This window comes from Eleutherodactylus coqui, chromosome 13 (genome assembly GCF_035609145.1).
Source record: "Eleutherodactylus coqui strain aEleCoq1 chromosome 13, aEleCoq1.hap1, whole genome shotgun sequence".
Classification (NCBI taxonomy): domain Eukaryota; kingdom Metazoa; phylum Chordata; class Amphibia; order Anura; family Eleutherodactylidae; genus Eleutherodactylus; species Eleutherodactylus coqui.
In genome coordinates this window covers 116,440,995-116,554,743 of record NC_089849.1, presented here as the reverse complement: position 1 = coordinate 116,554,743, position 113,749 = coordinate 116,440,995, and the positions used below count along the sequence as shown (strand labels likewise).

Below are 113,749 nucleotides of genomic sequence, written 5' to 3'. Positions count from 1 at the left end.
ATGTGCCGTGCAATCTGTTTTCCTGCCCTCTTAAAAACAATGAGTCATTCCGAGGGAACGGCCAAAGATTGGGCATGCCGCCATTTTTTCCTGCACCACAATGCAGGAAAAAATCGCTCATGTATACGACCTCATTCAAAAGGATGGGGTTCATATTCGGGCAAGATATGTGAGTCTCGCAATACACAAATATGCGATTTTCATGGCTGCATGACAGCGGACCCCAGTAGTAATAATGTCCCCTATATGGGCCCCAGTAGTAATAGTGCCCCCCATTGTGGTCTCAGTGGTAACAATGTCCCCTATATGGGCCCCAGTAGTAATAGTCACCCCCACAGTGGTCTCAGTAGTAATAGTGTCCCCTATATCAGTGTTCCCCAACTCCAGTCCTCAGGAACCGCCAACAGGTCATGTTTTTTGTATTTCCTCAGTATTACACCGGTGATGTAATTATCGTCAGTGCCTCAGACATTACTACAGGTGTTCTTACTATAGGATATCCTGAAAACATGACCTGTTGGTGGTCCCAGAGGACTGGAGTTTGGGAACCCCTGCTCTCTATGGACACCAGTAGTAATAGTGCTCCCTATATAAGCCCCAGTAGTAATAGTGCCTCCTATATGGGCCCCAGTAGTAATAGTGCCCCCTATATGGACACCAGTAGTATTAGTGTTCTCTATATAGGCCCCAGTAGTAATAGTGCCTCCTATATGGGCCCCAGAAGTAATAGTGTCCCCCACAGTGGTCTCAGTAGTAATACTGTCCCCTATATGGGGCCCATTAGTAATAGTGTCCCCCACAGTGGTCTCAGTAGTAATACTGTCCCCTATATGGGGCCCATTAGTAATAATGTCCCCCACAGTGGTCTCAGTAGTAATAGTGTCCCCTATATGGGCCCCCTAGAAGTAATAGTGTCCCCTATATGGGACCAGTAGTAATAGTGTGCCCAATATGGGCCCCAGAAGTAATAGTGTCCCCCACAGTGGTCTCAGTAGTAATAGTGTTCCCTATATGGACCCCAGTAGTAATAGTGTCCTCCACAATGGTCTCAGTAGCCAGTGTCCCCTATATGGGCCCAGTAGTAATAGTGTCCCCTATATGGGCCCCAGTGGTAATTGTGTCCCCTATATGTGCCCCAGAAATAGTAGTGTCCCCCACAGTGGTCTTAGTAGTAATAGTGTCCCCTATATGGGCCCCAGTAGTAATAGTGTCCCCTATATGGGCCCCAGTAGTAATAGTGTCCTTCACAATGGTCTCAGTAGTCATAGTGTCCCCTATATGGGCCCAGTGGTAATAGTGTCCCCTATATGGGCCCCAGCAGTAATAGTGTCCCCTATATGGCCCCCAGTAGTAACAGTGTCCACTATATGGGCCCCAGAAGTAATAGTGTCCCCCACAGTAGTCTCAGTAGTTATAGTGTCCCCTATATGGGCCCCAGTAGTAATAGTGTCCTTCACAGTGGTCTCAGTAGTAATAATGTCCCCAATATGGGCCCCAGTAGTAAAAGTGTTCCCTATATGGGCCCCAGTAGTAATAGTGTCCTTCACAGTGGTCCCAGTAGTAATAATGTCCCCTATATGGGCCCCAGTAGTAAAAGTGTTCCCTATATGGGCCCCAGTAGTAATAGTGTCCCCCACAGTGGTCTCAGTAGTAATAGTGTCCCCTATATGGGCCCCAGTAGTAATACTGTCCCCTATATGGGCCCCTAGCAGTAATAGTGTTCCATATATGGCCCCAGTAGTAATAGTATCCCCAGGGCAAAAGCCCTGAAACAGCTGTATGTGCATGGAGTCTGGCTTTGCTTTTAATTCACAGTCATTGTTACAAGGCTTGTATAAAAAGTCTGACTTTGGCTTGAAGGAATGCTGCTTTCCAATAGGTGGCACTGTAGAGGTTTTATTCCATCTCCCTTATTTGCATATTACCCAGAAGAGTGTGCATGGCAATTTGAGTCTCCTCACTCAGCGTCTAGGTGCTCTCCCTAAGGAGAAATGATAGCATTTTTGATCACTGCGTTTAGAAGGAAGGATTAGAGTTCAGATAATTATTAAAAAGAGCTAAGCTGAACAATAATCGCTCAGTTAAACGTGCGCCAGTGATTTGACGAACGGGAATCATACGATTCTCATTTGTTGCTCAGTTTCAGCCAGCATAAAAATTATCGCCATCTCGTTCACTTCTAGTGCAGTTTAACACTGATTGTTCAGTATATCACATAGAAACATGAAATACCGACTAGGGAACGAGAACTGGTGCGTGAGCGCAGACAGGCTGGTGACGTCACCAGCTTGTTCGCTCGGGCAAACGAGATTCACGAGGTTCTTGTGTCTAATGCTCCTTTTACACAGAACAAGAAGTGCCGGATTCTCGTTTGCTTGAATGAACAAGCAGGTGACATCATCATCAGCTCATTCGCACTCCGGCAGCCTGTTTAGACTGAACGATTGTTGAGAATCGCGCACTTCTCGTTCAGTATTTTAACGGCACAATAAGTGCATGAGCAGGGGCTGATTTTCTGTTGAGAACCTGATCGACGAACCGCAGGTCTCTCGTTCATCGTTGGCTGGCTTTTAAGCTAAATGATTACACCGTGCAACAATTTTTTTTTTTAATTTTCAGGACAGAAAGTAATTGATACATTTCTGTAAACCCGCTGATTCCGCTGGTAACACTGAATACTAACCACGCGTCTCACTTTCAGGTTACGAACCATTTCCTTTATGTAAGATGACTAGTAATTATTATGAAATTATAGTACCAGTGTTTCCAGGTGCGCCACACAGCTTTGCTACATGCATGTTACACACAGCGCTGTAGTGCATGTCATGCGTCGACAAACACAGCTCTGCTACATGACATGCCCGTCACAGACACAGCTCTGCTACATGACATGGGCGTCACAGACACAGCTGTGGTACATGACATGCGCATGGTACAAACACAGCTCTTCTGCATTATATGCGTGTGACAGACACAGCTGTGCCACAGTACATGTGCATGTTACAAACTCAGCTCTGCTACATGACATCCAGCTATGCTGACTATACACATTACAAGCACAGCACATTAGACAAACAGCCACTTGCAGCTCTACTACATTTAGGGCTCATGTCCATGGGTGGGTTTGAATTCCGGGATCTGCGTGGGGGCACCCACGTGGATGATCCAGAGTTTAAGCCGCCTATAGACAATCATGGGCGCCCGCAGCTTAATTAAAGCATGCAAGTTTGTTTTAAGGACTTTCTGGTCTGAAAAACAAGTCTCAGCATCCTCCGTTTTACAGCGGATCCCGCAGGGACTGTTTCCATGGAAGTTAATCGAAGGCATCAGATCGGCGGCACATCCGCAACTGTCACTCCGGGTGTGCTGCGGGTGCGGCAGAAAGCAGGAGATTTTTAAAAAATCTCCACTGCGCAGGTGTGTGTGTGTGTGTGTGTGTGTGTGGGGGGGGGGGGGGGTGTCCGCCCACATGCACCAAGATGACGGACAACCCGCACGCATCCGGACTGATGAGTAATGTCCGCATGCCGCGGACATGGTGGGATCCCACCCACGGAACCCAACCCGCCCGTGGACATGAGGCCTTATGCTGACTGCACACATGACACACACAGCTCCTGGAACACAGTGATGAGTCCTATGTCATGTGATTCCTGACTCAGTCCACACAGATGATCACATGACGGTTACATCATCACAGGTTCTGGTACTCTGTCAGCTTACCCAGTACTACCAAACTCCAGAATGGCTCCTCCCACAGCAGTGACATCACCACAGGTTCTTAAGCCCGGCAGATCTCTGTGGTGAAGGTAGGTCAGTGTGTTCTGTCAGGACGGCTTAGTTGTATTCTCAGTTTGTTAGCACCTGCCATAATGGTGCCAGGGGGCGGGGCTATGACATTGCCAAGGAGTAGGAGCATGAGAATCCCTCACTCACATACTTACAGACATCTGGTCGCTAGCAGTTTGATAAGAGTTTTATATTACTATTTGACTGTTTTTAAATGAAAAATGATGCTTGGATCTTGACTTCCTCCTATAAACATTACTTTCTGTCTGTAAGAACCAGCAAAAGTCGCCCATCATATTCGGATTCTACTTCCCTTTGTGACGGTCTTTGTGAGATGTCTTGTGTGTGGAATACATGCTGCAGTAAGCCATTGAAGTGAATAGGAGGGTACAAATACACAGCGAGTACTCAGGGAACCGACTTACTTTCACACTATATCAATGACCCGGTATGTTCTTTTTTGCATGCGTAAATATGCAGTGTATGTGTGCACTTAAAAACATGCGGAAGTGATTTTTGGTCACGCAAATATATTGCAGTTGCACGAGTGAAATGTGCTTACGTCCATGGGACTGAGCCCCAATAGTGACCCCTATAGTAGCTCCAGTAGTACTTATGACCCCCGCCCATAGTGTCCCCAGTAGTAATAGTGACCACTATAGTAGTCTCAGGGATGCTGCCCAGCCAGAGGCCAATAGCAACCCTCCCATAGGATCAGGAATAGGTAATCTGACTTCCTCAGCTTGAGGAAGGCACAACAGTGCCGAAACGTCGCATTCATTTGTAATGGGGTAATAAAACAATTTTATACCTTCATACATCCGTTTATGCTGCCAGTTCATCATTCATATGGACATTTATCTGGAGCCTTTCTGGTTTTTTGGCTCTTAACTGGCTTTTGCATTTTTTGATTGCCTGACCCTGGTAACATAGTAACATAGTATGTAAGGCCGAATGAGGACAATGTCCATCTGGTAAGGGATTATTTAGTGCTGTTGGTGGGACTGACTTTATTCTCTACAGGAATAGGTAATCTGACGTCACAAGGTACGGGTTTTATTGCAGAAGGTATATCTGGATACAGAATTGTACATTTCTATTTACTGGAGAAACCTTTGGTATTTGTCATGCAGACATAACAATCAGTATGGTGGTCTGCATTCTACTCTTGGCTCTCAGCCACTGTGTGAGATAAGTGTTACATGACACACAGATGATGGCGGTGCCACTTATCTTGGTCACCAAGCCTTATTCCGACTTGTAATAGGCACACTCTACCAAGGATGTTATTTTCCTCCGTGTCTTTGTTGAGAACTGTCCGCGCCGCCCAACCATATTGTTATTAAATAGTCTCAGTCTAATTAATAACCTGTAAAAACACAGTTCATTAATTACAATTTACCGGTAGATGATCCGCAGCATTTCCGCCACGTGGAAACATACCCTGTGTGTTACATAAACCTACCCTTATAGTGTTCAGTCAGCGTGCGGTATCTAACAGCGATTGTGAAATAGTTGTGTGATCACTTTTGTTCTTTTTATTAAGCAGGTTAATGTTGAGGCGACTGGATTAATTGTAGCGGCATCTTCCAAATAAAAAGTACAACGGCAATTGGATTACATTATTCCCTAGAATTGGAAAACCTTACGTGGCAGGAAAAAAAAACAGATATATTTGAATTTAGTACAATAAAGTTACTAGAAGCCGCTTATCGATTACAAAAATTGTGTTGCAGTATCATCGTTTAGTTTCTCTTGTTCGAATGATATCATTCTGTCTAAATGCAGCATACGAGAGCCTAAAGCGGGCAGACTGCGGCTCCCTGGCGTTGGGCACAAAAGGAGGGAGATGGAGAAACCAGAGCTGAAGGGAACAGCCCTATCCAGATGGAGCTGGTGGGCCTAGTGAGAAGATCATTACCAGAGTCCTATTTTTCACCGTTGAAGGCAACATAGTAACCTTAACCTGGTATATAATGCCGAAAAAAGACAGGTCTGTCCAGTTCAGCCTATTACCGCCCCATGTTGATCCAGAGTAAGGCCTCGTTCACACTAGCGCTGTCTTATTGCAGTATAGGCGTGTGAAAAGATCGCAGCTATACTGCACTAAAGATTGCGTGAACAGGTGATTTCCAGCTATCTTAATTGGCCCGTTCACAGGATCTGAGGTGCGCGGTTTCCATCTCCCATAAAAGTCTATGGAAAGCATGCAGCAAGGATTGGCCAAGTCCTATCTTTTCTCACAGTCCGGATCTTACACGCAGGCATTGTAGCCACACACGTCCTGTCATTGATTGGTGCAAGGATTTAGCAAGTCTAAAATTCCTTCATGTGAACGCTTCCATAGGAAAGCATTGGTTCTAATAGAAGCGCTCTTTTCACGTGCCTCTAATGCACAAAAACACCAATGAGGTAGAAGCAAAGTTTCCTCATTTAAGGGAAAAATCCTTCCTGACTCCAATTTGGCAATAAGAATAATATCCGGATCAACAACCCCAAAGGTGAGCATTAAAAAGGGCATATACAGGGACGACACATTTTACCTGGATTGTGATATCACGGCGCAGAAAGCTATTTTAACCCACTAAAAAGCTATTGTTCTCTTATTAAAACAAAACCCATTATAAAGTAACCCCAAGTGTAAATAAACCACCCTGATGGCACGGCCCACCCCGATATCACGTCATGTTAAGAGTCATGCTAGAAAGACCCATCTGTACTATGGTTTACTGTACCATCACCGGATAGCACAGCTAGAACGGTGTTGAGAGCACCATTACTGGGGGCCTCTGCCAGTCACCTTTATGGGAGTGCTGTGGCTATGACTATCATGGGGAGCCCCTGACCGTGATTGTTACAGGGGCACTATAGCAGTCACTGTTTAGGGGTATCACAGTCTTTGGGGTACTTTGCCTGTTGTGATGGGCTGTGATAGTCATCCTTATGGGATTACTGTGGCTAGTGTTGTGGGGTCCCCTGGCTGTCACCAATGCTACACAAAAGTGGGAAATGTATTGCTGCATCACTTTGCCTACTTGACATTCAGTAGTCCAGGAAAGCTGGATGCCTTTGTGATACTTTTAATTGGTAGCCTTCCCAGTATTTGAATAGTAGATGAAACCATCGGCCATACATTGAGTCATCTTGATTTGAGATACTGCACAATACCTTGGATTTCCTCATTATCTTACACTACGTTGCCTTCTATTGTTCTCGCTGCTGCATTGGCAGCACCGGAGTCATGCAGAGATCGCGAACGGATGGTTTTACTTGCAGTTCTGTTCTTTAGAAAGATCTCCACTAATTAGGTAAAGAGAGAAGATGGCGACTTTCTGAAAAACTATAAATATTTATTGAAGTTGAGGCATGAATTAATCTACACATTATATAGTTGATATTCTAGTCACATCCAAAGCTGCATTCAAACCTCTGCTAGATGCTTAGATGGCATGACCTCTCACTGCAGCCTCCGCTGCTTCAGTGTCTATAGCATGCTCTGCGTTGGACTTCCATGATGCAGGTCATTATAGGTTGCAGCTAAGCTGTGTTGGCGTGGAGGTGACCCCTATGGCTATAATTACAGTATGTGTAGAGGTGTTCTTTACGTTTAGGCCACAGTTGAGGCCTATGTCTACTTCTTACACCCAAGGTTTAATGTAGGCTGCATTCACAGAGTTCTGCTCTTGGGAAATGACATAAGAATCAATATAGAATCCTAAAAAGAAAATGTGACATCACCCAGGGTACAAATATTAACTCCTTGGGCCTCCTGCCCACGGCCATGTCGGATTCCGCCAGCGGAATATCGCAGCGGAGTCTGTCACAGCGCCCCACAAAGAACCCATACTCACCTCTCTGGATCCGCCGTGAGAGTCCCGTCCGGCGAGCCGACACGCATGCGCAGTGCAGAGCATGACGCGCCGGCGGTGACGCGTAAGCACGTGATACTTGCGCTGTGTTCATAGCAGAAGTATCGCATGATGGCCGACTGACATTGACTACAATGGAAGCCGGCCACGCGTTTTGTCCACGGCACGTTAAACATGCTGCGATTTCTTTCACGCTGCGGAATTCCACAGCGTGAAGATTGCAAGGCAAAAAGCCATTAGGTTCAATAGAACCTAATAACTGCGGAATAGCGCAGCGGATTTCGCCGTGGCATTAGCCTTAGTGACCAAGTTTCTTTTTTTACATTTTTTCCACCCCCCCTTTTAAAAAGAGCGTAGCTCCTCGATGTCGCCGTCTGAGGGCTTGTTATTTGCAGGATGAGTTGTCTTTTTCAGAAGGTACTATTTAAATGTACCCTATAATGTACTGAAAAAAAATTCTAAGTGGAGTAAAATGAGAAACAAAAAGACATTCCACCATCTTTCGGTGAGTCTTGCTTCTACGGCCCACGAACTGCAACAAAAATGTAACATAACTTTATGCTGTGGTCTGTACGATTACTACAATGCCAAACTTAGGTTTTTTTTTGCTGTAGTACTTGTATTGAGTTCCTTCAATAAGGCGGTCTTTTACGGACACAGCCATACCAAATATGTATTTTTTGTTATATTATTTAGATTCTTTTATTATAAATATGCAAAATATATATTTTTTGTTTACTTTTATTACTTTTTTAAAAATATTAATTAGTAAAACTTTATGGATCTTATTTTTTTTTAGCCCCCTAGAGGGAACAACTGCTTGCGATGCTTTGATCGCTCCTGCAGGGTGATGTAATGCCATAGCATTATATAATACTGCTATCGGGCAGGCAGTCTATCAAACCACCCCACGGGGATGGCTTGATAGGTATTCTGCCATGACTGCTCTGGGGCCTTTCAGAAGGCCCCCGGCTGCCATGACACCCGCACGGCTCCCTGTGATCTGATCGCGGGGGGCTGTAATGGACCCACAAACATCGTTCGGGGGACTTAAATGCCGCTGTCAGAATGGACAACGGCATTTAAAGGGTTGACCGTTCAGATGAGCCACGCAGCTTATCACAGCTGTTGCCGCTGGGTGTCGGCTGTAAGAAACAGCTGGCAGCAGTGATGTATAGAGAGAGATTACCGTGCGATCTCCCTTCATACATACCCGACGCTGCAGGCCGTCAAGAGGCGTATCTGCGATCGTTAAGGGGTTAAAAAGTCTTTATTCTTCCAAGACCATAGCAGCATTTTCTTGCCTTCTATGATTCTATATTGGATCCGTGGATTCTGGTTCCAGGTGACTCTGCATGTGTCGTTCCACTACAGAAGTCTTCTGGATTGTGCTGCTAGCACTGTATATTACTTTATCCATAAAATCAATAGAATTCCAGGGTAGCCCATCATTTGTGGTCAGCAGAGACACTCGTTTATTCTTCTTGCAAGGCAGGACTTAACCCCTCAGATCCCTTCCACCACACAGAACCCAGGTATTTGTATAATTTGGAATGGGCGTGAATGGGCAACAGAATAGCAACACTAGATGTTCTAAAAACACCAAATAGCAGATTTATCAAAACGGTCTAAGAGAGAAACTTTCTTTGTTGCCCATAGCAACCAATGACTGCACAGTGATGAAAGCTCAGCTCTGATTGGTTGCTAGGGGCAAGAAGGGCAGTTTCACTTTTAGACAGTTTTGATACAAGAGGCCTTAAATTTCTATTATATTAGTTGAACTGGCTTGAAAAATGTTAGTCCCTCACAGGGGGTGACAGAGCACAGGAGAAAGCTCTTCCAAAAGACAAAATCTAAAAGCTGTGCTGAGGCATGATGGGAGACATTTAATATAAGAAAGGTATATAGGAGAAAACCTATTCCAAAAATATCTGTACATTTAGTGTAGAAATGTATATGGCCCCACTAATGCCAATGTTAACTGTGAAATAGCGCAACTCTGGTCCACAGGCATGTCTTTAATTTTGATACCTGGCCCCTTCACCCCAATTTTTCAATGAACATACACATTATAGTCGGTCCTTAAGCTTTTTATTTCCAGGGGCTGGAAGAAAGACAATGTTGCACATAATAAAAAATAAAGCAGATGCCCCAAAAAATTGGGCAGCAATTTTTTTAAACAAGTAAAAACAATACAGGTTGTCACAATATATGAGTCTATACAGCTTCACCACGCTTGCTGCCGGCAGATACAGTAAAAACCCAGCAGGTGGTGATTATGTACATAGAAAACATACAGTTCAAACCCCGCTTCAGATCAGACAGGGTTTCCTGAGCCCCTGCAAGAAGAGTTTAGATTATTAAAAATAAAAAAAATAAAAAGTTCAGTGGCTGTTACCCCAGTTGGACACCAGGTGGCCCCACAGAGCCAAGTCATTAGACCTCACTTTAATCAAGTAGAACAGGCTAAAAATACAAACCTACAAGGAGGTGTATTCCTATTCTAGTATTCTCTGTATGTTGTACCTACTTTATGTAAATACTGCAATGTGACAATATTTAAGAAACAGGAAAGATTTAATACCCCCCTCCAACACCCCCAAAAATAATAAAAACTGTTCCACACCCCAATTTTCACGTTTAAAATTGTTATATGGCATTTCTTCCTCCAAGTCAGGTTTAGGACTGTAGCCCAGTTCCCCTTTTCTGATTGGATATTCTTCTTGCTTGATAGGCCTGTGTGCTACTATTCCCCCTTATCAGCCAAGCATTATTGCAGTCTCTTCTCCATTAGCTTTGGCAGGAAGGGAGGCATCCACAGGGTGCACCGTTAGCTGTACATTTACAGGTTGGGAAATCTAGGCTGGATACTCGTTGCCATAAATACCGGATGGCTCCACAGAGAGATAGGTGGCCCTCATACTTGGGGAATACTGGGAAAAAAATTATAAAAAAAAAAAATCAGATAAAATTCCAATATAAAATACAGGCACTCATCATACACAAGACATAGGGGGAGCACATACAGAGACCGACTGTAATGACTCAGATATCAGGGACACACCCACCCATTTTAGACTTGATAATCAATATAATTCTGGTTGAATACTGCTGCCACTAAGGGGAGCTCACTCCATATAGAGCTGACAGATTCCCAGGGAGCTATATAGATCTGTAAGCAGACAGCTCCCCCTAGTGGTGGATCTCAGCAAGCAGATCAGTGCCAGGCCACTTCCCATCTAAACAGTTGGGTGCCATGCCTCTGTGGTAAGTATGTAATTGCAAAAGGGTGTGCAAATTAAAATCCGGATAGGAAGGTCAGTGTCTGATTCATAATACTGTGGATATAAAGCAATGCTGAAACTATGACAGTATGCCGGGTGCAGACATGCAGGCCCCTTTAGTCACAGCATGGCACCCCTACATCCTGAACCAGCACTTAACCCAATGGCCATTTAAAAGCTTGGACTACCCTGCCTAGCTTAGTGACTTATTACACCAGCCTCAGGTATATTAGCGTGGCAGGGTGGCGATTGGTTCAGGGCTTTCGGAGTGATGATCACCCACTAGACCTGTGTACACTACATGCTGGGCAATCCTATTTTTAACCCTGGGAAAGCCACAGCACTTACACGTCCTATATATTTAATGAAGCGACTAATGTGCAGAAGGCAGGAAGCTTCTGCTGTACGGGGGTCAGCCTAATACCCAGGGACACAGAAACAGCTCAGCAATCATCTGCAGACCGCAGGGTGGATGGATCCAGCGATTGGTCACCTTTTAGCTGCAACCTTTCATAAAATGATTGGTTGCTGTATTTGCTGAATGCCCAGACTCCATGCATTCCTATGGTTACATTAGGCACATCTCCCACAAAGACTCCACTAGGGGGAGCTGTATATGTAGTTATACTGCTCCCATATAGCTATATCAATAAGTACCTAGTAAGCCTTCTCCAGCGACAGCTGCAAGCAGACAGAAAGTAATTCTATTGTTCTATGGAAGAAGGAGATTTAATATGTAGTCAATATGCCGGCACTGATTTACGTAGGGGCGCTCTGCTGCCCCTGTGATGGGGGACACTACTGATAGAAGCACTTTGCTGGTGGTCATCAGAGCTGGTCTTGTCTTAGGACGAGAAGCAATAGTAATGAATCACTTAAATACCAGCTTCCTAATATGATGCTATGTACTGCTTCTAGATATGCCACCAGTCCCGGGTACAGGGCTGATCTGTCTTTGCTCCAGGCATGGAAATGGCATAGCTGTCCAAGGATTAGGCTGTTCTGTCATATCTGAACCCCTGAACCCCTAATGTCACTGAATGCTATGTTCGAGCCCATTAAATCTTCTTCTATTCTCCTGGGGAAGCCCTACGATGACCTTGTGGGTGGATGGAGGGGGAGGGGGGGGGGGGGGGACAGGGTCACATTACAGTGAGAAAACTTACGTTTTACATTACAAAGCTCCAAAACAAGCATGCAAAAACAAAAGATGGATTAGCAGGCAGAATACAAGCAGCGGGCACCAAGCAAAGTCACTCAAAGGATCTTTTATCTACATTACATATCAGAGACTAAACAGTGACCGCCAAGTACATTATCTTTGGGGTCTTAGAGGGGCTTCCCCACTTACATTTTTCTAAAAACAAAAAATGTGATTAATAAGGCTGGCCGAGGCGTGGAATGTCAGTGCGACTGCCGACAAGCTGCTTGAGGGTGTGAATCATTTGAGACAGACTGGTTGCTAGGGTTACACTGCCCAACAGCAGGTTGTCAGGGGGCACATCCCTAACAACCAGCCTGCCTTCAATACCCAAGGCTAGGAATGAAGCAAGAGTCCACCTGGCAGGACTCACTCCCCACCGCCGCTACAGTAATCCCTTTTTAGGCCGGGTCCACACAGGGATGCTAACAGGCGGAATGTCCGCAGCGGGTGCCTCCAAACTCTCGTCATTTGGTGCGGGTTTTATTGCGAATTCCTGTGCAGAATTCACCCCCTCATTGAGAAGAGGGGCGACTCTGCACCGCAAGTCAATTTCTGCACGATTTTTGTCGGGATTATTTTCACAGCTTCTGGATGAGATTTTCAAAATTTCATCCACTTTGCTGCTACTGTAAATGCCGTGGAATTTCCGTGCGGAGGGTCTGCATGGAGATTCCGCCCCGTGTGAACCCCACCATGTACTGAAAGGAATCTGTCACCAGGGTTATGTTGGACTATCTCAAGGCTGCATAAAATAGCGACAAACACCGATCCCAACGCAGGGACACATTGGTTTTCTTGCAGTAGTTTTCATAAAATCGCTGTTTACCAGCTGCGGCACGATCTGAGCGCCGAGTCCTCTCAACCAAGTGTGTGCACTCTAGAATCCGCAGCATTCATGAGCTGCTTGCTTCCTCCACCACCGATTGACAGCTTTCTCCTTATAAGTAGTATGGGGAAAACACTGTCAATCAAGGCTGGGAAGAGCAGGCCACGCAAGGCCACGATTCACACAGCGCTCGGTTCATGCTAAAAAGAAAAAAAAAAACTAAAATGACACACTGCTATAATGAGGCAGCCGGCCTATACTTTATACCGCCCTCTGGTAGGGCAACAAACCTGCTGACAGATAAGCTTACAGTATCTATCCATTGCTCCATACCTCTTTTACTCAGACCAACATACTTAGGTTGAGGTAGTGGCATAAACCAAAGATTCTTCACCAAATGTACCTCAACCCATGGATTCCAATGGAGACATGGGCCAGACAGCTCATTTACCCACACAAGAATGATGTATCCAGGCCCTCACCAGATGATACCACGTTACCTATTGACATTGGCACCATGCGGCGGCTTCTAATGTTTGAATACTGAGCAGTGATGCAGGAGGCCCCAGTCAGGGGAATACATTTATAATGGTCTAAGGGGCTTCATCAATATATGTCTACAGTTCCACAGATCTGGACTGCTTGAGCGATATACAAGTGATTGAAGCGTAGATGGGAACCATCAATATGTTGTGTCACGTGATGCTGCTACATTACAGTACCCCATAGTACCCCCATTTCCAGGTTGGGGGTGTATTAATAGTAATGGCATCTCTATTCTAGCTACCATTGCTTTAGCACTGTCTGCTAAAGGGAACTGGGGGGTAAGTTACCTCATTGATCTTATACTTAGGATCTGAAGATACAACACAATTTGGGAGTTGGGGAGATAAGTGTAAAGCAAATAATGCAGCTTAAAGGGGTTACATGGGATCAGAAAAACCTGGCTGCTTCCACCCAGAAACTATCACTCTTGCCCCCAGTGTATGGTATTGCAGTATAGCTCTATTGAATAGAATTCGGCTGAGCTCCAACACCGGACAACCCATGGACAAGAGTTGCATTCTTTCTGAAAGCAAGCAGCCATATTTTTCGATCTCCTACAAGTAGCTGTTGATATGGAATGTGTATTGTAAATGCCCACACTGTCATATCAGGGCAGGTTCTAGGTGCCAATGGAGGTGCATGGCAACAATCCACTGGCCAGGATATCTAGATACAGGGCTAGTACAGTGAAGACTTGATACACTAGCCTGCATTATTTTGAATACCGTAGTATAAGTCTCAGTCAGCTACAAGAAGGATTTAGATTCAGTAGCCCAGCGTACCGTGGGTGGGGGCGATCCTCTCCCGATCAGTGGAACATTCTCGTAGCGAGGATTACCACCGAAAAGAGCTGCCTGGTTCCTTTAAGACGAAAGGGAAAACAAGTGGATTAAGGCATACAGAGTACAAAGTCACAGTCAATAAATTCATATAACTATTTGAATACACTATTACAGCGTTTCTCAACCCTCTAGTCGCCGTGAGGCGCCGTTGGGGAGGCAGTTTAGACAAAAGGGTTTATGCTGTGAAGGCCTTTCTCTGTCTGCACCATTCTTTGGCTTAGCAACATAACCAATTCCTTTTCTATAGATTTGAATTGTGGCCTACAGTAGACTACAACCACTGGTAAGGCCCAGGCATCATCATGTTCTATTGAGGCCCCAGTAGAAAAAGATAGAAAAGCTGTGCTCTGTTAGTAACAAGTTAATAGTTTGCTGTCTGACATTTAAAGCCTTCATCTATTAATTGGAGAAGAGAGTACAAAGATCATCTCTGACTCTGGAGAACTCTGCCCATTTGCACACTACACATGTCCTCATTCACTTTGATAGGAACTGTGTCTGGTCCCGAGAGTTTCTTTTGGCCGGAGTGGTTAGCATAAACCCCGCCCACCTAAGCTGTCATTTAAATATCTGTCTGGGATGATTTAGTGATCCTGCACTGAGCAAGGGGGGTTGGACCCGATGACCCTGGGAGGTCCCTTCCAACCCTACCATACTATGATCAAGTTATTTATGGAAATTACCCTAACTCCGAGCTCTTCCCCTGTAGTTTGTTTAGTAGGGTATAAACTACGGAGAGGTTCCCTTTAATACTGGGCTGGAATGATGTAGTAGGTTTACATGTAGTCCCACACAATAGTGATTCTCAAATTTCCTAAACCAAGTACCCACTACACCAACAAATTACACAAGATTACTCTATAAACTATGAACATGCACTGTGCAGCTAATTCAGAGAACAGTACGAGTCCAGTACATGGACCTCTTGGAGACATGAAATATACCTTCACCACAAAACTAGGCAACAGAAAAGTAAACTACCTTGGAAAACTCATCAAAAGTCAAAACCAGCTACAGTAATCTATATCTCTTGCAACCACTACTTACATGTATTCGGCAACTGGGGCGTTGGAGACTGCCTGACCTGGTGGCTGTAGACTGGCCTGGCTGCCCAGACTGCTGCTGTAGCTGCAGAAGCTCCTCAGCTGTCCCCGGTTGGGATTGTGCACTGCTATACGGCGAGCCTGAGGGTTAAAGGGATCTTCCTCATCGATGTCATTATAATCTCGGTCTCTGAAATACAAACGCCCAGACTTACTGTGAATATAAAACCCTTTAGCTGCCAGTGCCACAGCAAGTCCATGTGTGTCATTTGGAAAACACAATAGGAGAGAGCGCTCTTAAACATTGGTAGGAGAAACCTTATGCATTTTAATAGTCTTTATGATTGAGTCAGCACCACTGATTGGCACTGGTTGGCCATGGCTTCAATTCCCGACTAGGGTGTGAACATAGATCTCTTTGGTCTCTCCCTTTACAAGCCCAAAAACGGCTGAATTCAGGGAAATTCTGTGCTTAGAACAAGAGGGATGAGAAAGAGAGAAGATGGGAGGAAAGGGGGTCCTTTTTATCTTCCCCTTCACAGCCACTTGGACATGGATGACCTCCAATGACCACACATGGATGGCCCATCATTGTTATATACCGGAAAACAAATATAAAAAAGTCGGAGTGTGTACTTGCTTGTGATGACGATATTAGATTACACCTGGTGCAGGTACAGCTAAAACTAGTCATCTGTGCCATAGGTGGTATACAGTCTACTGTAAACCGTGCCTACATTCTGATAGAATACTACTCTCTCAGTATAGAAGTTTATAAGGAAATTGCTAGAAATGCACCCCCAAAGTTACCCAAAGGTAATCATTTGCTTTTAATACTTTTAAAGAGTGAATGCATACTAACTGCTTTTTCATGAAGTGCCCCCTTGAGTAGAATGGTGAAACAACAGGCGGTGGATATACAAAATCTCACCTTGCGACGAAATGCTTCCAGGCTTGTGGTATGGCACATACCATGGCAGTGAAGGCAAATGTTGCAAGGAGAGAGAAGAGGCCAAGATAAAGAAGTCCTTCAACTCCATCATAGCAGATGCCAATAAGAGCCTCCAAGTAATCCTGAGAATGAGACATAAAACATACTACAAGGTGAATCAGAGTCTGACAGATTATTGGTTATTCCGAATTATTAAAAGTCCTAGTGTTTCAGAAAAATGATCCAGTCTGAATGACAGCGTTCCTCATTTGTTACCCCTTCCCTCATACCTTATGAAGACCCCGGCAGTCCAGCAAAGCAGTAAGCTGGTGCAAGTTAGACTCTGATGTGTTCAGCAAAAGTTGGATGCCCTGGAGATCTTTCTGAAATAAGTACAGAATTGTTTTTTGTGAATCTTCTACTAAACAGATCATGTCAGGAAATTGTATCTTATGCAAATACAATTATGGTGGAACACAATACAGGATAATTACACAGAGCAGAACTAAGTAAATGCATCACATACAACCTGCTTTTGACTGGCGTCTAAAGCTCCGAGCTGTGTCAAGGCACAAAGGGGCTATTGTGCTATATGTGTATAATACACAGTAACTGACAGTAAAAGCATACCACCTTAAATGTCACTAATCACTACTACGGAGAGCTGCGTGCAGATTTACTCAATAACTCTGTTTTCAGTAAAATCCTAAACTCTCCTTAGTGATAGCTGCAGGAAGGCCAAATTTTATAATTACGTGGGTTCTCAGAGACTAAAGGCCCATTTACACGGAGCGATGATCACTCAAACGACAGTGACAGCTTTGAGCGATCATTTTGTAGAAACTATTAGGTAGCTACTTAGTGTGCAAATGAAGCAGTTAGCTGAATGCAGTTAATAGCCGGAGGGCTCTTATCTGCTTTCAGTTTCTTTGTTCTCCGGGAAACAATGCTATCAGCACTCCCCATGGAGAATTGCTGATAAGGCTGAAGGACGATTTTTAGTTTGGCCTAAATTTAACGATCAGCTAGCAGTGCCCAAAAAAATGCACGATGGTTGCGCGTTTAGACGCAACGACGATCGCCCAAACGATCGCTTTTTAGCGATTTTTGAGCGATGAGCGCTCCGTGTAAATACGCCTTAACATTATTGGCATATCTTTTTTATACTCTCACCAATCAGTACAATGAAGGCTCTGCTGTGAGTGCTGCCTCCCCGTTATAGGCACATTGACTCATCCAGCTGTGCCGGGCTCAGGAGTTTAGTAGATTCCATTAGGTTGTGAAAAGTGAAATTAACAGATAGCAGTTGGAATCTAGTAGTCTGGTTTATCTTGCCACAAACCTATAGGATCCAATTTTGCTTTTCCTCTTTTTGGCTCTGGAGCTCATCCCAGTCCAGTATTGTGCTGATCAGCATGGGGCCCTGGAGATCAGACCCCACCAATCAAACATGACATGATCAGCCTTCAATGTTATCCTACCAGAGAATCTCTTTAAATCACTGGATTTGTAATGACTGGTCATGCAACTTCTATGGTGCTCATGGAGTAAAGGTTCTACTTACTGACATTCTTACAAGCTGTCCCAAGGGGGAGCTAACAGATTTATATCCCTCTCATTGAGTTCCATGACAGCTGTATGAATCCATTCACTTCCCCTCGGGGTGCTGCAAACAGCTAGAATTATTTAGGTGGAGGAACTATTTACATTGGATTACGACTACTGTCTATTGCTCTACTCAAACATGTACAGCTAATAAGAGCATTATCTGTGCCCACAGCAAGTTTGGTTCTTACCTGGGCAGTAGGAAACATGGGCACTGCAAACTGAAGTAAACCTTGTATCTGGATTTGCATGGTGGTCAGCGACTTCTGGAAGATGTTTAGGGTCTAGAAAGAGATATTTGATTTAGTGTAAGGTTTAGGACCCATATAAGCTGCGGATGTATAGTGACTTGTACCTGCTGGAATGGATTCTTTAGACTCTGGCTGCAGTACAAATAATAATGGACGACTTCTGCAAATACAAACACAACACATGGTTACTGGGCATCACAAGTGGCATCCTGAATGCCGATAACCAGAGGCTGGCCATTACCTGTACTGATGTGATCTTGTGTCATGTTCATGATGAATTTGTCAGGTGCCACACAGAAATCACTGGTGCCCTACAGGACATAGGATTAGGGATTAATGCCAGGCTCACTTAAGAGTATCACCCTCCAAAATCTAGAGGTCTCAGTAATGATCAGACTGACTTGGTTTTTGGAAAAGCTGGATGACCGATAAGACTGCCCTTACAAATTCACACAGGATCTTGCCACCCAGCTTTACAAGAGTCCTGACTGGCACAACTGCCTCAGAATACAGATGACCTGTCACACTACTGTTAATAAAGCAGACTGAGGCTCCCCCAAGGGGCTTTCGAGAATTCTTTAGTCGGAACCCATGAAGGGTCCCACTCAAGTCAATGGGGTCCATCAGGGAACAAACAGATCCTGCGCTTAAATTGGTTATCACCCACCTTTCCCAGATAAAGACTACAAGCCATGTGAACGGACATCTGCTTTAACCCCTTGAGTGGCACGCCCGGAAATTTTCCGGGACGAGCTCCACTGCTCATAGCAACATAGCCCGGAAGATTTCCGGGCTATGTATCACTATGGGAGCTGCAGAGCACAATGCCACAAGCTGTGACATCGTGCTCTGCCTGCACAGACCCACAGAGAACAAAGCACTTTGCAAAGGACTTTAAAAAACCAGCAGAAGATATTGCCGATGTGCCGGTAACCTCCTGCACTGGTTTGTTTACAGGTTGCCATAGAGACCATCGGCTTGTCAGAAGCAAGCCGATGGTCTCTGTGGCAGGGAGAGCTGGGTACCTGCTCTTAGAGCAGAGATCAGAGAAAACCTCCGATCTCTGCTGTGTTAACGCTTTACATGCTGCAGTCTATGTGACTGCAGCATGTAAAGGGCTGTCACTGCAGCATGTAAAGGGCTGTCACCATCGGACCCCCGGAATGTGATCAGGGGTCCTGATGGTTCCCTGTGGAAGTCCCCTAAAGGGACAAAAAATTAAAATAAAAAAAAATAAATAAATAAAAAAAGGTAAAAAATTATAAAAAACACTTGTCTCCCTTTACTTTGTAAAAAATCAAAAATACAATCACACATGTGGTATCAATGCGTCGTAATGACCCAGAGAAGTTAATACATTATTTAACCCCTTAATGACATGGCCCCTTTTTTTCTTTTTTCCCCATTTCTTTTTTTCCTCCCCCGTTTAAAAAAATCACAACTTGTCCCGCAAAAAACAAGCCCTTATATGGCCATGTCAATGGAAAAATGAAAAAGTTATGGCTCTTGAGACGCAACTGCAAAACTAGTTGAAATTCAATGATTGGACCATTTAAAAAAACCTGCCCTGGTGGGCACGACAGGGTGGTAGGAAACCCGCCACTCAAGGGGTTAAGGCCCTTTTACACAGAGCGATTGTTCAAACGAGCAAAGATGAATGATAATTGTTCAGTGTAAATGCAGCCGATGAATGATAAAGCATTCGCTTCTTGTTCATCTTCTGCAGGCGTAACCATTGTCAGCGCGTTCACTAGTCGTGTGGTATAAATACCGCTCATTCGCCCCTCAGTCACATATACAGTGAATGTGAATGAAGGATTTCTCCTTTGAACGAGCCAACGAGTGAACGCCGATATTGTTTAGTGTAAACGGACTCTTCTGATACACTTGTGCTTCCCATGAAATATCAGTCAGTGGCATCTCTGCATTGTGGTGTTCCTCTATTATTCCTCCAGGAAATGCATGAATACACGGACAAGTGGGAGTAACTATTCTTCTAGTCAGTGGTGTGTGGTAATGGGAATGGCAACTCTTAATTGCCGAGAACAGAATGGCACAACATGCAGAGTTCTAAGAAGAGAGGCTCCAGAACCGTGGGCTTTACGAAACAGTCGCGCATTCACCATGTAAATGAAAAAGCATCTTTTCTCAAACTCCACTCTGATTTTCCTCTTGAAAAGGTCTAAATAAATTGATAACGAGGTATTCCCAATCTACTTGTCCATAGGGTGTAACATTATTTAATCAGGGCTAAGATCAGAGTGGGTATGGGTATACCAGATTAAAAAACAAAGTGAAAACCACATTTGTATATTTTCATGAGGAGTAACAGAGGAACGACAACACGGATTTCTAAGAAAAGATGCTTCTTTCATGAGAAATATACATATTTACTAATACAGACATGGCAGGACAGCTGATAGACCCTCTTTAATACCTTTCTTAGGCTTCTTTCCCACGAGCGTATATCAGCTGGTCATTTTCATGGTCGGCCGATATGCGCAGTGATCTGATGCATTGGATTCCAATGCATCAGATCACATGGTTGTATTCCTGTGACGTAAAAGCACCTGGCCGGCCAATATAGCGCCGGGCGTTTTTACATCGGGTCCAAGAGATGGTCCTGGAACTATCTTTTGAGCCGGAATACATCGGCCGCTGCATGGGCTCCTATGGAAGCCAATGACAGCGGCCGGAGAAAGGAGGGAGTTTAGCAGAGTGGCTGCTAAACTCCCTTCCCCTGCTCTTCTCCCCACTCACACTTTGCAATGAGAGGAGGCGGGATGGGGGCTAGGCACCGCCCCATCCCATTGCTGGCTGTAGACAAGGGACAGGATAGGGCGGGGCCTAGCTCTGCCCCTCCCTGCAGGCAGCAATGGGAGGAGGTGGGACCGCCCCCGTCCTGTCCCCTCCAACTGCAAAGAGCGAGCGGGGAGGAGAGCAGGGGTGAGCCTGCGAGGAGGAGGGAGGGGAAAGGGGCAACAGCATGGCAGCTTCTGTGTATATGTGGGGCACATGTGGTGTGAATGGCTGCACAAACGTTGGATGGTAGCGTATATCTGCTGACCGCGAAGTGGCCGCCAATAAACGCTCGTGGGAAAGATGCCTTAGGCTGCGTTCACAGTGTTCTTTTATCCATTCTTAACAGATCTATCTTTCTTTACAGAGGAAAGAAAATAAAATCAGATGCCTAAATGAAACTGTCAAAAAATGGATAGTTTCCGATTGTATGGGTTAGACAGCCGGTAGGATCATTTTTGTTTGAAGTGTAGCTCTATGTTACAACTGCATGTATGTCGCTGTGTTTAAGGATTCCAGCAAACAGGATACAAACTGAAAAGTTTCTATTTGTGTCCGTCCCCCATAGACTACAATAAAAAGCATACAAAATGAAAGAAGGTCCATTCTAGTCCATTTCCAGGTTTTTGAATAGAGGAATAAAAAAGACCTGCAGTTAAGCCTTTTTTTCCGTAAAAACACAACAGGAAATAGATGGAACGAAAAACAAACAAATAAAATAAGTCCCACTGAAATAAATGGGATTTTACTGGATCGGTTTGTTTTATTTTCTTAGTTTTTCTGCTCATATTAGAATGGAACAAAAAACTGAAAACAAACGGCTTTACTCCAGCTGCACCTCCGAAAAAGGCGATCCCATATCACCGTACACGCAGACAAGCCCAGTGAGGTGCGCTTCCCTCTAATAAGATAAGAATCAATGCCCCATTCATTTATATCCACCTCTAACAGGAGCAAACCTCCCCGTCTCATAGCCGCGGAGGAGAGAATACAATGTGCTGAAGGATAGGCCAGAGCTCAAGAAAACCAAGAAATTCACTTAGCAACGACTGAAGGAATCAGAAAAGGGCAAAAGCGGAGGTCAGACCACGAAATCCAAGCACAGAACCTGTATCATTGAGATATTAGACTCCCAGAGGGGAGCAGGGAGCGCCTCAGCGCTGGGTATCATGTTCCACATACGCAATGTGATAGATCAACGTTTGCAGTTCTGCAATTGGCCTGATAGTGAAGGTATCCATTATCAGGCCAACTGCAGATCTGCAAACTCTGATGAAACTCAGGATGAAAATCTAAACAAAACAAAGACAAAAACTTAAAGGGGTAGTCTAGTGAAAAACTAGTTAAACTGAAACGTGCCCAACGTTACGTAAAAACATTCCAAAGTCACAATTCACCCCATCCCCACAGCCTGTTCCAACAGTCCCCGGTCCCCTGACGACACGTCACATGGTTATAAAACTGCTGCAGCCAGTTATAGGCAGATTCAAAATTACATATGGCCAGTAACTGGCTGCAGCGGTCACATGACCCTGTGACGGGACATCATATAATATCAGACTTCTATGCTGAGAGCTTACAAGTTCCAGGGCTGCACAACTGATTCTACTGACACGTCTCCTTCCTGATCTCTTTCAGGTGCCGCGTTCTGGAGAACTTGTGGGGATTCAAATCACTAAAGTGTGCTCTCCTTGACAGCTTAGAGGACATTGGGGGGTACGGAGACGTGACCGTTTGGGTGTGGTCAGGACTGCATCAAAAACCGCTTGCCACAATTTGATGCGCTTTTGACCTTAGCTGCGTGACTCATTGCAACCCAATTGTTCCCTTAGTGCTTATACAGATGTGCGTATATCGGGCAGGTTTTCACGCCCGGCAAAATATGCTGTCCCTCCCACTCACCGGCTCTCTGCTTTTCTCCTCCCCTCCAAGCGATTTGCAATGGGAGTGGGTGGGGCAGGGGTGGAGCTAAGCTCCCACCCCTTCCCTTGTCCATAGTCAGCAATGGGAGTAAGCAAGACAGAGCAGATCTTAGCTCCGCCTTTGTCCCCTCCTATTGCAAACGCAGGAGGGGCGCAGAGAGCCAGTGAGGGGGAGGGAAGGGGGGACTGTTTAGATGGAAGCGTATATCAGCTAGCCATGAAAACACCAGCCGATATACGCTTGTGGGAATAAGCCCTTAGAATTTCTCAATAGTTCAGCCTCAGGCTTTAAAGCTTCAGCTTCCAGAGATCTTGCTGTACTCTCAGCTTGCAAGGAAGATATTTAAGAAGTTTTCACATTCTTCAGGGACATTAAAAGGGTTGTTTTAAAATTTCTTCAAAAGAGCCTCCTTTAGGGGCCGATGCACGAACTTGGCTATCCAGACACAGATATTCGGCAGGAAGAGATCCCCGCTCGTCCTCCTGACTGTATGCTTATGATCCGCTCTGTGGAATTTGTTCCTATTACTGTACATGTATTTTAGCTGATACAATTTTTTTTTCTTTACATTTGTAACATTTGGGATTAGGAACACCAGAGATTCTAATACAGTTACACCAGAACACTGCGGATACAACAAAGTCACATTAAGACCCTACAGGAAGACTAAAGATGATGGCAGGATGCCTTACTGACAAGGCATTGTGAAAAAAAACGGAGGCAGTTGTTCCTGAACTTTGACATACAGCACCACCTCTGTCCACAGGCTGTGTCTGGTACTGCAGTTCCTCTCCATTCACTGGAATACAGTGATGTCAGACATATCCCACGGACTAGTTGTAAAAGTGCACAATTTAGAATGCGTCCACATCTGCGCTGGAGCCTCTGGCACTGAATCCCAGACAAAGCTGTCTAGTGTTCCACATTTCTATTTCTATGGCAGAACGAGAACATGGATGGCCACAAGACGAATCTGAAGCCTAATATGTTCCTATATGACCAGCACTAAATTATTGACATATGACAGAGACCGCTTCATGGAAAGGCACCCAGCACACTAATTAGTTAATTGATAATCTAACTAACGTATTACAGGCTCAAGGTTTTATGTGCAATCAATATGTCTCAAGGCTCCTCACCCAGATGGTCCCCACCGTCTCCCCAAGGAATAGCATGACGCATGTCACGGCTCATTATAGCATTAAAGACTTGATGTGTAGCTCCGGGGTGACATGATCCACTTAGGGACATGGAGAGACGCTGCTCCAGATGGGGCTGTATGTAAATCTTTATCAATCTCCATTCACATATAAGGAAACTGTAAAGATTGATGAAATTGGTAGAACACCTTCCTGTTCTCTTTTTTACAATGCAAGTCCATTGCAACAGGATGCTACAGAGAAAGCAGCGTTTACACCCTTGACGGGGGCTCATTTTGGAGCTACTGGGGCAGATCCAGCATGAAACCCCAGACGAAATAGTGCGGTATGCTAGCATGTTGAGAAGGTACAGGCTCATAACATAAAAGAGTCTGTCTCAAAATGGCGGCTAGATACAAAATGGAGCATTATAATATATAAATAAGCTTGTGCGTAGTGAAACAGTAATTCAAGCAGAAATAACTTTAGAGCATGAGATACGGTGCAATGTCTAATGCTTTGTTTCTATTCTTCCGAGAACCAAGCCTGGTACAATCATTATCAGAAGAGACTCCCCCCACGCCCTGAGCTTTGGGAAAAGAGCGAATCGCGCTAATAAGATGCTGCGACCATCCAAACTCACAAGGGAGGACGAGATAATGTCCGGGAGGAATAAACATTTGAAGGACATTTCATATATATTCTCACACTATGCTGTAATGTTTTAATTTTTAACCCACTGAGATTAACGCCGTGACTAATGACGCATTCCTTTCCTGTATTGAGAAACGCTATGAAAAGTTAAAAGATTCAGAGTACGTACGCCTTAAGCAGAGTGAGCTGTATACTTGCCGGGGCTCTCTCTACGTATCTGAGGAGAACTGGAAACTGACTCTTTGTGTAGTTCTTGGCCTCCTTGGTGCACCAGATACGAATTGATTTGGAACCCAAGCCTGAAAGGTTAATGTGACCGTGCAGCGGTCCTTAACAAGGTCATCTGAGTAAATGCAGACTACCATGTGAGAAACCCAACAGATTCCATAATAGTCATTGGGGGTCTGTCGGACGCTGTATCTGGTGCTTCTGCTATTTTTACTGTTTGGCTTCTATGGCGGAGCTGAACAATACCACAAATGTGAACATGACCATAGGTGTCCAATACACCATTCATTTTGTAGTTCCTAACTTTATTAGATATAGCTACCCATCCAATAAGGTTCATCTGGACGTGGCAAATGGGCCCACATGCCTTGATCAAAATAGGTGTGAAGAACCTTGCCTTTTTACACAGTTAGAATAAACAGTTGTGCAACAGTTATGTAATATCAGGATATTTGTACAAGTGCTGAAGCGTGTGTTTCTGTCCCTGTATCACAGCACAGGAGCGGACATCACTTGCCTGACAGCTCGTCCCTTGTAAATGGGGAACACCACCTTCGGGTGGGTAAAGGGACCCCAAAAAACAGATAAGTCATAAGCAGACTGCTGGTCTTAGAAATCTCCCTGTAAAAACAATGTTTTTTTTGTTTTGTTTTTTTAAAGCTAAAACAAGGCATTTTAACGGGATGCAAAAGCATGGGGTGAAGACCTCCCCGAATTTCTTCTGTTGCCATATAGCATAAAGGTTCTGACATCTCAGAAGACAAGATCAAGGACTTCTAAGTGATTGGAATTAAATGGACACTCAGAATTCCCCAGAGGGTACAAAGTGAATCTCCCATAATAGCCTCTGACCTATTAACACTCTGGGAAGGTGCAGATGAATCTGGGGGGAGGAGGGGGTTTAGGTAAAGGGCTGATTCCAGAGAGCATAGTGAAGCAGCTGAGCCATTTAAAGCGCTACACAGATACTGCAATGGGAGCGGCTCACGGACGGGGCATGTGCCCTGAATTACATCAGAAGTCACCCCTTCTGAGCTTGTAAGCTTGTTACTAGGAAGGACCTACACAAAAGCTAGAAAATATATTGGATTCGTCATCAACTGGTCTTATAAATCTGTCTGTTCCACTAGGAGTTGAAACCTTTCAGCTGAGACATTATGTGCATGGATAATTCATTCACTGACAGCATCCAGAGATCTTGAAGATGTGACACATTTCCTTAAAAGCACTTCTTCAGACCCTCTTCTGAAAACAATACGTTTGACTGAGCTGCAATGCCAGAGACAGCCAGCCCCTGGACAAGTGTAGCAGCTCTGCTTTTCAAAGATCATACAATCCCATGTGAACATCCACCATATGCACACAGGGCATTGCCAGAAGAGTCAGAGCGCCGCAGGAGCCGAGCTTACTGCATACACAACTGCAATATAATACTGACAACGGCTATGTCCACTCATAGCCTTTCAATCCTCCCTTTAGATGCTGTAATCACTATTGATCATGGCATCTAAGTGTTTGACAGAAATGCTGACACCCTTGAAACAAAAACAGGAAGTACTGATGGGTGGTTATGCTAGCCGAGGCCCTAATAAGGCCCCTTGGACTAGCATCCAAGTACCCTCCTTAGTACCCTCTATTATGCATTGCTAAAGGCAGAGTTTAAAGGGGGTTGTCAAATTGTAACCTACTGATGGCTGATCCTTACTACAGACCATCAATACTTGACCGGTGGGTGCCCTCCGCTCAAGAGCCCTGCCAATTACCTGTTCAGCAGGCCAGTACGCTCATGCGCCGAGCTGACTTGTACAGGATGCAGACAGCATACTGGAGGCCAGGCTTGGTATTACAGACAAAGTTCCTATTCACTTCAATGCTTGTAATAACCAAGCCTGGCCACTGCAGTGGGAGCAGAGCTGTCTACACAAATTAGCTTAATACACAAGTGCAACAGCTTGGTGAATAGCTGCTCCGTCGGGGTACGGGCAGCAGTTCCCTGCAGATCTAATATTGATCATGTATCCTGTAGACAACCCCTTTAATAAGATAATGCTGCAGGTACAATACACTGCAATACAGAAGCATTGTAGTGTATTTGTTATACAAGTGATTATATGGTTAAGTCCCATAGTGGGTTTAATGAAAACAAAAAAGTTTAATGAAATGTTCAAAACATGTAAATCCCCCCCCCCCCCCATTAAGATTAAAATATCAAGCACCACACTTTCTTATTACGTAAAAGAAAAATACAGCAAAACGGCTCTGAGACGACCACCAAAACCTGCACTGCAAGGTGGTCTTCTAGGGGAATGGTCTCAGACAAGATGGCCAGTATGCATAATACAGTATATGGGGCAACTGAGAATCTGTCAGTCTGGATAGGAGGGTGGTCTTCTCAAAAAGGTGGTCTTTTGGAGAGGTTTAACTGAAAAATAGAAGCGTTCTGGGTCTCACAATACGGTGAAGCAACAATTTTTTTTTAAGGATTTTATTTTAGAAATGTAGTAAAACTTTACAGATTTGTTATCAGAATCCCACTGACCACCAGAAGAACATTAACAGGTTGTTCTTACAGCACTTTGAACACAGAAAAATAGCCAAAAAAGCAATTCCAACAAAAAAAACAAAAAAAAATAATTTTTTTTTTTTGCATTCCACCATACAAAACAAAGTAAATTAAATATTCCAAGAGTTCAGCTAGTCCAACGCCTAGAAAGAGTTAACTTACCACCGCAGACGAGGTATCCAGGGCCAGGGATGCCCAGCTTAATAATATAGTCATCAGCCCAAAGCTCAGCATCCTGGGGGGAAAAACAAAGCAAAAACATTGCATATATATTATAGCTATACTTTCATCTACTGTTTTCTTTTTTTGCCTGATCAGAGGCTCCAGCTGCTGATCTGCCCCCTCCCCTGTGCTTTACACTGAAGTTCTGCTTGTGTAGTTCTGTATAAGCCCTCCTCCAGGAAATCAGTGGGTGAAAAGCAGATCTCACCTGCTAGCAAGGACAAAATGATTACAATCATAATGGGGACTGATCCCAAGGGCGGAAGCATGGCTCAGTAAGACAGATTGGGGGAGGGGGTTAGAGGTAAACTAAAAGCCGTTAAAGGAAAAAACATGATAATTATATGACATCTGGAAATAAATGTAATAGGTTTTATCCTTCACTTGTGTGCGGTGATTAAAGTGGTTGTATGAGATTGGAGAAAACAGCGCCACGTTTGTCCATGGCTAGTACTGCAGCTTAAAGTCCATCAATGTAAGGGTTATACAGGATTGAAAAACTTGGTTGCCTTCTTCCAAGAACAGCCCCACACCGGTCCATGGGTCGTGTCTGGTATCCCCAATATTAAAGTGGCTGAACGAACTTCCCTACAACCCAACTAGTGGAAGGAGGGGGGTACAATACGACAAGACTGAGGCTGCTTCACTGAGAAAGCAGACACTTTCTTCAAAGTATTAAAACTCAACAGAGTTACCTATTGTATAAGGCCGCCTGTCTGAGGCCACGATGGAATATCGCTAGCGATATCCTGCCATGGGGGAGGAAGAGGGAGCACTAAAAGGTCTCAGTGATGCACCTAATTTAATGATAGGCTCACTGTGGAGAATCGCGGCAAATCACGGCATGCTGCGGTTTTAATCACGTGAGTGGAAAATCGCTACGATTCTCCGCTCGTGTGCAGTAGGCTGCGCTTTCCATAGTTATCCTATGGAAAGAGTGTCATGCGAGCTCCGCCTAAGATTTATTGCTGCAGATCTTGCTAGGACACCTCGCCCAAGGAAAGCCAGCCTAAACCAAATGTTAAACGTGAAGATTTTTTTTATTTTTAATTATCACCATTTATGTTTAAAAAAGAAAATAAAAAATAAAAAAACTAAAATCCTGCAGTTTTCATTCTGACCACTAGGCCTAACAATAGTCTGACACTTCCTATTCTGTAGAGAAAACTTTTCAGCAGTCCCTTCAGAAGAAGGATTACAATGAAAGGTAACCCGAATATATAGAGATGACCATTCATAACCAGTGCTGGCCACAGCTCACCTCCCCCCCTCCTTGCACAATGACCTCTGCACTTGCCACAGCGCATCTCCAATAAAAATCAATGAGTCAGGGCCTGTCCATTGTATGAATGGCGCATGAGGCTGCTGTAAAGCATCTCTTTAATGCAGTCAACTGTGGCTCAGGTTGGATGGCCGCCCCCATAGTCACATACACAGAATAGAATACAAAAATAATCAAAATATTAGAAAAATTGAATATTTTACTTCGTAATAAAATAGAGGTGATATATTCCCTAAAGCAGGCTTCTTTGTGCATTACTTGGGTTGAGCACCTGCAGAATCTCGTTTGGGAGGTCCGAGCCCACCCTGCCCCACTCCTCTGCTGCCGTTTTATTATTCATGAGCGTTGCAGATCTCTGGCTCCATTAGTTCTCTCTCGGTTCTAACGCCAAATCCCAAATAAGAATATCTGAAATCAATGGGTGCGGCAGTGAAAGGAGGCGGCAGTGAGACACAGGAGCTTGTAATCAGAGACTCCCAGGAGCAGATGGAAACCATCAAACCCTTAAATCTGCTTGTTCTTCCTTCACACAGACACTAAAGGCTTCCAGAATTCCTCTATAACAAGGCAATCACCATCATATACACTACTGGCCCATGACTTGGCCATCACACATTAAGGTATAGGTGGGGTTAATGAGTCTGTACTCCTATAGTGTAATTAGCTTTAAATAGATCTGAATTTAGATGGGTCACAAATATGATAAGCCTACATAAACAGAAAAATGCATACTGGACGCTTCACCTATTGGAGACTATATGACAGCTTATGGCATGTTAACAAGATAATCCAGGAGCAGAAAAACAGACACTTTCTTAAAAAAAAACCCATCAGTCTATGGATTGTGCTGATATTAAAGCGGATCCACTAAAGTGAAAATTTATGAGCTGCAGTACCACACACAACCTGTGGACAAGTGTGGTGCTTTTCTTGGAAGTTAGTTATTTTTCTAAACCTGAACAACCCCATATGCCAACAAGTTATGGCTCTTGCAATGCAATGATGAAAATGCAGGGACAAAACAGGCCTGTCATTAAGGGGTTAAACACAAATTCCAGTCACAACCCAAATTCACATGAATAGTACACCAAGCATTACTAAATTCAATAGTAGAAACATGACATAGTCTGATCATCATCATGCCTGAAGAGGAAGCAGATTTCATATTCTCGCTGACACTCTGTGCTCATCGTCCCTCCTGCACAATGGCCTTTATATTACACTAGCTGATATACCCGGCTTCGCCCGAGTTAATTTGGTACTGGTGTTTATCTGGTGTTCACACGGAAAATCTTATGAAGTCGTGGTTACTTTAGAGATACCAGAAAACATATGTTCACCATTTTGCATAGTTCTCTGCGTTATCCAGGAAACACCACAGGGAGGTAACCATGCAACGTTTCCTTTATATAAAATGACATCAGGAAGTGAGAGAATTAGATTCCATACGTAAAATTTGGACGCTAATTCTTTTGCACTTAGAATTGAATAATTGAGTTTGGACCTATTAATTTTTCCTATTTATGACATATAATCAATGCCCGTGCCAAATTTCGAGTTTCTATAACATCGGGAAGTGAGAGAATTAGATTTTGTATGTAAAATGTGGACGCTAATTCTTTTGCGCTTAAAATTGAACAATCGAGGTGGGACCCATTAACTTTTCCTATTTATGACATAATCAATTCCCGTTCCAAATTTCATGTTTCTATGACACCAAGTAGTGAGAGAATTAGATTCCGTACGTAAAATTTGGACGCTAATTCTTTTGCACTTAGAATTGAATAATTGAGTTGGGACCCATTAATTTTTCCTATTTATGACAATCAATGCCCGTGCCAAATTTCAAGTTTCTATGACATCGGAAAGTGAGAGAATTAGATTTTGTACGTAAAGTGTGGACGCTAATTCTTTTGCGCTTAGAATTAAACAATCGAGGTGGGACCCATTAACTTTTCCTATTTATGACAATCAATTCCCGGTCCAAATTTCATGTTTCTATGACACTAAGTAGTGAGAGAATTAGATTCCGTACGTAAAAGTTGGACGCTAGTTCTTTTGCGATAGAATTAAATAATCGAGTTGGGACCCATTAACTTTTCCTATTTATGACATATTCAATGCTTATGGCAAATTTCATGTTTCTATGACTTTGTGAAGTGAGAGATTTAGATTATGTACGTAAAATTTCAGCGCTAATTCTTTTGCGCATAGAATTGAATAATCGAGTTGGGACCCATTAGCTTTTCCTGTTTATGACATAATCAATGCTCGTGCCAAATTTCACGTTTCTATGACACCGGAAAGTGAGAAAATTACATTCCATACGTAAAATTTGGACGCTAATTCTTTTGCGCATAGAATTAAATAATCGAGTTGGGACCCATTAATTTTCCTATTTATGACATTCAATGCCCGTGCCAAATTTTAAGTTTCTATAACATTGAGAAGTGAGAGATTTAGATTACGTACGTAAAATTTCAACGCCAATTCTTTTGCGCTAGAATTGAATAATCGAGTTGGGACCCAATTATTTTTCATATTTTGGAGATAATCTATGCTTGTGCCAAAATTCATGTTTCTACGACATCGGGAAGTTGGAGAACTTTTGGCGAGGCAGTGAGTGAGGCAGTGAGTGAGGCAGTGAGTGAGGCAGTGAGTGAGGCAGTGAGTGAGGCAGTGAGTGAGGCAGTGAGTGAGGCAGTGAGTGAGGGCTTTCATCTATCTATATCTATATCTATATATGCTAAGAGGCTCCAATGCCTTCAACCGGGCATATCCTCATATTACAGATCTGTAAAGTAGTGCCCCGTATGGGCCCATACGGTCTATGTAGTCCCAAGTGTCCTCTACAACAGCCTGAGCCGCTGTCCAGCGATTATTGGAGAACATAGGAAATAGAAGCCACCATCACTTTACGAGTTGGAGGACTACTGAATGACTGACCTCCGCTCTACTCTGGGGTCCCAAATCACTAGCACCCTAGATATCCCTTCATCTCATCCCCTTTTACACCGCAGCGACATAGACGGAGCTGAGAAGTGTAGGAAGATACTACCAGCTCTCTCACAGAAGACTGTGGCCCACTGAGCAACACTTCTACCCCCTGGAGGCTACTCCTCCCCACCCAAAGCTCCACGTATGGAATCTGAGCGGGAAAAAGTGGTATGTTCCACTGGATGCCAGTATCATACAGAGGTACTATATGGTGGCACATGGACACTGCCTACAAATTCATAATACATGTACTATAGGGTCCGTGCATGAGGCAATGCAATGAGCATGAACCCCCTAGCTCGCTAGGGCTACACCACTATTTTGGCTTCTACCGCGGTGTAGTCCTGTGACATTGGAAACCAAAACAAATCAATGAAGTTGTGCCACACAAGTTGCCAGGATAGTGCCCTGGTGATCGCGAGAAATCCAAACTCATTGGACTTGCAATTGTTGGGTCGTGGTCAAAGCAACCTGCAACACAACTGCAGTGACTTCCATGAGCTTGCAATGTTGCAGGCTACACTACTAATCTTTTGACCTGCATAAAACATCTTTAAAAGGGGTTGTCCAGAGTTACAAAAACATGGCTACTTTCATCTAAACACAGCGCCACCCTTGTCCATTGGTTGTGTCTGGTATTGCAGCTTAGCTCCCATTTACTTCAATGAAGCCGAGCTACAATTCCACACACAAGGGTGGCGCTGTGTTTGGAAGAAAGTAGCCAGATTTTTCTAACCCTGGACAACCCCTTTTAAGGCCTTATTCAGATGGCTGTATTCAGCCTTATTTTAAGGCTTTTTTCCCTTATAGATCCTGCATTTCTTTACTGACCCTCGCATAAAAATGCCAGAAAGCTGTGCATTCTATAGCAAGCTCTAAAATCATGCACCGCAGCTTCATCTCTGCATTTAACTGTAGGGTGCTTTTACATGGGACGACCTGTTGGGCACCAGATGTCGGACAGGTCGTCCCAGTGATGATCGTTCCTGTGCTTTTACACTGGAGCGATCAGCACTAGTGAACGGAAGCAAAGAGGATCATTCCAGCTGCCCATCTCCGTTCATAAGTGAACTACCAGTTTACATGGAATGATACATCATTCTGTTTTCTGCATGCAGTAACTGAACAATGAGCGAGAAGAGAAGGACTTCTCATTAGTCTTATGGTTGATGCATGCATTTACACGAGACAAGCATTCGGATTCCGGCGATCCATCGAGAATCTGAACAATTGTCGTTCCGTGTAGAAGCCAATGCAGTGCAGCTTAGATCTGAGACTTGATACAATACGCATCTCTTCTGCTATGCTGTCCTACCTGAACGGGCGGGTGGTTCTGCCTATATATAAATATACTGTTTAATATTAAACTATGTCATGCCAAGCTCAGCAGCACCCAACATGATTGAGGTGACATGTGCCCTCTGCCTTCGGCTGCCAGGATCGCTACTTCCCCATATAATATTCAATATCCTAGAGAGCGATACATAAACCTCATTGTGCACAGTGTTATACTATCTCCCTGCTACTCCAGTCACGGCAGGTCCTTTGATAGAGATCGGTCATGGAGGACATCCCAATATCGGTGGCTGTTGTGCTGACAGATGACTGAAGCAAATGTATTTATAGTAGATAATTGCTAGATCCGCATACTGATTTTAGAGGTGAAGCATCAGTGCTGTCCGTTCTTGAAGATTGAGTGACAAGAGCACATCTGACCTTATTGAGTAGGCAATATTCCAGAATTAACTTCAGGCAGAACAGAACTCGCCCCTAACTAGCCTTCAAGAGTATTTGGGCCCTAGAGGCCTCCTGTGAGAAGAGCTTTTCTGCCTCTGTTCCTGTGACAACACTTCCTGCCCCACTGCTCTAATTGTTCAGTGTTATCATGTAAGGGATTGTTCACATGGGCTAAAATGGTGCAAGTTTCATAGCAGATTTGGGGATGGATCTGACGCTCAGATGCATGGCATAATTATGCCGTGTGAATGAGGTAGTGGAGGCATTCGCCCTCTGCCAGAGATCTCACCCCTTGTGAAGAGCAAGCAGGGGTCGCTGCCAAGCTGCGTATGCCTTTCCCTCATGCTTGGGAGCATTCATGCCAGGAAGTATTGGTCTTTTAGGCAGTAGCGGTGGCACAGTTACCCTGCTGGCTGCGTAATGCTGCTGTTGTACTACCAATATAAAAAGGGCAAGGAAAAAGTCCCGGCCTCTGTATGTGACATGGCTAGCTTGACACTTGCTGCAGGAGAGGCCCTGAATATAAGCGCTAACGGCTGTCATTTGAGTTCGTGCATAGTAGGCTTTCAAGCCCATGATGGAGAGGAGCGCTGAAGGGGCCCTGCTATGGTGGCTGCTACATCAGATAGGAGTTGGGTGAGAGATGGGCCTAGAGCCCACATGAGAAACTCTGCAGACCTGGCCAGATCTCACATCTGCAGAGGGATCAGCCCTATTCTCATTTGCACAAGGAAAGACTAGAAGCAATGGGATGAAACTGAAAGGGAGGAGACACAGATTAGATATTAGACAGTGAGGGGGATCGATGAGTGGAACAGGTTACCACGAGTGGTGGTGGAAGTCTTTAGAGGCCAGACAGATATCTGTCTGGGATGATTTAGTGAATCCTGCACTGAGCAGGGGGTTGGACCCGAAGACCCTGGAGGTCCCTTCCAACTCTACCATTCTAGGATTCTAGGAGCATAGTCTCTGGTCACTGCACCCGTGATGACTGACACTCATCCCCATCTAGAGGGCAGCCAAGTGAAGGCACTGTTGTGCGGGAGGGAATCTCCTCCTACTTGACCAGATGATGAAGACTACTATGTCCAGACTGCAGACCAGGGCTCTGATGGACAAGTTAAGTCTCCCTTCCCACTTTATTGCTGGTGCGAACGGTAAAGGAGCAACATCTATGTCTAGCGCCCTCTCATGGAGTGTTAATATGTAAATTTGTACAGTTTTCATATGCTGCAATTGAATTTTGCTTCTGCTCTTTATTTCTGCACAATACAAAAGAACCTGCCTCTTTACAGTTCTATATAGATCTAAACCAATGCCACTAAACACGTCAATATCCACATCGACTTCACCTGCAAATCACTGCAACGTTAGTTAGCAGACATTAATATGGAGAGAGATTTAGGGTGGTTTCACATCCGCGTCGGCGCCTCCGGCTGGAGGTCCTGTTGCAGACAGCTGAAAATGCAGTTAGAAAAAGCGCTGCATGCAGCGTTTTTTCTTTCATCCAAAAGCTGGTCAGCTGGAAGGAAAGCGGGCGGACCCCATTATAGTCCAGGAGGTCCGCCCGGCGCTGTTAGGTTCCGTTCAGAGACGGAACTGTTCGGCTTCGGGGATTCCCCTTTCCTGCTCCCGAAACGGAACAGGAAAGCAGAATTCCTAGCGTAGATGTGAAAGCAGCCTTAGTTCCACACAATGCCCTTATGACAATTCTGGTTGGCAGGCCCAGAGGAGCAATCACTGGTAGATAAGTTACCCTCATAAAAGGTGGCGCTTTAATATAAAAATGGTTTTTACTGCTCCATTTTATTCAATTAATCAAAACAAGACAATCTATATTTTGTACTTACGTAACTAGGAGACACTTTGAACGCTTGGCCAGTCCCAAACATGTCAAGAGACAGATGACCAGGTCAAAGATGAATAAAAATAGGTACGAAAGCCATCTGAAAAAGAAAGACAACTTGTGTAGAAAGCCTCATAACCAACTGTGCCGCACCTAGATGGTGACCACCTAATGGCTTTTTTGCCCGGGACGATCATTCAGATTCCGGTTTTCCCATGAGAATTGTTCAGTTTCAGCATGCAGAACCCTGTATGACATGCCGTTCAGTGTAAAGAGCAGTCGCTCACTTCTGATCGAGTGTCTGCTTACGGTTAATGGAGGTGGGAGGGGGAAGAACGCTCCACCTCCATTCCATCAGCGCTGTGAGCGATGCCAGCAATACTCGATCCTGTGGCACAGCAAAGGGGCGAGCAGCCGGGCATCGTTTGCCTCACAGCTCGTCCCGTTTAAAAAGACCATAACCTGCAACTGCAGGGGGCACAGCATTCTGAAGAAGCGCCTATACCAAATTCAGCAGTGCCTGGATATTTCAGGATCACTGACAACACAAGTTTACACTGGAGTGCGCATCATAGCCCTTACACGAGAACACTACAGCTAAATCGTCAGTGTTGTCAATAATTGACGGGCTAACAGCAGCTGGCGGACCGCCTACTCCTCTGTATGCTTCTCCCAAATATCCACTTTAGCTGGATTCCATGCACAGAATACGGCTCTGCCCCCATAACTGTCAGAGGCACTGAGGTTACGTTCATACAGCAGAATCCAATGCAGAAGTCGCTGTTAGATCTGCAGCTATTCTGCCACGGATTTTGCTGTGGATTCATCCCTGTAAATGGATGTAAAATCTGCAGGTGGAGTTTCCAATGTGTTTCCGCGTGCAGCGGCATGTCCCTCACATGGATCAGTACGTAAAGGAGCAAAATTTGTGTGCCAAATTTCTGACACATTGTCCAGGCTGAATCCACAGCACGATCTGCGGCAGAATGGCTACAGATTCTTGCCGCAGTTTTAGAGGCGGAATCCGCAGTGAAAATGTCACCAAGCTTTCTGCCACCCTAAGGCCTCATGTCTACTGGGTAAACGGAATTGCGGATTCTGTAGCGGATTTCTGCCGTGGAATCTGCAGCGGATTTTGCCCATAGGGAATCATTGCCATCCGCGGGTCCATTAAATTGATTTGTGCACCCGCGGATGGCATTTTAAATGATTTGCGTTTTTCATGCGCGGGAGAAAAAAACACGGCATGCTTCATTTGCCGCGGAATCCGCGCCGATCGGCAACATTGCTATCACATTGATAGCAATGTGTGCGGATATCTGCATGCAAAAAAATGCCATTTAAAGCAAATCAGCGCGAACCCGTAACACCAGCAGATTTTCTACCAGGAATGGGCGCTGATCTACTTTTTACGAATCAATCAGCGCTCGTTCAGCTTCATTTACATGGAGCAATAATAAATTTATTCCAGACAGTTTCACAATACAGGCAACACGTTTCTCCACCTCAACCAGCAGCTTCATCGGGCCAATATTCAACATAAGGCTAGTTTCACACGGGCAAGAGCGATATCGCACTTCACACCGTGTAAAAGCCCGCAGGATGTGAGGCGTTGTCATGTGAAAACAGCCTCCCACCCTTGCATCCCGATCGCTGAGTTCTCCTGTTACTTTGAAAACAATGAGCGATATTGCAAGAATATAGAACATACTGCGATGTGTTTCCTGCATCGCATTGTGGCATCGCTCATGTGTATGACCCCGTTCAAATGTATGTGGTTCGTATTCCTGCGTCTCGCAACGCACTAATTTTGCACAATTTTCTGAGCTGTGTCTGTTTTACTTATGTATTACAGCAAAACGCGTCTACCCAGTTTTCATACAGATCTTGCATGAATAAAGCCTTCAGGCCTTCTTCACACTGGGGGGGTTGCGATTTTGCCGAGAGAAAAATCGCATCTTTGTTCCTTCGATTTTTGAGTGATAGCGCTGCTTTTCTCGCAAAAATATCGCTGGTGCTCGCCATTCTCTCACGCGATTTTGCTGTGACTTTGTGTGAAAGTCAATAGAACTTTCTAATCTTAAAGATGCATCGCACAAAAAAACGCAAGTTCGTGCGCTGCGATGAGATGAAAAAAAAAGGAGGATCCGTAGGGAAACATGGGCGATGGAAAAAAAAATAAAACTACAAGAAACGTAGCAATTTTTTTTCACTACACATCGCATGAGTGAAAACATCACAAATGGGAATGAAACCATTGAAAATCATTGGTTTCATAATTCTGCATTTTCACTCATTCTGGCATCGCGTGATTGTATCGCAAGTGTGAAGGCTCGCTTAAGGCTGGTTTAGACAACGATTCTCACTCAAAAATCACTCAAAGCCGTCCTTTGAGCGATAATCGTTGGACATCCTGCAGTTTTCGTTAATGAGTCGCTGATCCGTGTCTTACAGCATGCTGAAAGAGAACAATGAGCCTGATCAGGGATTCACAGCGGGATACAGCTGATACTATTGTTTCATCTCGGGGTGGGCACTGGGCATTATTATTTACAGCACAGCCATCCTGGGCATGACCATGTGGGAAATTGAGGTCAGAGACAGAAGCTAGTGGCACTTACATATTTCCCCTGATGTGACTCCTGCTCTTTGTAGTGGCTCTAGCCAATAACGTCAATATGGCCCAGTATGATATATGGGCAATATGAAAGTCATACAAACTTTCTAATACACTTTTTGTTCTTAAATCTCTCACTTTTTTCAATATCGATTGCCATCAGTGAATGGAAACTGTTTACCTTCAGACCCCTGAGGGGAGTTGTTAAAATGCATCAGCCCGGAGTGCAGGTGGTTTAGCGCACTACACTCTGCATGCACTGATACATTGTAACAAAGAATGAAGACAGGAGAGAGTTGTGTGCTGCAGTGTTTAAGGTCTCCTGTCCACGGGAGATATTTCACTGTGTTTCCCGTGTCAATAATCTGAGCGTGTGTAACGGAGTGAACGCTTTCTATAGGATAACTATGGAAAGAGCAGCCCAATATCGCCGAGCAGAAATTCGCTCATGAGTTCCTGCTCGCATTACAAATCGCGGCATGCTGCGATTTGCCGCGGTGAACCTATCATGATAGGTTAATCGCAGAAAATCGCGGTGATATTGGTGCTCACCGCGGTGGAATATCGCTAAGCCCGTGGTCTTCAGCCACTAAATCCATCAAGCTCCTCTTCATCCCCCCCAACAACTTCCTGTTCCTTTTCATGATACAATGAACCGGAATACCCCTTCAAAGTCCTCTTTAGTCAGGACTACACATACTATGTGCTGTATATCCGTCCTACCTGTAATACTCGATGACGCTAGCCTGCCGGGCAATCAAGGAAAGGTTGCTGCTTGTCATTTGCCAGTTTGGTAGTGTGGAGAGCTGAGCAACAACATTATTGGCCATGATCTGCATAAATCGCAGCGTCTGGACGTAATCTCCATGTTCTGCAAATATCTCATTGAGACGCAGCAGGTGCTGTTCCAGGCTTTCTTTCAGCTTGTAGCTGGTGCCAGACACCTGTTGGAAAGTCAGAAGTCCATTAACAGCAGCACAGTGTGTAATAAGGCCCAGTTGTTACATACAAAGAGTATATAAAATATCACAGTGCTGTACAAACAGTTGTGATTGTATCTGGTACCACAGCTCCCAAAGGACCGCTGATCACTACTAGAATCTCCCTCTAACGAATAACTTTTTTAATTGACTTTTCCATAATACCATCGTATATACCAAAGTTATCCCAACAGTGTCATACCGTACACTTGAAATGTCTTTATACACGTAACCTGTGACTTAAGAATGTTCACGTATTGTCATCTCTGCTCATTACTAATATTTATATGTATACTAGCTTACCCGTCGCGTGTTGCTGCAACATCAGAAGAAAGGAAAATCAAGGAAACTCGTTCTTATAACATTGAATTTACATTGTGTCTTATGTTGTTTTAATTCTATGTATTTAATCAAGTGCTTGTGGATACACAATATTTTTTGTTTTTCCGTCTGGTGCGTACACGAATAAATCCGAAGGTTTTCCGACGCGTGAGCTGGCCACATACAGTTGTCCAAGTGAGAAGCACGGATTCTCCAAATCTAGCCCACACACAATTTCAAGTTTCTATTACATTGGGAAGTGAGAGAATTAGATTCCGTACGTAAAATTTGGACGCTAATTCTTTTGCGCTTAGAATTGAATAATCGAGTTTGGACCCATTAACTTTTCCTATTTATGACATATTCAATGCTCGTGCCAAATTTCCCGTTTCCATGACATTGGGAAGCGAGAAAATTAGATTCCGTACGTAAAATTTGGACGCTAATTCTTTTGCGCATAGAATTGAATAATCGAGTTGGGACCCATTAGCTTTTCCTATATATGACATAATCAATGCTGGAAATCGAACGATCTACGTGGGGGGGGGGGGGGGTGTCGTAACTGTTGACGCATGCACGCGCCATTTATAAAATTTGGACGCTAATTCTTTGGTGCTTACAATTGAATAATCGAGTTGGGACCCAATAACTTTTCCTATTTATGACATATTCAATGCTTATGGCAAATTTCAAGTTTCTATGACATTGGGAAGCGAGAAAATTAGATTCCGTACGTAAAATTTGGACGCTAATTCTTTGGCGCTTAGAATTGAATAATTGGGTTGGGACCCATTACCTTTTCCTATTTATGACAATCAATGCTCGTGCCAAATTTCATGTTTCTACAACATCGGGAAGTGAGAGAATTAGTGGCAATGATGGAAATCGAACGATCTACGTGGGGGGGTCGTAACTGACGACGCACGCATGCGCGCCATTTATCGTAGCATCAATGTACTATGCCTATGATCTTCCCAGGAGTGTACTCAACAACTTCCCAAAGTTTCATGGCGATCGGATGAATGGTGTAGTAGCGCATAAAGGACAAACAGACACGCACGCAAATTCCGTATGTAAAATTTGGACGCTAATTCTTTGGCGCTTACAATTGAATAATCGAGTTGGGACCCATTAACTTTTCCTATTTATGACATAATCAATGCTCGTGCCAAATTTCACGTTTCTATGACATTGGGAAGCGAGAAAATTAGTGGCAATGATGGAAATCGAACGATCTACGTGGGGGGGGTCGTAACTGTCGACGACGCACGCATGTGCGCCATTTATCGTAGCATAAATGTACTATGCCTATAATCTTCCCAGGAGTGTACTCAACAACTTCCCAAAGTTTCATGGCGATCGGATGAATGGTGTAGTAGCGCATAAAGGACAAACAGACACGCACGCATACAGACATACATTCAATTTTATATATAGAGAAGATTACAAACCCAAAATGAGATGTAAAAGTAGAAGTAACATTTTACATACAGTATTTTCTAAAGAAAAAAAAAAAAGTGTTGTCTGTATAAATCACTTCTATAACTATATATATATGTTGACTGATATATCTTTTTAACTCATTTCTAATACATAACCTGGAACCTTAAAAGGTTTTTCTGCCCTTTCACCGTTGACCTACCTAGTTGCTGGACGAGAGTCATGGGGAGGGGTATCACAGCAGTCTCTCCCTGCTTGGATCACCTAGAGCAGTCTTTCCCAACTCCAGTCCTCGTGGACCAACAGGTCATGTTTTCAAGATATCCAATACATGTGGCAATGTCTGAGACATTGACAATTACATCCACTGGTGTAACTATAGAGGATGCGGTTGCACCCGGGCCCAGGGTACCTTAGGGGGCCCATAAGGCATCTCTCTATATAGGGAGCCCAGTACTATGAATAAACCATTACAGTTGGGGGCCCCGTTACAGGTTTTGCATTGGGGCCCAGGAGCTTCAAGTTACACCTCTGATTACATCACATATGCAATACTGAGGAAATCCTCTAAACATGACCTGTTGGGGTGCTGGAGGACTGGACTTTGGGAAACACTGACCTAGAGCGAGAACCCTCCAAAATGTTTTCCTAGATGAGGTATCATTAATAGAACAGTTTGCTCCCATTCATACAAATGGGAAAGGGCTTTAGTATGAGTCACAAACATATATAAAAGCACTGTGTTTGGGTGAAAAGTGATGGGGTTGTAGTGCTACCCTCCATTCACAGGGTAGCACAGCATTAGAATCCAAAGGAGCCACAGCCTGTGCTGCAAACATTTGCCAAGTTTTCCTAGGGCACCTAATAGACACCCCAGTGATGTCAGTGCTGTGTGATCTAGGTCAGTGAGACATCACTTTCCTGCAGCTCCCCTTAACTGAAACACTTAACTGCAGCTGCGTCCCCCTCCTCTCCCTGCAGGCGAGGAGAGGCCAACTACAGGCTGCCGAAAAGCAAGCAAAATGCCCCCATCTCCTTATAAGATGCTTAAAATGTTTCAGATATTAATACCTACTTTTGATTTAGACAAAAAAATAAAATAAGGTGTGCTTAAATGGAGAAATTCTCCTAGTCCAGCCGCACCCAAGATCATAAACTGCAGAGATTCTGAAGAACAGTTTTGTTTAAAAGATGCCCACAAGCTTTTACAACTGGCATGCGAGGGGAATGACTGAACAATGCCAGCTATATGGGCTACCCTTACTAAGGGTCTGGATGTCCTCACCCCTTCCTCTGCCAATGCTGAGTAGGTAATTCACAGGCTGCAGCTACGAAAACATCCCCAGGAGTTGAGGATTAAGGTCTGATGGCTAGAAAGCAGTGGAGGAGGGAGCCAAGATGCCCAGCTGTTGGGTTAAAGCTGCGGGCACGCTAGAGAGACAGACAGAGGGGGTGGGGAATGTGCTGTGGTCTGGAGAGAGAGGAAATGAGAGGTGAGGGCGATTACCCACAGACTTAATAGGTTCTGCTCTGGATACTGCACTTCACATCCTCCTGCAAGGGAATTAAATAAGCTCTTTGCTTAGTGCAGTAAGTCTATATAATGAGTCAATCGACAAACCCATAAAGCAGCGGTATCGGATGCTGCAAGCAACACTAAGCTATGGAAGTCACTACTAAAGCAGATTTCAGCAGAAGTCTATAATGTGCCAACTGTAGAGAAGACTATGTCTACATGTAACCATCCATCCCTCGCTCCCCTTACCACCCCCCCCCCCTCCCTCCTATCCATCTTCACTTCAAATGAGGGGGTGAAATCCATGGCGAATCCACAACTTCTATGGGGTTACAGAAACCATGTAAGACAGTCCTCATCACCTTGGCCACCATATATGGCTGGGATGGGGGGAGGGGGCGACCAGATCTTGGGATGAGGCAGGTCCCACCTATCAGATAGCAGCAGAATATCCTATAAATATACCATAAAGTCCGTGATAGAAAATACCCCTTGAGGTTTAAAAAACCCCACACACAGCATGTCCTATTAATGGAAAGGAAACCTGCATATCCGCTACGCATTTACTCACAAAATCAATGGGATTTCATGTAGGACTATTCGTAGGCAGAAAAATAAAGGCATTAGTGCATTTCAGCCCGTGAATCTGTGCGTGTTCACAGAGCAAAATACGCATGCGCCCATTAGAATGTGCCCTAAGGCCTCCCTCACAAAGACTTTTGCAGAAACGCAGCATTTAACGCTGTGCTTACTGCGGTGTCAGCAGCACTGGCATGCATTTTGCCAGACATGTCAGCACAGCTGAAAACACAGCCAAGGAAGCTGAAAAAAAAAATCAATACTCACCTAGCAGGTGCCATCCAGGTCCCCGCCGCTGCTCTCTGGAGCTACGGGCAGGCTTCTGGACACTTGTCATTGAAGACCCCGCCTTCAGCAAGCGATTGCTCTGACTGGCTGAGCGCCATCAGCTCAGCCAATCAGAGCCAATGCTGGATGCACCAATCACAGCCATTCATTGAATGGCTGTGATTGGTTCCTCGAGTGCTGGATGAGTCAATCAGAGCAATCTGTTGCTGGAGGTGAGGTCTTCAAACCCCATCACTAACAAAAGATGCTCCGTCGGCAATGACAGGTGCCCGGCAGCCTGCCAGAAGCGCAGGAGAAACTGCTTCCCATTCATTTCAATGGGCGACGCACGGCTGAAAACGGATCAAGATAGAACATGCATCGCTGTCAAAACAAAGCGTGGAAGACTCTGTGTTTTGACGCTTGTGTGAACAGCCCCATTGAAATAACTGGGAGTGTTGTACAGCGTTTTGCGTGGCGCTGAAAAAGCCGCATTAAACGCTGTAAAAAAACGTCTGTGTGAGGGAGGCCCGAGTCTTGGAGCGTTACGTGGTTGAGAAAAGAATCAGCAACACTCTTGACCATGGGCAGGCGTTCGTGTTTTTGGTCTTGCTTTGCATCTAATATAACCACTCCCGCTCTATAGCTTCTTACAGTCGCCTCGTCTCTCCTCTGTCTGACAGATGGCTCCGAACAGACCCCTCCGTACTCTGCAACACATTTTCTCTCTCTATTAGTCACAGTCCATAGGAATCTTACAGAAGCGAGTCCAGCTATTGTGCCGTTTGGGCTCTACTGCATTTCCAGCCGCAGCTGCCAGTATTATAAATTTCCGCCAGCCACAAATTTAAAAAAAATTCCCCGAAGACATATGGCCAAATGCTGCACATATGTCTCTCCACAATTTATGGCCAGTACGGAGAGGAACATATTTATTTCTTGGCACTTACCAGAGTGTCAATTCCTGCTAAGGTATGATTGGCATCATCCAGGGAATACGTCAGCTGGTAGACGCCATCATTGGTTTCGCTGTTGCCGTAGAAACCGATACCAATGGCAGCACTGTAAAAGACAAAGCAGAGGGAAGTATCAACATCTATGCCAGTGGTCTAACTAAGCTTTGCAATTAAAGAGTGGGGGAACAATAGTTTAATGGCCTTAAAGGGAATCTGTCTCCACCCTTTATGCTGCCCTCTCAGAGACCGACATAAGATAGTAAGGGGCATGCTCTCATTTATGTGTTTGTTGAGTAGTTTGTCGGAAACTTACATTTTTTCAGTAGCAGCACACACAGAACTACAAGAAGTAGTCCTGGATATTCATGAGATTCAAGCTAGCCTCAATTTCCAGCTACTAATTGACAGCGGTCTCATTGTGCGCAGGGAGATAGCGGTCAATCAGCTGTCAATGTATACAAAATCAGTAGACTGTATGAACCCCAATTCTACAACTCTGCAGTGATTTACAGCACACGTGGATGGTGCAGAGCAGGACTCCACTCCTCCCCAGCTCCAGCTCTCAGTATAGTGTGTGCAGGAGACTGCGGAGAGGAGTTGGGTTATGCTCTGCAGAGATCACAAGGTGTTCAACAGTCCTGCATAAGCAAAGAACAGTTTTCTACTGTGGCCGCCAGAGGTTTTGGAGTGATGGCTGCGCGTTGCAAGAGGATGGGGGGCACTATTGCAAAGCTGAGTCACAGAGAGGGCGCTATTGCTAACAGGGAATATAAAGGGGGCATTAATAAAGACACTTACCATATTTTTGCAACCCTGAAGGCAGCATAAGTGCTATGTCTTCTGTGTGGATCTGTGCAGTACTTTGAGAAACTTGCGTTTTATAAGTAGCAGCACATGCATACAGGACTACTTGAAGTAGTCCTGGATATTCATAAGCTGCAGACGAGCTACACCCACCCTGCCAGCCAGCAAATGATTGACAGCTCACTGCCTATTACTGTGTATAGAGATAGAGCTGCCAATCATTGGCTGGAGGGTGGGGTGGGTGTGGCTGCAGCTCATGAATATGCAGGACTAGTTCTGTCTCTGGCTGCTACTAATAAAATGCAAGTTTCAACCCAAATAACAGCACAGATCCGCACAGCAGACGTATCACTGTGATCAGTGCAATAGGCACTGCCTTATGTTGCCCTAGGTGAGAACTGCAAAAAGATGGTGACCATCTCTCTGCCTGCTATATTATGAATCTTTTCTTTTTAAGGAGGAGTGGGGGTTGGGCTCTGACTTTACTTTCAATTCCTGGTCATTGTTGCAAGGCTTGTATAAAGAGTCTAACATTGACTCTAGGTATTACTGCCTTTCAATAGGTGGCGCCGTTTCATATCACTTATACCCATGTCATTGACATTGGGAACTTATTGGGAAAACCAGGAGGGCTCATTACAGTCTCCGGAGCTGTTCAAAGGCAGACATGGCCTCCTTGCAAAAATCTTGTCCACAAGCTGCGGCCAAGCCATGCTGAAATTGCCATGCAGCGCAGAAATCAAAGATGCAGTATGTCAATTCTTTCTCCGTTTCTGCAGCGGCGCCTTTCCTTTCTATCAGGAGAGATAACTGCAGCGGAATGCAGACAGCAAAGCTGCTCCAAAATCTGCAGCTAGAGGCCACGGGGTTTTAAGCTGCGCTTATCCAACGGAAATCTTGCGTCTTTTTCCGTGCAGTCATTCCACGAGATTTCGGCGGGATTTCGGTCCCGTGTGAACCCAGCCATATTGACCATGCTTCAAACGGAAAACAACTTAATTGGGATGAGGTGCAAAAACTATATGGAGGCCAACTAGAGTTACCAAGATGGTGAGCGGTCTGCAAATCATGTCCTATGAGGAACGGTTAAAGGATCTGGGAATGTTTAGCTTGCAGAAGAGAAGGCTGAGAGGAGACTTAATAGCGGTCTACAAATATCTGATGGCTGTCACAGTGCAGAGGGATCAGCCCTATTCTCATCTGCACAAGGAAAGACTAGAAGCAATGGGATGAAACTGAAAGGGAGGAGACACAGATTAGATATTAGACACTGAGGGGGATCAATGAGTGGAACAGGTTACCACAGGAGGTGGGGAGTTCTCCTTCAATGTAAGTCTTTAAACAAAGGCTGGACAAATATCTGTCTGGGATGATTTAGTGATCCTGCCCTGAGCAGGGGGTTGGACCCGATGACCCCGGAGGTCCCTTCCAACTCTACCATTCTATGATTCTATGTAAGATGTAGGTTCTGCCGATTCAGAAATTGTTCTGGAATGACATTTGTCTCAGTAAGGAGGTGGATCGTTACGATGTTCTTATGGTTGGAGACTAAGGACTACAAGGCATGCAGATACAAATTATATATTGAGCCTCACATGGCGCAGAGTGTAAGCTCTCGCCTACGACCTGAAGGTTGCAAGTTCGTCAGGTAGCCGGCTCAAGGTTGTAAGCGCTGCGGAATAAGTTTTATTTTTTATATTTTTTAATCTCAGCTGAATATGGAAGGGGTATATTTAGAGAAACCAGAATCAGAGGGCCAGAACAAGAGCATAGTAAGGAGATAAACCTGCCATAGGAGTCTACTTACGCCTCCCACGTGTGGCATACATTGAAGGGTAGCAATATTGCATCCATGACTTTTGTAATAACGGATCTTTGTCCTTTACCATGCGAGTCTCAAGACACACAATAGCTGGTTGAGGTTTACTTAACCACGAAAATATAGCGTATTGTTTGGTAGCTTTCCTCATCCCCCTGACATTTCAGGCCATAATGTTGGCGTTTTTAACCAAAGTGGAGAACAGACAAGGTACCACAAAACAGAGATACAGTAATTTAGGAATCAGCACATAACCTTCTATATTGTATATAACAGCCTGCTGCAGGGAGTGCTTGAGTGTACGGAAAAATAAGAAAAACCGGAATAGCGCTGCACGATGCATTATTTGTTCAGTTAAAAAAGGTAGCCGAATGGAAGCAAACTGAAAGCTTTCCGTTCGCCTTCTGTGTTATAAAAACCCCATCAAAATCAACGGGGAACAAACTGATCAGTTCACTTCCGTTTTAATTCTGTTTCTCTGCTTCAAGACGGGAGGAACAGAATGGGATTATGACTGAAGCCCCAACGCAGATGTGAATGGAGTCTAAAAAAGTGAGAATCGGGACACATTGTTGAATGGGCTGCATTAACAGACATTGGGCATAGAATGTGTCTGAGACTTCATATTCTTTGGCTCAAAAACTAACCGGGTTCAGCCGCTAACTCCAACACCCACAGACATAGCACACCAACTCAAACAATTTGTGTATGGAAAGAGTGGAATTAGAACATAGGGGGGAGTCACGGGCTTCAGGCTTTTTTTAAAAATGGCGTGCGTTCATTGAAGAATGTTTCGCCACACAAGAGATCGTAGAATGTATGAAGCCATTCAAGGATACCTCATGGTACCTTAAACTACATGACGCAAGCCAGTTGGGTAGATTAAGAATAGACTAAGAGGGGAGAAGTAAATGAAGGGGCAGTGAGAGCTTAATGGAGGTTGGGATACAAATTTCATACCAATACCAGGCAAATTTACATTTAAAACACCAATATTCATGTGTAATATCGAGTGCAGAGTGACCTCGGTGCCCAGAAGGTTTATGAATATTTCATGGCAGCATAGGACAATAATAGGAGTGACCTGATATAAACTACATCCACCTACAAGTCGCTATAGTCTAATACAATGATGGAGAATTGTATGACTATACAAGAAAGCAATACTGATTGCCTCGTGCCTTTCCTCAATATACTGTGAAATGTCTATGGGTTTTGGTTATTGTAATTTGGACTTTGTACTATAAAACCTAATAAAGAGTTATTAAAAAAAAAAAATAAAATTTGACCAGGCTGGAAAATCTATGCCAGATAAACCATAGGATGGCATTGGGGAGATGCTGAACACGGACAAAATCTGGAAAAGTAGGGATATCGGTATAGCAACTAAATGCAGGTAGTGCAAACCACTGTTTTCCCCAGAGCCGTGTATGGATGCGAGAGCTGGACTGCGAGGGGAGCCGATAGGAGGATTGATGCGTTGGAGCTGTAGTGCTGGTGAAAGCTGCTGGGTATGTCCTGGACGGCGAGAGGAACAAACAGAGAAGTCCTGGATCGTATAAGACCCGCTATATCACTGGAGGGCACGATGACCGGGCTCAGGCTCACGGAGGACAAGATGACCCGGGTCAGACTCACAGATTTTGGCCATATAATGTGAGCAGAGGCACTAGAAAAATCTAGAATGCTTGGACAGATCAGTGGCAAAAGACCCAGCCAAAGGACACGATGGCTGATACTGACACGCATATCACACAACTGAAAGAAGCAAAACTGAAAAACATGGAGGGAGGGAGCCTTTAGGGTCGCAAACGACTACCACCACCAGACATTGGAGTGGCGCAGTTTTTCCAAAGTACTCTAATCTCAAAATGTACAATCTCTTCAATACGTAATGAATGTGTTCAGTCTAAAGCGAGTCAATGACTGAACGGCAAACGATAATTGTTCACTTGTTCAATCGCTGCAGACATAAAATTAGTTCGCTTGTTTGCTTACTGCTAAGTATAAACAGCAATCATCCCATTCCCATATCGCTTGTACAGGGACTGAACGATGCTCCTTTGAACTAACAATGCCTGAACAAGTTAGTGGGGACGTCACTTGCTCATTTACATGAGAATTGTCTCATCTTAAGAGCTAATGCCCATGGACAGATTACTGCTGCGGAAATTGCGGTAAGACAGCCGCTGAGAATGCTGCAGCAATAACCCTCCATATACATGCCATGTAAAGTGACTATCTCATGCCCACGAGCAGAAAGCAGCTGTGATTTTCCGCTCGCGGAAGAGAATCGCGGCATGTTCTAATTTGTGCGGAAAACGACATGGGCGGTTTCCATTGCAGTCAATGGAAGCCGTCCGTCCCGCAATACTTCCGCTGTGAGCACAGCGGAAGTATAGCGTCACCGCCAGAGCGTCATATGCTGCACTGCGCATGCGTGCTGGCAGAGACTCTCGCTTCAAAACCAGAGATGCGAGTATAGGGTCTCTGGGGGGGCGCCGGATCTGATTCCGCTGCGATATTTGGCAGTTGGAATCAGAACCAGCCATGGGCATTAGGCTTAAAGGACCACAGACTGTATGATCACGACGACAGGTTGTTACACTGTTATTGGTCACACAACCATTCTTTATGCCTTTTCCCTATCGTTGACAGCGCTGAGACAAGTACCCCTGTGCCAAGTATTGTTGGGCATATTCTGTTAATGGAGTGTCCCTGTTTGTGTCAGAACTACCAAGACCGCAATGGTGTAAGGAACGCCGCATAACCTGAGCAATTAATGTAGAATTTCCACAACAGTAATTAGGCAATGGTGAGGATATGGGGTAATGGACTAACTACCGAGGACCAAGAGAAGTAAAGGCTGTAATAGAGGACTGATAAAGAAGCAGGTGGAGAGAGAAGTCTCAGCTACTGCGAAAGTAAGGCTACATTCACGAGCGTGAAGCTCACATGAGATCTGTGCGTTGCGAGACGCACAACGCTCGTACAAAGAACGCCGCTGATCTTTTGAGTGGAGTCAAAGACCTGGGCCATGTTTTCCCTCACAGCAATGCTGTAAAGTAAAAAATAAATCATAGCATGTCCTATTTTTTATGTCCCTCGGAACGCATCGCCCATTGTTTTCAACAGGACAATCCAACATCACATGCCGGGTGATGTGCATGCGAGTGCGATGTAAGGTTTCCCATTGAAATCAGCGCGGCAAGCAAGATATAGAGCTAGGTTTTTTGGCCCAATATTGCGGCTCGCCCGTGTGAAGGTAGCCCAACCCAGCAATAAGCTGCGGCAGTGCAGGACATCAGTACCCACAGATACAGAGCCAAGACAGGCAGCCACCATAAGGAGTCAATGTATCAAGTTGTTACAAAGACTATCTGTTCTAGAAGGTTGTAAGATTGTCTCCCTTTGTGATAACCAGCAAGCCGAAAAACTGCAACTGCTAAGCTGCCATGCCTCATGAGCGAGTCAAGTCTTATGCAGCAAAACATCCCGTCTGCAAAAGCCTTTCCTTTAGGGCTCATTCACAAGAGCGTACTAGAATTGTATATTATGTGCACGACGAACGCATGTATAATACGTGGTACATCACGGCAATTCAAATACATTGATTGTCTCATTCACACTAGTGTTCTACCATACTCCAACAGATGAGCGCATGTGCAAAATATGCTCACCGCTACGGAGCATATTTGCGCATGGTCAAGCTCCGCACTACTGCACGTGCAAAAAAAAAAGACCCGAAATATAGGGCATGACCCATCTTTTTTTTGGCAGGTATAAAGATAAAAAATATGCTTCTCTCACATGTAGGAATATTGCATGAGAGACAGGCTCATAAGAATAAAACCAGTGAAATCAATGGCTGCGCTTCGTCCCGTTTTACACCCACAGAACGTTCCGCAAACACGGTCGTCTGTTTAAGCCCTTAGTCTTACAAATACAATGATTTCCCGTAGGTACATTCCATTCCTTCTACACTACCGGATGTTGGCTGGACCAAGACAGACCAGAGAAGCCTCCGGGTTCAGATACAATTGGTGCCCTATGGTGTCTATAAGGTTTGTTCATGGTCACTTAGGTGTGACAAAGGGTTACCACCAATACATGCAGGGACCAGTGTAGTCAATACAAGAGAAGAGCACATGAGGTTCTTCAGGGTGCATCCAGGTCTCCCAGGACCATCGATCATAGAAAGCTCTGCTATTCCTTTTGGCGCCTGATCCTGCAGCATTGATAATGGCTCTGCCTGTTCTCCGCTGGTCATGCTCCCCTGTCTATTCTGCTCAGGAACTGCCTGAATAATTGAGCCTTCAGCGAGTCTTTTGTATGGAGGGAGACAACGTACGCTGCTATTTTTAAAGGCATGGCTGCTAAAAACCGCCTTGAGGTTTTGTTATATAACGAGATTCCTCTGACAAACCCATTTGCAGACATGGAGCTGAACCTCCGCCCCCCCCCCCCCCTCCCCTCTGATCCCCGACTGTCATCTCTAAGTGACATTAATCGATGGCACTGATTCTTTTACCCAGCAATTCACACGGTAAGTAGTAGTATGTGAACACCACAATATGCAGGTAACAATGTGGACTCTGTACAAGGTTTATTGTAACAAATCACCCAGAATTGTGTCCTAAAACCAAAGCCTGTGTTTAGTTCATTTATTTTTTCCAATCCAGGTATAAAAACCTCTGTGTAAATATACTTCATTTTTTTATTTCTCATTTATTCATCCTTTATTTTAGTTAAAAGGGTTTGTTTTTGCATGAGGTGTAATATTTCAAAATATATATACACTGATCAGCCATAAACATTAAAACCGCCTACCTAAATATTGTGTAGCACTCCCTTGTGGTGTTTGACAGCTCGAGTGGGGAGACGCTACTTACTGCATGCTGGGCGGTATAAATGCAAAGGCAACCGTCCCAAACCTGGGCAGTATTGTGCATGGGTCTAATGAACAAGAACAGGAGTCATGCGCAGTACTGTCTGGGCACAATACATTACCATGCAACCTACTCCCAGATGCAGGATGGTCTCACCATGTCAGATGATCAGAGCAGGTGGGTAATCTAAAGAGCAGGTCCTGTACATCGTGAGGTGGGGCCGCCACGGATGGTACTTGTAATACCAGATGCTTGATTGGATTCAGACCAGGAGAGCTTTGGAGGCCAGAACACCCCATTGAACTCTACCACGTTCCTCAGTTTCTGGTCCATTTTTGCAGTGTGGCTGAAAGAGGCCTCTGCCATTAGGGCATACGTGTACTTGCTCTGCGTGCCCAAGTAACATCCACATGAATGCCAGGAGCCAAGGTTTTCTAGCAGAATATTCACCAGGGCACCACACTGCCTCCGCCAGCTCATCTTCGCATACTGAATCCTGGTGCCACCTCTTCCCCAGGTAAGTGTCATGCTCGCACATGATGGAAAAGAATAAAACAGAATTCATTGCAACAGGCCACCTTGCTCTATGTCTGATGTTCACGTGCCCATTTGCAGACACTTTCAGTGGTGATAACGGGGGGCGTGTGTGGGGGGGATTTATTGCACTTTCCCAGCCCAATAATCGCTCTTGAAATTTGCCTACGGCTGTATAGACATGCTATGTTTAATGCCACATCAAGCTGCACCATGTGAATATACCAATAAGTGCCACCCCTTGACCGATGCCAATGTCACAAGTATTCCATGTCGCTCACTTCTCCTGCCAGTTACTTTCTTAAGATTCATGTATAGGATTTTTTTTCCTTTGAATTTACTCCTTTTCCAGATTGTAGTCATTGTTCCTGTCCTTACAGTAAATATATCTTATTCTAAATATAGGTGATTTGTTACATTTGCTTTTTGTCCACTTTACTGTATATACTGCTGTATTCATACAAGGGTTTAATTAGATTACGATGCCAAGTCCGGGTTTAGCACTCCATTTGTATTATTAAGCACTGGTCCTTATCTACCTTCCTGCCCTGCCATTCTTTATTGTCCATTTCTCTGCAGAACTTGCATTTTTTTTATTCTGCAGTGAAGGAATTCTCAACACTGAACACAAACAGCATTTGGGGCAGTTTACTAGGGTGCTGCCCCCACTGTTCTGTCGGAATAGGAAATGGTTAAAATCTATTGATGAGGATTCATGAGTCCAATAACGGGACGGATACCACAGTGGTCACCGCATGACTGCGCTGCGGCTTGATAATGAATTAAAGGGGTATTCCCATCATAGCAAGATATTCCCTATCCATAGAATAGCTTTATCAGTGAGGGCTCAACTGCTAGGACCCTCACCAATCCCTTAGCCTTATCGCATACCATGCCTCTCCTCCATTCACGTCAATGGGACCGCTGGAGATGGTTCAAAAGCTTTGGATTTGCATTGCATATTTCAATTACTGCAACACCATGAGAGAAATCTGCATTAAAAAGCCGCACCAAAACTCACAAGAAGGTCATGTGCTAATTTAATTGGGATTTACATGCAGAGGCTCTCCACAATCTGCGCCCAGACCCTTGGTTTGCTAGACAACGCCAGTATTACTATTGCATTTTAATACCTACATTTTTTTTTCTCCCCCAAAGAGCAACAGCACTCCGCCAGATTAATCCTCGGATGCCGAATCTGCTTTTATAGACATCTATGACACAATACATCAGGCAATCTCATTTGAAAAATACTCTTAAAATAAGAAAAAAAAATACTGCAAATATCCTGATAAGTGTGACCAAATCTGGGGAAGTTGTTGTGCCTCCTTACATCCCTTGTTGGCTCAGATCAATTGGTCATGTCGGAAGCAAATATAATCCTCAGCATTGATTTCTAGATTGTGATATTACATTGTCACTAACTCCTTATTGGACACAGATTGTCCAAACTAAACAGTCCTCAGGAACTGTACACTTTAAGGCCCTTTTACATGCAATGATTATCGCTCAAAGTTCATCCAAACCACTGAACATGAGCAATAATCATATGTAAACGCCAGCATTGTGCACTTTTTGCTTCAACGATGGATTTTACGTCACATAAAATCTATCGTTCAGCCGCTGAAAGCCTGAGCAAATACATTCCATTTGAATGAATTTCATTCATCTTTCAATAGACTGCAGGATGTTCTCCATGTTTACGTGAGCGGGAGGAGAACAATGGACTGTGACAGCAGCTGTTTGTACAGCTGAGCATTAGAGATGAGCGAGCACGCTCATTTAAGGCTGATGCTCGAGCGAGCATCAGTCTTTGAGTAACTGATTACTCATTCGAGCAAATGCAGGGGGAGAGAGATCTCTTCCCCCCCCCTCCCGCATTTGCTCGGACGAGTTATGAGTTACTCGAGAAGACCAATGCTCGCTCGAGCATCAGCCATAGACGAGCACGCACGCTCATTGCTACTGAGCATTTGTTTAAACACATGCTGGGCTCTGCAAACAACTAGTGGCGGTCCTTTTACATGCAAATAAAAATGATAAAGTTCTATTGCAATTAAAGCCATTAACACTTTAGGCAAATACATTGCTAAAACTTTCAGCCATTTGAAAGATTATCTTTGCGTGTAAAAAGGACCTTTAGGCCGTATTCACACAGGTGAGTGCAATATCACGCTCGCTAACTTGTGTTTTTCACACCGATGTGAAGTGTTTAAAAAACGCCTCGCATTGCGTCTGTCAAATTCCGATCCTAGGGCACATGATTCAGAGGATCGCAAGTATTACCCATTGATTTCAATGGGAACATCACACCGCACGGGATATGAGTGCCATGTGATATCTTTTAAGGCCCCATTGAAAACAATGGGTGAAGCGCCGAGGGAACGGCAAATGATAGAGCATATTGCGATTTTTTTTTTTGCCTCGCAGCATCGCTTGTATGGGCTGTGCTTGGCTTTGCAACTCTGTCTCTTTCATTTGAATGGGAAAGAGCTGCAATAATGGACATCGCTTAAGGACAACAGTGGAACAATTTCTGCGAAAAAAAACAAACAAAAAAAAGACCTTTTCTTAAATTATATCTATTGTGATTTCACTTCAGTTCCATGAGATATGTATTTACTCCCCCATACTATAAAGGATGCTGACGAGTATCACATCTATACCTTCTCCTCCATCACTGTCCCTCACAGTACCTACATTCAGTGAATCATACTAAATACTAATTAGCTTGCATTCATTAAAAGGAATGGGGTCCTGACCCAGAGGAGCTTGCAATCTCTGTAGTCTCTACTTTGTCAAGCTGCCAGCATATTCCTCTCCCTTCAGCATTTGTCTAGACGCTGATAAGGTAATGTCGCTAGTATAATGCGGAGTGCTAAGGCAGATTCAGGGGAATTGGATGATGAAAAATGTTACAGAATTACTGGGAGTGAAGGTCACTAAGAAAGTGGTCTTATAAAGGACACAAAAAAGGGATACACTTACGTCTGGTGCAGAGTCTGAGGGTAGGGCATGACCTCCATGTGCCATGCTCTGCTGCTGGAAGCCCGGCCCCAGGCGTAACAGCAGCGGTTTTGCCCTGAGCATTCCTTTAACTTTGTCTGGTTTATTTATTTTTTCTTCCTAGAACATCTTAACCCCTTAAGGACCAGACACTTTAAATTAAAAAAAAATAAGTTGTTTGTATAGCGCCAACTTATATCGCAGCGCTTACAGGTAATTTATTACCATTCACCAGGCTGGGTACTCATTTTACCAACCTCTGAGGGATTTAAGGCAGAGTCACCCTTGATCCGGCTACCTGAACCGCGCAGGGATTGAACTTGCAAGCTTAGGACTGCATTTCTACTGCGCCACACAAGGCTGCTTTTCAGGGATTTTGCCCACCTGGTGGTTTTACTGCCATTTTTTTTCTCCTTCTACCAAAATTATTTTTGCTGCATTTTCCCCATGACAAATAGGGCCAATTTTTATATCTTTTTTTTCATTTACTTTTTTTTTTAAAGCTTTTTAGCCCCAATAAAACTAACAAAAAACAGATTTAAAAAAAAAAAAAAAAAAAAAAAAAAAAAAAAAATTTAGGCCTCCCTCACACAAGTGCTTTTTACTGCGAACAGCGTGGCGTTCTGAGCGCTGCACTAGTCATTGTATAATGCTGCCATTGTTTTCAATGGAGCCTAGGAGGCATCAGTTTGATCGCAGAGTCTTGTTATATTTTTGCATTGAGTGCATCTCATCAATGATTAGGTTGCTAAACCCTGCTGTCAGCCGAAAACGACAGTATAATCATGGCGCTTTGCAGTGCTGCTGTGTGAGGGAGGCCTTATAGTGGTTTTTAAAAGTAGATTTACGCTAAAATAAAGTATGGGAAAGGGTTCCTCATTTTGTTTTGAAAGTTTTGAGATAGATATATACACCTATATATCTCAAAACCACCAACACAAAATAAGGAACCCTTTCCCATAATAAAAATACTATAAATATCTATCCATCTATATTTTAGTAAACTTATTTTGTCTTTTTTTTTTTTTTTTTAATATATATGTCCACCATGACGTCATGCAAGACTAGCAGGGCTGATCAGTGTCTGCTAGGACCCTGCAGCTCGACTGTAAAGCCCTATTTACACTGACAGATAATTTCTCAAAAGTCGCTCAAATGATAGTTTGACAGTTTTGAGCGATCATCTTTGCATACCTTTATGGTAGCTACTTTAGCTACTATAGAATATGCAAGCGGAGCGGGACACAGCCGCAGCTGTTTATAGAAGAATACAGCTGTATTCTTCTCCACTCTGACTGCTAGTGTCCCCACTGTAAATTCACAGTGAGATATTAGCAGAGAGAATCTTATCAGTGCAGCCGGCTGTGATAACAGCCAGCTCTGCTGATAACAGCTGATCACTCAATTCTAGCTAGCTATAATTCAGCAATTAACGACTCGTGCATGAAAACTGCATGATGTCCCAGCATGGAGGCAAAAAGAGAATCGCTCAAAAGGCAGCTTTGAGCGATTCTCATTGTGTCGAAATGGGCCTTAACAGGTGGCACCCGGGGAAGGAGAGGGGGGGGGGGTGTCACAATCACCGGGTCGTATAGCGGAACTAGCACTATGTACCCGGGAAAGAAGTAGGCAGAAGCGGTGACTAACAGCTGAGAACCCAACCTGCTCCTGCTTGATTGCAGGAACAGAGGCTTTAATCTCGTGATGTATTTTTGCTATCAGTGGGGATTCAATCCCAGGAGCAAGTACCGTAAATTTATGGTGCTTGGTCCTTAAGTTCTCACCTCACCATTGTCCGGTATTAGTGTATCTTGACGCCACCAGGAAGATTGACAGGGGGTGACACCCCTTCAACCTGATTGGCTGCAGATCTGTGTTGCTTGAAGGTCCTTGGAAAGCCACTGATGTAATGCTGGAGCACGAAGTGGTGTAGTAGAGGGTGGCAGCCTGCACCTGTGCTCGCTGCCAGGCACCGCTAGTGCGCATGATTGCCCCTGCTGAAACAGCCTTTCCCGGCATCCCGCTGACTTCTGCAGCGGTGAGGGCCTTCGGCAACAGTCAATGAAGAGACTGTGTTGTGGAGGCAGTTTGCGGGCAGCGGCGCACATTCAGCTCCATTCTTCTCCCCCAGATATGTGTAACCTTCTGCAGGGCAGACACACCAGCGGGCCGCCTGTAACTCACACTGGCCGTGTACACATACAGCAGCACAGAGGCCACAGCGGGGGCATACTTTCCATGCCTCCCCAGCACACTGGATCAGGAAAGCAGGGAGTGTAGAGCCGCGGGGGACACCATCGCACAGCGTTCACCGGCATACTGCAGCAGCGACAAGAGAGCTGCCAGCCCACATCAGGGACCCAACTGCGCTGGGGGAATCTTGATTACAGCCTGCTGACGCCTCCAGGTGCACGAGAAGTACAGCTGCGACCCCATAGCGGCGGGACAGTGACACAGGGCTGTATCTATGCAGGTCTGTTTACTGACATTCCACATCATACGGCTCACATTCACCGACTTTAGGACCTTCAACCACCTTTGTGCCTTGATCCCATCGGGAGCTGGGGGTGTGAGAGGGGCGTTCCCCCTGTCAAACCCCTAGCTTCTGGTGGCGTCAAGATACACTAATACCCCATTGTCCTTCATCACAGTGTAAGTATCTATCACTGGGCTAGGCACTACCTTCTGGCAACCTGGACACTGGTATCAAGCACTATAGTCCCAGCGATTGCTGTGACAGATGGTGTCCCAGGAAACTAATGTTAATGCTTGCTGTCCTGACAGTGGTGCTCACATCCTGAGCGGCATGATGCCAGGAGTCCAGGGACGTGACGTTGCGGCGGTCACCTTATTTTCTGTTACATCTGTCACAACCAGGGCCACAGCAGGGCTGCAGTGTCAGATCCAGGCGGCCGTGGAGAGACAAGTATAGTTCACTACAATATTTTAATACAGGGGGCTCTACTGAAGCAGGGCTGTCCAATAAAGCATTTTGTTTTTTGTGCGAATGTCAAGAACAGTAGTTTCTAGAGAGTTGAAACCTGGTCTAAAACCTTCAGAAGCGCCTGACGTAGATATGTAGCAAATTTGGTGCAGATTGGTGCAGGCATTTGGCAGTGCATAATAAAATGAGGGAGAGGACAGAAAGACAATGTGTTACAACCTGTATTAAACTTCAGAGCTGAATTCATAATTCTGATGGGTGTCATGGAAACTTGTAGACAAGCTTACCCAGACACCACTAACAGCTTAGCTTAGTCCCCGTTATGTAGTATGAAAGGACATTTTGTATAAAAAAAAAAAAAAGATAGCATTATTATACTGGGAAGAAGGCTAACTTATGCTGGACCTTACTATTAAACTACCTTTCAGGTGCATGGTTCAATACCTGCATAGTTTTACATTTTCACCATGCTCATGTGGATTTTTTGTGCAGGTCACCACGGCTTCCGCACAGTCCAAAACAAAAAAGTAGGTCAACCAGCTTCCTATGAAGTTGCTGTGTGTGTCTATATAGCAGAGAATCATGACTTACCTCCTCTATAGAATTCAGAGAAGGCATTCCAGTATTGCGTTGGGATTTTTGACAATTTAAAACCCACCACTGGGGAGTACCAGTACAAATGAGATGTACGTTCTGGTAACTAATAAAGCCTTTGTACTATGGTCACTGATTGCAGCCCAGTCCAGCTTTAAATTAGTAATGACCAATCACCACTAGATCGGCATTGGTTCACCACCTGGGATTTCCGCAGGAAGCAGCCAGCTCTATTCCCAAATAAGTCCTTTGTCTCGACTGATAAGTGAAAATGGAGCTGCCTACTTCCTGCATAAAATTTGCTTCATGCACAAGCACAGCAGCCCAGCAAACAGCTAATCAGTGGGGGTCAGGGGCAGTGACCCCCCACCAAACTAATATTGATGACCAACTCCCTTAAAGCTGGTTGGGAAAAACAAAACGTTGAGACCACCCCCTGTCCTGGTGCTATATGAGGGCATATGGCCTTCATAAAGGATAGAGGCCCACTGCTTGGAACTCTCCTCTAGTAACCACAATGGAGAATTGCAAAGAGGACTCATTTAAATGAGTGTAATATTGATACTAGCACATTTGGGCAGCAGGTGTGATCAGATGATCGCCAACAGGTCAGCATGTGGATAAAAAGTGAAAAGGCTGGGATAGGACAACCTTCGTGAAGATAAAGAAAAGACAAGCATCCCTCTACAGTACTATTAAACCAAGCGACTAACCTGTTTCAAGGCCAAAAGGGCCTCTTGTTCAGATAGCTGGGGTGTACACTATTTACATAGAATGTTGGGAAAAAAATGGCAAGTCCCAAGACAGGAAACAAGAAAAATCGTATGCAAGCAAGAGTTCATCCGAATGTATTGTATACGTGCTATAAAAAAAGATAATGAATATAGAATGTTTAACATACTACATAAAAAGGATTCATCCAAATATATTGTGCGTATATTAAGCAAGTCTGAAAAACATGCACCATAAAAAAAAAAACATAGCAATTAAAAGGCTAAGATAAGAATAGCTTGTAAATAGGCAATCAGACACTGAAAAGAAAAAAAAATTAGTCTAGGAATAAAAAACTAACATGATAATATACAGTAACAATAGTAGAATAGGCTTTTTCTTTTCACTGAACACATGCTTTTGCTAGCAATAGAGGTATACAAATAATGGTATTCTAAAGAAATACTGCGGCTCGCCAGTGCATATACAATCGTTCCTGGTGCATCTCGTCTCCACCGGAACTCGGGGTGAAGACATGGGTTGGCCTGGCTCAGTGACAGGGAAGGGCAGGTGATGCCCCCAGCATCTCATGTCATGGCTGTTACCCATTATGCCCAAATATCATCCCCTCCCCAGCTGTCAGCCTGCAATTTCCCTGCTGGGTTACCTTGTCTCATTAGTCTTCCCCCCCACCCCACCGCAGGCGGGTCATGACCACCGGAGGTTGTTGGTAAGCAGCTCCAGGAGAAGGTTGTCCGGCAGCGATAGTGACAGCGGGGGATGCCAGCAAGAACAGATTCCAAGGAAAAAGGGAGGCCGGCGGAAATACTGACAGCGGGGCACCACAGTGGAGCTGAATGGCAGTGTATGCTCTTGCTGTTCACAGCGGCGCTGCCTTCTGCGTTGGTGCCTCCATGGTGACTTCGGGGCCAGCTTAAGCAGCGCTGCAGGAGGACCGGAGCACAGCACAGGGAAGACTCACAGCGCAGGAGCAGCAACGGCAAAAGGGACAGCTCCGAGGCAAGTTGCAGGAGCCAAGAGGGGAAATTATGGTCGGACGCCAGAGAAAGTAACAGCAGCCGGCAGGGGGACACTTAAAGAGTCAGGAGGGGAACGTTGCCAGAGAGCAGACCTGCATCAGACAATCCACTGCTGCGGCCGTCACTTGCCCCTTCCCTGTCAGTGAGTCAGGCCCACTGATCTCTCCAACCCCTACTTCTGGTGGAGACCAGATGCACCAGTACCTATAAAATCAGTGCTGGTAAAAGAGAAAAACTAACCAAGCATCTTGTGAAGTCATGCAACACAGCATCGACTGGTTGCATCTGCTATACTACCACCCTATATGAACACACTTTTGGAGGCTCACCTAAATTGCTGTCCATCATGGCGACATGTCCTATGAAGTGCTGTGTATGACATTGCCATTGAGAGGAAACGGCAAACACACAAGCAGACTTGGCACTGGCTACTTTGGTTAGCAGCTCCTAGGGAATCGCAGGCTTTCACTTTAACCTCTGCAAGCAGGATGTGGTCTTTAACCGCTATGAATCCCCAGGGTGTGTCACTGATTCGTGGAGCGAACAGGCAACAGATCTGGAAAACTCAGGGGTCAGTAGTGAGAGGTCAGTGGAAAACACAGGGCCAAAGGATATATACAGAGCAGAGTCAAAACTAGGGCGGACTATACGGTACAGGACGGCAATTAAAGTGGTAGTCCGACAAGCTAAAATCAGAATTCACGTGAGAATGTATAGTACAGAATAGAAGGTGAAGATAGGTTCATGTAACTGGTATAAACAGAACAAGTGTATCAGATCAGGTCAGGCCCGAAGAGTCACAACAGAAATCAGGCTGGGTTGACACGAGCGGGTTGGAATCCGTGGGTGGGTATCTGCAGCAGCAGACCTGTGAATGATCGTGGAAACTTATTGCGCATGCGTGCGGTTTTCCGTATATTGATAGCATATTGTCCGCGTGGAAGAAAGATCACAAGCAGGGAATATCAGAATGTAGCCCAACCCCCTGGAAGCACCCTTCTATTGCGCAGGCGACATTCTCTTGTGCTGTCGTGGTGAAATATTCGAGAGCCTTCAGGATGGATTATGGCTCTCAAGGCTTGGTTGCTTTATACTACTTATTTTGAAAGTAGTATGAACCACTTTTATTCTTTTTTTCATATTCATTATTCCTTTTCTCCATTTGTATCTGGTCTCCTAGCAACGTGTGGACAAATCCGTGTCCATATGTGATGTTAATTGTGTACGTACTGCTGATCGAACGCATCCATAGAGATCAATGGAGCCCATACGCGTAAAATAGAGCATGTTGCGATTTTTTCCTGTGTACACGGAATCCACAATTCCTACCCGTAAGTGTGAGCGAAGCGGAGAAAATACATGCATTTCAATGCCTGCATATTACTGCTCATCATCCGCACGAACATTGATTGCGGAATCTGCAATTCAAATCCGCTTATGTGATACCCCCTAACAGCAGACTAGCATGTGGAACCCCGAAGAAAAAGACTTGATAAGTGGCAGAGGTAAAAGGGCCAAGTAGGTATATATCCCGCTGGTCACACTAAGCCTACCCCCGCTTCATCTGCTAACCCAGACTCCTCATTGACCGATCAGCCAGACGTTTGGATTGGCTGAAGAGACAGGTTCTCCAATTGGTCGAGCATTCATGTTTCCAGAATGCTAGCTCCATGGAAACATGCATCAGACCGTAGCAGGCACGTTACACTTTGCCCTTGTTTTTGATACAGCATCCTACATTTAGATAATGGGCTGTCCAGATGGGACTACCCCTTAAGTCAAAGTCATGGGGGCCATCACAGATGAAAACAGAGTTTTGAAACAGAACAGCCTACGGACAGTCATCAAATCATGAAAGCGATGAAAGCAGCAGGAGAAGAATGAGTTGATCTTGTAGGAGGCAGTGACCTGTTCACTCATATGATTAGATGAGAGAATGGAGTTTCATGTGATGGGGCAAGATATGAAGAAAGGAGGCGAGACCACAGCCCAACATTGTATATCTATTCTTCAGCAGCGCAGAATATTTCACAAGAATGTACTGATCATATAGGAGGCGGTGATCTGTCATGACTACGTCAGAGCAGAACAACCCAGGGACCATGTTATGGTGTAAGGGTCCTTTTACAGCAGCGGATAAATGGTTGTATAGCACAAGGCAAAGGTGAGGAATTGGAATAGTGATAACTAGATTTCTGAATGTTCATCATTTGCAGTTTTCCCCCCTCTGGAACAAGCAAACACACAGTGTCAGCATCCCCGTCAGCCACCAGAGTATGGTATGTGGTCAAACCCCTTGCAGGCTCTGATGGTTGGGAGAGACGGACGGCTCAATTTTCAAACTCCTATCACTGTGTTGACTTCAGATCATAACCTAAAATGCCCAATAATCTGTCATTTTTTATTAGGAACGCATTCCCCACCACTTACCCCTGTATTAGAATTAGGAGATAGTGGAGGAAGAGGATGAGAAAATTAGCGTGTGGTACTCTTGTCACTGATGGGCTGGAGTGGGGAAAAAGAAAAAAAAGAGAAGGTTGCGAACACTGGGTATTGTAAGTGGTATCTCCATTAATTCAGGGTCACTGGTTGGCAGCCCGCTATTTGACATTTCAAGTACCACATGGCACTAGAAAAGAATTCATCTAATTCAGTTCTGATCCTTAAGGAGAGTACGACAATAAATCTGATCTACTTGGAGAAGAAGTTTTAATCCTGGATGCCCTGATCAGCACTGCATGCACCCAGTCCATTTACATGATAAAGGCTAGTTTTACTAAAAATAATTTAAAGAATGGGAATGAACACTTCTGAGCCAACAATCGAGCGATCATTGCCCCATGTAGGCTAGTAATAGTATTTTACGCAGTTGGATGAGCACCGCCCCAGTTGCACAGTGGTGTGAGGTTGCTGTAAAGTCGACACAAAGAAAACACTGGTGTTTTAGGTCACCCCCTGAAATACATAGTATACAATTCACACTGTATTAAGGTTCCTTCACACAGGACGACTGTTGGGTACATAAGTGTCCAACAGACATCCCAGCAACCATCACTCCACATCAGACGATAGTCTGTCAGAGAATGAAGGCGGAGCGGCTGGAGATCACTTCTGGCCATTCACTGCAAACAAGCAGATGTTCATAGATCAAGGACGCCCATTTACATGGGCCGAAAGACGCTTGGTTTTTAGCTCTGTTCCCTATTGGCTGCCGCATATATACGGGGCGACTATCACCCGAATTTGCAGTTTCCAGAGATGAATCAGGTAATAAGCACCCTGTGTAAAGGCTCATTTACATGCAAAGAATCATTCAAGCAATTGAAAGATTGAGAGTTTCAGTAATCATTTTGCATAAAGCACTAATTGGCACTAATGTCCATTAGTACTTCATCAGCTTCATTTGTGTGCAGATGAGCCAATAGTAGCTGCTTGCAGAAACTCAGCAGGTGGTCTCAGCTCAGCAATCAGCTCCTTTGTTCTAGAATGGGCTGTCACAGGTTGCCTGCATGAATACAATGTAATCAGCCACTCCCATAGAAAACAGTGTGAGGTCTGTTATCTACTCTCCGGCTGAATTATGGATTTTAAGCTCACTTTAAAATAATCGTTCAGCCGAAGAGTAAACGATGGAAGCATTTACACTCAACAACTCAGGTCATCGTTTTAACAAATTTTGGGCGATAATCGTGGCATGTAAATGGGCCTTAAAAGGTACCTTTAGATGCTTGCCTTCCTGAGCCCTGCTGTGAGAAACGAGAGAGATTTGCACAAGAGGAAACACTGTTTATTACAGCTGTGGGAGGCCTGGAACAGTCAAGAATTTTGCAAGAAAATGAAAAATACTCTGTTTTAGCTCTTTAGAACACCCAGTTTTACTGCACATTCCATTTGCAAGCCTCACCTCGTGTGCTGCAGCTTCTACTGCCTCCAGTCTGTGGAACAGGAAATAGCTGTCTGACTGCACCATTGCCAGCCATGTTTATTCTTATAGGGGGCTTTCCCTGTCACACGGTCACCCAGAGCATCCTCCCTCTCAGCTCGGTTCTGTACATTAGACCCATCATTCTCTGCCCCTAATTTCTATATTTCCTTACGCTTTTTTGTAGGTCTAGGCCCTACAGCTAACTGAGGCTGGACCAAAGACAAGTTAAAGCTATAATTAAATATAATATATAAAATTATAGCTTTAACTTGTCTTTGGTCCCCCCTCAGTTAGCTGAAAGGCCCAGACCGGGAATCATTCTGGCCCATCCACCTCCATTTACAGTAAACTTGTACAAACCCGGAGCTATTTTGTCTTGTGGGGCTTGCTGTATTTTATCTTTTGCTGATTCAGAAAACTCCACCACTGTATTTATAATTCTGCTGGCTTCAGAGCTGCAATATCCCAGCATCTCCTACTTGTTCAGTGATTTGCACTTTGGAGTGTGTCAAGAAGTATATAGTAGTTTGATATAGGAGAACTATCTGCCCCCCTGCATGGAGCACGTCATTCATCCCTCTGCCTCCCTACTGTACCCCTGCCGCTGCCCGTTTCTCCGTGCCAGTATGCCTCACACTACAGCAAGCCCCACAAGACAAAATAGCTCAGAGTTTGTACAAGTTTACTGTAAATGGAGGTGGATGGGCCAGAATGATCCCTGCTCCGCTCCACCTCCATTCAGCACAGGACGATTATCGCTGGGACGACCAGTTGCAACCTGTGTAAAAGATCTCAAATCAGAGTTTGAAAGTGACAGAACTTAGACCCATTAACCCCTTAGTGAGGCCCCATAGTGTTTTTACATCCTAGCTAAATGGGCTTTAATCCTCAGGGACGTAAAAACATGCATCCCGAGGATTAAAGCCACGTGTGTTGTGGATGTGACAGCTACATGCTCCGGTAACCGGAGGTAGACAACATGGAGCCTTCATGGGCCCCCCCCCCCCTCCCTAGCCCTGCCCTGCCCATACGATTGGCGCTATCCAGTGGATGCAGGCGATCACAGAGAAGTAAAAGAAAAGTTTTAAAAAAAGCTAAAGTTTCAGCTGCCCTGTTGGATTGGATCTATGGGGGCAGCTGAAAATACTCACCCCAGTCCTCCACGATGTCCCGCGGAGAGCAGGACCTGCCGCGGACTTCTGCGCATGCGCAGAAAGCCAGAGAGCCTGGCAAATTTAAAATCTGCATTCACCTGGCTGTCAAAGATAGCAGAGTGCAGGGAGATGTGAACGGGGGCTGCGGTATGCGGTTCCCAGTCACATGATCATTGTTATTCATTGGAGAACAGTGAACATGTCAAGTTAAAAAAGTTAAAATAAAGAAAAAAAAGTTTAAAAAGCTAAAGTTTCATCTTCCATTAGGGATCATAACAGTGAGGGAAGATGAAATTACATAACTAAGGTCTCCAGATTTGTACCACAATGGGATCTTTATCCGCAGACCTTACCGCAGCTTCTGCGCATGCGCCCGTCAGCACAATGGCGGATGCATGCGCAAAAGTTGAGGATTGCCCAGGAAGTTTAAAATCTCCCAGCTCTTGGCTAGCAAAGGTAGCCAAGAGACTGGAGATATCACAGGGGGCTGCAGTGAGCGGTTCCTGGCCACGTGATCGCCGTTATCCAATAAATAAGGTAACTCACGTAAAAGTTAAAAAATAAAAGTTGGCGTTTCCTCTCCCCTCACCGATGTGATCGGTGAGAGGAAATTAAAGTTTTTACCGGAGGACTCCGTATTTGAACCCCGACGCAATATTCCACCACAGACCTTACCTGGATTCTGCGCTTGCGCCCATCAGCAAAATGGCGGACACATTTGCAGGAGCCAGGGAGCCCGAGAAATTTAAAATCTGCTTCCTCCCGGCTACCAAAGGCAGCTGAGAGCCTGAAGCACTGACCAGTGGCCTCGTTGAGCGGTCCCCGGTCACATGATAAAAAGGTAGCGATCTACTTAGGCTGGTCTCACACGACTGGATAGGAATTACGGAGTCCGCATGCGTCTGAGCCGCGGTAATATGCAGATCAATTAAATGCATCAATTCTGCTCACATTAGCAGGTCAGAATTATGTAATCCACTCGCAGAAAGCAGTAGGTTCTATTTTACCACAAATATCCGCAACATAGAGCCCATTGTGCTCTATGGTCACAGATCTACCCGCAGCCCATACGTTACTACATTGTATACGGGCTACAGGTACCCGTGTCATCGCTAAGCCACGGTGCGGGAAGTAAACAAAAAAACGGTGTACTGCGCATGACCGCCTGTGTTAGTATGCAGTACACGGCCGTACGCAGGGCCATGGCTGGGGTCAAAGCTGGGATCCGATGCAGGCCTTCACAAGAGGACCCCACATACAGCCGTGTGAGCCCAGCATTATTCAGACCGCTACCTGTAATACGTAATTTACAAGAAGCCCGGGGAACGCTCGCCTTCATGCAGTTCCAGGAGCAGCTTGTTGAGCGCCTTCTGTGCGCGAGAGCTGCACCTCAGCAAGCTTATGAAGCCTCACAGAGCGGCACTTTATACACCCCATCCCTGCTGCTGAGGTTAAGAAATACCCCCCAAAAAGCATGGGAGATGGGGGGATACCCAGCTTAATTGCTCCATGTGCCCATCCCAACCAGCCTCCGTAATTACCCCTCTTTGAACATACCACACAGTTTACATTATTACTTTTATCTAAGATTTAGGGGACGCCAAAAAGGGAGTCAAATTTTTTTTTTCCCCCGCACAATTTATTCAGTTGTGCCCTGAAATCCAATGGGTGTTCCCTCCATTATAGGCCTAGCCATGAGTCCTGCAAGTAGATTAGAGCCACAATGGGCACGTTTCTGAACACGAGGTATCCATTTTGGGATGCAAGCCTTCATTCCTATGTACACTGTACAAAAAAAAAATGGTTTTTAAATTTACACAATTGCCCAAAAATATGAAAATCGTAATTTTTTTTCTACTGCTTTGCTTAGATTTCATTCAAAAACTGTGGGGTCAAGATACACAGTACACCCCTAGATGAATGCGTTAAGAGGTCTAGTTTTCTAAATGGGGTCATTTGTGGGGGTTCTCTATCGCATTGGTGGCTCAAGGGCTCTAGAAGTGTGCTATGGGGCCCTAAAATGCCTTCAAGCAAAATGTCTGTTCTGAAAGCCACCGGCTGCTCCTTTCAGTTTGGGCCTTTTTGTGCATACAGACATAAGATTAGGGCCACAATGGGTATATTTCTCAACAAAGGACAAACGGGGGTATCTATTTTGGGGTGTAAATCCTTATTTTCATGTGCACTATAGAAAAGAAATACTGCGTTTAAAATTACGTATTTGCAAAAATATTAAATTTTCTTTTTTCTCCTCTAAATTGCATTCATTCCTGGAAAAAAAAACCCTGTGGGGTAAAAATACTCCTGACCGGGTGACACTGGCGTGTTAAACGCACTAACCAGAATCGCACTCACTGATGTGAATAAGGCTAAGTGTAGCAGGATGCCCTATTACTGCATGTGACTTTAGCCACACTCGGTCTCAGTTTCCATTTGTAAGTCCTTATACTTCGTGTTTTTCACTGTTGACACAGGATGTCCGTGCTAAGTAATGTCAGGAGTGACATCCTGCTCCCTCAGCCTCTTCCCTAACTGGCCTTATACTGCATTTAGGCGTAACGTTTATCGTAAAAAAAAACAAAAAAAAACAGTTTGCATGAGTGCGTTAACGGTGATGTCACTGAATCTGCTGATTTAAAAGGGACACAAGGCTTCTTTCCTGAAAGCTCAAGAGCCCAGAAAAGGGCGCTCTCCTGTCTCCAAAACTACCACACTATGGCTCTGTGCGCATATATTTTAGAGGCACATAGGTAAATTAGTAATTAAAAGCACAGGTCTGTGTAAATATACACACTTTATTAATTATTAATGAACCGCTGTGCCTTTAAAATATTTGGTTTAACACATTCCAAACAAGAGGGTACCCCGTCTACAGCAGAAAAGCTGAAGGGCAACCTTAGTGGTGACCACTTCAAGTATGATTCGCAGGGGTAAAGCAACAACAATTTTAGTGTAAGAATATTACAACAACGCTACTAGATCAGCACAAATTGTCCGACAAACAAGTACCCCTTTAAAAAGCACAGCAACATTTGCCCTGGTCAAACCTCACAGATATAGCTCTAGACTAATCATAGAACGGTAGAGTTGGAAGGGACCTCCAGGGTCATCAGGTCCAACCCCCTGCTCAGTGCAGGATTCACTAAATCATCCCAGACAGATACTTGTCCAGCCTTTGTTTGAACACTTCTATTGAAAGAACTCACCTCCTCCCGTGGTAACCTGTTCCACTCATTGATCCCCGTCACTGTCTAATATCTAATCTGTGTCTCCTCCCTTTCAGTTTCATCCCATTGCTTCTAGTCTTTCCTTGTGCAGATGAGAATAGGGCTGATCCCTCTGCACTGTGACAGCCCTTCAGATATTTGTAGACCACTGTTAAGTCTCCTCTCAGCCTTCTCTTCTGCAAGCTGAACATTCCCAGATCCTTTAACCGTTCTTCATAGGACATGATTTGCAGACCGATTACCATCTTGGTAACTCTTCTCTGAACTTGCTCCAGCTTGTCCATGTGTTTTTTAAAGTGCGGTGCGCAGAACTGGACACAGTATTCCAGATGAGGTCTGACTAAGGAAGAGTAGAGGGGGATAATGACCTCACGTGATCTAGACTCTATGCTTCTCTTAATACATCTCAGAATTGTGTTTGCCTTCTTGGCTGCTGCATCACCTTGTTGACTCATGTTCAGTCGGTGATCTATTAGTATACCCACGTCTTTTTCACATTTGCTGCTGCTTAGCTCACTACAAAGACGACCTTCGCTCAAAAAGTAATACAATGCATTTACAAAGTAAATCACCTTTTACATTATGGATATATTGACTGCAGAAAGTTGTGCGATGAGATTGCGTACAATTTCTTGACGTACCTGTGGACACCCCCAAGTATATAAAAGGAGCACCTTTCTTCAATTATTTTGTAAAATGGAATTTAAAAAAAACAAAAAAAAACAAACACACAAAAGCACAATTTTGCCTGATTATATTCCGTGACAACCACTTCATGGCCAGAGCCTATGTCTGCTGGCCCGGCAGCAGTGGGTGCGATTAAACAAAATGTACTTGAATCACATTTTTTTAATTAATTAGAACTAGATATTGTTACACTTTACAGTAGCCACTTGGACTACAGGAGCCTGTAGCTTGCAGATGACTAACTTCTATTTGAGTGTTAGGGCATGCTCTGTGGCCTGTGCCGAGGGGGAGGAGGTGAACTGTGACATCATTTATTGTAAATGATATGATTCTGCGTTCTCTATATTTAGGTATTCCCTCTCATTACAATCCTGCTTGTGATAATGAAAGTGATCTCTACAGAACAGAAGGGGTCAGCCTATTGTGAGGCTCTGAAACATGTAAAAAAAAAAAAATATGATTTAAAAACAGTAGGTCATTCTCTGCCGAGACATTCCCCTTAATTCCTGTAGCAGTGTAAAATGGAATTATGTTGTGACTGTTGCTGCATGGCTGCCCTGTCACTTCCCCGCACACCCCCTGATCCCGATGTGCAGATCAGCATTTCACGGGCTGCTCCGGGATTATACACACAATCCTCACGCTAAGCCCTAGGAGAGAGTAAAATCTAATCAAAGAGATTCGTGGGCTCAGGCCAGGACCCCTGCTGTGCAGAGGAAGAGATTGCAGACGTGGCATCCAAGGGCAGAGCACGATGTGCCAGTGATGCTGTACACCCATCACCGGCCCAGTCTTACTATAGTCTAATGGGATGAACATCGCTTGCACACAGCTTGTTCAAGCACCTAAACAGCAATAGCCATTTAATTTTGCTTGGACTCGGATAGCATGCGATGTTTGTTCCCTCCCGCCATCAGCGAGTGTATAAAAGGGAGGAACATTATTCCCTCTTTATGGGCGTACATGGCAGCTATTACATTTCCTGTACGCCCCCTCCCAACAGACTATTTGCATAATTTGACTTGTTTGCTATTCAGAAGCCTGAGAAAGCTGGATGGCAACTTCTGTGCGAGAAGCCATATCAGATACCACACAACTCAGACGGCAGTTTATCCCTCTGGTAAGATGCAAGTTTAACGGAGCTCCTCTATTCTGGCATTTGAGTTTTTATCAGTTTGTGGAATAGCTGAATGATTTCCATTCTGGCCATTCTCCATCACCTACCATATCTGTATAACTGGAAGGAATGCCTGTACAGAAAGTTTAGAAAAGCTGGGAGCACACATCTGGAAGCTCTAACTGCAGCTATGTTTATTACAGTTTTCCCAGAAAGGTTTTCCCTAATGGCAAATGTGGTCAAGATCTCCGCTTACTGTCAGTGAATAAACCAATTCTTGTTTACATTTAGAAAGCCAATCTTGAGCTGGTCCTACTTAAAACAAGTGCAGGACTTTTTCACGTATATCAGAGTCCTCTCTCAGGCCTCCTGTCCACGGGCATAGTGATATACCGCCGGGGAGAGTTGACGGTTCTCTGCGTTGAGCATATTTGACAGATAGGATCACCACGGAGAATTGCGGCAAATCGCAGCATGCTGCGATGTAAATCCTGTGGACGGAGAATCGCTAGGATTCTCTGTTCGTGGACAGCGGGGCTGCGCTTTCCATAGTAGTCTATGGAAAGTGTTCACTGCTTTTCCCGCGGCTGGATTAATCGCTGTAGGAAACGCAGGGGAGAAAAAAAAACCTGTGGACAGGAGGCCTTATAACAAGCCATGTCACTGTGAGCAAAATGAGCATATGACTTTTTTTCTACCCTCTAAACAAAATGTTCCCATTCACTGACTTTAAGCACAGATCTTAACCTCTTAATGACCGCTGATTTGCCTTTTTATTGCGGCCGTAAAGGAGCTTTATGAAGAAGCGGGTGCTCGGCTGTTTGACAATAGCCTGAGCAAAGGAATCTCTGATTCCCGCTGTTTAACTCTTTACATGTCATGGTCAAAGCAACCGCGGCATCTAAGAGGCTGACAGACAGAGGGGCTGACACCAATGGGTTGCTATGGCACCCAGAAGCTTGAATGTGGCCTCTGATTCAGCCAACTACAGTAGCCTACAAGGCTTAACCTCTGCCTGAGCTTCAAAGCTATTATAATACACTGCTATACTGTAGTATAGCAGTGTATTATAAGAATGACAAAAGATGGAGATATTCAAATCCCCTAGTGGGTCAAAAATAGAATATATTATATATCACTCTCCTGACTTTCTTGGTTGCCATCTGCTGTTTCGCTTGTAACACAGAGGTCAAAGGTTCCATGTTAGGTGCGGGTCACCAAGCTGCACCTCACAACCATTAGGCATTTTTGATGCCATTCATGTCAAAGTTCAAAATGTCCTTTAATTACATGAAAGTGGAAACCCCTTCTAAATGCTTCAAATTCATACGGGATGCATTGGGTTTACATATCAATTTCAACATATCTGTAAGTAACATTGTACTTTCTTATATACCACCCCTAATCATCCACTAGATTACGGAGGATAATCCCAATTTTGCAGTGAGGTAGGTGGCAGGGAAATATAACATCAATCTCACCAGCACAGGAGGCCTGAAACCGTGGCAGTCCACGTGACGCAACAGGATCCAGTTTTCTTGGTTTCAGTGTCTTCTTCCTTCTTGCAGCAGCAGAAGCAAAGGAGATAGATGACGACAAGCAGCAGATTGAGGAAAGCACAGACAGCGATGACCAGCGCCCAGAACAGCAACGACTGCAGGGAAGCAAAAAGGGGAAACATGTATCCATACCACATTGGGTTGTACGCGGACATTCTTGGGTCAGTTGCCATATCTACTTCTGAAGGCCTGAAGCTGCACTACTGGTTCTGACGCCAGCATGTCACCATCTTATTTTTGTCAAAAGGGCATTTCTGTGGATAAAAGTCACCATTACTCCACATACATACAGGCATAACGACCATGACTGTGATTTGAATCCACACAAGGTCCCCATGATAACCTTTTTGCAGTGCAGCCTCAGACTTTGGGTCTACAATGTCAAAACATCTCAATACAGTAAAACAGGTTTTCACATATATAGTAATTTGCAAACCATGTTCATTAAAAACATATATTTCTGTTGTGTCTACAGCTCCTATGCAGATCTATTAGTCGCCATGGTAACAGACCATAGACAAGCCTGATCTAGACAGATACTGCAGTTTTACTCCCATACTTCTCTTCTGCTTACTAAATGTATGTTAGGAAGAAGCAGAGGAGAGATAGAAACCAGCAAAACTTTGGATCAGACTACAGAGGGTTTTTGTAGTCTGTTGCCATGGATACACAAGTCTCCACAGGAACTGTAGAAACAAAACAAGAGCTCCAACTAAGACAATTTTCAAAGTTTCTTCACTACTAGAGATGAGCAAGCACGCTAGCTTAAGGCTGATGCTCAAGAGAGCATCGGTCTTTTCGAGTAACGGCTTACTCTTCGGAGCACCATGTGGGAGGGCGGCGGGGGTGGGGTGGGGTGGGGGAGTGATGGTGCTCCGACGAGTAAGCAGTTACTCGAAAAGACTGATGTACCCTCAAGCAGCCTTAAACGAGCGTGCTCACTCATCTCTATTCACTACCTATTTCAGATGTACATGTAGTGGCCCAGTATATGCTTTCGTGGCCCCCTCCATAGTGTCATACATGTATGTCCTATTAAGATGCTCTGTGCAAAACTGTCTTGTCATGCTATTATGTATATTGCACAGTTGCAGCAAGTGAGAGGTTAAGTGTTTGCAAAGCCTGGAGACTGTCTGTAAATGTATCCATTTATGTCCAATCACGTGGTATGAGAGAGGTGATAAAAGTGAGTGTTGGAGAACGGGAAAGGGTCCACGTCTTCTGGAGTCGGAGTGAGGAGGTCCAGCTACATGGGGGTGCCTTTAGCCCTTATGTAGTCAAACATGGAAGAGGAGGTTTTCCCAGCTTGGATGTGCATGTGAGGCGGAAGGAGTCAGCCACACCTAAGCAGAGCAACCATGAGTGCTGGTCAAGGTCCAGTGCAGAGGTACGGTTATGTGATCATTTCCTACGTGGCCGTCCGGAACTAGTGGATAACCACGTAGAGGTACACCCATTTTGTCTTTCACACCCGGCTGTCCTGAAGTCCGGATCACTGGGTGAAGGTACTACTTCTCAAGTCTTAATTTCCTGCACTGTCATTTCTCTAGATTGTGCCTTGTATTGTTGAAGTTTGCCAAGTCAAGGTTATTCCAGGCCCTGCCCATTCCCAAGAACCTGATGTACTTTATATCTGTCTGCGGCTCATTTTATTCTCCGCTGCCAGGTGGAGGTACTCTACTTTAATTCACACTCAAGCGTCCTGAAGTCTGGGTCTGCCTTGTGGAGGTATTCCAATTCCTGCACTTTCCAAACCTGTAATTTATGCCTTGTGTATTGTTGACGTTTCTCTGAAGTAAAGTTATTCCAGACCCTGACGGTTCCCAGGGTCCTGAGGTACTCGATCACTGCCTGTGGCTCAATTATTTCCCAACCGATGTTCATTCTGGTGTGTACTAGAATGGTGGCGTCACCCGTGACAAACTCTTTCCTTGTTTTACCATCTATTGGGCATCCCTATCCTAGGGATGTCCAGAAGAGGCCCAGCTCTGCCCTGGCCTTGGCTGCGTGTGTCCCTCCGGGAGGGAGTGTGGCAAGTGCTGCCGTGACAAGCAAGTATCTTGCCCTCCCAGCTCCTCAGGGTATGCCATGTGTCCGGGGGTCACCCTACAGCAGGGTTCCCCAACTCCAGTCCTCAGAGACCGCCAACAGGTCATGTTTTCAGGATTTTCCTCAGTGTTGCACGGGTGATGTAATTATCAGCAGTGCCTCACACATTGCCACAGGTGTTCTTACTATAGGATATCCTGAAAACATGACCTGTTGGTGGTCCCTGAGGACTGGAGTTGGGGACCCCTGCCCTATAGGACGCTGCATACACATCAAACCCAAGACCTGTAGGATGAATCCGGCCTGCTGGCCGTGCATCAAACCTAAAAGGAATTCTACCCACCCTGCCAGATGCTCTGGTCTGGTGGCAGCAGTGCAGTCGGTGACCACTGACTTCTCCCCTCCAGCGCTTGTGTGCATAGTCCTGTTAGCAGCGCAGATGCCAAGGTCACAGACCTTGCAGCAGCTGCAGGCTAGGTGAGTAGAAAGCCTGTAGAGATTGCCATTAGTACTAGGACCACTATGAAAGGGAGGGGGGAAATCACTGTTACTACTGGGGCTACTATGACTTATAATGGGGATTCAACTGGGTTCAGAGGTTTCCATGACAAGAATAGTATTGTATGCTGTGCTATTCTTACCACCAAAAAGAAGTCCAAACATAGATGTCTACTTTAGTCAATGGGGGATTTAAAAACAAAAAACACGCAAAAAGTGAATCCTGTGAGATCTGTCATATCATTCATAATAATATGACAGAACCCGTGACCCCACTGTGAATAGAGCCCTATAGTTATGTGGGTAGTCAGCTGCTGGACTGCTTCTATTAACTCACAGCAAGAAGAGATCTTGAAAACTAAAGAATTTAAACACTAAAGTATTCTAGAAAAGCCAATTACATACTTGTGCTAAGAGGCTCCGAGGAACAGGTGCTTTGGGATATGACTTCTACAGTCATAGCAAAACTGCAACACGACTGTCAAAGGATTAGAAGACTATTGATAATGGAGCTATATATAATGTGACTGCTAGTCTCTCACATCCCATGTTGCTCATCTTGTGCTGTGGGATTGTGTGGTTTCAGTATAAGGATTTGGTCCTGTGACCTTGTTCCAACGCTCTCTTCCCCCCTCGTGACATGAAATATCCAAATCTTGTGATGTCTGTGGGAATCCGCAGGAAGGCGGTGGGTTGGGGAGAGAATACATATAGACCTTTATGTTTTGGAAGAATTTCCTCCCCCCTCCTGCTTCCTGCTTCTTATACTTCCTCTATTTTGCCTATTAGAAAATACAGCCTGTTTCTTCTTTCAATCAGGAACCCCCTAGAGATGTAAAGAGATGGACGAGCGGATAATAGGCACATCAAACCTCAGTCCCTACCACCTTCCTAGAAAGCCTTAGTTCACAAAAAAAAAAAAAAAAAAAAAACCATGAGACATTGAAGAGAGCAATTAAAAAAGTAGGAATCTTGAAAACAGTGTAGAAAGGGCCAATTACACAAAACAAAATAGGGCAAAGCTGTAATAAAACGTTTCATTTCTGAAGAAAAAGTCAGATTAGAAATAGAGAGGATGGTGAGAAGTTTTTATGAACATCTATCCCTGCACTGAAGTGGAAGAATGGCAACAAGTGTGCAGATCTGTTTAGAGTGGCCAACTACGATATATCACACATAGGACAGAAGATTCTCTGTTGCTCAGTATTGACAAGTATGCGTGTTTTTGTGCCAATCAGCCACTGTTTGGCAGGGTACAGTAGTTGCCCGATGGGAGATGGTGGCAGTAGTAGTAAGTAATCCCATGTACTTCCCACTAGCAATGTTATGGGTCTCAGTGTTCACCTTGGACTTTCACCTGATGACAAGTATATAAGGCAGCAGAGTCCTCTTATTATATTATACAGTACATTATTTCTCCTCCAAAAGAAAGAAAACTACCTCACGCTAGCCAGAGACTTCTCCAAAAAAAGAGTCATCCATCTGTATATAGGCTGTTTTGTCTTACCCCTCCGTACAAAGCAGGAAACTCCTTGCACATGCAGTGATCGGTCCCTGTGAAAGACTGTGTGAGCAGCTCAGATGGTTAGAATAGATCTGTGTGCAGTCCATGGAAGAGACAGACAGCACATGGCCCAATTATACACCTGTCTGAATGGTCCCATAGCCTGGCCATACACATTCGAGATAGATAAACAGAAGCCACCAATTCTATGAGGACTGGCCAACGGACTTTTTCAGGAGGTAAGCTAGTGACAGAGGCGGCTTTTCCTCAGGCAACGCTTTACATGATAACCAACACGGTCGCACTCGGGCAGCCCGTTTAGACTGCACAATTCATTCAGTGTTCTACTTTCCTACCGCATGTGAAACAATGAATGATCAGTCTTTCAACCACCCGATAACCCCACGAGCCGGCGCTGGTTTTTACGCGGGCTGAAACTGAACGAGCAAGAACCTCACGACTCTCGCAAGTCATTGGCTCACATTTAAGCTGAACGATAATAGTTTGGTCTAAAAGGTGTGCAACGTCCCGTAGGGTGACCCTAGACACATGGCATGCTCTGAGGAGCTGAGAGGGCAAGATGCTGGCTTGTGACAGTGGCACTTACCACGCTGCCTCCCGGAGGGACGCACGCAACCAAGGCCAGGGCAGAGCCTCTTCCGGACACCCCTAGGATAAGGAAGCCCAATAGATAGTAGAAAACAGGGAAAGAGTCGGTCACGGGTGATGCCATCGTTCTGGTACACACCAGAATGAACATCAGTGGGGAATTAATTGAGCCACAGGCAGTGATAAAGTACCTCAGGACCCCGGGAACGGTCAGGGCCTGGAATAACTTGACTTCCGAGAAACTTCAACAATACACAAGGCATAAATTACAGGTTTGGAAAGTGCAGGAATTAGTGTACCTCCACACGGCAGACCCAGACTTTAGGACGCTTGAGTGTGAATTAAAGTAGAGTACCTGGCAGTGCCAGACTACCAGACGCTCAGGTGTTAAACAATTGAGAATGAGTACCTCTGCACTAGGCCTTGGAAAGATGCTGCTCACTCTCTTTCCAGCAACACACAATCCGTGGAACCTCTCTTCTTGCATGTTCGCTGGATGAAAGTTGAAGGTACCCCCATACAGCTCTGTACTTTTTCTCCTTGGTGGAACTCAAGATGGAAGCTGCTTTCTCGCTCTCAAGCACTGCTAGTTTATACCTTCACTCATACCACGTGACACGTGACAGTTGGTTTTAGTGTATCTTGACGCCACCGGAAGCTAGGAGTTTAACAGGAGGAATGCCCCTCTCACACCCCTAGCTTCCGATAGGGTCAAGCGTGGAAGGTCCTAGCTGCACACTGTGGATTAATTAGTGGCAGCGCTGCAGGCGTAGGCTGAATGTTCCTTCGCTTCTTAGCCTTACATGAATACCTGTAAATGCGGTCATTATACTGCCGTACACATGGCAGCATTTACATGTAATGAAGGGTAAGAAGCCAAGGAACTCTCTGCCTAACCTTCTAGGGCAGCCGCAATTCAATCCAGAGGCTGAAGAGTGTGTGCGCTCCATTCGCCCCAGGATTTCAGCTATGCTTACCACCTACCCGCCACATCATGCCTCCTTGCCGTCGAACACCACCGTCCTGCCGGTGGCTCACGGCTCCGTTTGGCCTGTTGGCAGCATGCTCCGTCGCACCGCCCGCCTCTGTGTGTTCTGTGACGGTGGCCGCCTGTGTGTCATCTCTGACTGCCAATCCCCTGCTGACAGCTGAGAAGGAAAGTGCTGTCACTTCAGTGTCGCCATTGGGGAATGCACTTGCACCTCACGCCACGGGGGAACGCACTTGCACACCTCGGCCTGTGGGAATGCAGCGGCGGCACCCGCTGTATCCCTTGTCTAAATCAGTTTAGTGCCCCTGCAGGACCTGAAGGCGAAGAAGCACTCCAGCCAATCAGGTACAGGGGGCATCACCCCCCTGTCAATCTTGACTGCACCAGGAATTCCTGGTGGTGTCAAAATACACTAATACCCAGACAGTCTCCAGGCGCTGCAAACACAACCTCATTTGCTGAAGCTGCGCAATACCCGTAACAGAATGACAAGACCGGTTTGCACAGAGCATCTACATTGGACATACATGTATGACATTATGGAGGGGGCCAGGAAAAGCATGTACTGGGCCACTGCAGTTGCATAACTCACCTCCAACCAGTAGCCTGTTCTGTACTGATGAGGGGCAAAACGCTGAAACAGCTGTCTACAGATGAGACGAACACAATCAAGAGACTTCAATCAGAGGTACAAGATGTATAGCCCTATGGTTTCAGCTCTTCATTGGAGACATTTTCAGGCACATTTCATTGAGAATACTTGAGTGCTCAATGTTAGCAATCCTTCACTATGTTGCTTCACTCCTTTGGATCGCCTATCTACAGAGATGATCTTTTTGGAGGAAGTCGCTAGTGTGGCTCCTATCGCAGAGCTCATTTACAGACTCTTCCCCATGAAGTATTGCCTGAAGTCTATATACCGCTGATTCTCTTCAATGACAAACCGTATGCCTCAGAGCTTTATTATGTAGTAAACCAATGGGCAAAGTCCCTGGCAGCGAGTCAGAAGCTTTAGGCCGCCTGCAGACGGCCTGGTCGGATCCGGCGGCGAGAATTCTCGCAGCGGGACCCGACCCGAGCGCCTGCAGAGAGCACCGCGTACTCACCCGCTCCCGCAGCTCCGGCTCTTTCATGTGCCGGTTGCCGGGCAGTCGGCGCATGCGCAGAGCGGAGCCGGTGAGTGACGTTTCACTCACGTTTAGAGCATGCCACGGTTTGTTTGCTGCGCGGGATTTCGCGCAGACAAACCGCGGCCGTCTGCATAGGATTACGTGCTGTAATGCAATCCTCTGCAGGCGTCCAGGGGCAGAAATTCTGTGGGGAAATCCTGCCGCGGAATTTCCGCCCGTCTGCAGGCGGCCTTATAATCACTGGGGGCCACGGCACCAATAAATGTTTGTGATAGAATTGACCTCTGCAAATACTATTCCCTCTTCTTTACTCCCTTAACATTGGGTCTAAATTTTAAACATTTTTACACAGATGGAGAGAGTTCATCAAGTCCATGCGGCAGTCAGCCATGCTGGGAGACCACAGTTAGGCAGGGTTCACACTGGGCGTATTTTCGTCGGAAATCTCGCGGTTTGGCCGCAGCAAAAACCGCGAGATTTCCGCCGGGAGAACCGCCGCAGTTTAAGCCGCGGCGGCTTTGAAGCGGTCCGGCCGCATGCTTTTCCGTTGTGGCCAGCTCTCCCATAAAGGAGAGCGCGGCCGTAACAAACAAAAAACCGACTGTAAACAGACATGCAGCTTCAACCGGATTTACCGCAGCGGATTAGCCGTCCCGTGTGGACGAGGTTTCTGAGAAACCTCGTCCACATGGCTGGCTAATCCCGAGATTAGCGGCCGCGGGCGGTTTTGCCGCGGGCGGATCTGCTGCGGCAGAACCGCGGCAAATCCGCCCTGTGTGAATCCAGCCTTAGATGTACAAAAAAACAAATCACCAGACACTGAATTTTTGCTGAGCTTATGCTTACACATAGCAACCAATCTAAAAAGCAGCGTTGTAGTGTAAAGCATTGGGCAGGGGAGAGCAGCAGTCTGACCCTCTGATGACACAGGAGGGTGATGTTACAAACGTTCTGCTTGGCCTCTAATACACCGCAACCAATCTGAAAAAGCAAAAGCTGCAGTGTAAAGTATAGGGGAGGTACAGATGAGCCAAATGATCCTCTGACAAAGTGTTTCTATAGTATTAACTAAAAATGAGAGATCGCCATGAGCTTCTGTTCGGCTTACCTTTATACAAAGCAACCACATATGAAGAGGCAGGCTGCAGTGTAAAGCGGGAAGGAAAGAATCAGCAGTCTGAGCCTCTGATGAAACAACAGGCTGATTTACTTGTTTAAGTTGAGAAATTTAGCCCTACATCCAATAATTTTACACTTCACACAATCTCAAGAAGCAGTAGAGCGTAATTAATGGAGGCGGGCAAGGTCCCCATCAGATCATGCCGCCTCATTAGTATATAGTGAATGTGGCTATAACAATGGGATGATGTAAGATGACTACAGTACGTATTACTGCTGCAAGGTTCACTGCAGGTAAAGCACCTGGATGACCGACGAACTATAAATCCATTTGCATGATACAATCCCCCTCCTTCCCCCATTACCTGCTGCCTTGGATCTGACGGACTGATGAATATTAATTCCCCTGTTCCGTCTCCACTCATTAAGACCCATTACAGGAGCTGAGCTGGTCAGCCGGCATATCACTCTGCCTGTATGTTATCAATGCAAAGCCCCACATGCCAGTCTAGTGGTGATTTTAACGTTTAAAGCACCAAGTGAGGCTCTTATAGCAATTAAGTCTTTTTCTTCTATGGAGATTCTGGGAAAGCTTGGTAGCAGTCAATATGTTCATGACAACAGCTCAGGGGTGATCCAAGTCTATTTTGCATGCACCTCTCCCTGCTCCCACTGTGTCCCAAGCCACCATTCTGGGTCTCCCCTCTGATGTCACATTTATAGGCTTCCCCAGCCTGCTTACGGGACGTCACAGGCGCTGCAGCCAATAGGAGAGCTCAGTGATTGACACGGGAACAGCAGGAGCGGGGAGAGGGGAGTATATGTCCATTTGTTGTTTTATTGCATGCAGAAGAGACTTTTACACAATATTATCCATCTTTTTGTTCACCCCCTTAAGGCCCCCTGCACACGGGTGGAAATTCAGAGACTGTGGACGCTGCCATAGGATTACATTAGAAAACACAGTTCTATGCAGACAGCGGCGGTTTGTCCGCATGAAATCACACATGGAAAACAAATCGCGACATGTTCCATTTCTGTGCGGGTCTCGCAGAGGCTCGCACAGAAATGTCACTCCCGGGCCGCCGGCTCCGCTCTGCGCATGCGCGGCTGATCGGCAGCCGGCACATCACAGAGAGAAGCAGATGCGGAAGGTGGTGAGCCGCACTGGTCACTTCAGGGGCGTGTGACGGTCCTCTGCAGGCGGCCTAAGTCTTCTCCCACAGCTCCCAATAGAAAATCAGACTTCTAGGCCGTATTTATATGGGTGATTTTCCCGTGCGAGATTTGTGCGTTGCAAAATGCTCGAAAAATAAAAACCATTATTTCGAAATGGGTCTATTTACATATGTGATTTTTCTCACAGAACTATGCTGTGAGACCGAAACACAACAACAGCAGGTCTTATTTTTCTGCGATAGCGCAGAACACTTGCCTATTTGCCAATTTCCTAGTGAAACTTGCGATGGCCTTCAGTAAAGGACTGCCTGCACAGTCATGTCACGCTAGCGACGCCGCTACTGCTGCATTAAAAATTTTACCGCTAGCAGTTTAGGGCAGCAGTAGCAGCGCCACTGGCGTGACGTACATGGGCAGGCCATACATGGTGCAGGCCTATTTTACAGTATTTAAAATCGTATGCTTGCTCTGAAGTTGCCATGGTAGCCTCAACAGACATTTGTTCAGAGTTCACTTGTTTTTATGTAGAGGGAGTCTGTTGAGGTTACCATGGTAACACCAGAGCAAGCACATCATATATATGACTGCAACACCAAGATGGATCAGGAGACTGCTTATACAAAAAAAAAAAAAAAAAGGACGATGTATATTATATTATAAAGCTATATTTTTTTAAAAAGCAATCCCTAAAGAGAACAGGACAATCCAAAACAGAGCGAAAACTACTAAAGAGTTTGGAGATCTTTCAAAGAGAAGCTGCCTATTATCAGACCCTGGGTAAAGCTCTTCCCTACAGGAGACCTCAATGCAAGAACAGGGGCAGGACGACTGTCAGACCACTGATGGAAACATCTATAGATTGGAACAGTGACTAATAGCTCAGAGAAAAAACAGCTATAGTACAGGTTACAGAATTGGCAAAACGCTGCTGAAATCATGTCTAAACTTAGGACTTCACACCAAATGAGACCCTTTATGAAGACACACAGACCATGCCATCACAGACATGGGCCCTGTACAGGTTGGTACCTTTGTCGCAGGGTGTGGTGTGTGACTTAGGTTCCAGGATACCGTGGAGCCAAAAACATCAGTATGAAAGCAACTACTTTCACTTTACCATGGCCCAATGCTGTTTGCAAGACCCTCCAGACATAGATTAGCACCTCCCTGCTAACAGTATAATAAACTGTACTCAGCGTCTTTACACCTGGAGCTTGCGATAACGTACGTTTGGCCTCTTTCCATCACCTGCAAGTGATGTTCCCTTAACCACCGCAGTGTCGATATGCCTATTTTACAGGCCTGTTACTCCGACACCCATCCCTATGATTGTGCACATCCCCTACTTAGATGGAGGTCGACCCCACTTACTGTTAATAGCTTGCACTGATGACCTCTGTAGATCTCTGGGAACTTTTATTCAGCAACACACCACTTCCTTAGGCCTGTTTCACACTGGCTACAAAATTGCGATATTGCTACAAAACACATGTATGTGAAGCCCAGGGTTTCCAATGGGTTCTTTCACATGAGATGTTTTGTAGCCTGAAAGAACCCATTGGAAGCCATGGGCTTCACATACATGCATTTTGTAGCGATGTCACATTCTTAGACTCTAATTTAACAAACCATATAGGAACTTGTCCATTATGGACTACAGCCATCATTCGGGTTCCCAGTGCATTGTGGCCCAACTCACCAAGTCCTACCAGCTCCAGTAGAGCTTAAATTCCCTCTAATCATCAGTGTATCTTGACAGGCAGGGTCAGAAGTTTTATTCTAGGGAGGAAGGAAGAGAACAGACTTCCCACAAGCCCCAACGGTCCCCACTGCCTGGTGTCAGAGTATGCTCTTCTGCAATCCACACACTCTGAACTGCTGGAAAGCTTTCTGCATCAGTCAATGGGTTGCCGCTTGCTTCGAGTAGTCAGACTTTCACTTGGCGAACATAATCTGGTTCAATTCTCATAACATATTCATGTCCAGGATCACAAAAAGGTCTTCTCTGAAGGGCTCAGGAATAATGTCTTTCTTGCCAATATCTTAGCCACATAATCGTACTTTCATCTAGGCCATTGGTTCTCAACGTGGGTGTTATTGCCCCCTGGGGGGAGTTTTTACTTCTCAAGGGGGGCAGTGGAATAAAAAGTGTGGCATTCTGTGTATGCTTTGTTGATTTTTCTTCCTCTAGTAACTACATTTTTCTAAAAGTTAGTAGCGATACCTCGATTTTCGTCGATAATCCGTCTGAAAACAAATCGGTGAAATCCGAAAGCAACGAAAACCGAGGCAATTATTTCCATACGAATCACTTACATGTAGTGGGAGTTGTGTGCAGCCTGCGTGCCTCTATCATATAATGCCGCTGATTGGCTTGAACAGCTTCAAACCTTCACTTGTGTGGGTCTCTGGGAGCTGTAGTCTTAGTGGACGCCAAGTGTCTTTTCAGAACATTGATATAAACTACAATTCCCAGAGACACAAAATTGAAAGTTCCAGCCAATCAGCAGCATTATGGAATGCAGCAGGTTAGGTTGTACTTTAGGTTATCCAGTGTGATTGATCTGGATCATTATAAAAAATGGGTGAGAGGAAGAAATGCCATCAAATGAATACTTGAAATACAGATTTTCATCCCTTCTCCTACCAAACAGACAGCTTCCCTTGTGCTTTGTTTGTGAAAAGGAATTTTTGAATGAAGCCTTCGAGACTGAGCGATCACCTTGCAAAAATGAGGCAGACAAAGTGGGTAAGCCCATTTCATTTTTCCAATGTTTAAAGTCAAAATTTGAGAACCGCAGCACTGTAGGCAAGCGATTCGGAAAATCTGCTGTCAATGCTAACAGAGGCCTCCTTGCTTCTTATAGTCTCACAATGTGGCAAATCACATACTATAATAACGACCAGCCCATAGCGTTTTTACGCCCTCCCGAAGTGGGCTTTATTCTCTGAGGACGTAAAAACGTGTCCTGCAGAGAATAAAGCCCCCTGGGCTGTGGACGTGGGCTGTGCGGACCCCCCCCCCCCCCCCCGGGCATTGCGATCGGCGCTATCCAATGGATAGTGCCGGTCGCAAAAATGTAAACAAAACTGCAAAAAAAGTGACATTCAGGTGCCCTGATGGATCGGATCCATCGGAGTAGCTGAAACTACTTACCGAGGTCCACCGCACTGCTCCCCGCTGTCCCGATGCTCCGGGCTCTGTAGCCGTCCTTCTGCACATGCGCGCCAGGCGGCATTACGTCAGCCGCATGCGCAGAAGGCCCGGCGGCACGGGAAATTTAAAATCTCCTGGCTCCCGGCTCCTGTAGGTAGCCGGGAGGCAGGAGATGTCAGCGGGGACCATGGATCGGATCCATGAGGGCAGCTGAAAATACTCACCTCCATCCTCCACGATGTCTCCGGTGATCTGGAGCCGCCACGGGCTTCTGCGCATGCGCGCCAAGGGGAAATTGGCGGCGCATGCGCAGAAGTGCCGAAGCGCCGCAAAATTTGAAAATCCCCTGTCTTCTGGCTACCTTCAGTAGCCGGGAGACAGGAGATGTCACCGGGGACCACTGAGTGCGGTTCCCGGGCACGTGATCGCCGGTATCCAACGGATACCGGCGATCAAAAAAAAGTTGAAAAAAAGTCTAAAAAAAGTTGGTTTCATCTCCCCTCATGGATCCGAGATGAAAATGCTCCCCCAAGGTCCCCAAAAGCCCCCCAAAAACACAGGGCATTACCCTCTACTGCACATGCGCCGAACAAAATGGCGGCGCATGCGCAGTAGAGCCTAAGGCAAAAGTTGCCTTAGGCATAGTAACTTGCAGGGACCAAAGTAATTGGTCCCTGCTGACATGGGTGGCTGTGATAAACCTATCACAGCCACCCATGTCTTTTGTTTAATAAATATGGCACACAGTTAGTCCTGGTATCTCTCCCCTGTCACTGAGAGTGATTTGTGACAGGAGAGAGATAGCTGAGAAAAATCGTGTGCCATATAGCGAGTTAAAAAAAAGAAAAAAACCCCGCTATTACCCGCCTTCACCTTCCCTTATACCCCAATTACCCTATTTTATCCCTGTCCACTTTTTTGGGGGCTTTTTTTTTTTACCCCCATTAAAAAATTTTTTAATAAAATGGAGCGTAGGCGCTACACCACCGAGCAAGCGTACGCGCTGCTCGCTGCGTCAAGCTCCGGTTGCGATGCTACCAGCGAGTCGGAGGAGGCGGAGGTTTTTTTTGAGAGTGACAACTCTGCCTCCAGCGCTATGGAGGTAGAGGAAGTCGTTGGGGCAGCGGGGCCAAGGTATGCGGCGCCTGCCACTGTGTGGAGTGCCGCAAGTTTGTTTGCGCCCCGCATCCCAGAATTTTTAGCGGCTCCAGGTGTTAATCTGGACGTCGCAAATTTCACCCCATATAATTTTTTTCATTTATTACCGATGATGTGCTGCAGTTAAAGGGGTTGTCCCGCGGCAGCAAGTGGGTCTATACACTTCTGTATGGCCATATTAATGCACTTTGTAATGTACATTGTGCATTAATTATGAGCCATACAGAAGTTATAAGAAGTTTTTCACTTACCTGCTCCGTTGCTGGCGTCCTCGTTCCCATGGAGCCGACTAATTTTCGCCGTCTAATGGCCAAATTAGCCGCGCTTGCGCAGTCCGGGTCTTCTTCTGTTCTCAATGGGGCTCAGTGTAGCTCCGCCCCGTCACGTGCCGATTCCAGCCAATCAGGAGGCTGGAATCGGCAATGGACCGCACAGAAGCCCTGCGGTCCACGGAGGGAGAAGATGCCGGCGGCCATCTTCAGCCGGTAAGTAAGAAGTCACCGGAGCGCGGGGATTCAGGTAAGCGCTGTGCGGATTTTTCTTTAGGTCCCTGCATCGGGGTTGTCTCGCGCCGAACGGGGGGGGGGGGGGTGTTTGAAAAAAAAAAAAAAAAATCCGTTTCGGCGCGGGACAACATTGTCCAGCAGACAAATATATACGCTGGACAATACGTGAGCACGCACCCCACATCGGTTTATTCTGTGATGTGGACCGCCGAAGATGTCCCTGAGCTAAAAAATTTTTGGGGACTTATTTTACTAATGGGACTCGTAAAAAAAGTTATCAATACGGTCCTATTGGTCCACGAGCACCATTCACACGACGCCTGTATTTGCGTCGATAATGCCCCGACGCAGATACAAAAACATTCTGCGTTTTCTTCATTTTGCGAATACGCAAATCCCCCCCGAGAAGTGACCCGGCGTATGACAGACTGGGCAAATTAAGGCCTCTTATATACTGACAACTATTATACGAGCGTCCCCCTTTTTAAAGCGTTACACGCCGCAGCTACAGGGGCCTGCGGAACTATCCGTAAAAATAGGGTAGGATTCCCACAGCCCCTTGTTTCCAGGCGCGTCTTACGCACTGGCCTATGACCCCTTGCTGGCAGTAAAATGGCGTGACAGAAAGGACGTCTTTATGCTGTCCACTGCGCACGCAGACACCTCCGTTACAGTTAGGGAGAGGGGGGCTGCAGCGGAGAAAATTAAACCAGTCTGCATCACAGATTATAATAAATTCATGGGGGGCGTCGATCTGTCCGACCAAGCTATACAGCCCTACCTTGTGAAGCGTAAAACGCGAGCTTGGTACAAGAAGGTAGCCATCTACCTGATACAGATGGCTACATATAACGCTCACGTGATTTATAAATCGTCTGGGGGCACGCTGAGCTTCCTCCAGTTTCAGGAGGAGCTCGTAGAAAATCTTTTATTTGGGACCACCGCACCACGAGACGCATTGCAATCGGAGGAGGTGCAGAGGCTAACGGAGGGTCATTTCATGAATCCCATCCCCGAGACTGCGAGCAAAAAATACCCCCCAAAAAAGTGTCGCGTCTGCACTAAGCAAGGGAGGAGGAGAGATACGTTTTATTGCCCCACGTGCCCATCCCACCCTGGCCTTTGTAATTACCCCTGCTTTGAAGTTTACCATACAGTTTTACATTATTAATTTTATTTCACATATAAAAAACGCCAAAAAGGGGGTGTGGGTAGGAGGGGGGGGGGGTCTTTTTAGGGAATCAGTTTTAATTTTATTAGTCCGTCTCCCCAGTTTTTCCTGCTTGAAACAAAAAAAAAAAAAAAACACTTTCCTAAAAGTGTCAAATTTGGTGAAAAAAAAAATGAAATCACATTTATTATTTCACTCACATAATTATTTTAAAAAATAAAAATGTAGCGTCAGAATGCCCAGTACACCCCTAGATAAATTAGCTAAGGGGTCTTGATGTCAAAATTGGGTCACTTGTGAGGGGCATTTTATTATTTTGGCAGTTTATTATCTCTACTAGTGTGCAATGGGGCCTGTAAATTATTCAGTTGCGCCCTAAAATCAAACGGGTGCTCCATACACTATAGGTCTAGCCATGCGCCCTCTAAGAAAATTGGGGCTACAATGGGTATGTTTCTGAGCAAAAAACAAACAGGGGTATCCATTTTGGGGTGCAGGTCTTTATTCATATATGTGCTGTACAAAATCGCTTTTAAAATGACAATTACCAAAAAAATAAAAAAAATAAAAAAAATCGAATTTTTTTCCTTCTGCTTGGCTTAGATTTATTCAAAAACCGTGAAGTCAAGAAAGACATTATACCCCTAGATAAATTCCTTAAGCGGTCTAGTTTTCAAAATGGGGCGTTCTCCATCGTTTTGGTCACTCAAGGGCTCTACAAGTGTACAATAGGACCCAAGTCTCCTTCAAGCAAAATTTCTGTTACAAAAGTCACCGGTTGCTCCTTTCATTTTGGGCCCCATTGTGCATACAGACGTAAGATTAGGGCCACAATGGGTATATTTCTGAAAACAGGACAAACAGGGGTATCCATCTTGGGGTGCAAGTCTTCATTCATATATGTGCTGTACAAAAAAAAAACTGCTTTTAAAATGACAAAAATAACCCAAAAAATGAAAAGCGTAATTTTTTCCTCTTGCTTGGCTTAGATTCATTCATAAACCGTGAAGTCAAAAAAGACATTGTACCCCTAGATAAATTCGTTAAGGAGTCTAGTTTTCAAAATGGGGTCACTTGTGGGGGTTCTCCATCGTTTTGGTCACTCAAGGGCTCTACAAGTGGGCAATGGGGCCTAAATCTCATTCAAGCAAAATTTCTGTTCCAAAAGTCACCGGTTGCTCCTTTCATTTTGGGCCCCATTGTGCTAGGGCCACAATGGGTATGTTTCTGAGCACGGGACAAACAGGGGTATCCATTCTGGGGTGCAAATCCTCATTTTCATGGGTACTATAGAAAAAAGTCCTGTCTTTAAAATGACATATTTGCAAAAATATGAAATTTTAGTTTTTCTCTTCTAAATTGCATTGACTCCTAAAAAAACCCTGTAGGGTTAAAATACTAATGACACCCCCTCAGTGAATACGTTAAGGGCTCATGTCCACGGGCAAAATGTGATTTAAAATCCGCAGCGGCTATCCCGCGCGCGGATCCGCACCCCATAGGGATGCATTGACCACCCGCGGGTAGATAAATACCCGCGGATCGTCAATAAAAGGCATTTAAAAAAAAATGGAGCATGAAAAAAATCTGGACCATGCTCCATTTTCATGCGGGTCTCCCGCGGGGACGGCTCCCGCGGGCTTCTATTGAAGCCTATGGAAGCCGTCCGGATCCGCGGGAGACCTAAAATAGGAATTAAAAGCATTTACTCACCCGCAGCGGACCGCGAAGCTCTGCTCTTCCTCACGGCCGCATCTCCCTTGCTTCGGCTCGGCGGATGTGCCCGGCGCATGCGCGCGGCACGTCGACGACGTGCCGCCGGCGTCAGGAATTCATCCGCCGGCCGAAAATGAAGATCCGGCCGTGAGGAACAGCTGACCTTCGCCGCCCGCTACGGATAGGTAAATGCTTTTAAATTTCTATTTTCAGCGCTCATGTCCGCGGGGCAGGAGGGACTCGCTGCAGATTCTCCATGGAGAATCTGCAGCGGATCTGATTTTCCCCGTGGACATGAGGCCTAAGGGGTGTAGTTTTTAGAAATGGGGTCACTTGTGGGGGGTATCTATCATTTTGACTCCTATGAGCCTTTCCAATCTTGGCTTGGTGTAGGAAAACAAAGTGTTCCTCAAAATGCTGAAAAGTAATGTTAAATTTGTACGTCTCCTAAATGGTTAAAAAACACGAAAGTTTTTCCAATGTGCGCCCAAAATAAAGTAAACGGATGGAAATATATATCTCAGCAAAAATTTCTATATTATGTTTGCACATTTTTGAGATATTGCAGTTGGAAATGTGAAAAAAAATGTCGATTTTTTCAAAATTTTCCCAGTTTTGGCGCTTTTAATAAATAAACACAAATTCTGTCTATTTTTTCCGCCTAAATGAAGTACAACATGTAACAAGGTTAGAATCGCTTGGATATGCAAAACCTTTCTGGTGTTTTTCCATGTTAAAGTGACATGTCAGATTTACAAAATTTGGCCTGGTCATTAAGGCGCAAACAGGCTTGGTCACTAAGGGGTTAAGTAATGACAGCATTTCAAGAAGAATTGATGAGATGGCTGCTGATGTGGGAGAAACGCTTTTGGACCTGTTAAAGTACACAGAATTTGTAATGCAAATTGACGGGTCTACGTTTAGAGACAATGAAGCATTGCTGCTTGCTTATGTTCGTTTCATTAGTCAGAATGAAAAGGTAGTGGAGGAACTTTTTACCAGAAACTTAACCACTGACACAAAAGGCTCCTCTATAGACAAAAAAAAGAGTGGAAGAATTTTTCCAAGAAAAAAACATCCGTTTAACAAATGTACTTGCTTGTGCAACTGATAGAGCTGCATCCATGATTGGTCGATTGCGGATTTATTGCCCATGTAAAATCTGCTATACGTGGCATAATGGCAGTCCACTGTGTGATCCATCGGCAGCAACTTGTTGCTAAACATTTATGTGAGAGATCGCATTATTTTCTGCGCTCTGTAATTAATGCTGTTAACAGGATAAAAGCGCACTCCGATTGAACGTCTTTTCTGCAAGCTCTGTCAAGACCATAATGAAGATGCTTTAAGAACTTTTTGACACAGTAGTCGAGTTTCTTCGGCTGACTGACCCAAGCCTTTGTGATGCAATCGAACTACGACGTCTTGACGTTGCCTATCTCACACAAATATTTGACAAACTCAACGAGGTCAACACAGAGCTACAAGGAGACAAAATTAATTTCATTAAGGCTAAAGGTATACTCTCTTCCTTCATTGCCAAACTGGACCTTCATATCAATAACCTGAGTCGATGCGAGCTCTGTCAGTTTCCGAGTCTTCAAGAAATTGCATGTGAAGACTGAGACAAACTTCAAGATGCAGACAGATGTTTTTTGCTAACACCTCAAACAAGCCAAAGAAGACATGCAAACTAGGTTTCATGATCTAGGTACCCTTGAAATACCAATGTGGGTACTCAATCCATTTTCAGCAGATCAGGAGAATTTCATCCCAGATTACAAGAACAGTTGATCGACTTGAAACACATTACCGAAGCCCAAGAACTTTTCAACAATGTGGCTATGAATGTTTTTTGGTGAACGTGAAGAATTCCTATCCTATCCTGTGCCAGGAAGTTAGGTTGCTCGTGTTAGCTTTACCATCTACGTACTTAGTGGAGAGGGGCTTCAGCGCGGTTCAGCAGCTCCTGGCAAAAGCAAGAAACAAACTTCAGATATGTGTAAGGGGCAACTTGAGACTCCGGTTGACGAAGATAGAACCAGATATCGCAAAATTGGCGTCCGCTCATCAGGCCCAAGGCAGCCATTAACGCCACAGATTCATTGTGGCAAACATTATTAGTAGAATTTCATGTTCTTGCATTTTATTTAGTCTTCTGACCATTAAGGTGCATCTTGCATTTTCTTTATACATTGTACGTTTCTATTGAATGGTAATTAAATATTGTGGTATTGCTTGCTTCCCAAAAATATCTTCTGCAATTAAACCCATTTATTATCGTATCCACAATTAACTTTTGGTAATTTTTAGAGACGTTTTCACAATTAATGCTAATCTGGTAAACACTATCAAACTTTCCCCCAAAAAATATTCAGTATTTTAATTTGTTCTTTTAACTTTGTAAATAAGGTAAACTTTGACTGGGTTTAAACTAGTAAGGCTTGGAGGGGCGCTGTCCACTATCCCAATACCTAGAGAGGGCGCTGCGATGAAAAAGGTTGAGAACCACTGATCTAGGAGACTGAGAAGGGAACTGGCAAATGATTCGCTGCCGTCAACTTGATCACCATTTATCTTTCAAGTTTGATCAGGGCCTAGAAGTGTCAGTTGAAGGAGGATTCTGGCATAGTTCTTACTTGTGAACCTGTATCCACAAGGTAGTCAACCATCTCTCCTTCAAACCCCACCAGAATCATCAGACATCATGCAACGAGGTGTTTGAAGCATTGGTTCATGGGTTCCCACTACACCTTCCCCCACAGTATTCACTTCTACTGCAGGGGTCTTTAGTTCAATGGCTCTTTGGCGTGGCATACCGCCTCATTTTGGCATTCCCAGGCAAAGTGCCCCCTTTCCCTACAATACCATCATTGGAATCCTTTTCAGTCAGCCTTTCGGCCTTTTCCTCAGGGTGGCGATTTCGGCAGATATGGAGGCGATTCATAACAGGATCTTTTGGCTGGGGTTTTCCCTAGTCTGGCCTCCACCTGGGTTAACTCCTGTTTGATGGAGCTCAATGCAGTCTGCAGATCTCGTACCAAGTTCTCCCAAACTATTTGTATTCCAGTAGCAACACAGTCTTCAGCGGTTTGGGATTTTACAGCGCATGGGTTATAGCTCGCATCCTGGCTTCAAGCAACGGCACAAAAACCCCAGCAGAGTGGCCTCCCCGATGTGCTCCCCACCCTATAAATGGTCCATGATGTCAGCTATAAAGCGATTTCCAACAGAATCCACAACAAAGTGAATGACATAAGTACAGAAGGGGTAAAATGAAGCCGTAAATGTCCTTAAGAGTTTGTCTGAGTTGTACCATCGCAGTACAACAACTTCCCCATTGAGTACCAAATTGTCATATCCTCACTTCTCACTACCGCTGTCGGTCTCAATTTATAGATTGCTGAACTGTGTCCAGTAAAACGGGAGGGACTGCAGCTGTAAACAGAGTCAGAAGCAGTGGACCAAGCACCGGCACGGAACACGGCGGAAGCGGGGAGAGAAGTCAATACATACGGAACACGGCGGAAGCGGGGAGAGAAGTGTACATGACAATTTGTTATGTTACAAAGTGGGGAAGGTGTTGTACTGAGATGTTACAACTCAGACAACTCCTTTCATAGATTTTTTTATACTATTAGTAGAAATGTCCGTCTGTAAAAGAGGTCGTCAGAAGAGATGAACCACAAAAAAAAAAAAACTATAACTGTTGGTTTGACAATGATGGCAAAGATACAGAAGCAATACAAAACCACTCAGGAAAGAAAAAAAAAAAAACTACACCTTCAATAATTTGACCAACTTCTAGATGTCCTCCAAGACCACTCATTCTGGAAATTATGAAACCATTTGAGCACAAATGGCAAGGAAAACCTCCACATCCAAGACGGTAACGTGGCTTTAATACGGGACCCGTGCAAACTCCTGCTTTCCTGTGGAATCCACGGCTCATCTGCAATGTCAATTGTGGATAGACCATGGATCGGATGGCTTCCATTGACTTCAATGGAAGTAATCTGTGCGGGAACCGCACTGAAATGGAGTATGCTGCAATTTGATTTCTGCATCCAAAGATCCGCAAATTAAAGGGGTTGTCCCGCGAAAGCAAGTGGGGGTATACACTTCTGTATGGCCATATTAATGCACTTTGTAATGTACATTGTGCATTAATTATGAGCCATACAGAAGTTATCAGAAGTTTTTCACTTACCTGCTCCGTTGCTAGCGTCCTCGTTTCCATGGAGCCGTCTAATTTTCAGCGTCTAATCGCCAAATTAGACGCGCTTGCGCAGTCCGGGTCTTCTTTTCTCAATGGGGCTCCGTGTAGCTCCGCCCCGTCACGTGCCGATTCCAGCCAATCAGGAGGCTGGAATCGGCAATGGACCGCACAGAAGCCCTGCGGTCCACCGAGGGAGAAGATCCCGGCGGCCATCTTCAGCAGGTAAGTAAGAAGTCACCGGAGCGCGGGGATTCAGGTAAGCGCTGTGCGGTGTTCTTTTTTAACCCCTGCATCGGGGTTGTCTCGCGCCGAACCGGGGGGGGGGGTTAAAAAAAACAACCGTTTCGGCGCGGGACAACCCCTTTAAATCTGCATGCTTTAATTCACCCATTTTTCCCTATGGGCAGCCTGAACTGCAGATCAGCCGCGATTCAAATCCGCCCGTGGGCCTGAGTGTAATGTTGAAAGTCATGATTAATATGTTTTGACCTTTTCAAAATCAATACAAATTTTGTTAAACAAAAGCATTTACAATGACACCTGGATGTAACGATAAGTCGTACAATAACTGTGCTATGTAGGAGAGCCTTGCGCTGTCTAAAAGAAGTGCGTTCAAACGGACATAAGTGCATTTTGGTAGCGCAAATGCGCTGCATTTGTGCGGCCAAAAAATAAAATGCGATAACGCTCACCAAAAAAAAAAAAAAAATCACATTGATTTGCGCAGTGCATACGCAGGTTTCCTCCACGTCGTGTGCACATCCATGGATTTCAATGCGCTCCAACCATACGCAAACATGCACCAACATAGGTCACGCTGAGTACTATTTAACACGATTGCACATCGCGTGACAAAGATACGCTCATGTGAATGAACCCATTGAAATCAATGGCCTCTATTCAGTGCATTTTATGCTAACAAAATTTGCGCACATAACACGCTGCTCAAATACATTCGTGTGAACGAGGCCTTAGGGCAGAGTATTGTGCGCGCGTAATATGTGGTAGATGCAGTCAAGGAAAGTGAATTGATTTTCAATGATCCGGTCACACTTGCGTATATACATTGTGTGTTCTTTATCTACATGCGTATTAAACGCAATGTTCCATTTTACCACGTATTACGCTCAAAGCCCTATTCTCTATGGACGCATAATAAATGCTGTACATACGCAATGTGCAACGTCACTAAGCAATAACGTCAGACCGGGCATGACAACATGCGTGAGAAGTCAGTGAAAGCAGTCAGACCAGCGGCCCTCGCACAATCATTGTGGAAAGGTCCAGGGATCCACCACGACATCGCCCAGCAGCGGCGCGGCAAAATCGGCACTGCGCATGTGCGCCAGCTGGCCCATCTGCAGTACAGAGTAAGAACATTCCAGACAGGTACGTGGGGTTACCGGCCCGGCATAGGGTCAGATGACATTGTGGGATACGACCTGTTTGCGTGCAGGTGGCCATTTGTGGCGATACGCCAGCTCGCACAGCGATAAAACACATTAAACAGCAGTGTTTTACAACACACTTGTGCGAGCCCGGCCTTAGGCCACTCTTACACATGCATTCACATAAACGCCACTCAAAAGCGCACCATGTTACCGTGATTTCGAGTGGCATTTTTTTAACGCACTGTACAGCCCTTTTTAACGCACCCAATCATTGTGATGTGTGATGAGGTATGTTAAAAAAATGCGAGAACACAGAAAAATAGGACAGAGCTCGAAAATTGCAGAGTTCGAAACGCCGCGTTGGAGTCCAGGTCTGCGAGGCCCCATTAAAGTCAATGGGATGGGGCAGTAACCGCGGTAAGAAGTGCACAGTGCGAGTGGCCTTAGTCTGAGATTTCAGGTCCAATTTACTAAACTCAAAGGCTACATTGAAGACTATTCTACACCAGTCGAGAGGAGCGTCTGATCGTCCAACAAGCACCAGCAGCTCCAACTGTTTTGTTGTCCGGCATGCAGGGACAAGGGCGCCATCGTTACACCTGTGCCTGTCGGAACCATTTCCAGGCGCTTCAATGAAGGACATTTGGTCTCACGGCCCCCATGTGTACGGCCTCTGACACCCATCTACCATGATGTCGTAAACAACAAAACTGCTATTGAGAAGAAGCAGATGGTCTTCAGCGACAAATCCCGGTTTAGTTTTGGGCACCAACGACAGGTATGTTTGTGTCTGTACACCTCAGGGTGAGCTCCTCAATCCTGTCCTTGCTGTGGAGCCCCCTGCTGGTGTGATGGTCCGGTGAGGCCATCGCATACGATAGTCGGTCACCCCTAGTAGGAGTACGAGGGACAATACTTATTTCCATTCCATTTCCAAAACGGAACAAATGGTGCAGTCAGTCCGCTGTTTGTTCCGTTTACTAAAATGGAAATGAAACAGAATGGAAATAAACAAATATTTCCTCATCTTTCAGATTTTTTTAACCGATTAAAATTAATGGAGAAAAACGGAAACATTTAATTTTGTTTTTATTCCCATTTTTCTGCTCCTCTAAGGAGAATGGAAATGGTTAACTGAGGCCAATGCCAGTGTGAACAAACCCTTATCTGCCAGCAGTCAATGCGAGGCAAAGGTAATACATTTCTACACAGACAAGAGCTATGCCCTAACTTGCTGATATTCCCCCTACTTATAAAAAGGAGCACTAAGCAAATTTAGCTGGAAAGTGCTCCCCAAAATATTAAGAGTGAGGAATGGGGGTAGTGGGGGGGGGGGGGGGGGGGGCGCTCCAAACACTGGGCTGACCCAGCATGCTGTATGTACTACCATGGCACAGAATGATGCATAGGACTGGGTTGTTTTCCAGCAAGAAGATACAGTGTGCTATAAAGGTGAACCCCAGGGCCAGGTAATGGCAGCATGGGGAGGGTGGTGGGCTCTCTCCCACTGCATCCCAGGACTTGCCATCACTGCAAGCTGTAAATTCTCAGCAACACCTCAGAACGCGGTGATAGACATGACACTTTATGGGCAAGAATCACAGGGATGCAGATTTCCAGCATTTGCTGATGTAATATTACACTACACTCCAGCCGTTCTTACCAGAGGTGTTGAAATCTGGATTTCTAGCTCTTAAGTCTTGGGAGCTGCTGCAGGGGCGCTGAGGCTGTTCACACGTGTGGTTAAGAACCGCATACAGTTTTTCCACGTTTTAAAACCACAGCAAATGAGCGCGTTTTGGGGTGAGCTTTTTGATGCCATTTACCTGAACCTAAACTGCAAAGCCTGTATGCCCCTGCCCCCCCCCCCCCCCCCCCCCGCACGAATTGCGAATGGTCACGTATGCATGCAGGTTTCTGCATAGATGTACGAGTATGGTCAGTGTATAGTCTGCGCGGAAGAAAGATTGCAAGCAAGGAATCAGAAAGTAGGCCAGCCACCTGGAAACACCCTTCTAGCGCTCAGGCGACATTTTCCTGGGTTCTAGTGGTGGGCGCTGCTCCAAGAACCTTCAAAATGGGATACTACTCTCTGCGCTCGGCTGGTTTTATACTACTTTTTTGGAAGCAGAATAAGCCATTAAAAAAAAACAAAAAACACACACCACACTTAGGGTCCATTTAGATGGGACGAATGTTGGGCAAACGATGCCTGACCCTCGTCCCTGTGTGTCCTCGCTGCCGTGATCCTGCCCGGGAGCCAGTATCGCTGATTTGCTCACAGAGTGGCCAGCAGGGGAATGTGGAGGCTGCAGGAGATTTCTCTCCTCTCGCTCCCCCGACACTCTCAGTTGACTTAACAAAGCGGCCATTCAGTACTGAACGGCCGCTATTTACGATGAGCTCATCGCTCAGTTTAAATAGCAGTCAGTAGTGAATGGCCGCTGTGTTATGTCAATGAAGAGGCACGGGGGAGCGAGAGGAGAGAAATCTCTTGCACTGCCCCTCCCCCCTGCTGGCCACTCCGTGAGCGAGTCAGCACTACTGGCTCCCAGGTGACAGCACGGGAACGCGGACACAGACGCGTGTTGGGCATGGTTTTCCCGACATTCGTCCCGTGTAAATGGACCCTTACTCAGAGTTTCTATGGTGAATAAACAAAGCTGTTCCCAGAGTTTGACTACAAATTCATAATTCGGCAATAAATAATTGCCAATGAATATTTGTCGTAAAACAAATTAAAAAAGAAAGAAGCCAACAATTTGTGCCCTATTGGTGGTAATTGTGGATGAAGCCATTTTTAGCTTCCCACGTGATTTAGTACAGGGGGTGCTAAAGATAGATGGCATCGGATGAACTTTTGTAGTAACATTGGCCCATCGCCCCATAGAGGACGATCATCGAGGACACACTGTGTCCAAGACCCAAAAAGTAATGAAAAATAAAAGCTGCCCATAGACAGCCAAACAGGACCAGAGGGGGTGTGACATGGGCATCAAAGTACAGAAATGGTATCCTGGCATAGAGATAAAAGCATATAAGAACACAGTCCAAGACTCACTGATGCCACTACAGGAAAACGCATCATATCCCAAAAAATGATACAGGTTATCTTTATCAAATACACAAAGTACAGGAAAAGAAAAGGGGGCGGGGACAAAATGAAAACACATAACTAAGGACCATCAAAAAGAGTAACAGTCCAACAGCAGAATTATACCTAGGAACTTGTCAGAAAACTCCTGCCCCGATTCACAGCTCCACCATTCGGCTACATCACTATTCTGACCCATGCCTACTCAACTTGCTGTGGGCATCTACGGCAACGCATGCGCAAGTACGTCAGTGAGAAAGAGAACCGCGCAAACCCTGGTCTGGGATTTCCGTACAGATAAACAGCTCAGTGGTGGACACTAGCGGGGATAGTTCTGCTCACACCCCTCCATTCACAGTAAACTGGTAGCCATTCATATGGGATACTGCCTATTTAGGCTTGGTTTAGACAACGATTATAGCTTCTGAGTGATAATTGTTGTGTGCATTTACAAACTTGGAGCGATCACTTTGCGCTCCAAGTGGGGCCGCTTGTCTTCTGTGTCCAGCTGTTCTCTGCTTGGAGCTCCCGGCTGTTATGCAGCTGACGTTGTGAATGACAGCCATAAAAATAAAAAAAATTACAGAATAAAATAAAGATATATACAAAAAGAAAACGACCCAAAGCTGACGCCAACCAAAACCTTCGCTGTATGCGCCCTGTGATCTAAAACTACACATATTAGAAATTAAAACATCTGAAACAAAATTAGCAGCCCGTTCCCACACTTTATTAAAGTAAATTTACTAATTTTTAAAATAAAACTATGAATGTGTGAAAGAAAAAAAAAACAAAAAAAAAAAAAAAAAAAACTCTTTAATTTTTTTTACCCCGAATAAAATAAAATTAGAAAAAAAAAAAAAGTGAAAAAATATGTGAAGAAAGATGGAATAATACAGCCCTGTGTGTCATGGGGAAAATGCTGCAAAGTTAGTTTTGGTAGCTAAAAGAAAAAAAATAGGCTAAATACCCTAAAAAGTGCTTGGTCCTTCAGGTACAAGGCACCCTGGTCCTCAAGAGGTTAAGCGAATGACTTCTGGTTCACCCTTCAGTCGCTGCGGGCATTTACATTCAATAGTCATTCATTCACATTCTTGTTGGATTGTGGAAATCCGAACGATCGTCGTTCCATGTAAAAAGCACCTTCATGCCCTACATCCCCCCCTCCTGCCCGGGATTTATTCCCTACAGCTCCGTGCCCACCAGTGCCCGTTCACTATGCTCCTGTCCCACTGCCCCTACTTCCCACCTGTCCAGGTAAGACAATCCCTTATATGGCCCGTTCACACAAAAGGATCATTCAAAAATCGCTCAAACGATTAATAATCGTTCCATGTAAAACGCGAGCCAACGGCGAAAGAATTTGTTGGCTTCTCCTTCCATAGAAGCCATGGCTGCCCGCTCACTAATCGCTGGGGTTAACCAGCGCTGAACGAGCTCCGAGGATGAGACTAAACAAAGTAGCGAGCGAAAGAGCAACAATGTATCTATTAGTATCAGCAGCTGCCGAGTGACCTCCGACCCGTCCGCTCGGTCTAACACCTCCTACCCCCAGTAGCTGCACGCAGGACCCCCGCCTGCACTTTGGTCAGCGCCCCCCTCACTCCTCCACAGCTGTATGACGGAGGGACCACAGCGAGCACTTGCAGAGTTCGCGGCACTCACCTCCCGGTACCCCGGGTCCGTCGGGTTGAACTCGCTGCTGCGGGCTCTCAGGGACAGCTCCAAGTGCGGGATGTTATGCAGCCAGTAGACCCACCACGGTGTGATATACTCCACGCGTGCAGCCGCCATCGCTCCCGGACGACCTCCGCTCACATCGCCGGCACTGCCGCCGCCGGACTAAGGGGGAATGGGCGGGAGCGCGCAGCGCGTACCACTCACCAGAGGCGGGGGGCGTGACCGCGCAGCGCGTACCACTCCCGGAGGGGGTGGCAGTGATTTCTGGATAATTTGTAGGTGAACGTCTGTAAATATCATTAACAAATTAGTGATTTTTCCTAGCCCTGTAATGATGTCGGCGCCGCTCCAGCGACACGTGCTCCTAGTAATAGGCTCGTTACACAGCAGCGTTTTAGAAAACCACGCGCCAAAGTTCGCGACCATCTGAAGCATAGGATTCCAATGCATCCATTCAGATGTGCGGTTTTGTGGAGTGTAAAAGATAGCGCATACGACTTGTCCTAACTTTTGCGGGAAACCGCCAGTCGTTCCCATTGACTCCTATGAGAGTCGTCAAAAAAGGGGAGGGGGAGGGAGTTTAGCAGCTGGTTGCGTTGCTCAAGTCCCTCCCCATCCCTGCCGGCAGCTCCCACAGGCTGGGGCGGAGAGGGGGATGGAGTTTAGCACGACTAGCTCTGCTAAGCTCCGCCCTGTCTTGCCCCCTTCCCTTACCGGCAAGGGGCGGAGAGGGGGAGGGAGCTTAGCAGAGCTGAACTCTCTCCCCCAGGCCAACAGCCATCTGAATGGGTGACAAAACGGGAGATGCTGCCATTTCTCATTCATGAGATTTTCAGCCGTGGCGCGGACGGCAAAAAATTGCTGCGCCCCTGTGAAGGAGCCCGTAGACTGTGAAACTACAGGGAGGGAAAGCAATTATTCTTTGCGATAATTTATGGCAGCGGTTCCCAAACTATGCTCCACAGAGTCCTTGGGGCTCCGCGAGCGTCAGTCAGGAGCTCCGAGCCAGGGACCGTGGTAGCAAATCTATGGCACGCATGCCGACGGCTGCTCACCACTGTAGTGATTACTGGTTGGGGTGCTGCAGCTCCTTGCCAATAATCACGCAGCGACGCTGATCCCTGTGCACACTCTGACGTAATTGTGCACCCCGGATATTCCTACCCTGAGTCCTCACCTCCTTAGTTCTGCAAGAGAGGAAAATAGAGGAATTGTTTCAGATTCACACACTGACGTCAATGTGCAATCGGGGATCAGCGCCGAGCAGAGGAGGAGCGGCACTAACTGCAAGGAGGAGGTAATTATATGGGTTGGGGGACACTATTACCACTGGGGCCACTGTGGGAGACGCTATTTCCACTTGGGCCACTGTGGGGACTGCTATTACCACTGGGGCCACTGTGGGGGACGCTATTACCACTGGGGCCACTGTGGGGGACGCTATTGCTACTGGGACCACTGTGGGGGACGCTATTGCTACTGGAGCCACTGTGGGGGATGCTATTGCTACTGGATCCACTGTGGGGGACGCTATTGCTACTGGAGCCACTGTGGGGGACGCTATTACTACTGGGGCCACTGTCGGGGGACGCTATTGCTACTGGGACCACTGTGGGGGACGCTATTGCTACTGGGACCACTGTGGGGGACGCTATTGCTACTGGAGCCACTGTGGGGGACGCTATTGCTACTGGGACCACTGTGGGGGACGCTATTGCTACTGGAGCCACTGTGGGGGACGCTATTGCTACTGGGACCACTGTGGGGGACGCTATTGCTACTGGGGCCACTGTCGGGGGACGCTATTGCTACTGGGACCACTGTGGGGGACGCTATTGCTACTGGGACCACTGTGGGGGACGCTATTACTACTGGGGCCACTGTAGGGAACGCTATTACTACTGGGGCCACTGTCGGGGGACGCTATTGCTACTGGGACCACTGTGGGGGACGCTATTGCTACTGGGACCACTGTGGGGGACGCTATTGCTACTGGAGCCACTGTGGGGGACGCTATTGCTACTGGGACCACTGTGGGGGACGCTATTGCTACTGGAGCCACTGTGGGGGACGCTATTGCTACTGGGACCACTGTGGGGGACGCTATTGCTACTGGGGCCACTGTCGGGGGACGCTATTGCTACTGGGACCACTGTGGGGGACGCTATTGCTACTGGGACCACTGTGGGGGACGCTATTACTACTGGGGCCACTGTAGGGAACGCTATTACTACTGGGGCCACTGTAGGGAACGCTATTACTACTAGGGCCACCAATATAGGGTCACTATTGCTACCTACACAAGGCGGATTTGCTGCAGAATTTACAGTAGTGGATAAGATTCTGTAAATCTCATCCACACGCTGTGGAACAAAATCTGCACAAACCCGTGTGGATATTGACTCGTTGGATTTAATTTCGCAGCACGTTAATTTTAAAGATAATGTATATCGATTGCCCATCTAGCGCTTCAGCGTTCCTCCCTGTTTTTTTTTTAATGGCCCTATCCTTTTTATAATGACGGAGGTAAAAATGATATATCGCGATAAGCCATGCCCCACCCCCTAGCTTGACCACACCCTCTGCCCTGCTTTGGGGCTCCATGAGAAACTTTTACTTCAAAAAGGGCTCCATTTCTGAAAAAGTTTGTGAACGTCTGATTAAGGGCTTATTCAGATGGGCGTATATCGGTTGGGTTTTCACGCCCGACCGATATACGCTGACCCTCTCTGCAAGGTGAGGAGGCGGGACGGGAGCTAGTGCATTGAACTCCCTCCCCCTCTCCGCCCCTTGCCACTGTTTACAATAGGAGGGGCAGGGCTAAGTTCTGCTTCCCCCATTGCAAACAATGGCGAGGGGCGGAGAGGAGGCGGGAGCGCAATGCACTAGCTCCCATCCCGCCTTCTACCCTTGCAGAGAGGGGCAGCGTATATCGATTGGGCGTGAAAACCTGACTGATATACGCCCGTGTGAATGCGCCCTTATAGTGTTGCAACTGCATATTCTTGTTAGTATTTTGAGTACTTTCCCCCCGGGGTCAGGGCACTTGGAGGGGCTGACAGTGTAACACAAGATGCTTTGTAGCGTTGCACATGTGACAGCAGGACAGCCTGGATATAGGTCCCTCATCACAGTCACAGGGTTGTAATTAGGCCACTAATTAGATTTGGACAATTTCCCCCTCACAACCACTTAGATTCACAGTTTTTTGTTTGTTCCAAGATATTAATTAGATCCTCATTCCATTTGCTTGTGTGACTCAGACATCAGTGTACTAAACAAACACCACAACAGGGGCTTCTCAGTGGAGATGAGTGGAGATAAGCAATAAACAGTGAAATCCCTGTAACCCTTTACTGACCAAGCCTGCTTCCACCTTAATGACAAACTAATTTTCCTTTTTTTTTTTTCACCATTCCATTCGAGAAGCCATAAAGCCGGCTGCACACGACCGGGTCGGATTCCGCACGAGGGAGCCTGCAGCAGAATCCGACCCTGTGCCCGGCCAGCGTCCGCGCGTACCTGTCATTAGGTCTTCTCTTCTGTATGGCGGATGGTCTGCATGGCTCGCCGTCGGACATGCGCAGTGCAGATTTTTTTTTTTTAAACCCTTTTTCCTGTCCTAGTGATAATGCGGAATCCGTGACTTTTCCGCAATGTCAACTACAGAGGGGTGCGGGCCGGACGGCTTTCATTGATTTTAATAGAAGCCGTACGCGCAGAATCCGCTCAAAAATTAGAACATGCTGCCATTTTTCCTCTGCAAGCGGAAAATCACAACTGATGTCCACTTGTGTGCAGGAAAAAGCGCTTTTCCATAGCATACTATAGGATGTGTTTGCTGCGGTACCCGGATGCAAATGCAATGCAAATCCGGTCGTGTGCAGCAGGCCTAACTTTTACATTTTACCGTTGACATAGCCATATGAGGGCCAATAGCGGGATAACATTATTCTCGGGGTCGGCACGATTCCAGCAATACCAGGTTTATACAGTTTTGTATGTTTTGCTATATTTGTACACAAAAAAAACACTTCTTTTTTTTTCTTAAAGGTTTGCATTTGTGTCGCCGCATTCCAAGAGCCATAACATTTACATTTTCCATCGATGGAGCTCTGCAAGGGCTTTTTGCGGGATGAACTCTAGTTTTCATTTATCCAACTTTTAGGGTGCATTCAGACGACAATATATCAGCTGGGTTTTCACGCCCAGCCGATATACGGCGTCTCTCTCTGCAGGGGGGGGGGGGGGGGGGGAGGTTGGAAGAGCCGGGAACAGTGCTCTGAGCTCCTGCCCCCTCCCTGCCTCCTCTCCACCCCCTGCACTATTTTCAATAATTATTTTTAGCGACATTCACCGTGCCGTATAAACTATATATTATATTAATTCTGATTTAGGCTAGATTCACACAGGTGTATATCGGCCACATTTTCACGCCCGGCTGATATACGCTGCCTCTCTGATGCATTGGTTTCAAATGCATTAGTTCACATGGGCATATTTCCCCGGCATAAAAGCTCCCCACTGGCCAATGCACTAGCATTTCGTCCTAGAGATTTTATGTCGCTAGCAGCTGCATATACTCCTATGGGAGGCAATGAGAGCTGACGGAAAAGGGAGGTGGGAGGGAGTTTAGCAGCGTGACTGCTAAACTCTCGCCCCCTTCCCACCTCTTCTCCGCCCCTTGCCAGCTGTTTGCAATGGGAGGGGGCAGAACTAGTTTCTAAGCTCCCGCCTGACCACTCCCATTGCTGGCTGCGACAAGGGGTGGAGAGGGGGTGGGAGCTTAACACATGAGCTCCAGCCCGCCTCCTCCCCTTGCTGAGAGCTGGCGAGGGAGAGGGAAGGGGAAGACAGTTTAGCAGAGCTAAACAGTCTCCCTCCGCCCAACAGCATTTCAAGCTTGGCGTATATCTGTTTACGCTTGGCGTAAACGTTAAATCTGTGCACCCGTTCACGCGTTTTTACGTTGCCGGCAGGTGAACATAAAAACGCTGATGCACGTGTGAATAAGCCCCTATATAGTTTTTTTTTTTTTGCAGCTTTGATTACTTTTTATCCTATCTTTTGTAAGGTGAGATAGACAAAATTTGCTATTTTCGACATGTTTTTTGTATTTTGTTGCATGACGTGCACTGTGTAGGTTAAATAATGTACTAACTTTTTTCCTCTGACGAATGCAGTGATACCACGTATGTGATTTTTTAAAATATTTTTTTAAATAGTAAAAGGGGGAAAGGTGGGGTTTTGTCGTTTTTTTTTTATTTTTATAACTTTTTACTATCTTGCTATACTTTTTTATTTTTGTCGGACTTGATTATTACCATATTTTATGATTCTTCTAATACACAACTATACTCCAGTAGTGCCAGAGGCTGAGCATCATAGGCCACCGTAACTGGCAGCCCGGGAGGCTATTTTCAAGGCATCGGGTTCCATAGCATGGGGACTTTGATGGGTAACAAAGGAAGCCCCTTCCCTCTATCAGCCTTTTACATGTTGTCGCCGCACTGACCGTGTCAAGTAAAGGGTTAAACACCGGGGATCCGAGGTTTCTTTGGTCCCCAGTTTTTGGGCAAGTGCCGGGTTTCTACTGCAACACCGTTAAAAGTCAGTGCTGCAGAATAAAGCCCTTTAACGTTCCACAGATGTATGGGTGGTTGTTAAGGGGTTAAAGGAAATCTATCGGCTTGAACTTGCTGCCCAAAAAGTGTGTTATAGACCCAGAGGAGCCGAGTAGGTTGATATATAGTTTTATGGGGAAAGATTCAATGCAATTTGTATTTTATTCATTTATATCTCTGCTCACTCAAAACATAGAAGTCCAGCGGGCGGAGCTATCAGTGACTGACAGCCTTCCTTGTATGTACAGTCATACACAGATAGCTGTCAATCACTGATAGGACCGCCCACCGGACTGTTCAGCTGCAGAGGTTTAACCCATTAAGGACTAAGCACAGTAAATGTACGGCACTTGGTCCTCGGCTTTAATCCTGGCCAATAGTAAAAATACGGCGCGGGATTAAAGCTCCTGCAATGTAGCAGGAACAAGTCGGGGTTATTGGCTGTTAGGGCAGGCTCACGCGAGCATAATTTCATTGCATATTATGTACGCGATGTACTGCTCTATGCAGCAATATGCCTGCTTACACAGCAGTAAAATGTGTGATCCAACCCTTAGTCACAGCCAAGAACCCGGAGGAGAAAGCAGAAGTGGTTTTTAACTGCTTCTGCCTTCTGTCTTGCAGGCTATAGAGCGCTCAATGAGCGCTATGTAGTGAAGAGCGATAGCAGAAGTGTTACATCCGCTATTCAACCCAGCGATCAAACGGCCGCTGGTGCCCCCAGCCTCGGCAGAGCTGCAGCGTCCTAGCAGACCCAGATCAGCTCTGCCAGTGACTACTGTCACTACAGGCGGATGTTTTTTCCTGTAACTGGAGCTTCTACAGATTCTGCTTCTACGGACGCTCCAGCTACAGTGGAAAAGTAAAAAAAAAAGACAGTGTGAATGACCCCCAGAGGTCTTATATGACACCAAGCAGGACATAGATGCTAAAAAGAATAGTTATAGAAAAAAGTAAAAAAATATATATTTTTTTTCCTGTAATTATGTATTTCTAAAAGAAAATGACCCACCGCCGACGACAACCAAATTTGTCTTGTAATCCAAGACTATGCAAGTTATATATCAATGGGAGCTGCGCCTGCGATTACAAGTGCTGGCCACTACTCAGGGCTCGGAGGAGTGGCTTCCGCTCTGACCCTGCTGTATCCCGATACTGCCTGGAAAACCCCTTTAGCAGTATATAACTAATCATGGCCAGTCTGGGAGCTAAAACACGGAAAACAGCTGATACTGTGAAGGAAAAGTGCACAATAATAATGTGACTCTTCCAGTTACTATACGGAGAAAAGTTGCTAGATGTGACTCGAGTAAGGAAACATTTTCTGTGTTCCCTTTTTGTACTACTTCCCAAAATTTAGGCTGCGATCACATTTGTGTCAGAGATTACATTTGCAGATTTCTACTAAAATCCATAACAAAATATGCTGCACTGTTTCTTCTAGAAAAGTGCATAAGAGCACCTGGACAGAACTTATACAGAAGTCCAGTATGATTGGCCCCGGCACTTCTGATTGTTCCGTTGTTCGGCTCCCAGGACGTAAGGCTCATTTCACATTGGCAAGTGTGATATTGGGCCAGGAATCATAGAATCAAAGAATCATAGATTGGTAGAGTTGGAAGGGACCTCCGGGGTCATCAGGTCCGACCCCCTGCTCACTGCAGGATCACTAAATCATCCCAGACAGATATTTGTCCAGCCTTTGTTTGAACACTTCTATTGAAGGAGAACTCTCCACCTCCCGTGGTACCCTGTTCCACTCATTGATCACCCTCAGGGCTCTTTCCCACAATCGTATATTGGCCGCCATTTTCACGGCCGGCCGATATACGCTACGTTTTGCTGCATTGAATTCCAATGCATCAGATCACATGGCCATATTCCCGTGGCGTAAAAGCATCGGGCTGGGCCAATAATGAGAATAGGGCTGATCCCTCTGCACTGTGACAGCCCTTCAGATATTTGTAGACCACTATTAAGTCTCCTCTCAGCCTTCTCTTCTGCAAGCTAAACATTCCCAGATCCTTTAACCGTTCCTCATAGGACATGATTTGCAGACCGCTCACCATCTTGGTAACTCTTCTCTGAACTTGCTTCAGTTTGTCTATGTCTTTTTTAAAGTGAGGTGCTCAGAACTGGCCACAGTATTCCAGATGAGGTCTGACTAAGGGCTTATTTACATGAGCATATATTGGCTGGCTTTTTCACGCTTCCACCTAAGCAGTTCCCCCCTTCCCTCCCCTCCCCCTTACCGTCTCTCTGCCTCTCTTCTCCACTCCGCGTTTGCAATAGGAGGGGGCAGAACGGGGACGGAGCTAAGCACCGCTCTGTCCCGTCTACTCCCATTGCTGGCTATTGACAAGGGGCGGGAGCTTAGCTCCACCCCATCCCGCCCACTCCCATTGCAAACCGCTTGGAGGGGAGGAGAAAAGCAGAGAGCTGGTGGGGGTGGGGGGGACTGCTCAGATGGAAGCATATATTGGCCAGCTGTGAAAACGCCGGTCGATATACACTAGTGTAAATAAGCCCTAAGGAAGAGTAGAGGGGAATAATGACCACACATGATCTAGACTCTATGCTTCTTTTAATACATCCCAGAATTGTGTTTGCCTTTTTGGCTGCTGCATCACATTGTTGACTCATGCTCAGTCTATGATCTATTACTATACCCAAGTCGTTTTCACATATGCTGCTGCTTAGCCCAATTTCTCCCATTCTGTATGTGCTTTTTTTCATTTTTTTTGCCCAGATGTAGGACTTTGCATTTCTCCTGGTTAAATATCATTCTGTTAGTTGCTGCCCACTGTTCAAGTTTTTCTAGATCATTTTGAATACTCTCTCTCTCTCTTTCCTAGTGTTAGCTATCCCTCCTAGCTTTGATACATTCTTCCACTTGGATGTGCAGCCATTTATGACCATTCTTTGAATACGATCACTCAGCCAGTTGTGAATCCACCTAACAGTTGCCTTATCAATCCCATATTTGGTCATTTTTTCAATAAGTATGGGATGAGATACTTTGTCAAATGCTTTACTAAAGTCAAGATATATTATAACCACCACATTTCCCTTATCAATCCAGTCTGTGATTCTGTAATAGAAGGAAATTAGATTCGTCTGCCATGACTTGTTTGTTACAATCCCATGCTGGCTCTGGTTAATTACGCCATTTTCATCCAAGTATGTGGATGCATGCTGTTTAATAATTTGTTCAAAGATCTTTCCTGGTATAGAAGTCAGGCTCACAGGCCTGTAGTTTCCTGGATCCACCTTCTTCCCTTTTTTGAAGATAGGGACATTTGCCCTTTTCCAATCTTCTGGGACTTCTCCTGTTCTCCTGGAATTTTCACAGATTATGGCGAGTGGTTCAGCAATTACCTCTACTGCTTCCTTCAGTATCCTAGGATGTAATTCATCTGGACCTTGAGACTTAAATTCATTTAAGTTAGCTAAGTGTTCCCACACCATCTCTCTGCTTACAGATAGCCTGCATTCTTTTATTCCCCCAATAGCATAGGGAAGATCAGTTCATGTTCCATCTACTTTCTAAGAGAAAACAGATACAAAATAGGAATTTAAAAACATTCACCGGCCCGATATCGTGTTCACCAATGTGCAATTTTCCCATGAATGCAACGCGTTTTTTTGTCAAAAACGCCTTGAATTACTCCAGGAAAGTAGTGAGCCACCGCGGCAGAGAATCGCAGGGTATTTCCTATTGTTTTCAGTGGGGAACCTTGCATCCCACTTGCCTGCACCTCGCATGCCGTATGATGCTTTGCTGGACCCATTGCCAACAATAGGCGATGTGTTCCGAAGGAACGCCCAGAGATGGGACTTGCTGTGATTTTTTTCCTGCACCGCGATGCGGGCAAAAAATTGGTTATGTGCATGACCCTATTCAAAAGAATGCGATTCATATTTGTGTAATAGTTGTGAATCTCGCAACACACAAATCATGCGCGATATACTTGGCCCTTGTGGAAGTGGCCTGGGGCCACCTTCACATGGGCGAGAAAAATCGCTTTTTGTTTTTTTAGTAATGCAAGAGTGCAAGAAAATGCAAAATTATAAAAGCATAGTTTTCAAAGATCTCATTCCCAATTGCGATGTTTTCTCTCATGCAACTTTGCTTGTGGTTTTTCTCATACATTTTTCTCTCGCGATAGACTACAGCAGGAGTTGCCAATGTTAAAAACGCATCACAATTGACTATATTGTTATACCCCTTGCGAGGGGAATCAGCAGCATAAAAGGCATATGTAATTTGATTTAAAATAACTAAAAATCCTTTAGAAAATGCCTTGCATCCACGTACATCGCAAGTTCATGTGTTGCGATGTGATAATAGGAGGCTCCATAGGGAAACATGGGCGAAAAGAAATAGCAAAACGCAGAAACATAGGGCAAGCAGCGATTCCCAAATGTCGCAAAACATCACATGACCGGAATCATCGCACATGGGAATGAAGTGATTGAAAATGATGGGTTTCATAATTCTGCGTTTTCATGCACCCTTGCGTCGCTCAAAAATTGTGTGATTTTCTTGCCCGTGTGAAGGCGGCCTTATGCTGGCTTTACACAGATGGATTTCTGCTTGCAAAATTTGCGCACGGAATATGCAGAGAATGGAATCCATTGATTTCAATGGGTTCATTAACATGTTCTATTTTTCTGCGTATGTACACGCCAAAGATCCTCATAGAAGTCAATGGGAAGTGCGTACATGTGCACGCAATACGCAAGGAGATGCGTGAAACATTTTGTAACTGCGAAGGAAAAAGACAGATCAATCATTTAATTTGGTGTGTTAAAAAAATCGTGACCATCTGAAGCTTTGGATTCCAATGTGTTCATTCCGAGGTGTTCACGCATATGGTGGTGTGAAAGAGTCCTAAAAATCGCATGAATGAAGAATAGCTGCAATCAAGTCCTGAGCTTTAGCTGCGTTTTCTCGTCTATGCACAGTGAAAGAATACACTACAGCGGAGAAATCTCTTGGTCGGCATAAATCCTTGGAATGACTATTAACACTTAAATAGCGGCACCTGTCTTCTTTTCCCAGCGTTGGATGCGACTAAACTCCCTCCCCCTCCCTTTTTTTTTCAGCTTCTATAGAAGTCTATGGAAGCCTCCAGCGTATCTCAGTCAATAGTAGGGCAAGACCTATCTTTTCACATGCCATATAAAATCGGTTGCCGTTTTGGTTCACCAATACGCTATATTTCCCAGTGCAATTACGTGCCTTAAAATCGCTCATCTGAAGGATTACATTGGGACTAGAGATGAGCGAACCTACTCGGCCACGCCCCTTTTCCGCCCGAGCACTTCCGTACTCGGGCGAGAAGATTCGGGGGGCGCCGTGGGTGAGTGGGGGGCTGCAGCGGGGAATGGGGGGGGGGGGAGAGGGAGAGAGAGGTCTCCCCCCCCGTTCCCTGCTGCTAGCCCCCGCTCCGCCACGCCTTCCCCCGCCCCCCCGAATCTTTTCATCCGAGTACGGAAGTACTCGAAAATCGCGGTGCTCGATTGAGTAATTACTCGAAACGAGTATATTCGCTGATCTCTAATTGGGATCCAATGCTTCAGATGGTCGCTGTGTATATATGGCCGTGTGAATAAGGCCTTAGACCACTCTCAGACAAGCACATTTTAACCCCATCTTTGGTCTGTTTTTTGTTCCAATGTCTGCTCTCCCTAAGGCCTCATGTCCATGGGGAAGTCGAATTCCGCCCGCGAGAGCCGACCCTGCCCGCGGCAAAGGATATTTTTTTTACCAGTCCGGGTCTTCTCCCTCCTGTCCGGATCTTCTTTCTTCTGCCCAGCAGATATGTGCGGGACGTGCTGCGCATGCGCAGTACACTTTTTTAAAAACTCCTACTTTCCCGGGGATCGTCTGCAGTGTCAGCCGCAGATTGGACAGCTTCCATTGACTTCAATAGAAGCTGTCAGTGCTGAATCTGCACAGAAATGGAGCATGTTGCGATTTATTTTCTGGACCAGAAGGTCTGCAAATCAAATCCACATGCTTTAATTAATTCCCATGCATCCCTATGGGTGGCTTTATTTGCTGTTGCCCCGTGCAGATTCCGTAAATCTAATCCGCCTGTGTTGAAAAGATAGCGTTCCAGACCCACATAACAGGCCTCTCGCTAGCCAAGCCAGAAACCTACTGCATACTGATGAGGGGCAAACACCCTACGGCTGAATTCACACGAACGTACATCGGCTTGGTTTTCACGCCGAGCCGATATACGTCGTCCCCATCTGCAGGGGAGGGGGGGGGGGGGGGGAATGGAAGAGCCAGGAGCAGGAACTGAGCTCCCGCCCCCTCTCCGCCCCTCTGCACTATTTGCAATGAAAGGAGGCGGGACGGGGGTGGGCTAAGTTCCGAGAATTAGCCCTGTCCCCACCCCACCTCTCCCCATTGCAAATAGTGCAGAGGGGTGGAGAGAAGGCAGAGAGGGGGCGGGAGCTCAGTTCCTGCTCCTGGCTCTTCCAGCCTCCCCCCCTGCAGAGAGAGACGCCGTATATCGGCCGGCGTGAAAACCGAGCCGATATACGTTCGTGCGAATCCAGCCTAAAACAGCTGTCTGTGTATGGATTCTGGCTTGGCTTTCAATTCCCAATCATTGTTACAAGACTTGTATAAAGAGTCTGACATTGACTTGCAGGAATGCTGCCTTCCGAGAGGTGGCGCTACAGAGGTATTTATTCCATCTCCCTTATTTAAATGTCATTTGTAACACGTCTCTATTACTTGATCCGTATAACGGACGTGCGACAATACGTTGTCTGAAACTGGCTTCAATTGAAGTGGTGAAGTCTGCTGCAGATCTGTGTCAAAAGGCAATGAGGACTGGTAGCAGACCGTTCTCTTGGTGCTACTGCCATAGTTATCAGATTCAGAATGGATTTTAGTGGGAAATCCCTTTAAATAATAACAAGCCGTTTCTTGAATCCCGCAGACTAGAGGGAGGATATGCTTCCTTTCGTTTCTTCTCCGTACCTCGGCCTTGAGATCCCATAAAAGCCGGCATTGTTTAGTACCCAGTCAACATGCCAAGCGGTTCTCCTTCAGCGCCCACTCAGCTCTGGGGGCTTTTCCAGCAGTTTAACGGCACATTAGAGGATATTGGTGTCGGCGGGGATCCGTCAGGTGCTGCAGTCTCCGAGGTCCCTTTTATTGGCAACAATCTGCAGAGAAACATTGGTTGGAACGCTGCATATTAGCATATTGAACAAGACTTCATTTCAGGACTCCAGATTAAAGACTTTCATCTTGCTTTAGCAGATACTAATTATATATAAAAGGAGGTTTTCCTTATTCACACACTGGACCACATATGCTATACGGATGGGGGAAGGGCTCTTTTTTTTTTTAGAAGTTTTTGCCCACCCCTCCCCCCTGGCTGCTGCAGCGTAATCCTGCTGGATGTTATAACTGTAGGCAGCTGTCTGTCAGTTGGTGCGAACATGCGGATTACAGCCTTTACTCAGAGACAAAACGGTTTGTGTGTAGGGTTAATGCATGAGGTGGATGGCAATTTGTTAACCCCTAAAGGACGCGTTTTGTTTTTTTTTCAGTTTCAGTTTTTCATAACATAAATCTTCTATTTATCCATCGACTTCGATGTCTGAGAGCTTGTTTTTAGATTTTTTTCAAGAGTACTAATAAAATAAACCGCATAATCTACTGAAAAACTTTAAAAAAATTTGAAGTGAAATGAAAAAAAAACAAAAAACAAAGAACAACAAAATGCTGCCATCTTTTTTTTGGGGGGGGGGGGGGGCTTGTTTCTATGTTGTACCGCAAAAAAAAAATGGCCTGATAACTTTATTCTATGGGTCAATGCGATTACTGCGATACTAAATTTATGTGGGTTTTTTTGCTGTGCTAATTTTAAAAAAATATCTTGGGAAAAAATAAAATTATTTTCTGCCGCCATTGTCTGACAGCCATAACTTTATTTAGTTTTCCGTTGACATAGTTGTCTGGTGGCTCGTTTTTTGCGGGACATCCGCTAGTTTCTATTACCGTGTTTTCCCGAAAATAAGTCCTACCCGGATCGTAAGACCTATGGGGTGTTCGGGGGAGGCTTGAAATATAAGCCCTCCCCCGAAAATAGGACCCATCTACGGTGCCCCACGAAAGCCCCCCCAATACTCACCTGGTCCGCAGCGTCCCAATGGTCTCCGGCGGTGCTGCAGCGGTGCGGCATCCTCCTCGTCTCACAGCTGTTCTTCTGCTGGAGACGGGGCTTTGAATACCCTGCCCCCAGTAAAGCGAGTGCTGTAATTGGCTTATTGAGGGGTGGCAGCCAATCACAGCCATTCAGTGATGTCAAGACACTGTGCCCTTTTTGGGGCAAAAATTAATATAAGACAGTGTCTTATATTTGGGGAAACGCGGTAGTTCCCCATGCAGAGTAAATAATGCGTTACTTTGATAGTTCTGACTTTTATGGAGGCAGACATACCAAATGGGGTTTTGGGTTTTTTTTATTTAGATTTTTTTAATTCTATATATGCAAAAGGCTTTTTTTAGTTTAAACTTTTATTACCTTTTATTTTTTATAAAAAAAATTTTTGCAATATTTTGTGGGACATGAACTTGCGGTGGTATGATCGCTCCTGCAATATGATGCAGTACGATAGTATTACATTTTACGGAGATCTGACAGGCAATCT

General features: G+C 45.4%; 1 protein-coding gene across 1 annotated transcript; it reads right to left on the bottom strand.

Annotated features, from left to right (window-relative positions):
* Positions 1-9,733: 9,733 nt before the first annotated feature.
* Positions 9,734-99,603, bottom strand: TTYH2 (tweety family member 2). Its single transcript, XM_066586215.1, has 14 exons — positions 99,423-99,603; positions 72,189-72,361; positions 44,251-44,362; positions 38,921-39,141; positions 35,585-35,680; positions 27,659-27,731; positions 18,432-18,501; positions 18,295-18,350; positions 18,131-18,223; positions 16,625-16,717; positions 16,335-16,477; positions 15,408-15,593; positions 14,301-14,379; positions 9,734-10,591 (listed from the first exon to the last, which is right to left on the bottom strand). Exons 1-14 carry the CDS (start codon positions 99,549-99,551, stop codon positions 10,517-10,519), a joined length of 1,599 nt encoding a protein of 532 aa, XP_066442312.1. The 5' UTR covers positions 99,552-99,603; the 3' UTR covers positions 9,734-10,516.
* Between the last annotated feature and the right edge of the window lie 14,146 nt (positions 99,604-113,749).

Coding starts and splice junctions, on each gene's coding strand:
- TTYH2 (XM_066586215.1), bottom strand. CDS start 99,551: ATGGCGGCTGCACGCGTGGAGTATATCACACCGTGGTGGGTCTACTGG. Junction 44,363..72,188: donor GTTTCAGGCCTCCTGTGCTG/GTGAGATTGATG, acceptor TGTCTTTTACAG/TGCTGCCATTGGTATCGGTT. Junction 16,718..18,130: donor CCATGTTTCCTACTGCCCAG/GTAAGAACCAAA, acceptor TACTTATTTCAG/AAAGATCTCCAGGGCATCCA.